General features: G+C 39.9%; 9 protein-coding genes and 1 long non-coding RNA gene across 24 annotated transcripts; 4 read left to right on the top strand and 6 right to left on the bottom strand.

The window, feature by feature from the left end:
• Positions 1-8,906: 8,906 nt before the first annotated feature.
• On the bottom strand, positions 8,907-13,203 carry ifng1 (interferon gamma 1). Of its 2 annotated transcripts, none has more exons than XM_044020733.1 (4): positions 12,264-13,203; positions 11,232-11,303; positions 10,108-10,350; positions 8,907-9,243 (listed from the first exon to the last, which is right to left on the bottom strand). In XM_044020733.1, exons 1-4 carry the CDS (start codon positions 12,432-12,434, stop codon positions 9,091-9,093), a joined length of 639 nt encoding a protein of 212 aa, XP_043876668.1. In that variant the 5' UTR covers positions 12,435-13,203; the 3' UTR covers positions 8,907-9,090. The 2 variants fall into 2 exon arrangements, with proteins under 2 accessions (XP_043876668.1, XP_043876669.1); XM_044020734.1 differs by having other exon boundaries at positions 12,312-13,203.
• A 19,671-nt stretch (positions 13,204-32,874) lies between these two features.
• On the bottom strand, positions 32,875-38,220 carry LOC122766816 (protein artemis-like). Of its 2 annotated transcripts, none has more exons than XM_044021998.1 (12): positions 38,011-38,220; positions 37,891-37,942; positions 37,105-37,189; positions 36,958-37,017; positions 36,818-36,873; positions 36,389-36,490; positions 36,199-36,271; positions 35,729-35,869; positions 34,810-34,925; positions 33,270-33,406; positions 33,134-33,188; positions 32,875-33,061 (listed from the first exon to the last, which is right to left on the bottom strand). In XM_044021998.1, exons 1-12 carry the CDS (start codon positions 38,117-38,119, stop codon positions 32,989-32,991), a joined length of 1,059 nt encoding a protein of 352 aa, XP_043877933.1. In that variant the 5' UTR covers positions 38,120-38,220; the 3' UTR covers positions 32,875-32,988. The 2 variants fall into 2 exon arrangements, with proteins under 2 accessions (XP_043877933.1, XP_043877932.1); XM_044021997.1 differs by having other exon boundaries at positions 32,878-33,061; positions 34,824-34,925.
• A 124-nt stretch (positions 38,221-38,344) lies between these two features.
• LOC122766818 lies at positions 38,345-40,410 on the top strand. The gene is made up of 3 exons (XR_006360110.1): positions 38,345-38,553; positions 39,306-39,444; positions 39,983-40,410. It is a non-coding gene; the product is annotated as an uncharacterized LOC122766818 (long non-coding RNA).
• Positions 40,411-40,725: 315 nt separating this feature from the next.
• Positions 40,726-48,915, top strand: tmem243b (transmembrane protein 243, mitochondrial b). 6 transcript variants are annotated; one of them, XM_044022004.1, is made up of 5 exons: positions 40,726-40,858; positions 45,568-45,858; positions 46,684-46,734; positions 47,295-47,399; positions 47,712-48,915. In XM_044022004.1, the coding sequence occupies exons 2-5, from the start codon at positions 45,781-45,783 to the stop codon at positions 47,829-47,831; spliced, it is 354 nt and encodes a 117-aa protein (XP_043877939.1). In that variant the 5' UTR covers positions 40,726-40,858; positions 45,568-45,780; the 3' UTR covers positions 47,832-48,915. The 6 variants fall into 6 exon arrangements, with proteins under 6 accessions (XP_043877939.1, XP_043877934.1, XP_043877940.1 ...); XM_044021999.1 differs by lacking the exon at positions 40,726-40,858 and adding an exon at positions 41,791-42,029; XM_044022005.1 differs by lacking the exon at positions 40,726-40,858 and adding an exon at positions 41,907-42,001.
• Positions 48,916-52,224: 3,309 nt separating this feature from the next.
• Positions 52,225-62,003, bottom strand: dmtf1 (cyclin D binding myb-like transcription factor 1). 3 transcript variants are annotated; one of them, XM_044021791.1, is made up of 17 exons: positions 61,912-62,003; positions 60,195-60,316; positions 59,968-60,063; positions 59,342-59,427; positions 59,095-59,206; positions 58,893-58,969; positions 58,656-58,813; positions 58,535-58,567; positions 58,339-58,448; positions 57,046-57,274; positions 56,508-56,659; positions 56,210-56,401; positions 55,393-55,478; positions 55,142-55,300; positions 53,162-53,371; positions 52,940-53,045; positions 52,225-52,637 (listed from the first exon to the last, which is right to left on the bottom strand). In XM_044021791.1, exons 2-17 carry the CDS (start codon positions 60,304-60,306, stop codon positions 52,603-52,605), a joined length of 1,953 nt encoding a protein of 650 aa, XP_043877726.1. In that variant the 5' UTR covers positions 60,307-60,316; positions 61,912-62,003; the 3' UTR covers positions 52,225-52,602. The 3 variants fall into 3 exon arrangements, with proteins under 3 accessions (XP_043877726.1, XP_043877725.1, XP_043877728.1); XM_044021790.1 differs by having other exon boundaries at positions 61,916-62,003; XM_044021793.1 differs by lacking the exon at positions 61,912-62,003 and adding an exon at positions 61,691-61,893.
• cwf19l1 (CWF19 like cell cycle control factor 1) lies at positions 61,909-68,353 on the top strand. 2 transcript variants are annotated; one of them, XM_044021795.1, is made up of 14 exons: positions 61,909-62,016; positions 63,845-63,929; positions 64,170-64,254; positions 64,622-64,723; positions 64,806-65,020; positions 65,096-65,211; positions 65,304-65,388; positions 65,898-66,050; positions 66,150-66,291; positions 66,671-66,750; positions 66,836-67,045; positions 67,125-67,244; positions 67,319-67,416; positions 67,719-68,353. In XM_044021795.1, exons 8-14 carry the CDS (start codon positions 65,925-65,927, stop codon positions 67,861-67,863), a joined length of 921 nt encoding a protein of 306 aa, XP_043877730.1. In that variant the 5' UTR covers positions 61,909-62,016; positions 63,845-63,929; positions 64,170-64,254; positions 64,622-64,723; positions 64,806-65,020; positions 65,096-65,211; positions 65,304-65,388; positions 65,898-65,924; the 3' UTR covers positions 67,864-68,353. The 2 variants fall into 2 exon arrangements, with proteins under 2 accessions (XP_043877730.1, XP_043877729.1); XM_044021794.1 differs by lacking the exon at positions 61,909-62,016 and adding an exon at positions 62,956-63,086.
• A 744-nt stretch (positions 68,354-69,097) lies between these two features.
• Positions 69,098-76,591, bottom strand: LOC122765711 (CD9 antigen-like). Of its 2 annotated transcripts, none has more exons than XM_044020070.1 (8): positions 76,465-76,591; positions 72,511-72,613; positions 71,191-71,288; positions 70,846-70,920; positions 70,655-70,756; positions 69,925-70,002; positions 69,764-69,847; positions 69,098-69,521 (listed from the first exon to the last, which is right to left on the bottom strand). In XM_044020070.1, the coding sequence occupies exons 1-8, from the start codon at positions 76,531-76,533 to the stop codon at positions 69,456-69,458; spliced, it is 675 nt and encodes a 224-aa protein (XP_043876005.1). In that variant the 5' UTR covers positions 76,534-76,591; the 3' UTR covers positions 69,098-69,455. The 2 variants fall into 2 exon arrangements, with proteins under 2 accessions (XP_043876005.1, XP_043876006.1); XM_044020071.1 differs by lacking the exon at positions 76,465-76,591 and adding an exon at positions 74,132-74,317.
• Positions 76,592-79,142: 2,551 nt separating this feature from the next.
• On the top strand, positions 79,143-87,934 carry lg3h12orf56 (linkage group 3 C12orf56 homolog). 3 transcript variants are annotated; one of them, XM_044022445.1, is made up of 14 exons: positions 79,143-79,509; positions 80,807-81,002; positions 81,609-81,624; positions 83,059-83,185; positions 83,613-83,762; positions 83,883-83,971; positions 84,580-84,724; positions 85,135-85,223; positions 85,333-85,422; positions 86,304-86,373; positions 86,487-86,561; positions 86,636-86,713; positions 86,802-86,983; positions 87,635-87,934. In XM_044022445.1, the coding sequence occupies exons 1-14, from the start codon at positions 79,252-79,254 to the stop codon at positions 87,744-87,746; spliced, it is 1,677 nt and encodes a 558-aa protein (XP_043878380.1). In that variant the 5' UTR covers positions 79,143-79,251; the 3' UTR covers positions 87,747-87,934. The 3 variants fall into 3 exon arrangements, with proteins under 3 accessions (XP_043878380.1, XP_043878379.1, XP_043878378.1); XM_044022444.1 differs by having other exon boundaries at positions 86,304-86,385; XM_044022443.1 differs by having other exon boundaries at positions 86,304-86,409.
• A 43-nt stretch (positions 87,935-87,977) lies between these two features.
• LOC122767099 (acyl-coenzyme A thioesterase 1-like) lies at positions 87,978-94,279 on the bottom strand. The gene is made up of 11 exons (XM_044022446.1): positions 94,036-94,279; positions 92,670-92,878; positions 92,496-92,595; positions 91,861-92,045; positions 91,284-91,447; positions 91,091-91,210; positions 90,318-90,394; positions 90,143-90,236; positions 89,980-90,060; positions 89,651-89,789; positions 87,978-88,879 (listed from the first exon to the last, which is right to left on the bottom strand). Exons 2-11 carry the CDS (start codon positions 92,863-92,865, stop codon positions 88,755-88,757), a joined length of 1,281 nt encoding a protein of 426 aa, XP_043878381.1. The 5' UTR covers positions 92,866-92,878; positions 94,036-94,279; the 3' UTR covers positions 87,978-88,754.
• A 14,069-nt stretch (positions 94,280-108,348) lies between these two features.
• On the bottom strand, positions 108,349-112,843 carry LOC122766016 (arg8-vasotocin receptor-like). Of its 2 annotated transcripts, none has more exons than XM_044020593.1 (2): positions 111,502-112,843; positions 108,349-109,143 (listed from the first exon to the last, which is right to left on the bottom strand). In XM_044020593.1, exons 1-2 carry the CDS (start codon positions 112,472-112,474, stop codon positions 108,860-108,862), a joined length of 1,257 nt encoding a protein of 418 aa, XP_043876528.1. In that variant the 5' UTR covers positions 112,475-112,843; the 3' UTR covers positions 108,349-108,859. The 2 variants fall into 2 exon arrangements, with proteins under 2 accessions (XP_043876528.1, XP_043876529.1); XM_044020594.1 differs by having other exon boundaries at positions 109,047-109,143; positions 111,506-112,843.
• Between the last annotated feature and the right edge of the window lie 7,992 nt (positions 112,844-120,835).

Raw genomic sequence — 120,835 nt, 5'->3', positions numbered from 1 at the left:
GTTTGACTTTGTCTCATTTCATATTTTTATTTCACAATTTTTACAATTTCGTAGCCAAATGTGGCAGAAATGGAATCTCATGTTTGCGTTTACAGAAGCAGGATAAAAACGCACCAATCACAGACTGTAGCTTCAAACTCTACTGACATTGTGTGTGTGTGTGTGGTGGTGGTGTGGTTGTTGGGTGGTAGAACATGGCTGCACAAACGTAGACACATATCAGCCAAACTGTCGCCTCCCTCGCTGCCTCTGGGGAAAAACACGGGTGGCGCCTGCTGACGACAGGGCTAAGCTAACACTAGCCGATTGACAGCTAAAACGCTAGCTGCTGCACTGACTTTTTTTTTTTTAATTTGTCCACGTGAAGCTAACACTAGCCTACTGATAACTGGCTGCTAGTAGCAAATTTTTACCTAAATGCTACATCCACTTCGAGCTCCTCACAGTTTGAGCTCACGCGGGCTGTTAGCATTAGCATTAATGTGGTTGGGTTTTTTCATGTCGGTACCTCAGATTATTACAGATTATTATACTGTTGTTGTTGTGACGAACACCCAGGGCATTTGGTTGAATCCGAACCAAAGTGCATTCCTTTTAACGAAAAACTAGCTAAAGCTAGCTGTGCGAGGTCATCAGCGAAGAAGCAGAACGAGATGAGCGCGTTACGTTTTTGTTTGTTTTTTAGAGATATTAACAGACAGGAACATGAATTGTGGTATAACTGACCACTCATGTAGCATGTGTGGAAGCAGCTGTACCCTAGCTAGTCCGCTACCTTGTTAGCCATTTAGCCTCCGTCGGGAGATCTCCTCAGCTGGAGGTCAGCCACTGTTAGCGTGAAAGCCACGCTACATTTGTTTTTGTTTTGTGACGTTTAAACAGCTGCGTTAAATCGTGGATTTTATCTGTAAATATGAAAAGTGTTTGAATAAAGTTTTTGTGGGGTTGAATGCGCTGCTGTGCCACGCTGAGGACAGTTTTACAAAGTACTGTACAGAACACAGACGTCAACACTTTTCTAGTGAGCCTTTGTTAAATTTTATTGTGGTGGAAAAATGATTAATTATTATTATGAATAAAACAGTTTTATTGTTCGTCGTGTGTTTCGTTCTTTCTGAGTGCAAACAAATAGATGTTCACTATCTGAAATCATATAATTCATTCAATAATATTTGTAGTCATTCCACAAATGTTTCTGCTGCTGTTTATATGACAATAAGAGCCAACTGCCGTTAAACAACACAGCTTGAGTCTCTTTGTGAGTCACTCACTCTCCCACACCAAAGTCCATAGAGAAAATGAGTGATTTTAACACCACACACACAGGAATTGTTGATCCACTGCTAACTCTATAACTAAGTTCAAAGGTCTCATTTTGTTAATTTGGAATTTAAAATCCTTCATTGAGATTTACCCCAGTGACACAAAGTGACCACACGAGGCAGCAGTAGACCAGCAGCTCCTGTGTGCTGTGATGTTAAAATCACTGATTTTGTCTATGGGCTTTGGTGTGGGAGAGTGAAAAGTCTGTCTAACAGTGAGATGAAGATGTGAACGTGTTCTTAAGATGTCATAGCCTTAAGTTAATAAAGATTTTGATCTGGTTTTCCTCCTGTCCCTTAACCTAAAATAACCTGAACTATACCTTTAACGTGAGTCTGAAGAAGATTGACAGCTCAGGGAGGAACTAGCGTCAAATCCCATCACACATGTCAACACACGGACTTGAACATGGCTGTGATGCAGCTGTTACCTGGACAACGTCACACTCATATGTTCACACATTGTCATAATTCATTTCGCCATGGTAACGACGAGGAGCCACGTGATTGGAGCAGCTGTGTTCTATTACAGGCCGCTAACGAGATTAGCATGTTTACTAATTATAGCAGCTTGCATGATGCTAACGGCCAAGCTAACCAGGTGGTTCGACTTTTTGCAACTGAAGTGAAAAAGTTTGTTGTCATAAAAAAAGACATCGTCTCTAACACTGACTCAGCACAAACGCTGGGCTGACTCAGCACAAACGCTGCGCTAACTCGGCACAAACAGTGGGATGACTCGGCACAAACAGTGGGATGACTCGGCACAAACCCTGGGATGACTCAGCACAAACCCTGGGCTGACTCGGCACAAACAGTGGGATGACTCGGCGCAAACGCTGGGATGACTCGGCACAAACGTCCTCAGAGCGGGTTAACCCTTGGCAGCGGCAACGCGGTGAACGAGGTTAATCCGTTTAACCGAGCGACGCCTTCTGCTGCAGCTCTAACGTCACACAGATTAACTTAATCTCTAACGCTAGTCAGGACTGGTAGTCCTCATGGAGACCAAAACCTGGTCCTAATGAGGCATAACCTTGAGGTTTTTTGAGTTTAGGACTATTTGAACTGTGGTTATTAGTTAGTTATTATTGTTAGTTTATCTTTGTGAGGACATTTTGTCCACTCGTCTTTTTGGGGGTTAAAGGGTTAAAGAAGGTTAAGGGTCAGGTGTTCACTTGTGATGGTTAAGGTTAACTTGAGTGTCCCCAGTAAGGACGCTGTGCAAGAATGTGTGTGTGTGTGTTCTTGTATTTGTTGCCTCTTGGGGACTTTAATAAACACTGACCTTGTCAGGACCAGTTGTCCTCCTGGAGACTAAAACCTGGTCCTAATGAGGCAGAACCTCACTTCTGAGGAACTGAGGTTAAGGTCAGGGTTAGTCATTAACTGATTAACTTAGTTCAAAACCAAGTCTTAACAACTTTAAACTTGTGAGGACCAGACACATTCTACACACACACACACACGCACGGGTAACCTGATCAAGTGCGACCTGCTGCAAGGGATTATGGGTCCAAATTGATATCCGCTCACTGTACAAATGTGAAACCACCGTCACCGTCTTCACACTGTAAACGTAACAGCGCCACAGACGACGTGACATTTACTGACACGGTGGACTGTGTTTAAAGGGACAGTGCAGGGTTTTTCAGGTGTGTGTGTGTGTGTGTGTGTGTGTGTGTGGCACGGACACACACACACACACACACACACACACTTACATAAGACAGCTTATCAGATTAAGTCTACGATGTCTTAAGAACACGTTCACGTCTTTATCTCATTGTGAGAGGAAACTGAAGTTTGTAAACACTCACTCTCCCACACCAAACCTCATAGAGAAAACCAGTGATTTTAGCTCGCAGGGACACAGGAGCCGCTGGTCCACTGCTGCCTCATGTGGTCACTTTGTGTTACTGAGGTAACTTCAGACAAAGGATTTCAAAGACTGAATTGACAGAATAAGACGTCAGAACGTCGTGATGGAGGCAGCAGTGGATCAACAGCTCCTGTGTGTGTGACGTTAAAATCACTGGTTTTCTCTGTGGGCTTTGGTGTGGGAGAGTGAGTGTGTGCGACACAGAGTGGAACCTTTCACCTTCTGCAGTTAGAAAATCTAAATTTAAAACCAGACATGGAAACTCTCTCTCTCGTCCTCTCAGTGTGTGTGTGAGTGAATTTAGACTGGAGCAGGACAAGGTCTCCGGGTTCAGCACCAGTGGAAAACTGTGTGAGTGTGTGTTCACGTATTTGTCACCTCTTTAGGACCCTGTTTTTTTTCTCTCATAAACACTGACCTGGTCAGGGCCTGCAGTCCTCATGGAGACCAAAACCTGGTCCTAATGAGGCAGAATGTCATTTATGAGGATCTGGTTTTAGTTTAGGTTTTGATTTGTGTGTGTGTGTGTGTGTGTGTGCAGAGGGTGTCAGATTTGTGAGGCCAGAGGTCAGTTTATTTCCAGCAACTCCTCTTCATACAGAGGCTTGTCACACACACACACACACACGCAGCACCACACACACACACACACACACACACACACACGCGACGCACACACACACACACACCTGCACGCACACACACACACACACACACACACACACACACACACACACACACACACACACACACACACACACACACACAGAAATCTGATCATTATTAATGAATAAGAGCTCCCGTTGCCAAAAATGACAATGTTTTGAGTAAAATGTTTATGTTCTGCTGCCACCTGCTGGCGAAAAGCAGCCACCAAACACACACATTAAGAAAGGGGGCTCACTGTGAGACAGACTTTTAAAACAGGACACTGAAGTTTGTAAAGCACTCACTCTCCCACACCAAAGCCCATAGAGAAAAGCAGTGATTTTAACGTCACACACACAGGAGCTGTTGATCCACTGCTGCCTCCATCACGACGTTCTGACGTCTTATTCTGTCAATTCAGTCTTTGAAATCCTTTGTTCAGATTCACCTCAGTGACACAAAGTGACCACACGAGGCAGCAGCAGAGCTGCAGCTCCCGTGTTGATGTGAGCTTAAATCACTGGTTTTCTCTATGGGCTTTGGTGTGGGGGCCGCTCTGTCAGTTGTAGTGTTAGTACCAGTAAAGGTCAGTAGAGGGCGCTCATGTGAGCACTAAATAATCTGCAGCATCAAACTCACACTGTGTTCTGGGTGCACTTGCAGTGTTTGTCCACTAAGTGTCAGCAGAGACTTCAGACAGACAGACAGTCAGACAGACAGACAGACATCATCATCAGAGTCACCGCAACAAAACACATCCACTGTGACCCTGTGACATTTGCTCTAGCGCCACCTGCAGGACAAAACCTTTAACACACTCAATTAATTGTGTTTGTGTGTGTGTCTGTGTGTGTCTGTGTGTGTCTGTGTGTTCTGTGTGTGTGTCTGTGTATAGTGTGTGTGTGTGTGTGTGGTGGTGGCGTGTGTGTGTGTGGTGGCGTGTGTGTGTGTGTCTGTGTGTAGTATTTTGTGTGTGTGTGTAGTGTGTGTGTGTTTCTGTGTGTGTGAGTGTGTAGTGTGTGTGTGTGTCTGTGTAGTGTGCAATGTGTAGTGTGTGTGTCTGTGTAGTGTGTAATGTGTAGTGTGTGTGTCTGTGTGTAGTGTGTCTGTGTGTGTGTGTGTCTGTGTGTGTGTGTGTGTGTGTGTGTGAGTGTGTGTTGTGTGTGTGTGTTTCTGTGTGTGTAGTGTGTGTGTGTGTGCAGGGTGTGTGTCTGTGTGTGTGTGTGTGTCTGTGTGTAGTGTGTGTCTGTTTGTAGTGTGTGTGTGTTTCTGTGTGTAGTGTGTGTCTGTGTGTAGTGTGTGTGTGTAGTGTGTCTGTGTGTGTGTGTCTGTGTGCGTGTGTGGGTGTGTGTGTGAGTGTGTGTGTGTGTGTGTGTTTCTGTGTGTGTAGTGTGTGTGTGTGTGTGTGTCTGTGTGTGTGTGTGTCTGTGTGTAGTGTGTGTCTGTGTGTAGTGTGTGTCTGTTTGTAGTGTGTGTGTGTTTCTGTGTGTGTAGTGTGTCTGTGTGTAGTGTGTGTCTGTGTGTAGTGTATGTCTGTTTGTAGTGTGTGTGTGTTTCTGTGTGTAGTGTGTGTTTCTGTGTGTAGTGTGTGTGTGTAGTGTGTGTGTGTTTCTGTGTCTGTGTGTGTGTTAGTGTGTCTGTGTGTGTGTTTCTGTGTCTGTGTGTGTGTTAGTGTGTCTGTGTGTGTGTTAGTGTGTCTGTGTGTGTGTTAGTGTGTCTGTGTGTGTGTTAGTGTGTATCAGCACTTTCACTTCACAAACTTTCTTTGTTTTTTGTGACAATCATCATGTTTTTTCACATTAAAACAGAAACAAACTCAGTGTGTTTAAAATTCATTCATTCATAACTTTTGTTCAGTGTGAGTTTTATTCAAATCCTTTATTCTCTGATATAATCTCAGTGTTGTTTCAGTGGTGAGATAACGATCTGTTTCCGTCTCATATTCAACACAAACTCACTCACTGTTTCTTCTGTTTTTTATATATATTTGTAAATAAAAACCTTTTTAGTTCAAATGCATCTGTTTGTCAAAGTTTGTCTCATTTTAGACTCGTATGATAAAATCTACGTCAGTGTCTTTAAGAACATGTTTCACGTCTTTATCTCACTGTGAGACGGAGTTTTACAACATGAAAGTGACGTTTGTGAATCACTCACTCTCTCACACCAAAGTTTAACATCACACACACACACACACACACACACAGTTGTTGATCCACTGTTGCCGCCATCACTAAGTTCAAACATGTTATTTTGTGTTTTTAAAATCCTAAATTTGGATTAACTTTATTGACACAAAGTGACCACACGAGGCAGCGGTGAAGCATCTGCCACCAGGGGGCGCTAACTACTCAGGCAATGCTGCCGTCTACACGTCAGTTCTTTTTGATTATTTTTGATGAAACAGTTTTCATTTCTCTGCAAAAGTGTCAAACTTTTCAACAAATAGTTTCAATAAAACTAAACTCGACTTTTAAACCTTCAAAACATGACCCAGGTTTTTAGCCTAGCTTAGCATACACTGGGGGTAATTGCTAAAGTAGCTCTTTTAGAATGAGAACTAAATATAAATGTTTGCCTCGGACTCACACACACACACACACACACACACACACACACACACACTGAGCATCATGCAATGCTAAAACTGATTTCCTCTTTCCTGCAAGTTCTGCAACATGCCGACTCACAGTGAAACACACACACACACACACACACAGTAAACCACAGACAGCTTCTCTGTGTCATGGTTTCCATTGCATTGTTGCAGAAATGCCCTTTAACGCAGCAGCAGTGGGTCCGCCCCCCTCAACACCCCCCACCCCCCTGTCCTTGATTCTTCTGGTCATTGTGGACTGCAGCTGGCTGTGCCGGCTGTGGAGATGTTCCGGGGCCATCATCCATGGACTTCTTCCAGAGAGAAGAACATCCTGCGTGCTCCCCTGATCTAAATCACACTGAGAACCTTTGGGGTTGGATGACAAGGGAAGTTTACAATAATGGACACCAGGTCCAGACGGTGGACGGACGCCCTCCGTGAAACCACTTGGGGCAACATTCCCACTCGCCTCCTGGAAACACTAGCATCAAGCACGTGATTAACAAGAATGACGCAGCTACTCATTACTGAGTCCTTTTTTGAACATTTAATTTCTACTTAAGGGTTTTTTGAGACATTCTATTTCAGTTTAATGGTTGTTATGCTAACTCAAATGTTTTTTTGTCTCACTCCCATTTCTTCTTTATGCATTTGGAAGCACAACAACAGTGCAAAATGTAAATTCTTGCAATTTTTCAACACACACACACATATATATATATATATATATATATATATACACACATATATATGTATATATATACACACATATATATGTATATATATATATATATATATATATATATATATATATATATATATACACACACACATATGCACACAAGACACTTAGCAGTAAAGTTAACATTAAAAACAACTTTTTTGTAAGTTTCCTTTAAGACTGTATTTACTGACCACACACACACACACATGCATCTTCAGCTGCTGTGGGGAAGCACAGCTCAGATTCTTAGAAGTCACTCACACACACACTGGTGCATTGTGGGTAAAGGCTACAAGTTACTGTAAAAGAAAGCAACGCATGGTTTACAAGAAGTGACATCACAGTCACAGGTTCAGGGTCTGAGCCGCTGCACACGCACAAAAACACACAACGACTCAAACAAGAGCTTCAAACTCACACAAATGTCACTTATTTCAACAAAAATCTTGTTTAGAGACAAAAAAACTGTCAAAAGTTTTCATTCTACAGCAGAAGGTTAGGGCTAAAGTTAGCTTACCCAAGACAATATTCACATTTAACAACAGTTAAGTTAGTTGTAGATAATGGATTCATTTTTTTTGTCTGAATGAACAAATGCACCTTTAACCAGGAAGTGAAATATGTCAGATATTAAATGTCCTTAAATGTAAATGTTGCTTGTTAAGGTAAGAATCAGGGCTGCAACGATGATACTGTTAAAGATTATATTCAAGATCTCTTCACGTGACGATCGATTTCCCGATTAATCGACAAGTCTTTCAGTCTATAAAACACCAGGAAACGTCCATCAGTGTTTGTCAAACGTCTCGTTTTTGTCCACAAACCTAAAAATGAATCCGTTTTAAAGAAGAAACCAGAAAATATTCACATTTAAGAAACTGAAAAAAAACAAAAAACATTTCAACTGAGTAATCGATTATTAAAATAACTGACGATTCATTTAGTAACAGAGTTATTTCACCAATAATCCATATAAATAATAACTATCGTCAGATTAAAGGACTCATCTGTAGTTGCAGCTCTTGAATGGAGAACCCCAAAGTGCAGCCGTGGGGCCGCTTTGATTTTTTAACATTTTTCAAAGACTTCAAACTGTGAATATACGGAACACTGTGATCATACGTTACGCAGACGACACCCACGTGTGCGTCACAGAGTTTAACAACAACAAAAAACAAAGTCGTCAGTGTGACTTTGTTTTCCATCAAAGAATTCGAGAAATATCTTTTTAACGAAACGTAAACAAAGAGCGGAGAGTCGTTCAACGAAAAACAACCAGACGCACATGAGGTTCAATCTGTTTAATTCTTGTTTCAATGAAATGACGTTAATAATAATAATAATAATAATAATAATAATAATAACAACAACAATACATAAACAATAATAAATATCAAAAAATAAATACTTAAAATCACAACAGTCAAATACAAATATATATATATATATATATATCTCTACTGTCAGTCTGGCACTGCCCACCTTCTCTCTCCTCCACCAATCAGAGCGCAGTGAAGGAGGTCGTTTCACTCACTGGGAAAGTTTACTTGGTCGACAACATTAATAAAATACTTATCTTTTAATTAAAAGACTATCTTTAAATATAAAAATATGTTTTTGTTTTTTATAAAAGTATCATCCTTGTCTTCATCTTTATATTTTTTATATATATATTTTTTATATATATATATATATATATATGTATATATATCTCAAGTGTTTCCAGGTGATTATACAACAAAATAAAAATAAATTAAATAAAATTAAATAAATTAAACAAATCAGAGTTACATTACATAAATGCCAGATTATCCCAGATAATGACAGGTTTGATTATGCAGTCAATTCATTGTTAAAAATGTGCTTTAAAAAAAACATTTTTGTGTTATTTTTTAGTGGGCGTTGTCTTCACGTCTCATACTCTGGGTGGAGCTTTGACCCTCTGCGCTTGCCGCCGGCGCCGACGCCTCCTCCTCTGCATCTTGACTTCATTAGACAGCGAGCTCGCCTGCTCGTAGAGCCACGGCAGCTCCCACAATGCTTTGCTCTGCACGACAAAGTTATCCATCTGGTGGAGAGAGAAAGAAAAAAGTTTGTGATGTCATGGGGGAGGCGGGGCCAAAAATATTGTTACAGAAAATATTTTGTCATCCTGATGACATAAACGTCGGAAACAAATATCTTAATTTTAACGCTAAAAATGTCGTGTTTCAAAACAGATTTGACGAGAAAGTGTCATTGCGTCGCGGCCACTCACGGTGGCGCTCATCACAGGAATGACTAAAGAAAAATGCTGGAACGTCGCAAAGAGAACGTTGCACTTTTAATTCTTTAGTTAGACGGTTATCGCGATTGTAGCTACTTTCATCCTAATGGAAGTAGCTGCTAATCATGGAATTATTGCGATAATTGTATGACTTGTCTTAAACTTACACATGATAAAATCTCTTTATCTTATATAAGAATCTGGTTTTAGATTCGTAAACAAGGTTTTTCGCAATAAAAAAAGAAATCTGAAAGAATGTAGCTGCAATGGTCGCAATGATTCTAAAGAAATTGCGTTAAACCATTTCAAATTCGTCTAAAAGAATCGGCTTTTATTTTCATAAACAAAACAGACTTTGGACAAATACCAATGTTTGTGACGATAAAATATTCTGCGAAATATTGGGAAGCTAAAAGCAAGGCGATACTTTGTTTTTTTTGTGATTTTTCCCCCCTCTAAAAAATAATCTAGTTCCACTCTTAAACTCTCACTGCTAAAATTTTTTTGTTAAATTCAGCCTGCTGCCATCTAGTGGTTGGAGGCTTAAATACAACCAAAATTTCCATGGATCTCATGCGATTAAATATCGCGATGTTTGGGATATTTTCTCACAGCTCTGGTGTTGAGCAGAGGCCGGACAGCAGGGGGCGCTGTGAGGGTCAGTACCTGGATGCGTCCGAGGCTCTGCAGACGCTGCACCAGTTCACTCTGCTCCTGGTAGCGGTGTTTCCTCAGGTCCTGGATCTTGTGTAAGAGGTAGTTCAGCTCCGCCCTCACCTCCACGCCCTTGCTCGGGGACCCGGGCGTGGCGGTGGCGGTCAGGGGAGTCGGCGTCGGCAGCTGCTTCAACATCTGACCAATCAGCTTCTCGTACGTCTCCAAAACGCTGCTCATAAACAAGTGCTTTATCTGGCAAAAGAAAAACAGACGCGGTTTATTTAAGCGATCGTGTTAAAGAGAAAAAACAAAAAGACTTCATAAAACCTGCGTGACTTCAATTTATCTTTTACCATTTGAAGTTTGTGTCTTTGTAAACTCACTCACTCTCCCACACCAAAGGCCATAGAGAAAGCCAGTGATTTTAACAGCACGCACACGCACACGCACACACACACACGGTGAAAACTTTTCACACAGTGAAAAACAAACTGTGTGGTTTGTTGTGGTCTGGAGCCCCTTTCCCCTGGCCCCGCCCCCGCCCGCCTCACAGGAGCTAAAAGCAGCTGCAGAGTGGGCCTGAGAGGAAACGACGCTCGCTGACGGAGAAACATGACGACAAAGTTCCTATAATGTGTCCGTATCATGGATTCAAGGCACAGGTCAAAGGTCAAAACAATCCAGCTATGTGACATCATCATCATCATCATCATCATCATCAGGGTTTTTAAAAATAAAGAAATAACAGGATTAAATGAAGATATTGAGTCATGTTTTGAGATGAGTCACTGAGAGAAGAATAAAGAGAACAGGGAAAAACCCTCTGATTCTTCAGTGCTGATTACATTATTACAAAAATTCACAATAATAACAAATAAAACGCTAAAAATAGAACAGTTTCGTCTGAATTAACTTCAAGAAACTTGATAACCATTTCCTCTCTCCGCTGTTAAAGTTCAATGAAAACTATTTTAGTTTGTCATTTTTCAGCGTCTGAAATGTGAATATTTTCTGGTTTCTTTGTTAAAAGTGAATTATTCAGACATTTTATGGACCAAACATCAAATAAAGACCATAAATGACAGAATATTTGATGTGGAGCATGTGCGTCGTGTTCCTTTAAAGTGATTTACCTCCATCCTGCTGTAGAGCGGCTCTCTGGCGAACACGGGTTTCCCGGAGAATCTGTCTTTAGGTGGAATTTTCTAAATGAAAAAAAAAAAGATGAGAAAACAGGTTTTTAAAAGTCAAAACTTTTGTTCCTGTTCAGGTTTTAAAATAAAACATTAGTCGTGAAACTTTACGGCCGCACAATTACACTTAAGTGTTTAAGGTCAAGCCGGACTGACTCAATGATGACTTGGATGTTGTGAAATATGTATTTGCATGTATGAAGTGGTTAAAAGGATCATTCAGGTTTAAGTTTAAGTGTTAAGTGTGTTAAGTGTTTTAAGTTTAAGTGTTTTAGGGCAGATTCTGACACTTAAAGTGGCCGCCTGCACAAACACAAGAAAAAAAGAGTTCAGATTTCCCCTTAACAAAACCCTTAGCCAATACAATCGACATCAAATTAAGTCTACGATGTCTTAAGAACAAGTTTGACGTCTTTATTTCACTATGAGACGGACTTTCCCAACAGGAAACTGAAGTTTTGTAAAGCACTCACTCTCCCGCACCAAAGTCCATAGAGAAAACTAGTGATTTTAACGTCACACACACACACAGGAGTTCACAGGAGCTGTTGATCCACTGCTGCCTCCATCACTGACTTCACATGTGTTCATTTGTCACTTCGGCTTTTGAAATCCTTCGTTCAGATTGACCTCAGTGACACAAAGTGACCACACGAGGCAGCAGCAGACCAGCAGCTCCTGTGTCCCCGCCAGCTTAAATCACTGGTTTTCTCTATGAGGTTTGGTGCGGGAGAGTGAGTGGTTCACAAAACTTCAGCTTCCTGTTGGAAAAGTCTGTCTGACAGTGAGATGAAGACATGAACATTGAAAGTGTGTGCATGTGTGTGTGTGTGTGTGTGCATGTGTGTGTGTGTGTGGTGAGAAACAGCAGCAGGAGGAAACAGAAACCGCGGGGCAACAAAAACACAAAAGCACAGGTTTAACTAACAGAGGTACAGGTCTCGCACTAACTGTTACACCCGCAGTACTCACAGAATCAGCGGCTGTGGTACTCGCCGTACTCGCGGTGTTCGTACTCACATAGTACTGCAGCAGGTTCTGGAGGGTCCGGTTCATCTTGGACGGGATGTGCGAGCCTCTGACCTGACACACACACAGACACAGGGACAGACACACCACTGTCCTCGCCGCCGACGGCAACATGTCGCGGTCTTTGACGGTACGCTTTCCTGAAGTGTCGGACGGGTCAAGACCTCCCTGACTGACAGACGCAGTGACAGACGCAGTGACAGCCGAGTGTCTCTTTCACAGGGGTTGTCTCATAAGTGTTTGAAGCTTTCATTTATATCTCAGAGGGCAAGTGAGGCAAAGCGGCAGAGAGACATAGACACACACAGAGAGAGGGGAGAGAGAGAGAAGGTGTGAAGCAGAGATGATCGAGGTGTGAACTGTGGTTTCCTTTAAAATCACCAAACTTCATAGAAGCGGGTGAGGGGTCTCCCACTCGTCACACATCAGCTCCAAGCCTGGTGCCAACGCCATAACCCCACCTCCCATCCCCCTCTCCCCCCAGATCCGGGACTCCAGAGTGTGTGGCGGGAATTCTGGACGTTCCCGGCGCCGGGAAAAGCAGCTTTCCTCGGCGGCGTTCATGGAGCGGCGCGGCCTGCGGCGGAAGTCAGAACCCGTGTCAACTCGACTTCTCCTTCACGGAAACGATTACGAACGATGAGCTCAGCGTCGCCTCCGTGGTTTCATCAGAAAGAAAAAAAAAGAGGAACATTCCCCAATTTCTCCATTTGAAGGCAGAAATGTCACATGACTGGTTTTATTTAAGCGTCGTGGTTTCACGCCCGATAAAATTCTAACTATAGCTACTATAGTTAGTTACTATACGACAAAAAGATTCTTTTTTGACAACCAGTGGACACAAGGAAAACACTCTCCCACACCAAAGCCCATAGAGAAAATCAGTGATTTAAGCTCACGGGGACACAGGAGCTGCTGGTCCTCTGCTGCCTCGTGTGGTCACTTTGTGTCACTGAGGTCAATCCAAATATAGGATTTCAAAAGCCAAAGTGACAAAATAAGACATTTGAACTGAGTGATGGAGGCAGCAGTGGATCAACAACTCCTGTGTGTGTGACGTTAAAATCACTGGTTTTCTCTATGGGCTTTGGTGTGGGAGAGTGAGTGATTCACAAAACGATTTTTTTGGGCACAGTTTTATACATTTCCCAGTTTAGGGGTTTACGCTACATTCCATTTGTAGTCGGAACTCAGAATTTCCAAGATTATTGTTTTTGTGTGTGCGCAAAATACTGCGCTGCGCTTCGTTATCGACCGGCATTGCTAACGATTGGCTAGCCTGAGATAAGTTTGCATTTCCGACTCAAATCTCAAATCAACGTCATTTCCACTTCCGATGTATATATAAAACAGATGTACAATTATCAGAGAAAGTAGCCGAGTGTTTTTTAATCAGAGGAAGCCGATATCAGCCCGAAAAAAATCTTTTTAGAAAAACTACATCGTTAACTAAAGAGAAAAAACATGATTCCGGCCTAAACTACGGCACGATTTTAATACGTTTCCCAGTTAAGGGATTTACGCTAGATTCTGTTTGTACTCAGAACTCGGAATTTCCGAGATAAGATAACAGGGTTTTTAAACCGGGTAAAACAGCGTCACAGCACTGTTTCTGTGTTTGTGCAAAATACCGCGCTCTTTATCGCTTTGTTATTGGCCAGTAATGCTAGCGATGGCTAGCATGAGATACATTTGCGACTTCTGGAGTGTGGTGAACTCGACGGGCGACGTCATGTCGGGTTTTCTAAGCTGAAAATCTGACTTTAGGAGGCGTCGTTGAATAAATGAAAGTTATTTTTGTTATTTACTCTAAGGTGTGACGGTGGGCGCTGCTAAAGAAAACGGCAGCGTGACGTCCGCCGTTGCTGGGTGCGATAAAAATCCTAAAATCCTAGTTCTGACTACAAATGGAACGCAGCAACCATGATGTACAAAATGGCCGCCGTGTTCTACAGAAGAAGAAATGTTTTTACCGACGTCTGCGGCACCATTTCAGGACAATTACGGAGCGGTTTGACTCATTTGTGCAAACGGAGGCATTTCATTCATTCATTCATTCGTCTGTCATGTTTCAGTAAAGCCAGAGACGACAACAGGAAGTGTGATGATGTCATGAAGAGACCCCGAGGTGTGAGGAGTTTGAAAAGAATCTGTTCTCATCAAACTTCACACGGAAAGTGAAAGTGTTTGAGCTGCAGAGACATGTTTTATTGTAAATGAAAGGGTGTGTGTGTGTGTGTGTGTGTGTGTGGGTGTGTGTGTGTGTGTGTTTGTGTGTGCGTGTGCGTCGTCAACCAGTAAGTTATTTAAAATAAAGTCACAAATACATCGTTGTCTTTCCTCGTGCATAATCGCTACACCAGGGTGAATATCGATATTTGAATTAACAAATGAAGTTACTCTCAAAGTCAAATGACCTGAGGGCCACTGACGCTGTCGTGTGGTCAGTCGAGGGCCAGTCAAGTAAAAAAAATAAAGCCCAACTTTTGTGGGAAAAGCAACAGTTGTGGTGGACGTTATATTGATTCCTTTTATTATATGTCCATTATTCTGTCCTCTGTGTTTTAAAGTGCTTCACTAATAAAGTTGGATTGGATCATTTCAAAATATAAGTGGTTGATTTAATATGCAACAATAAAAAAAAACATATTTATGATGCAAAATTAATCTACTCATTTAACAATAAAAACATATAAAAATGACTCGTTACAACTTGATATTGTTTGGAGCCACAGTTTGTTTGTTTAAAAGCAAACAAACAGCAGGAATGTGAAAGTATATGATGACACACACACACACACACACACACACACACACACACACACACACGTTTTCTAAATGAATAACAATTAAATGTCAAAGTAACCTTTTTTTACTCTGGATCCCAACAACAGGAAACAGGAAGGAGACAAGTGTTAAACACATGGGTATCCCCCACACACACGCACACACGCACGCATGCACACACACACACACACACACACACACGCGCACACACACGCAGGAAGAGGTTTCACAGGTTTTGAGGGAATTCACATCAGTTTCTTTTCAGACACCAGTGTAAAATTTTCACAAAATTTCAGCTGAAGAGACAAAATAAAATGTTACTGTAAACAATCATCATTGACTATAAATAAATCAATAAATTCATGTTTGTTTACAAAATCACTCAAAGTTAAAAAAACAACAACAACAACAACCGAACAAAAATGATCATTAAACACAAGCCGGTTAATTATTTTTTTTTTATTTTAATTTTAATTTTAGATACTTTATAAATCCCCTTAGGGAAATTATTCTCTGCATTTTGACCCATCCTACCCACACTGAGTAGCGCTCGGGGAGCAATGGGGGTTGGGTACCTTGCTCAGGGGCACCCCAGCCCTTTCGACCTGGTGGGGACTTGAACCGGCGACCTTCCGGTTACAAGATATAGACACTAGTTAAGGAAATTTTAAAGGTTTTATATCCAAAACGTCCCAACACCAACTTCCATGTTTCCGGTCACATGACATCACAAAGATTAGGACAAAAACACGTGCAGTAGGTCAAAGTACTGCCCTCTGCTGGACAACAGGGCAAACTACAAGCTACAGCACATAAATAATGATGAGTTCAAACACTTCACACCAAACCTCATAGAGAAAGTCAGTGATATTAGGAGCTGCTGGTCTACTGCTGCCTCGTGTGGTCACTTTGTGTCACTGTCGTTAATCTGAAGGAAGACTTTTAAACGCAGAATTGACAAAATAAGACATTTGAACTTGGTGATGGAGGCAGCAGTGGATCAACAACTCCTGTGTGTGTGATGTTAAAATCACTGATTTTCTCTGTGGGCTTTGGTGTGGGAGAGTGAGCGGTTCACAAACTTTAGACTGCTGTTGATAAAGATAAAGATAAAGATAAAGACAAGAAATGTGTTCTTAAGATATTGTAGACTTAAACGGACTCGTTTTTAAGTGGCATAAAACAGTTTTTCTCTGAGTCCACGCTGCTATTTTTAGTGTACTTGTACTTTTGAAGTATATTCAAGTCAACGAAACGTGTAAATTGACTTTAACTTCCGTTTTTAAATGTCTGGTTCTTGGTGCAGTACCTCAAACAACCACAGTTTATGGAATTATTCTGAAAAAAAACACAAAACTTTCCTTTATTCGCTTGTGTATCACCAGACTAGCTTAAAACCGCTGAGTCATGGTGGCTCGTGCCAGAGTTACTCACGTGACCTGCTGATTTCACGAACATGGTGGCGGAGCGACGCGCTCTGAACCCTGAACTCAGCAGAAGAAACGGTGCCGCCATCGTCACAGTCCTCAAACACGTCCGCCTGGTGAGCGCGCGCCGCGAAACACCTGCGGCGCTGTGATTGGCTGCTGAGGTACGAGAGGCGTTCACGACCCGTCAATAATTATTTGTTTTTGCCCGTGAGGCGTTCAGGGAACATCTGTGAATTTGACTTTTGTAGACGTCCTTCGTGTTTTATAGATGTCATCGTGTGAGACATTTAGGGTAAATCTGTAAAATTGGACTTTTCGCCGCTGTATAAATACCATATATATATAAATGTCTAATTTAAGATTTTTTTTAGTGACGTTGACACTCAAACGTCACATGTTTCCTGATGATTCAGTTTTTCTAAACGTTTGGATGAAAGTGAAGTTTCGTCTTCTTCAGATGACGTAATTTTTTTACAGCGAGGGAAAAACCCCGCAGTCACCACACACACACCTTTATAAACAGAGTGTCAGATTAGATTAGATTATTTAGAGGGAAATTTGAAAACTATAATTTACAAATTTGCATTTGAAATTTTATGACATTAGATTATTTTAGATTAGAGATTATTCATATGAGATTATCAAGACAGTATCAGATTATTTTATTGATTATTGGCATTTTATATACAGAAGGTTTTTGAGCAGATTAGACGATTTCAGATTACTGTTAATCTCTGTTGTCGGAAATGATGAAAAACTCAAAGCTTTGTTTGTTGCTGCTTTTATTCAAAAGAAAACAAACAAACAAACAAACAAACAAAGGCTGTTCCAGAATGAGAAAATAAATTACGTAAATAAACGAGTGATAAATAAAAAAAATGGTTAAATTAAGATTAAATTAAATTAAATTAAATTAAATTAAACTCTGACCTGAAGTTACTCCATAAATAACAATAAATACATGAAAGTGTGACGTCATGGAAAAAAAACAAGCACCTGACTGAGATTATATTATTGAGAGAGGATTAGTTGTCATGGAGAACACTTCCCAGCATTCCTATTGGTCAGAGTTAGTGGGCGTGTCCATGATCAGAGACGCAGCCTGATAAACCATCTGGAACTCAGCCAGCGCCCTCCGCTGGTTCACCTGGTCATCGACCTGCACATACAGAGAGAAGATATGAGACATCAGGGTTGGTTCATTCATTCAGTCATTCATTCATCCATTCACTACATCCTCTAGAATTGTATAAAACACCTTCTCATCTCGTTTCATGATTCACTTCAATATAATATTCATTATGTTCAAATAATAAAGTCAGGACAGACACGTCCTCTGTCAGGACAGACACGTCCTCTGACAGGACAGGCATGTCCTCTGTTAGGACAGGACAGACACGTCCTCTGATAGGACAACAGAAGACATGAGAACACACCGCAGTGAAGCAGGAGATGAGACAAAGCAAGACAAGGCAAGATGAGATAGGAGACAAGACGAGATAGGAGACAAGATGAGATAGGAGGAGACAAAATAAGATAGGAGGAGACAAGACGAGATAGGAGGAGACAAGATAAGATAGGAGGAGACAAGATGAGATAGGAGGAGACAAGATAAGATAAAGTAGATGAGACAGGATCAGAAGACCGTCCTCATTCATGTCATGTGGACACACACACACACATACAGAGTGAGAGACACCTGTCAGAGATCCATCACTGTCAGATGTCCATAACTATCAGAGGTCCATCACTGTCAGATGTCCATCAATGTCAGATGTCCGTCACTGTCAGAGGTCCGTCACTGTCAGATGTCCCTCACTATCAGATGTCCCTCACTGTCAGAGGTCCATCACTGTCAGAGGCCCATCACTGTCAGATGTCCACAATCAGAGGTCCATCACTGTCAGATGTCCATAACAATCAGAGGTCCATCACTGTCAGAGGCCCATCACTGTCAGATGTCCATAACAATCAGAGGTCCATCACTGTCAGATGTCCCTCTCTGTTAGAGGTCCATCACTGTCAGATGTCCATAACTATCAGAGGTCCATCACTGTCAGATGTCCCTCACTGTCAGATGTCCATCACTATAAGAGGTCCATCACTGTCAGAGGTCCAAGTACCTGGATGTTGCTGAGTTCTCGCAGCAGGTTCTCTGTGTTGTGGTTCTCCACACTCAGGTTCCTCCACAGCTTCTCCATCTTCTGCTGCAGAACCTTCACCTCCAGCTTCACCTGGTGCTGGTCTGAGGCGGACAGAGTGTCCAGCAGCGCCGCAGCGCCTCTGCTGTGGTGGTGGTGCAGGATACTGGAGAAGATACGCATGTAGACGCTCAGAGTGGCGTTCATCACCTGGATGTCCTCTTTTCTCTGTGGACAAGATGGAGGACAGACAATTTAACTGAAGTCTCATCAGGCTTTAGTCTCAATGTGAGACAGACTTTTCAAACACTCTCCCACACCAAAGCCCATAGAGAAAATCAGTGATTTAAGCTCACAGGGACACAGGAGCTGCTGCTCTACTGCTGCCTCGTGTGGTCACTTTGTGTCACTGATTTAAATCTGAACAAAGATTTTAAATTCCGAATACACAAAATAAGACATTTGAACTTAGTGACGGAGGCAGCGGTGGATCAACAACTCCTGTGTGCTGTGATGTTAAAATCACAGATTTTCTCTTGTGTGAGAGAGTTTATTTTTTCTGTCTTTAACAGATTAAGTTGTGTTTTTAGATTAATTAATTTATTATTTGTTTTTGTTTTTTTACTACATTGGTAGATACACTACTTTTAAATGACCTATGTCAACTTTCAAAATGATATTTATCTCTAATTTTATTCTAAGGAACTTGCTATTGCTATTGACAATAAAAAATGATGTCATCTAAATCCCCTAAAAACACATTTTGTTTGAGAAGTTCCTCATCACTGTCAACAAACAAACAAACAAACAAACAAACGTGTGTTTGTGTGATTTTGTACCTGACACGACGTGTTGATGCCTCTGACCACAGACTTGAACAGAGATTCTTTGCCGACCTCCGGCTCCTTCAGATGCTGGAAGAACACAAATCAATAACAATGTGAGAGTTGAATTAGATTCTATTCTTAAGTGCATTTGACCACTTTCCTGTTAAAGTATCAGTAAAAGACTTCAATTCAAAACAACTCGACAGGAATCTGAGTTAAACTGAGTCTTTGATCGCACGTTTGAAGACCTCGTTGTGCACGAAAACGCTGGGTGCTCATCGGAACCTGCGAAAATCGCGATCAGACCAAAGTTTTGCTATGATTTGACAAAATTTGTCACATATTTTCACCCCCTACTACACTCCAGTCCAGTAGTCCAAATGTTGGATATTAAAATATGAAGAAAAGACATAAAAATATATAAAGAAATTTCAATTTAAAAAGCATAACTTGATGAGATTTAAATTTTCCGGGAAATAATTTCCATATATTATAAAAAAAAAAAAAAATGTAATTCGTCAGTCATCATCTACTGCTTTATCCTCCACCAGCTACATCAGTCGCCAGGCGGGGTACACCCTGGACAGTTCGCCAGTCCATCACAGGGCCAAAATGTAATTAAATGAAGAAAAAAGAAACTTTTTTTGCTTGTAAACTAATTATTTGGTTCAGATTTTTTATTTTTTGTTTAGACTTAAAAAAAACTGAAATGCAAATGTATGTCACTGTCACTGAAACATGATAATACCAATAAAAGTAATTTAGTGACGTCACGAAATGTATGTGTACAGTACTTGTGCATTCATTAATTTCTACTTAGATTACTACTACTGGATTGTGAAAAGTAGATTAAGTGTGAAATCAGACTCTGGTTTCACTGCGTCTCTGCAGTGCAGATGAAAACCAGATGAAAGACAGAAATCAACCACAGTGATTTTTCTTCTCTCACTCATATCACCATGAGTAATAATGATAATCTGTCATTTCCTTGTGAATGCTTAAATGTTAATCCACGGTAAAATATGAAAAATCGGCAGTCACTGTATGAAGTTGCGGAGGAAATTCAATAATCTATTAATCTCTCAACGTATGCACACATTCCCTCAATGTGAGCTAAAGTCTCAGTTCATCTTTACTTAAAGACAGAATCCTTACAATGAAACCTGTATTTTAAGGATAAAACCATTTTAAAGGAAAACGACATCGGATCCAAAGCGCAGCCCTGGGGAACGCCGGAAGGCAAACTCACCAGCAGATTCGTGGTGGACTCCGAGGGTTGCTTCTCGCCGCTGGGCTTGATGCGGTGTGGACTCCCAAGTGCCAGTGCCAGTCCCAGTAAGACCAGAAGACCCAGTGTCCCACAGCGCAGAGACATGTCCAACAAGAGACGGGAAGTGTCGAGGGGCGAAGAAGAAACTGGCAAGGAGGAGGAGGAGGACGTTCGTCCGAGAGTGAGACTGAGAGTGTGAAGAGTGCGATGATGGAGTGTCTCTGTTGACCTGTGGGCCCATATATATATATATGTGGCAGTGTGTATCCCTGTGTGTGTGTGTCTGTGTGTGTGTGTGTGGTTGTGTACGTCTGTGGTCTGTGGGCTTTCAGCAGAAGCACCAGAAACAGCAGCATCGACAACAGTTTTCCTCTAAAACTTGCAGCGCTGATGCTAAACCTGCACACACAGGAGACTCCCTGGTCAGGTTTCCATTCACTCCCATTCACTGAGCACGTGCATGTGCACGCACACACACACACACACACAGAGGTGGAGACTCCCCGGTCAGAGTGGCCGTAGAACAGTTTCACTGTTGCTGCAGCAGCAGCAGCAGCAGCAGCAGCAGCAGCAGCAGCAGCGCACACTTTAGTGCCAGTAATTATGTGTGTGGTTTAAAGATTGTATCAAACCTCATCTAAGCCTTATGAAACCATAAAGACCTTTGTGTGTGTGTGTGTGTGTGTGTGTGTGTGTGTGTGTGTTTAGATGCAAGCCTCTGTGCATGGATGCTTTTACATGCACGGCTCCTTTAACTAAATGAAAAAAACCTCATTAAAAATTACGCAGAAATGTCTAAGGCGTAGAAATGTGTCTCTGTTTGTGCAAATATATATATATTCATACATCAAAAAAATTAAACAAAAATTTAAAATGAAACACAAAAAAGTGTCACTTTTGACTCATTACTTATACTATTTATTGTTTAATGTGCACTTATTTTCATTTAAAATGTATTTCTAAAGGTGATTAGTGGCATTGTTGTTGTCTGTGACAAAAAAATGACTCAATTATTTAGTTAATTGTTGTGTTTTCGTGCAAAGTTTAAGAAGCGATTTCCGTGCAGTAAAGACTGGTGGGTTTAACGTTGGCGTTCCACAGGGCTCCAGTTTGGATCCGATGTTGTTTGTCCTTTTTGTGAAGCCGCAGCTTTTTTTGTGTGTTTTATCCCTAAAATGAAGGTGTATTCACTGGATTTGTCTTATAACTTAACTGAAACTGAGACTTGTGCAGAAATTAAGATGTGAATGTAGTGTTTTTATCGATCATTTCACAAGGGTGATGTTTTCCCTCTGCAACCTCCGACAGAGTAGAACAACGTTTAAAACAAGGCGTGGACGTGTCTAACGTATCGACAAATGAAACGAAACGTTAGATAAAAACGTGTACTTTATTTTGTAAGTTTAACTAATAATTGAGTCAGTAGCTCTTAATGTAGAAATACTTGGACTGCTTGTTTGTTTGTATTAAAAACTCATCTTTACAAGTGTTTACAAATGTTTTATGTCCTTTTTTTGAGGAATTGTTTTTGAAGGTCAGAGGGTTAGCTGTATAATTGTTCATGGGGTTGTGGGGGGAGCTGAGCCAATCTCAGGCTGGGACAGTTCACCAGTCCATTGCAGGGACACAAATAGAGACAAACAACCATTCAACCATTCACTCTCACACCTACGGTGAATCTAGAGTGTCCAATTTACCTAATCCCCTATAGTGCATGTTGTTGGACTGTGGGAAGAAGAACCCGGAGAAAACTGCTGCACACACAGGGAGAATATGCAAACTCATGCAGAAAGGACCCGGGTCTTCTTGCTGCAAAGGCAAAGAGCGCTAACCGCTGCTCCAGCCGAGTATGAACCGGAATATACCTCTTTCATTCACAATGACCGTTCATCTCGTTTTGTTTTGCCACTAGCTGCAAACGAGCGAGCGAACGCAGCAGAGAGTGCAACAAAAACTAGACAAATAAACGTATCGCAACCAGGACGAACATTGGGACGCAGATTACTTCTCAAACTGAGCTAAAATGCTCGGTGGCTTAAACTGTAGGGACTAAGGGTATTTTTTTACGTGGATTTTTCACGGAAAGCGGCTTCGGTTGACTGCTGTCGGGATGTTTATCTTCGCACAACACAAACACTGAAACCGAAAAAATAGGCCTGGCATGAAATCGGTCACATCACAAGTCACAAGTAGTAGAGTGAGTAGGCGTGTTCGTGCAGCAGAAGTAGGTTGAACTACTTCAGCAGCCGTGGGGGTCCGTGCACCCTCAGAGTGAAAGTAAACAGTGGCCTCTTTGACCTTTTTTTCTACAGCATCCACAGGGTGGGCTGTCTTCCCCTCCACTCAACCTCCTGTGCAGATATGACTGTTTCTTTACTCCCCCCAATTTTCGTAAACTATGTTCTGGTTGTGGGGAGTTTGTATTGCAATCCGAAGACTTTGTCCATTTCTTACGTACAGTTTAAAGAGGGTTTCACGAGAAAATGAAATCATTATCGTTAAACTTGTTGATTGTACTTTCTGCAGCTGGAAATTTCTCCATCGAAACAATGACAACAAACCTAGCGTGATGTCTCGAAGCACTGTGGGATCATGGGAATCATTTGGTATTCTGCTTTTACTGGTATCACTTTATTTTGGTAGTCCATTTCTGACCCTCTACTAGTACGAGTCTCTACAAGTCTACTAGTGATGATCTACTGTTGTCAACTGTTAGTTCTCTACCGTTTATCTGGGTCTGGGTCGCAGGGACAACAAGAACCAGACACTCCTTTCCTCAGCCACCTCCAACCTGTTCTGCCCGTGGGACACCAAGGTGTTCCCCAGCCGTCCGAGAGATAATCTCACCAGTGTGTCCTGGGTCTGCCCACGGGGCCTCCCTCCGCTCAGCCATGCCAAAACACTTACCCAGGGAGACGTCCAGGAAGCATCCCGACTAGATGCCCAAGGAGCCCGTGGGATTCGACTCCGAGCCTCTCCCGGATGTCCAATCTCTTAGGATGAGCCCAGACACCCTGTGGAGGAAACTCATTTCAGCCGCCCACAGTTCTGGCCCAAAAGTGAGAGGTTGGAATGTAGAATGACCAGTAAACCAACTCCCTTTTCACCACAACGGATCGCTTTAACAGTCCATCCGGGCAATCTCTCACTCCACACTCCCCTTGCTCGTGAACAAGACCCCGACACTCTGGGAAGTAACTCCCCTGCCTGAATACCATGGCCTCGAATTTAGATCTTCATCCCAACCGCTTCACACTTCGTCGTTGTTCGATGAAGTCAGTAGGATCACATTGGCGGCAAAAAAGCAGGGTGGGAATCCTTTGGCACCTGAAACTGACACCCTCCACCACCCGATTCCGAGTCTGCTGACCTCGGTCTCCTCTCCATTCCCCGCACCTGCAGGCAAAGGGGCCTTCAGTGTCGTTGCTCTAGACCTTTGGCACTCACTCCCTCTGGCTATTCACCAACTCTGGAAACTTTTAAATCAATGTTGGAGCAACACTTGTTCCTGCAGGTTTTTACCATCTGATCTGTTTTTGGTTCGTGTTTTTGTTCTGCTCTTTTTTTCCATGTACAGTGACCTTGGGTTTAAGTAGTAGCTAGTGAGATAAGTAACTAACTGTCAATTAATCTACGATTAAATGTTTACTTGAAAATGACAGATAATGAAGTGAGAATTGATCGTACTTGTGATCACATGTTGACATACAAACATAACTGTTTTGTATGGAATCTGTAGATCACAGCTTATAGTGACGTGATACTGACTCAACAAAACAAAGTGTGACTGTAGCACTGAATGTTCTTTGTTTTCTTCAATATAAATACATTTTTCTGTTGATTTAAAGAGTGATGGAAACGTTTTTTGAAATGTTTGAGCAAAACGGTCATTTATGGACATTTCAATGCAGAAATTGTATCGTATCGTGTGTCTAAGTCGGGAAATTCAATGGAATAAGAGTCATGAGTCGACTTTCTTTAGAACATGCTATGCAGGCCTGCCACAGCGGCAGGAAGAAATGTGTGCATCATTGTGGGCAGAGACGCCTGCTGCACAGGTGGAAACCGTCACCAGTGGAGGTGAGTGAGTGAGTTTCACCTCTGAAAGTCGAGTGAATGCAGCAGATTCACCGTCACTGCTGCTGGAAACACCACCACAAGGCGTTCAACAAAACCCTGACTCATCGGCGCAGGTAGAACCGTTGTAACTCCAGGGATTCCCCGTTCAACCTCATGACATTCAGAGTCCAGATGCAAATGTTGCATGAGGAGTGTAATTACACACACACACACACACACAAAGATGTGTTAAAAATAAATATAAATACATATATATCTCCTCCGTCTTGAAATGACTCGTCACAATGACTGCGTAACCATGGCAACAGCCGGAGAAAACTAAGACTTAGACACGGATTCTGTTTTTTTGAGTTCCTTGAATGATTATACAAGAAAGAAAGAAAAGACTTTTTCTCATTTTGAGAATTTGTAAATCAGGCAAGCAAATAATGGTACGATCCAGTTGCAGTCGAAAGTCCAAATTTAGCCACTAATGTTGGATTTCTAACTTGGAATGTCAGGGCAATCTCACAAACATTCCAAGATGACTGCCACTCACGGCAATAGTAAAAACACAAAGTATTTTAATATTAAATTTTAAATAATGTGTGTTGTAATTGCTAACAATGGCTATCCTAAGATACGGTTGCATACTCAACTGGAACACGGTCAACTGAACTGGTAGGTGACGTCACTCCCAGTTCCGACTTCTGATGTAACTGGAACGCTCCAATAAACCCTAACTGAACGACCCAAGTTAAAACAGAAATGACATGCTAGCCCAGCCCATTTATCACTGAACTGCTGGTGAGTTTACTGCTGGCGTTCCACAGGGCTCCAATTTGGATCCAATGTCGTTTTTCCTTTTTATGAAGCTGCAGCTTTTTTTACGTGGTGTTTTATGCCTAAAATCAAGAATTACTTACATATATATACTTATATATACATATATATATACATGTACACACACATATACACACATTTTATTTTAATTTTAGCACAGTGGGAGAAAGTGTCAAATTTGTCATTAAAATAGAGTCAATTAATTAATGCGTCTATTCCAACACCTGATTTTCTTCAATTGTTGTTCTTTTAAATAAAATATATATGAAATTACCAATTTTATAATCGATTATTTACCATCAGAGAAACACGAGTGTTATTTTTATCCTACGTGCGAATCAAATGTGTGAAATAGAAACTTTTTTGGTGAAGAAAAAAGTACAAACGTTTGCTAAAATAATGACGATGACACATATGTGTTTAGAGTATTGTTCTCTGTTATGAATGAGTGGGTGAATTTGCATAAAAAAGGTGATATCATTACACCCTCGATACAACCAAGGAGTTGTGAATCATTGAATTGAAGTTCCTGTGGTGGAGATGCAGCGAATGATTGAATGTTTCTGACGATGAATCAAAAAATGTGTGCCAGTCTGACACACACACACACACACACACACACACACACACTGACTGTTGGCTTTCTAAGTAAATGTTGTAGTGGAATTAAATGCTTGTCTCCTGCGTTTGAAATCATTCTCCTCTGTATGTGTTTTTCCTAGAAGTCAAAACCAAAGGGGGGCCAACGTCAACACACAGACACACACACACAGAGACACACAAACAGAGACACACACACAGAGACACACACCACATCCTTTTGTGGGAGGTGGAGGTTCAGTCTGCCAGCATCACCTCTAACTTCTGACCCTGAAGACGCAGCAAACTGTCAAACATGAAGATTTCAAGCGACAATTCTAACGACTAAAAACAATAAGATGTATATATGTGTATATATACAGTATATGTACACACACACACAGTATAAATATTGCACTATTTTATTCCTTATACTTCATTCCTTTGTGTTTTCAACCCGTTTGCCATCGTCTCTCTTGACTCAGGGGTTCATCTGCACGAGGTATGACAACATGAAACGGGAGGAAACGACTAAATGTGTCAAAAAAAGTGCTTGAATTTGCTCTTGAGAAAATATCCATGAACCCTGATTACAAGGCAAAAACTACCAAGTTCATATAGTTTCACCACCACTACGGTAATCTGGGGAGGGCGGAGTCTGTATGGATGGAAGCCTGCTGCACGGCTAGCAGGAACACAATATGTATAATGCGTTGTTTTTTTGTTTTAAAAAACAAAACAAACTAGAATTCCTGTAAAATGAGTCGTATTTAGCAAAGGAATAGGAAAGCTGCTCTTAGCTGGCCTCCATTTTGTATGTATACAAAAGCTGCTGGAAGTAGCGTCTCCGTTGCAACGTTGCGTTAAGCCCCGCCTTTCGCACGCCAGGGTGTGGTTAGTCCCCTTTTTTTTGACGACGTCCTCACCGGTCTACAGCTTGGTCCGTTCCCAACTCCCAAGTTTTCACTCAAAAAGTGAAAAACAACCTAATTGATACAATAAGTCTGAGCTCGGAGCCGAACCACAAACGAAATGTTCGCGCTTTTCCTCCATTTTAGTCCTTTGTTTTCTTCCCTCTAATCTTTTCTTCTCTTCTCTCCCAGTGATGAAATAAAAACCCCTCCAACACTTGTTGTATTACCACTTCCCGACCAGCAGAGGGCGACAGATGCTCAAAATAAACACAGCTGAACAGCGACATGGACCAAAAAAAGTAGTTTATTTCACTTTTTCCCGAATAAATAAACAGCTACATTACTTCATACAAAACGCCATGTTTTATATAATTTTTTATCACTTCAATATATTATAAAAATACTCTTTGAACACAAATATTATAAATATTTGCTGGAAAAATAACTTATTATTGTTAAATAAAAGGTGCAGAGGTAAAAAAAAACACATTTAAAAAGCTTCACTGTTTCTAGTAGTTGTTTTTAAACATGCACTGAATGAAATAAAGCAAAAACTTAATAAATGAATAATAAATATGTGGACGTTTGAAATCCTCTTTTTTCAAATGACAAAATACTGAATAAACACTGATGTTTATGAAAAAAAAAAGAAAATGAAAATAATAGGTCAAATATTGGCCAGTTCATCGATCCACCGGAGGACGTACGTGAACTCTCCAACGGCCTTCAGAGCGGATTCATGTCGTCTCTGCAGGACGACAAACAGTCACCGTCAATCAAGAGTATTGATTACATAGTTAATTAATAGGTTAGTCAGGTAAAGTTAATACGATGTCTCAAGAACACGTTTCACGTCTTTATCTCACTGTGAGACGGATTTTCCAACAGGAAACTGAAGTTTGTAAATCACTCACTCACTCACTCACTCACTCACTCACAGGAGCTGCTGGTCTACTGCTGCCTCGTGTGGTCACTTTGTGTCACTGAGGTCAATACAAATGCAGGATTTTAAAAGCCGAAGTGACAAAATAAGACATTTGAACTTAGTGACGGAGGCAGAAGTGGATCAACAACTCCTGTGTGTGTGATGTGAGTTAAAAACACTGATTTTCTCTCTGGGCTTTGGTGTGGGAGAGTGAGTGTTTGCAGCAGAAGCTGTAGATTTCTTTACCTTTTTCATTTTCCTTTCCAGTTTCTTGATGAGTTTGAACCATTTTGAAGGCTTGACAGAAGAAACCTAAACAAAGTACAGTAATTCTTTTACAGTGTAGTAGTATTGTTGTTTTTTACAGTGTATACAGCACAAACACACAGTGTGTGTTCACAGTTGTGTACTCACACAGTGCTGCAGTGTGAACTGCAGTCGGAAAAGCAGGTCCTCGTAATGAAGGGGGAGGAGCTTCTGGATGAAGTCCCTGCTGAAGACACTCCTCTGGTACATGTCAATCACCTCCCTCACCTCCAGCCAGCCAATCGCATGCTGAGGAGGAGGGGACACGTGTGTTAGCCATTGTTAGCCTCAGCCACCAACAGTCCAGACTGAAATATCTCATGCTAACATGCTAATGTTGACCAGGTGTAATGATTAGCATGTTTGCCATCTCAGCTCATAGTGTTAGCAATGCTAACAACAGCTGCTAATAGCCCAGACTGAAATATGTCATGCTAACATGCTAATGTTGAGGGAGTGTAATGTTATGCCATCTTAGGTTACCTTGTTAGCAATGCTAACAGCAGCCACTACACACCACTTCTGCTGTAATGCTAATGTAACCAGGTGTAATTTTACCATGTTTGCCATCTTAGCACACAGCATTAGCATGACAACATCGGCTGTCCAGACTCCAGATATATCTCATGCTAACATGCTAACGTTGATCAGATGTAATAGTTATCAGGTTAGCTTACAGTGTTAGCATAGAAAAGCAACCACTTTGCTCCAGAATTAAAACAAACCATATCATGCTAACATGTACTGAAATATATACTGTTATATGTTATATATATATGTCCATGTTAGTCAGTGTCCGTCCACCACTCCTAGATTAATATATCTCATGCTAACATGCTAATGTTTAGAAAGGTGTAACGTTAGCACCTAAGCTTTGATTGTTAGCATGCTAACACTGGTCACTGTCCATCCACCACTTTGGTCCTAAACTGAAGTAGCTTATGCTAACATGCTAATGCTTATAAGAGGGTGGAATGTTTACCACCTTAGCTGCGATTGTTACCATGCGAACACATTAGCACGCAAATGAAGTACAGCAGATAAAATCTCTTGTTCATTAATTTTATTGGGGGTAAACGCCTGAATACTAATATGATTTGTCCTGCAGACATTGAACGCCTCGCAGGATCAAACATTAATCAGAGGGAATCTCCTCAGCTCTTAAAACACTTCCTCCTAAAAAAATCCAGACACTTGTGCTGGAAACAGCTGGTTTGACCAGTTCACTTCACGTTTGTGGTGCATTCTGGGAGCTCACATGGATGTGTGTGTGTTTACCTCCACAGCCATGGTGGAGGTAAAGTATTAGATCTTAAGACTGGAGACTGAGGTTCACCGGGAACGACCAAAAATATTCACTTCCACAAACCAGAACTCGGAATACGTCAAAATTCTCACGACTTAAGAAGTTTGATGCGTTCACTGACCGTGGGACATCTGGTGCAGAACTTGGGCAGCAGCCTCTTTCGTCTGGAGGAGTTTTCTTCTTTCTGCAAATGTGAAAACATGACGACGCGTTGAGAGAAAATCTAAACATTTTTTAAATGAATGCATTTTTCATAGAATGTGCTTTTTTTTTATTCATTTCACACGTTTTGAGGGAATATTTCATATTGTATGGTTTTCATTCGTCAGTAAAAAGTCCTTTGATGTGATTTTTTTTTACGGTTTCTCAGTAAAAGTGTTTGATGTGTTTTCACTCAGAAACTCTTTGATCTTTTTCAAACATTCACTTCCTGTGAAAAGTGGAATTTCACCTTTTTTTCTTCATTGTACTCGTCAATATGGACTTTTATTTTGAAGGAAGCGATTCTCCTCTGTGACACGATCCATAAACGGATCAATACCATGAAAAATAATCACAAAATCTTATAATAGATGAATAATATTAGTAATATTCAGAATGAATTGATCATTTACACGCGATTATTGACATATTGATCGGAATCAAACTGTACGATGTTTGTTTTTATGCGACAAATACATCATCAATAACGTGTATCATCGCGACATATCAATATACAACAGATGAATTGATCCGTTACGATGACAGAAACTGATCAATGAGTTTATCAATAAAAGTGATCAATATTAATCTTTATGGAAACGGAAAAATAATCATCAATCAGATGAAACTGATGTATTGATTGATCAGAGTCAATAATGTTATTGATCTTACCGGCAGTTTATTGATCAGCGCAGACGTCTGGTTCCACAGATCTCGGATCAGCGCTGCAGGGATCACCTGCGGGCAAGCGGGACTCTGCCGAGCCGTCGCCACGGCAACGAGGCCACTGATGGAAGAGAGGAGGAGGAGGAGGAGAGAGAGGGAGGACGAGCGGACGACAAACATGTTGAAAAAAGTGCAGCAGCTTGACTGCACTGTGCTGCATTTATACCTCCTCTCCTCCTCCTTCACCACTCCCCCTCTTCACCCCCTCTTCTTCTTCTCTTCCCTGTTTTCTTCTCCTCTTTCAAAACTTCCCTCTCATCACTGACTCATTCATGCGAGTTTCCAGATTATCTCGTCTGATGTCACCTCCTCTTTCTCTCCTCCTCCTCCTCCCTTTGTTCCCTTTCTTCATGTATCACATTCCCCTCTTTTCTCCTGTCTTTTCTGTCACATTTCCTCATTTCTTCACCTTCACTCTCCTTCCTTCCTTCCGTCTTCCTCTTTTTCACACTTAACTCCTTTTTTACTTTCCTTATTTTTCCCTCTTCCTTCCTTCTCTCCTTCCTCACGTCGCCTCTTCTGTTTTCTTCCTCTTTTCTTTCTTTCCTCTCTCCTTCTCCTTTCCTCGTGGCCTCCTTTCTTTACCTCCTTTTCCTCCCGTCATAATTTCTCTCATCCTTCCATCCTTTTTTCCTTCCCGTCCACTCCTCTTCGTCTTTTCCCAGTTCTCCATCGTCCTCTTCCTCCTTTCCTCCACTATTCATCTCCATCACATTTCCTCGTTTTTCCTTTTCCTCTCCTCTCCTCCTCTCGTCCCCTCGTCTCCTCTGTCCTCGTCTCTCTGCTGAGTCGTCACACACCACAGCGGCGGTGTCGACGATGTGTGTTTGTGTAAAACCTGGTTTTTGGTGTTTCGATCCTGTGGTGAGATAAAACTAGGTTGGGACTCTGAAAAGGAAACGGTGACTCAGCAGGTTTGTTTCCAGGTTTGCAGAAAGTGCCGAGTCGTCGTCCGACCCAGATTACAGACGAGCAGATGTCAGCAGGTCGGCACCACAGAGAAGACGATGAAGATGAAGAACGCACATACAAAAAAGAGAAATAAACATAAAACGACGCCGTAGAAATAAAAGCACCTTTCGTGTTTTTGAGTATTAACTGCTAACGCATTAACATTCCACAGCGACTCAGTCGTGCACAGTGACAGTTGCGAGATGTTATAAGATCGCAAAAAAAGCTAGCTCTTTGCTATAGCTACCGAGAGATACATGTATATTTTTCATGCTTTAGGACAGAAAAGTTAGCAAGAAACTAGATCGATAGATTAGCTTAAAAATAGCTAGATAGATGGCCAATATGCTATATAGATAGAAGCTAATTGGCTTAATAACAGATAGCTAGAAGTATGCTAACGTAGCAACGCAAACCATCAGTTTTGGCATTAGCATTAGCTGGCCATTTTGAGTGGTTGAGTGGTCAGTAAGTTTGTTTGATTGTTCGTTGAGTAAAAACATCAGTGTCAGTAAACGTGTCGACGGGTTTTCACACGGAGCGCTGAGCCTTTTTTCTCGGGTCTGTGGTGAAGACATTAGCGTCTTGAATGTAGGTTAACTGGCGACTGTCGTCGACTCTTCAGGGAAACACTGAGTGAGCAGCTGCTGCTTGAGCCACAAACAGCAGCTGCTCTGGTTTACACCTGTACATGTGTACATTAATGATGCCTGTGTGTCTGTGTCAGTGGATTTTCCTCCATTGTCTCAGTTAATCAGTGGCGTTTCAGGAATGCGGGGTGAAAAGTTGAAATCAAACAGAGAACAAGTGAAAGTACAGGCTGGAAATTTACACATTTCATAGCTCGTCGGTCTCACGGGGACGCGGAAAAACCTGCCCAAGTTTCACAGGATTGTTTTACTTCAGCGGCTTCACTTCTGACTGCCAATATTAGGATTTAGACGGAGGTTAAACAAGAATTTTGGACAAATGCGCAGCACAGCACGTACTGGTTGTTAATAAATGACAGTAGCCTGGAACTGTATTTACTGTTATGCAGCATTTTTAGGATGATCCCTAATTTACTGTGTTTTAATTTCAGTATATATATATATACACATACATATACACACATATATATATACACATACATATACACACATATACATATATATATATATATATATACATACATATATATATATATATATATATGTGTGTATATGTATATATATATATACATATATATATACATACATATATGTATAGGTCAATTTGGATGAAAAACAATTACATTTGATCAACTTTATGAAACAAAAAAAGTTGTAAAATCACACAATCATTGATTTGCTGGTGATAAATAGTAGGTGACTATTTAAAATTGATCAGTTTATTCAAAATGACTCACATCTGTGTGACCTCGGTCAGCGTGCGACCGATGGGGATGACACTGGGGTAAATGTTGACCGGCCGAAGATACGACAGGAAGTCTTTAATCTGAACATGAACATCATCATCATCAGAGTCTTTGTTTATTTCTAACATCAAACACTGTGAAGAACAAAGTACCTCAGAGTACGAGGAGTGGAAACTGAAACAGGCTCTGAAGGAACTTCCTCCTGTCCTGAACAACAACAAACAAAGAAATAAATAAATATTTAACATTTAAGAATGATTTTCTTTTGAAATGAAAGTCTTTTCTTACTTGATGATGACGTTGGTTTTCTTGGTTCTCTCTCCGAACCACATGGTGGACGGTTTGATGCTAATGATACGAAGAGGAGACCCATCAACGGCTGAACAACCACACGGCAACCGGTTACCATGGAAAAACTCCTCATCCTACATTCACACACACACACACACAGAAAGCACGTATATGTACACATGTTGTTTCTTTGAAGAAAAGAAACCAAAAAATATTCACATTTCTTTCACTAGAAAGATTAAAAAAAAGTCATAGTATAGTATGTTGTCCAAAAAGTCACAAAAAGTCATACTTTAGTATGTTGTCCAAACTTTGTCAAAAAGTCTTAGTTTAGTATAATAGTCCAAAAATTCACAAAAAAGTCTTAGTTTAGTATGTTGTCCAAAAAGTCACAAAAAAGTCATAGTTTAGTATGTCTTCCAAAATTTCTCCAAAAAATCAGAGGTTAGTATGTCGCCAAAAAGTCACAAAAAAGTCACAGTTTAGTATGTCTTCCAAAATTTGTCCAAAACGTCATAGGTTATTATATCATCCAAAATTTGTCCAAAAAGTCATACTTTAGTATGTTATCCAAAAATTCACAAAAAGTCATAGTTTAGTAAGTCATCCAAAATGTATCCAAAAAGTCATAGGTTAGTATGTCATCCAAAATGTGGCCAACAAGTCATACTTTAGTATTTCGTCCAAAAATTAAAAAAAAGTCACAGTTTAGGTCATCCAAAATTTGTGCAAAAAGTCGTAGGTTAGTATGTCGTCCAGAATTTGTCCAAAAAGTCATACTTAAGTATGTTGTCCAAAAATTCACAAAAGTCATAGTTTAGTCAGTCATCCAAAATGTGTCCAAATAGTCATACTTTAGTATTTCGTCCAAAAATTCTAAAAAAGTCACAGTTTAGTATGTCATCCAAAATTTGTGCAAAAAGTCATAGGTTAGTATGTCTTCCAAAATCTGTCCAAAACGTCATAGGTTCTTATGTCATCAAATTGTCAAGAATCATGGGGTTAGTATGTTGTCCAAGGAGAATTTGTCAAAAAATCATAGAGTTAGTATAATAAGTCAAAATTTGTCCAAAGTCATAGATTAGTATGTCTTCAAAATTTGTCCAAAAGTCATAGGTTAGTATGTCTTCAAAATTTGTGCAAAAGTCACATAGGTTAGTATGTTGTCAAAATCTGTCAAGTCATAGGTTGTTAGTATGTCGTCCAAAATTTGTCCAAAAAGTCATAGATTAGTATGTCTTCCAAAATTTGTCCAAAAAGTCATAGGTTAGTATGTCTTCCAAAATTTGTGCAAAAAGTCATAGGTTAGTATGTCATCCAAAGCATCATAGTACAATTGTATATACATTTAAACATATCTATATATATATATAGATATATATCTATATCTATATATATACAGTGCCTTGTGAAAGTATCCGGCCCCCTTGAACTTTTCAACCTTTTGCCACATTTGAGGCTTCAAACATAAAGATATAAAATTGAAATTTTTTGTCAAGAATCAACAAGTGGGACACAATCGTGAATATACACACACAGGTATATCAGAACCTTGGGATGTCGACAGGCGTGGATCTGCGTCCTACGATCAGTCGTCACATAGCTCAGAATCTCCGGCATCTTCTTGAACATGTCCAGATTGTTGACATGAATCTGTCCCACAAAGACAAACAACCATGCTTTCAACCATGTTTTATGACTTTTATATGTTTGTGTTTTACTGCCTCGTGTTACCTTTACATGTCTTTTATTTATTACTGTGTGCAGCACTTTGTCCACTGTTTGTTTTACCAATAAAGTTGGATATTAATAAAGAAATGTGTCGATCAATGAGAATACACAGACACAGTCACAGACAGAGTCACAGTCAGAGACAGAGACAGAGTCACAGACAGGGACACAGACATAGTCACACAGTCACTGACAGAGTCACACAGACAGAGTCACAGACAGAGTCACAGACAGAGTCACAGACACATTCACAGTCACTGACAGAGACAGAGTCACAGAGACAGAGTCACACAGACAGTCACAGACAGAGAGTCACAGACAGAGTCACAGTCAGGGACACAGACAGAGTCACAGTCACACAGTCACAGACAGAGTCACACAGACAGAGTCACAGACACATACACAGACAGAGTGACAGAGTCACAGAGAGAGAGTCAGAGTCACAGGCGGTCACAGTCACAGACAGAGTCACAGTCAGGGACACAGACATAGTCACAGACAGAGTCACACAGACAGAGTCACAGACACATTCACAGTCACAGACAGAGTCACAGACAGAGACAGAGTCACAGAGACAGAGTCACAGACACAGATAGAGTCACAGACAGAGTCACAGTAACAGACACAGACAGTCACAGTAACAGACACAGACAGAGTCACAGACAGAGTCACAGACAGAGTCACAGTCACAGAGACAGAGTCACAGTCAGTTAACTCCGTGTCACCTGAGTGTTGAACTCTTCTCCCAGGTTCGTGAATAAATATTCATATCCGTACGCAGCTTTACAGTTGAGCCAAACCACGTGATACGAACTCTGACAGATCCAGTTTCTGATCAGCTCTGAGATCCCGTTCAGACAAACTTCCTGCACAAACACGTGAAAAATAAATAAAACTTTCATATGTACATTTACTATAGACACATATATATGTATACATACACACACAAACACATGATATACCAGGAGTGTTTGGCCCAAAAACAGAAACTGATATATGCATTTACGTAATTCACATTCTCATGTTGCAGTAGATGCAGAAATCATTGAAACTGATTCATTCATCAACATTTGTTTTCACATCATATGAACCACTAATGGAGGGATATTATGGACAGATTATTTAATTATGAGAATAATCATTAGTTGCAGCAGTGGTTAAATAATGAAGTGAGAGATTGTGAGGAAAAACTCACCCTAGTGGGTATTTGATAGAAGCGTGGGTCGTAGAACGTAGAGTCAAGATAAACACTGTGAATGTCTTTGACCCTGAGAAACAATGACATGGTGAAGTGAACGTGTGAGGTGGATTTGACTGCATTACGAACTCTAATGTTTCTGTGTTTGGAGAGAAAAGGACGACGAGGACGTCCATCAGAGACCGACCTGCTGCCAGAGTGAAGGTGTTCTATTCTGGACGCGTCTCCGACAGAAAACCTGAAGTCTCCTGTGTACAATACATTTCCATGGCAACCCTCAAACAGGAACCTGCACACACACGTGTTAAATTAAAATCATGTTAAATATTAATATTTTCTGGTTTCTTTGCTCCATAAAACAAAGAAATACTTCAAACTGAATCATTTTTAGTGGCTCGGGTCCCACACATGGGTCACAGGAGACTTTTTTTGGGTCCCCCACAGTCTTGATTGACAGAACGTTTCTACATTTTAACGTTCAGCTTTATGCGGAAATAAATGACATACAGATATGGACGTGAATGAGTCAGTACTTCGTAATGATAGTTTGGTAAATTCTGAAGTAGATTATTAAATTAAAATATGAATATACAGGATATAAACTGTTTTGACTCACATGACGGAGCCGGGACAGTGACCAGCAGGAAGTAACGTCACCACCACATCCTCTTTCTGTCGCGCAAAAAAAACACAACCTGGTTAAAGACGACAACTAATTCAAGTTGAAATAAAGCCAGAGCAAATGTAAACATCTACCTCTCCTGAAGCCTCGTCCACTAAGGAGATCTGAGTCGGGCTCTCCAGCTCCAGCGGAACCTGAACGCAGCGATGACCAAGGTCAGTGACAGAAGATCGACGATCGAGGAAAAAACACAAAGCAAAGAAATAATGGAAGCAACTTACGATGAATTCTTCCCAGAATCTGTAGCGTGGATTACTCAGCAGGAGTTCTTTGGTCACGAAGGAGCAGTAGAGTCTGACTGTGCGACTGCGAACGACGACAAAAACACATTTAACATTAAAATTAAAATAATAAAATATATTTTTTAAAAACAGTGTCATTTACAAATCACAGAAATTCTGTAAATAAAAATATTTTTTAGTTTTTTACATTTTTTTTCATGTATTAATTTAGTTTACAGGTTATTTTTATTCAAATAAAATTGCCGATAAGATTTGTACATTTTACTTGTTTTAAAAGGAGGTGCGAAGTGTGTCTAATTTTAACTTTAAAATCACAAATTTCCAAGTTTATACATATATTTATGTATTGATTTTCAAATTTTTGTTTTCTTTAAACGTACATAAATGAGCTTCCACCGCCATTAATGCTGTGAGAATTACCTCATTGTTGTTTATTTTACATTTAAATGGCGACAGCTGCTAAATAACTATTTGGAGAAATCATGAGGAGAAAGATGTTTAAGTATTTATTTTTATTTATTTTGTTTAAACTGATGACATTCGTAAATGTACCGGTTTTTAGATGCAAATTTTGCTACTTCTAACAAAATGTGGAGTATATGTGCATCAAAATATCTTAGGAAACTTTACGTATTTTTGTGGTTGTGCTGACATGAATAAGCTTCCAGCATCATTGATGTGACAATTAGCTCATTTTACATTAAACGACAGCAGTTTATTTTACACTTTAATGACGACAGCGGCTAAATAACCTATTGTTTTTACCTGAACTGCAGCTTCCTCTTCAGTAAAGGTCCCTTCAGTCCTTTCATGTGATCTGCGGACACAGGAAAACACTGGTTTTAATATGATTTTTTTACAGCTAACGGTGCTAACCTAGCTTACCTTTGTGACAGTGGGAGAGGAAATATGCGCGTGCATGTACGTTCTCTCTGTCGAACCGGTCCAGAGAAATAGTCGGATATTCCTTCATTCGACCCGCGAACGAACTCATCTTTGATGAATGATCCTACGTTGTTTTTGGGGCGAGAAAACTTACGGTTTGCTAACATCGCTACTGTTTTCGTTTGTCCCGCCCACTGAATTGAGTTTCTTCTTCTACGCTTCTCTTTACCGCAGTCGCCACGCCTTTTGGCGGGCTTTATCGCCACCTACCGTCGAAACTCTGCCACTCTCTATGCGTATATCTGACCTCTTTTTTCAAGTATTTCACATAGTTTGAATAAAAACGCCGTTCGTAGACATTCAACACATTACGTCCTTGTTTCGCAGTGGCAGATCCTCTGGCGCCATCTGTTGGCTTTGTAAGACCTCCAACACAGAAGAAGAAGAAAGTTCACGGTAACCAGGCAACCGAGGAAGCTACACAGCAAACAACAACAGCTGCTGCCGTGTAAGAAACGTCAAGTAAAATAAATAAACGCGCATGTAAGTAAAAAACGTAATGTCGACAATTTCAGGAAATTAACAGGATATTGCATCCAAGGTGACGTTTAAAAGAAACAGACGAAACTCGGTTCTAGAGTGTCACATATTAACGTTTAAATGCACAGTAATCGTATACAAACGAATAGTGTGCTGTTTTTTCCAGTTTTACATTTTCTATTGACTTTACGTGAGATCGGCTGACATTAAAAACGCAAACAATGTTTTATTTTCTTAAAAAAAGTTCTCACTTTTTCTAATAACCCTTAACCCTTCTTTATTTTTGAAGCAGTAGCGAAACCCAATTCATTATTGGTGCATTTTAACGTACACATGACTAATGTAAAGCGTAGAAAATTTCAATAATTAGTTTTTCAGTGTTTTACACATCATCATTGCTCCTGTTGAAGTTCAGCTTACAATAAACATGTCATACATACATATATTTTTTAAATAAGTGAAAATGTTCTTGTATTTTAAAGCGTCACTGAACATTGGTAAGTACAGTCAATAATCACATTTCCATTTTTCACGTTTTGCATCTCTGTAGTATCCATATGTAAAGTTGGCAGAGATTAAACACATAAAAAACAAACATCAGCACATTTATGTAATATTTTAAGAATCAATGCATAATGGATAAATATACTGTAGGCCATAAAGTTACCTTCTCTGAAATGAATTTTTTTTTTTAATATATCAATATCAATGATACTGAAGCGTTTATGCAGTGTTTGTGTGAATGTTTCTGTCAGATGATCACACACCATGTCCAGTCCAAAATCGATGAGCAGAGCCACAGGATGGAGTGAAGAGGTGGAAAACCTGTTCAGGTTCCAACAGGCAGGATACAGAGATGAAGTGGAGTATGTTCAAGTCAAACATGGAGCCTCGGTAAATACTATTCTCCCTCTTATTTGTGTTGTGTTGTGTATGAACTCAAACATGAAACAACCAACAAGAAACAAGAAACTTTAAACTTCCTTTGTTCTAACATTTAAAAAATGCAGCAACTTTCTATTGATACATATGATATTTGTAGGTAGTTTTAGAGCTTTGTTTTAGAATCTGTGCAGATCCTATCTTACTTTATCTTAATATATCTCTGTCTCAGGTCTAATTTAATCTTAATTTATCTCTGTCTCAGGTCTAACCTAATCTTAATTTATATCTGTCTCAGGTCTAATCTAATCTTAATTTATCTCTGTCTCAGGTCTAACCTAATCTTAATTTATATGTGTCTCAGGTCTAATCTAATCTTAATTTATAACTGTCTCAGGTCTAACCTAATTTTAATTTATATCTGTCTCAGGTCAAATCTAAACTTATTTTATTTTATTTTAATGTATCTATGTCTCAGGTCTAATCTAATCTAATATGTATCTCTGCCTCAGGTCTAATCTAATCTAATCTTAATTTATCTCTGCCTCAGGTGGACAAATGGCCGGAGAGCGGCTTTGTGAAGAAGCTCCAACTCCGCGACAACACGTTTTATTACTACAACAGGAGACGGGAGTGTCCGGACCAAGACGTCCACAAAGTCAAAGTGTACGTGTATTAGGGTGTCCTGCACCATCGTCATCATCGTCACCATCGTCATCATCGTCACCATCGTCATCATGATTCCTCTGTGAAGTCCTCTGGCTGATTACAGCACTTAGACTCTCAAGTGCTCAAACAACACCACAAGGCAAAATAATCATATATAAACAATATCATTATACATCAATGCTCCTAAATACAACAAAAGGTCTATGTTGTTCATTAAGAATCTTGAAATACTAAATATCATGTTCACTGAGAGGAAATTGAGAACTTTAAAGCACACTTACAATAATATAAATTGTGTTTTTTCTTCTACAGTGTCTGTTGTCTTTTTTTTTTCCTCTTGCCTTGAGGCCTCGATACTGACTCCCTTTTTCATACAAACAAAAATTTGCATGCAGAGAAGCTTGTACTCTGCATTTTATCTGTTTAATTGACATTTATATGCATTTTCCACAAACCTTAAAGGTTTCCCTGGTAACAAAAAGGCAAAATGACTGTATCTTGGTCAGTTTCAGGACTTTACTTTTACACGTTTGAAGTAAAACAAACAGCTGAGGCGACGTCGGCCTGCAGGGAAGCTGATGTAAGACGTTAGTTCTGCTTTACCTGAGTAAACCGTCATTTCAGAGTCAGTGAGTTGACATCAGACAGAGACGCAGATCATAATGTGGAACGTGGCCTACATTTTCTGTTGTTGGGACTTTTATTCTGATTAAACGCAAAGCTGAGAAACTGCGTTGGACCTGCGACTAAAAGTCAGGTAAGTAAACATCAGTATAAGTTTGGATGTTTGTCAAGTGTTGATATTAATGAGCTCTTTGTGTTTAATCTTCAGTCTAGTTTTCTTGCACCAACCTTTAGACAAACTGCTTGAACTTGGATTAAATTCAACTTTTCAGCTAAAAACAACAACTATCTTTAATATATTTCATATTTATGGGAAATTGCTGTCACTGACTGAAGCTATACTAATATATCAGAATATACTGCAGGTTTCAGAGTCTGTATTAGCTACTCCATTAATTTTTTTGGACAATTTAATAAACTTTGTGAAGCTTATTGGGTTAACAATAAGCCATCTAATCGAGTATGCGTTACTATTGACTAACAAACAAAACAAATACATAAACAATATCATTTACATGAGTAATAAACTTAATAAATGAGTTTGCACAGTAAATTAAATTCTAAATAGGGTTTGGCAAAGTGTGTGACCGTGAGTAAACCTCACTAAACCGGTTTAAAGTTGTGCTTTATTAAAAACAATGGATTTTTTTATTTATTTTTTTTGTTAAAGCGTCCTAAGTGGTTTAAGAAGTACTTGATGGATACTTAATTTTAACGGTTTGATAGGCTTAATGTTGCTATATATTTAATCATTAACCTACCCGATGTGATAAGTTATATTTGTATGACTGTATGTTGTAGCTTCCTAAAAATCTTTACTAGTATAAACTGATACGCGCACTTAAATTGCTTGGATTCTTCATGTGGTTTGGCGAGCAGCGTCAGTGAACGCAGCTTGTCCCGGTTACTCCTGAAGTTTCCTTTAACGGCTTGCTGGGCTTAACATTGAGCTATAATAAAACATTGCCCTACCCGATGTGCTATTTTATATTTGTATGATTGTAAATTGCAGCTTCCTACTTGAACTAACGGACTTTACTAGTGTAAAACTGCTACGCGCACTTAAATTGCTTGGATTCGTCATGGGGTTTGGCGAGCCGCGTCAGTGCAATAGTATCGCTAGCCACGGTTAGCCGCGCGGTGCCGCGTTCGGCTCACAGCTAATTACTAAACAACCTGAAGTGAAGCTATCGGGCTTATTCCCCTCAACTTGGGACGCGGCTGCTCGGCTTTTCTCAAGTTATGTTTCCACTGGAGTCGCCGCGGGAACCTTGAGGCAAGTGTGAGGCCCAATACGGAGCGAGGTAACCTGGTTAGCCGCTAGTTAACTAACTATGTTTAGGTAATTGTTGTGTAGCTGGGCTGACGGTTAGCTTAGCCCCGTTAGCCCCGTCAACCTGCTCTACATTTGGGTTAGCTAACGTGAAATATAACAACATCAAAACGCTTTTCACACGGGCCGTTTTGAATATTAATAATGACGGGTTAAAATTTTAAGTTGTGTTACATTATCGTACCGTGACACAGTGGTTGGTCGGGCTGAGTTTTAGCTCCAGGTAACGAGCTGTTTGTGGTAAAAGTTAAAGGTGTTTATCGTTAGCCTGATGCTAATCTGCGGCTAACACGCCAAACTGTCACTGTCATGTTGTGGTTTGGTCAGATTTTTATCTCAAACTGAGATTAAAGTGAGTTTTGTCGACGCTGACTCTTCACGTTAATTTACCGTCATATATGTGTATATATGTATATATCACCAACAGTAAATTATGACTGTATTTGTCTTTATTTATGTTTGTTGACACTGATTTGTAAAAATGAAACTAAGCTTAACTTTCATGTCAATAACAATTGATTAAATATTGTGAGCTAAAACAAAAGTCGCATGTGTCTTAAATTACTTGATATATTAAAAAAATAATAATAAATTTTAAGACCAATTTAAAGATGGATTGATTTTGGATTGATTACTTTGGATCCATGGTTTCAGATTGAATTCAGATTTTTAGATACTGTAAATGATATCGGTTTAAAAAATAATTATCGTTTAGGATAAATGGATTAGTATAATAGATTAATGTGGAATAACTTAGGGCTGCAATTAGAAGAAACCAGAAAATATTCACATTTTAGAAGCTGAAAAATCATAGAAACGGGTTTTTACAGAGCGTTCAAGGCTGGATTGGGAATCTTTTCCTGTTTTTAAATGATTGTTATATCATCTTCTGTGTTTTATTGTTAAACAAATATTAACATTTTATTTATCATTGTGTCAGTCCATCTTCATGTGTCGATCGGCTGATTCATTCGCTCATATGACTCATATGAATTATTAATGTTAAAAAGCTGCAGAGTTCAGTGGGGTTTTTCCTACTGGTGCTCAGTACTGACTGTCACTGCACCTCCAGGAATGAATGAATGAATGAATGGAGGGAGGAGCAGAGGAAGCGTGATACAGTTTCACCTTTTAAATAAACCACATGATCCTGTGTGTGTGTTTAACTGTTTTAACACTTGTTCTTCTGGGAAAATGAGAGTGAAATATGTCAGATTTTATCATTTTTAAATACTAGTTTTTTTTGTAGTTGTTATTATCATTTGATCAGCTCAGCTGATCATCCCCCTGCATAATCGATTTGTTGTTGGTCCAAAAAATAGTTCTGAAATGTCACCAAATAAAAATCTGTTTGAATGATTTCGAACCAGAAAATATTCACATTTAAGAAACTGGTTCTAATTATTAAAAGAAAATCACTCAAACACGATTTAATGATCAAAGTAGGTAACAGTCATTAGTTTATGCCAATACATTGATTCATCTCTGTAGCCCTAGTATCAATTTTACTATTTTGATAATTCAGTTACTTTTTTAAAGTAAACTACCGATGAATTGATGATCAATAAAAAAATAGTTAACATGAATAAATCAATAAACACAGTAATGTGCTGATAAAAATAATTACCCGCTGCAGACAGAGGGTCATTTAGACTCTGATCCGAGCTTCTCTGTTTTAAGAGGCCTTAGTGAATCACAAGGCTGTGGAGGAATGTTAGCTTTAGGTCAGGTTTATGAGAGTTCATAATCAAGCGCTTGTTTTTCCATTTTTTTCTTTTCTTTTTTTTAAACTCAGTGTGTGTGTGTGTGTGTGAGAGAGAGAGTGTTTTCCGCTGAGAGCGAGGCTCTTGTTTCCTCTGCTGCAACAGAAGGAAGAAACGCTTTCACTCTGCACGAAGACGTCGTCGCGTCAGAGAAGTAAACTCTTTTTAATCTTATGCAGAAACTTTTTTTGGTTGTTGTCCCGGGAAAGTTATCGTCTGTGCTTGGAGAAGATTTGGATAAAGAGACGTTATTGTTTTTTGTTATGGTGACGTTGTTAAAAGGTGTGAAAGACATGTGAAACTTGGATTGTATGTCAGAAATATTGCGTCTGCACGAGTGTGACTGCATGATTCGCTTTGTTGCTTGTTAAACGGCAAAAATAACGCAGCACCACCTGTTTGTCACAGGAAAATCTTCAGCGTCATTATGTAAGTTTAATACTAGGACTGTTACAGTTCTCCAAATCCTCTATTTTATTGTATTTTCTAGTTTAAGTTTTTCTCTTTTTGCACAGACTTGTAGACTTGTTTAGTCTCAGACCATATGGAATTAGATTTGTGTCAATATTTTCATACAACACTTGAACCAAAATTAACCAAAAATTCACAATACACAAATTGAAAATAAAAAATATGGATTTAATCGTTCAAAAATATTGTATTTATTTATTTAAAATTCACTTTTTGTTTACAATGATCGAAATTTTGTTTGCTCCGACCCGTTTGCGTCTGCGCTCCTTCCCTCGCTTGTTCTTTGCGATTCTGACCATGGGGCGGGGCTTAGGAAGCTGCCTGCTGATTGGCTACTGAGGTTTGGCGCGACAGCTCAACAGAACGGAAGTACTGTAGACACGGAGTCATAGTCGCTGTCTGTCTGGAACTGTGACAAAATTGCGTTACTTACAATTATTTTGTCGGATGTCTGTGGGGGAAACGCCCATGGTCAGAATCACAAACAAAAAACCACAGAGCAAAAACGCAAAAACAGTCGGAGAAAAAGAAACTGATCGTTGCAAACAAAAAGTGTACTTTACAACAAATAAAATACAACATTTTTGAACGATTAAATCCAAATTTTATTTGAAATTTGTATGTTTTAGATTTAGTGGTTAATTTTTGTTTGGAAATATTGACACAAATCTTTCAGAATTCCATTTGCTCCACGCTCATAACAATGTTTACACAATGTGATTTTCTCATGTGGCGACAGAAACTTTTGGAAACGCACGATATTTATATATTTAGTCGGCAGCAGCTTCAGGTTAGTGGGAGGAGCTAACGTGAAGTCGTGCTACAGTGGCTACAACCACACAGTGTCTGCAGGACGTCACACGGGGGTGGTTGAGTTCCTGATTACAATTTCGCTCTGTTTTTCTTGTTACACTGCAGTAAATGTGTTTAGAAAGAAGCTGCAATGCTTGTATTTTTAAAAACCTGGAGCCTGAAACTCGTCGTGAGCTTCAGACAACGTGAAACCACGCTCGTCCTCTCTGACTGTGAATCACAGATTCGTCGGTGTAGAAAACCACATTTCACTCTGATTTGTAACTTCCTCTTTTCATTTTTTCTAATCTCTCGTCATCAGCAGCGTTTCTCTCTGAGATGGAAGCGACTGCTTTTGTTATCACAGCTTAAAAAATGAGGAAGTGAAGCAAGAAAAGGCAAAGCTGAATTTCAAATTACCGGGATTATAATCTTCTCTTTTTTTTGAAGCTCACCGTAGTTTCCCATTTTTTTGACTCGCAGGTGAACGTCGTCGTCATCATCAGCGTACCTGAGCAGCAGTCCGTCCTCCACGATGTCCCCGTCGCGCCGTGGACACTGACGCCGTCGAGCGGAGCGAGGCAGCTGGAGGGAGGGGGCCAGCTAGCATGCGGCACCGGCTCGGCGTGTCCAGGAGACGGCGCTGCTGAGGGGCCATTGTCGGTCGGTGCGGAGTGTGCGTCTGCGGAAGCGACGATGGACGACTTCAACAGCAGGACGTACGGGACCAGCGGCCTGGACAACAGGCCGCTGTTTGGGGAGACGTCTGCTCGGGTACGGGTGTCTTTGTGTAGGAGAGGACATAAGAGACTCGCGGGCCTCATCATTCACTTTTACAGCTGAAATATGAAGTCTGAGGAAATGTCTCTTTGTATGTCCTTTTAAAAGTGTAGCTGTTTGAGATGCAGACAATGTGGAGCTTAGTTTTTACCTTTTCCTCGGAGAAACCAGCCGATCACTTACTGAAAATATGGCCACTAGTGGGGGACGCGAGGAAATACAGCCACTCTGCAAAAAGCTCAGCAAGTCTACGATATCTTAACAATATGGTCAGTGCTTTTTCTTGACACTAAACCACCATTTTCTAACAGTGAAACTGAAGTTTGTGTCTCTTTGTAAACCACTCACTCTCCCACACCAAACCCCATAGAGAAAATGTGATTTTAACATCACAGCACACAGGAGTTGTTGATCCACTGCTGCCTCCATCACTAAGTTCAAATGTCTTATTTTGTCACTTCGGTTTTTAAAATCCTACATTTGGATACACTTTATTGACACAAAAAGACCACACGAGGCAGCAGTAGACCAGCAGCTCTTGTGTCCCCGCAAGCTAAAATCACTGGTGTGGGAGAGTGAGTGGTTTACAAACTTCAGTTTCCTGTTGGAAAAGTCTGTCTCACAGTGAGATAAAGACGTGAACATGTTCTTAAGATATCATAGACTTAAACACACATAGGTTTTATGGCTAAGAAAATTAAGAAAACCTGAATTCTTCCTTTTAATCTGCGACGTTAGCGGTCTGAAGGAAATTTAAATGTGTGTTTGATGTTGATTTATAGAAAGTGTAAAACTAACAAATGTGTGTTTTTGTCGCAGGATCGGTTCATTAACCTGGCAGTGGGAGGATTCACCTCTTTGGTTGTTCTTGTAAGTTCCCAGTTTGTTTTTATTAAATCACAAATTCTTCCACTTTATCTGTTTATTCTTTTGCTTATTTTTTTTACATTAAAAAAAAATGTCCTCCTGTCATAACTTGGTTAAATATGATGCATTTATTTTGAAATGAAGTTTGACTCATCTCCGTCACAGATGTTCAGTAAACTCATAAACCTCCTTAATCGGATTAGAAACCTCCCTAAATCTGATTAGGAATCATTGACGAGCTCATTAGCTTCACTGAAAACACGCCTTTGTTTTCTCAAATTAAACCAGAAACTGCCACTGATGCCACATTTTTATATTTTAATCTATTTCAAAAAAACAAAAAAACTATGGAGACCTTGGAGAACAGAACAGTGACCCAGCACTTCTTCCTGTTTACTTTCATTTCCTGACTTCCACTTCCTGGAATGAGAACAGAGCAGTTTTTACGAGCGTCAGGAGATTTTTTTGTTTTTTTTTCCCTCAGAAACCAGAGCAGGAAATTTCCGAAGATCGCATTTTAATTTTAATAAATGATCGTTTCTCCATCTCTGTTTGTTTCCTAGGTAACCGTGATCGGGTCGTTTGTGTTTCCCTCACTGCCTCCACGACCCCTCAACGTCTTCTTTGCCGTGTGTATCCTGTTAACGTGTGGATCCACCATAGTGCTGGTAACACACACACGCACACACTCTGAGCTTCTGTCAGGATTCATTCAATGCGTGTTTATCACGCTTTACTGCGTGAAAGTCAGTCCGGATACGACATTGACGCTATATTTAAGTCAAGATATGATATCATCGCAATATTTAAGTCATGACACGATATCATTGCGTTATCATCAGGATATTCAAGTCAGGGTGCGATATCGTCGCTATATTTAAATCAGGATACAATATCATCGTGATTGACAGAAATGTTCTTGTTGACGTTATTGTCACTAACGCGTGGTCGCGGCGGCCTTTTCTCTCTCTCTCCCTCAGATATTCTGGTACCGTCAGGGCGATCTGGAGCCCAAATTCAGGAACCTGATCTACTACATGCTGGCGTCCATCGTGCTGCTGTGTCTCTGTGCCAACCTCTACTTCCACGACGTCAGGTGAACGCCAGAGCAAGGAAGAAGGGAAGACACAGCCGTCAAGTGGAAGGACTAATGAAGTTTGACCAAAAATACAAACAATAAAAAGACTTGAAGGAACGTCCCACTGCACCAGAGAAGAAGAAAAAACAGAGACTTTAACGGTCACAGTGAGATGAAAACGCATGACTTCACTGGAGTGTGGAGGTCATGTGACGTACTGTACGACGCCATAAATCTGCCTGAGACATGAGATCTGCCGGAGATGAACAGGTGTGTTTACGAGCTAATTCACATAAACGTCGTCCTCAGACAGTGAAATATGATGGAGAAATGATCAGCCCCGGGGTTTTTCCAAGTGTGGTTGCATTCGGAAATGACACACAATCTACGTCAGCCTAAGTCTACAATATTTTAAGAATATGTTCACTGCTTTTTCTATAGTAAGATCCACTGTTGAACCACTCGCTCTCCCACACCAAACCCCATAGAGAAAATCATCAATTTTAACATCACAGCACACAGTTGTTGATACACTGCTGCCTCCGTCACTAAGTTCACATGTGTTATTTGTGTGAATTCAGTGTTAGAAAACCTTTGTTCAGATTTACCTCAGTGACACAAACTGACCACAAGAGGCAGCAGTAGACCAGCCACTCCTGTGTCCTTGCGAGCTAAAATCACTTATCTGGTGTGGGAGAGCGAGTGTTTTACAAACATCTAACAGTGAGATAGACGTGAACATGTTCTTCAGATGTCGCAGACTTAAGCCGATGTGGATTTAATTCAGTTAGTCCTTTGTTAAATGGCTAAAATCAGATTTTCCTTGTGTTAATTCTTTCATACATCCACACTTTATAAAAAACCCTGATCTATCACTTTGAAGGAAAAACCTGCTCTTTTCCTCTTGTTATTGTTCTTTTACATGATTGTCTTTGTTCTATAAAAACTGGTTAAGTGTATTTACATTCTTAAACAACACTGCAGGCCTCAAATGTAGTAAAACTCATGTTCTTGTTTAAGTATTTGTTTTTTTTCCAACAACAAAATCTTTATGAAACAGCTTCCAAACTCCTGTTCAGACGATTAAAGCTGGCGTAGGCGATTTATATCTGTGGTTGATCAATAATTCCATATTAACTTTTCATCTGCTGCTCCTCCTCCAGACCCTGTTGTTTGTGACTAATCATAGGACAGTCCAAAGAGGGACTGAGCGCCTCCTATTGGCTGTTACACACATTCCCTTTAGTGGAAAAATAACTACTCTAGCACTGGTTAAAAAAATAGGGCTGCATCGATTTAAGAATTTTTAATAAATTATCAAAAAAAGCTGGCAATTAACATAATAATCTGTTGTTTTTTCAGACATTTTATGGACCAAAAAAAGAGAAAATAAGCAACATCGACATATTATGAAACATGAAAATAATTGATAGTTGTCGCTCTACTGCAAAAAAAAAGGCGTGGGACCAAAAATTGATCCTTGAGAGTCACCACGATTTCACTTGAGGGCTGCAAACACTCATCGCTTTTTGATCGATTACTAAATTGTCACCTATTTTGATAATTCAGTGTAACAAATTTGTCTGGTTTAGGTGGAAATTCTCAGATTTTTCACCTTAAATTTACACAAATTTAAAGGTATTTTTTTTTACCATTTCATGGACCAATGTATCTTATAAATAATTAATAGTTACTGCCTACACTGCAAAGAAGCCTTTAAAAGAGTAAAAGGAGAAAGAGTTAAAAAGTGCAGGAGCACAAATCAAACTTTTAGCTGTTAGATGAATATTCATGAGGGCTGCAAAGACCAATCAATAACTAAATTAATCGTCACCTTTTTGATTTGATAATCAATTTGTTCAGTTTAAGTGTGTGTGATTTTTTTTTTTCAGCTTCTTAAATCTTTCTCTAGTTTCTTTGTTCCATAAAACAAAGAAATCATTCAAACTGAAGGTTTGGAAAACACTGATCAACATTTTATGGCCTAAATATTTAGTTTATTATTATTAGTAATAATAATAATAATAATAATAAGTTGCAGCCTGAAAATACTTGGTAATTGACATTAAAAACAAAGCTTTAAGCATTATGAATGTTACTGAGCCTGTAAACACGCAGAGCAGAGGGGGCGGGGCATCACGTCACAGCAAACACACTTTCATGTTTTTCTTTCCACTTTGTCCGAATTTCACGCTTTGATTTAATTCATTCTCCAAATCACGTCTAAGATAAGAGGATCATTTTATCTTTTAAATTAGATTGAAATGACTCTGACTGCCAATTCTTGCACTAAGTGTGGCTGAATTCCTCCGCTGTCTACAACCAAATACACACACACACGCACACAGGTCAGGTGTAGCACCAGTAAAAAAGAAGAATGTTTTCCATGTAGTTTTACAAAAACAACCGTGTTTGTGGTCTAATATTTGCACTGTTAATCTGTCAATCCAGAATCATCCAAATCTCATCGGAGCTTCCGATGTCGCATTTTTTTTAATGAAAAGAATTGTTAGTGTAATTTAACGTTCACTATGTTAAATTGTTTACGTCTGTATTCCATACGTTACTCCATGATCTGGTCACTGAGTCATTTCCGCTATGCAATTAGCTATGACAAGTGTAAACCTTTGCTGACTAAATCTGAGTCGGAATATTTCGGAATTACCGTACAAAAGTATCGCTAACTCAAAGGATTTATTGAGTCACATTGAAAGCTAATTGAGCTAATTGCTAGTATGCTAACATAATGCTAAACAAGTGCCATGTTGAAATACTATCATGTTAGCATAACTTTACAAGCACAAAAACGACGTACAGCCACGGTTAGTTTTTATGTATCGGAAGACAACTCAAATTAAATTTGGTGGCGCTAGTGTTTTGACCTCCACTCTGCTAGCTAACAATCAAAGTATAATTCTGCAACGTGTTTAATGTTGACTGTCGCTACAGGTTAAGTCCGATTTCTGAGTTCGGAAGGAGCAAAAGTATTGCAGAATCCAGAGAATAAACGTTATTTTTACTTTTTTACGCTAACATACAAAAAACAGATCACGGAAAAACGTGTTTATTTGTAGCAGCGTTTTCAAAAACACGTCGTACTGTAAGCACTTCAATTTGTCTTTGTCAAAATGACCAAAAACCAACAGCGCAACACTGATTTCTTACTTTTAAAAACGCAGCACTCATCGTCGCCATTGTTGTTTTTGACGACCATTAAAAAGAAAAATAATTCATTTATTCGTAGCTCTCAACGTCTTTGTTTACACCTAATCGTCAGTAAATGTTTGTAAAAAAAATCTCAGAGACAAAGACTCTTCCACGACTTCACGATCATCAAAGCCACAACGTTTTATTTAAATATTTTATGGAATAAATTAAAGTGTAACCTGAACGCCTCTTTGACTCTGCTTCGACTTCATTCTTTGTAAAAAAAAAATAAAGTTCTTTTTGAAATTTGAGTTCAGACTTTTCCGGCAGATTTCTTTGTTGTTGCTCGCAGCAGGAAATCAGCTTGGTTGTGTTTACCTTGATGTTCGTCTCTGGCAAACAATGAATCCTGGGATTTTGCTATGGAAGCCTGCAAAGTATCTCAGGCTAGCTCTTGTTCGCAGTCAATAAAAACATTTTTACGTGGTATTTTTATGTGCACACAAACATCGTAGCATCAAGAACTAAGGAGAAGAAGAAGAACTGCGACAGAAGTGTGATTTAAAGGTAAAAGTAGCAGCGTTAGTATGAGTGGCAGCCATCTTAGAATTCATCCCACGTCAGAAGCCCAAATTCGGGGGGGGAGGGGAGTGTCTCACCTCACAAATTCTGACTTACGACTAGAAATGGAACACACCATATGTTGGACCATGATTGCTTAGAGAAGGGAGAATGCATTTGTTGCTTTAGAAATTGCGCACTACAGCGTGCAAGTTGTAACTTTGCAACGATAACAAGCGCAGCCTGTGAAGGAGGCGGAGTCTGGATCGAGCCACTCCCGTCCCCCTTTAATTTAACCCCTTCTGTGTTGTCACAGTCAGGATTTGGCACACGTACTTCTCATTACCTAAACTCTTGGACCGTTTGCAATATCTGGAAAATTGGAAAACCATGGACTGGCGATCTGTCTAGGGTGTGACTCTGCCTTTCACCCTATGTCAGCTGAGATTGACACAGTGCCCCCCGCGTGACCTTCATGTGGAGGTAGAAGATGGATGGATGGATACTGGAAGGCAGAGAAATCGAGTATTGCGCTCATACACTTGTCATTACGGTAGCCCGGCCACATTCACACATGGATTCACGCAGAGATTACTCATAAATTTGACAGGCAGAGGTTTGCGTTCACACGCACAGCTTTTTTTTAACAGTTTCAGACTTCAGAGCATGTGTAAAAGTTGCTTAAATGTAGAAAAAAAAACAACAGATTAAAAATGTGTCGCAGCGGACATGATTTATTTAATCGTGATTCAACGAGCTGCACAATCTTCCCTCTGTGTTTTGTTTTTTTTTTTTAAAAAAAGGTTCCGTCAGCTCAGACACGACGGACACGCCCACATTTACGTCCATCACAGTCGTTAAAGTCTCTGACGCCATGAGAGCGAACGTCTGCAGCAGCGAGTGGCTGCGTTCACATTTCATCCAGGGCTTTTATTTTGAAACCTCAAACACCTGAAGCCTCACTGATTCAGTCAAAAAAAGAGGTTTGAGTCTGGACTCAACTCACAGACTGATGACAGTCACCAGGCTCCACCTCTTCCTTAAGTCCATTAAATTGTTACCTGCCATGATGATGAAGGTCCAGCTCAGTCGGAGACTTCCTGGTTCTCCAGGATTGGATCTGAGGACAGAGAAGGAACAAGTGAGCGCCCCCTGCTGCTGAGAACCAGCATGAGACAAGGAGGTAAACATGGCGTCCAAATCGGACACAAGGAAAAACAGATTTCAGCCTCTGAACAAAAGACTCACTTAATTGTAAACCACTCGCTCTCCCACACCAAAGCCCATAGAGGAAATCAGTGATTTTATCTCACGCGGACACAGGAGCTGCTGGTCTACTGCTGCCTCGTGTGGTCACTTTGTGTCACTCAGGTAAATCTGAACAAAGCCAAAATCACAAAGTAACGTGTGTGTGTGTGTTACCTGTCAGTGTGCTGCTGATGTTGGGAGGAGACACAATCAACACAGTGCCACCAGATGTTATTCCAGAATGCACCACTGGACTCTCGTCAGAGGGGGCGCTCATCTCCTGTAACACACACACACACGCAGTCATGTTAACATGTGTTTGTGTTAGTATTTAGATTACAGATCGCAGGTGTTCCTAATAAACTGGACAGGAAGTGTCATGGTCCATGTTTGTACCTTGTCAGTGAATCCATCCGTTATTGGCTCCTGCGTTTCCGTGACAATGGTCTCTGAACTCTCCAGGAGACTTGTGGCATCCAGGTGGTCTTCCTGGCCCCGCCCCTCCGCCTCTACGACCAGCTGCGACTGGCCGAGGGGGTCAGAGGAGGCGGAGTCGGAGCTGACTGTCTGGATGATGACGCCGTCGCTGGAGCAGAAGCCGTCCGTCTAAGGAGAGTCACGTGACCAGGGCTCCGTTAAAGGGACAGGTCGTAATTTTTTTGAAGTGTGGTTGACAAAGATTTAAGAGCTTAAGTCTACAATATCTTTAAGAACATGTTTCACGTCTTTATCTCATTGTCAGACAGACTTTTCCAACAGGAAACTGAAGTTTGTGAAAAGTGTGGGAGAGTAAGTATAACCTCACATAATACCACAACTACGATTTTAAAAGACAGATTTTTTTTTATTTAAAGTGGACATATTATACCCTATTTCCCCCATTAAAATAGTTCCCTGGTGTCCTAATGAACATGTTAGTGACATGCTTTGGTCAAAATACCATAAGGATGAAGCATAATAGTAGTTCAATAACCCTGCTAAACCCGCCCCTTTCAGAACGCTCGGTTTTCGTGCATGGTCCCTTTATATGCAAATGAGACACAGGCAAACACACACCCACTTCTTCCAGGGGGTTTCTGATTTGTCCTCTTTACAGCGATTTACAGCTCTATTCGTCTGTCCCTCCCTCCACTAGTTCTCTGACAATATCAACATGGCAGCATGCGCAGAAAACATCGAGAGTGCCGTCACAGGAAGAGACGTCCTACATAAGGATCGAGCCGAACACTGTCCAACTGTAAATCAGTTAAAAACACTTGGGAACAGCACCACCGATCGGTACCGCTGATCGCCAGCGGCACGCGGCGAGCTGAATAAACTGCTGCTGTATGTTACTGTATCAGACCGGTGACTGTGCTCCGGAGACCTCGCCACCGCTGATCGCCACCGCTGACCAGCTCCGGTGCTCCGGTGCTGTACCTAAGTATCCATGTGTCGGAGGTCTGTTCCTGTGACGGCACTCACACATACAGCGACAGTTTAGGCAGCTCGCTGATCGCCAGCGGCGAGGTCTCCGGAGCACAGTCACCGGTCTGATACAGCTGTCCCTATGCCCCTAACTGATTTTCACAGAGAGTGCAGGACCGCTGATCGCCACCGCTGATCGTCAGCGGCGAGCTGCATAAACTTTATGTGATTGTATCAGACTGAGTCTGTGCTCCGGTCATGGAGGACGTACTGAACAAATATGTTTAATTAGGACGTGTCAGAATGGTCAGTTATGAGCTCTATGTGACCTTTTCTTAACAATGTGTGTGTTTGTACGTCGGTGAAATACGTCCCCTGACTAAATACGGCAACCGCTGGCCGCAGTCTGATGCGAAGTGGTGCGAACACACAAACACACGTTTGCTGACTTTATCCGGCACATTAGCTTCATATATAAAATCCTCTGTAAAACACTGTGCTCCACTGTGCAGCCTCCAACAGCACACTTGTCCCTCCGCGTTGACATAATACCGCTCTTCCTCCCTCGCGTGCACTCTCGCAGGGACAAGGTGGAGCCAAGGTGGAGCTCGCGAGGTAAACTTACTGGTGGGGCGGTAACATTCGTGGTGAAATGCGCATGCTGCCGTCATAAGCGCAGGGAATTCAACATGGAGTGTTTTATCGCCTATACTTACACTAAGGGGGACCACGAAAAACATGACTGAGCATTCTTTTTCCACACTTTGGCGACTGATAGGGCCTCCAGAGTCCCAAATATAAGTATTGAAATGGTTAAAAAGTTGATTTTGCATAATATGTCCCCTTTAATATTTTGATTTTAACTTCAGTCTAGATTATGGATCATTAAATCCAGCAGAGGGCAGTAACGCGACATCACACACACGTGAACCTGCAGATTTACAAACTTTAGCCGTGAGTGAAACTGACCGACAGGCTGTGAAGGATGATGTGTTCGTGTGGCGACGGCGAGGAGCCCGTCGTCAAGGTTACCGTGCTGTTCCCGGACAAACTGAGCGGAAGGCCCTGATTGGACGTCGTCTGGAGGTAGTAGGTTCCCGGGGTGCCGGTGGGCTGGAGGTGGAAGGACTGAGAGGAGGAGGAAGAGACGGTTAAGGTTTAGGGTTAGTCAGTAACCGGTTATGGTTATGGTAAGTGTGTGTGTGTGTAGTGAAACTCACAGGGAGGATCTCAAATGTCTGTAGAGCTCCTGTGTTCAGAGTGATAGTCTCACTGTCACTGACTGATGCTGCTGAAGAGTCTGAGGCTGTGGCGTGCACACACGCACACACACACACACACATGCCAGATCAAACCAAAATGATTCCGTTTTCATGATTTCTTTGTTTCATGGAGCAAAGAAACCAGAAAATATTCAAATTAAAGAAGCTGAAAAATCACAGAAACTTGTTTTTAAGGTCCAGTTTGTAAACTTACTGGCAGAAATCAAATATATCACTGACACAGTATGTTTGTGAAAGTGTAACAACACTGTAAAACAAAGTTAGTTGGTTTTCGTCGCCTTAGAATAAGAATGTACTTCCAGCAAGGGTCTTGTACAATGGGGCAGCCATTTTGTGATGTGGAACAAGATAATTAGAGATGTCACTAACTATTACACACTTTAATTATTAAAAACACACACACACCAATTAGTCAATTAAAATAGTTGACAATACATTTACATCACAAACATGACACAGCACAAAAACACACAACACAAACATGACACAGCACAAAAAAACATATAACCCAAAAACACAACACAAACATGACACAGCACAAAAACACAACACAAACATGACACAGAACAAACACACAACCCAAAACACAGCACAAAAACACAACACAACCATGACACAGCACAAACACATACAACCCAAAAAAACAGCACAAACACATACAACCCAAAAACACAACACAAACATAACACAGCACAAATGTGACAGCACAAAAACAAACCATGACAACACAAAAGAAAACGACACCGAGTCTCACCCAGGTGTGTGATCTGCAGAGGGATCTGGACGGGGATCTGCAGCGCCGCCACAGAGCTGGGGGCGGGGCTACTGCCGCTGCTATCCTCCAATCGGGTGAGGCGGATCTGGAGCGAGGAGGAAGAGGAGGGGCTTCCCGGTCCAGATCCTGTCTGCTGGGACACCATCACCTCCTGGAGGCCTTTCAGCAGAACTGACACAAACACACGTGTCATGTTTTTGTTTCATGTGACATTTGAATAATCAGCCTCCTGTGCGTGTGCATGTGTGCATGTATGTGTCTGTGTGTGTGTGTGTACCAATAAAGGGGATGTCCTTGTGATTGGCCACTTGTCTCTTGATGCTCCACCACTTGGATCGCAGCCACTGCGGCGAGCGGACGCTGCTCCACCCTCCGGCCAGATCTTCCCACCTGATCTCGTTCTCGTCCTCCACCTCCAGCTCGGAAATCCTTCAACGCACCGTTTACACTTCTCTATCACTTCTATCTATAATATGTTCACGTCTTTATCTCACTGTTAAACAAACATTTAGTCACTCTCTCACACCAGAGTCCATAGAGAAAATCAGTGATTTTAGCTCATGGGGACACAGGAGCTGCTGGTGTACTGCTGCCTCGTGTGGTCACTTTGTGACACTGAGGTATATGTCAACGAAGGATTTTAAAAGCCAAATTAACAAAATATGACATATGAAGTTAGTGATGGAGGCAGCAGTGGGTCAACAACTCCTGTGTGCTGTGATGTTAAAATCACTGATTTTCTCTATAGGGTTTGGTGTGGGAGAGTGAGCGGTTTACAAACATCAGTTTGAGTCACAACAACAACAACATCACACCTGCGTACGAGGTTCAGGTCGTCCTCCTTCGTCCACTCCGTTCCGCCGCTCTGTTTCCAGTTCAGGTAGTTCAGCCATTTTGAGCGGCACTGCTTCTCTGAGCGTGTGCGCACCTGGTCGGCGACCGACGCCCAGGACACGCCTCCCGTGACGGCCGACCCCGGAGTCACGCCCGCCATCTCGTACACAACCTCGGCCAGACGTCGCTCCTCCTCCTCACTCCATTTACCTGCAGTCCAGTTTTAATTCAGATTATAAATAAAAACAGGAGGGTTTTAGATTTCAAAATAATTTACCAAGTGTTTAAGTGTTATTTATTAAATCTTAAACATTATTTACTTAATATCAAGTTGTTGACTATTCTCAGGATTTTGATAACTGATGATGAATCAGTTTTAGTGATTTAAAAAAAAAAAATTAAAACCAGTTTCTGTGATTGTTCAGTTTCTTAAATGTGAATATTTTCTGGTTTCTTTGCAACATATAACAAAGAAATCGTCATTTCCAGGGTTTGACAAACATTTTTCAACATTTTATGACAGTTTACGAACCAAACAACGATAAATAATCCACTCAGTCGAATCACTTATGAGAATAAAGATTAGTTGCAGCCCTAAGTTTAACTAACATCAAATAATTATCGACATTCTACACTTTATTAGAAGCTTAAGGACAAAACTAAGGATGAAACACCTGCAGCCGACCTGCAGTATCATCACAGGCCACTAGGAGGAGGCAGAGACCAGACTCTGAGAATCACAGTTTTAAATGACCACTATCCTTAACCATAATCAGTTAATGACCAACACTAACCTTAACCCTGACCACAATTCAAATCTTTGTCCTAAACTTAACCAGTTCCTCAGAAATGAGGTTCTGCCTCATTAGGACCAGGTTTTGGTCTCCACAAAGTCAGTATTTATGACAGAAGGTGTCCTAAAGAGGCAACAAATACAAAAACACACACACACCAAACCTAACCTAAACTAAACCTAACACTAGAACCAGGTCTTAACCCTTAAAAAAGCCCTTAAGTTAAGTTAAGTTAAGAGGACCAGAACACACACACGTTTGTGCAGCTACTCTTGTCAGGACTCCATTCGTGACTTCCATTCATTTAACCAGAATAAACAAAGTCTTATCACTAAACTTGACCATAACCAGTTAATAACTAACCCAAACCTAAACTTAACCACAATTCAAATTTCAGTTAATTTAATTTGTTTCTCAGAAATGACGTTCTGCCTCATTAGGACCAGGTTTTGGTCTCCGTGAGGACTGCTGGACACACACCTGTGTTGCAGGTGTCCTTCATGAGTCGACATCGGTCTTTAACAGAAGACGCGCTGCGACCCAGAGCCGCTCCGATCGTCGCCCAGTCGTTCCCGTGTTTCTGTCGCAACCTGACAAACAAACAAAAAAAACGATGTAAACAACAAACTAAAAAACACTTTATATAACGTTATTGTTGTTGTTTGTTTTCACTCACGATTTCAGCTTCTCTATTTCCTCAGGCGTGTACCTGAAGAGACAGAAATAAACAGATGAAAATCCACTCACAGGAAACTGTGTTTGTTTTCACGTCGTTCACGTCTTGTTCGCAGACTCACTTGCCGACATGGTTGCGGTTGTCGTACATTCTCAGGACGCGTCTGTACACGGCGAACAGCGGCCGGTTTAAACCCAACGCCACCGAGCGATAAAAGTCCTTTCTCTCCTCTTTGGACATTTCAAAGATTATTTCAGCCGGATCCTCGATGCCTCGCTCCTGAAACACACACACAGTGAAACACACACACAGTGAAACACACACACACACAGTGAAACACACACACTCACAGACGTACCTTGACGTATCGGTCGATGTTGCTCATCAGAACATCGATCTCCTCTTTAGACCACATTCCCTGCTTCCACTTATGACCTGAAACATTCAAATGAATAATCACACACACAAAGTCAGACAAAAACACACCTGCTGCCCCCTGGTGGTGAGGTAACAAGTCGTATCAGTGATAATCTCATCCTCTCATAATCCACGTACTGTACCTTTATTAGCCAGCGTGTCTTTGTCTTCTTTGGTGGTGAACCAGGCCTGACTGACAGGGGACACCTCTGTCTTCTGACTGGGCGACAGTGAGTCCTCGTCCTCCTGCAGAATCTGCACACACACACACACACACACAGGGAGTCGCCCCCTCATGGTGACTCATGAGAATGCAGCTTTCAGACACTTCTTTGTCACGTTCACTTACACACAGGGATGTGAGTTGGAGGCGGGGACAACAAGACTCACCTGTATCTGGGCCACGCCCTCTTCGGAGAGATCGCCCCCTGCTGTCGCCGTCATCGTCACCTCGAAGCCTTCGTCGTTCTCTGACACTGAAGACAAAGAAAGTTTGACTAAATTTAACTTTAAGTTTATTTATTCTTGTCCATAAGATAAACGTTATGTGTTTAAAACCTTATTTAAAACACAAATTGTCAATATCGTGTGTGTGTGCGTGGAAACAGTGATTCCCAAAGTCTGAGCTGGGCCCCCCTGTTGGCCTGTGGTGGTACTGCATGTTGGCCAAAACAGGTCATAAAATAAACAAATATAACTATATTCATAGTTGATTAATCTTTGGATTATATTTTTCGTAAAATGATTAAAAATGTCGATCAAACTCTGGAAATGATGTTTCTCAAAATGTCCAAAATTTCTTTGTCACACGGAGCAAAGAAAAATCACTGAAACTGGTTTTAATAATTTAAAAAAAAACAAGAAAACACATAATTTGATTATTTAGTAGCGTATGTGTGTGTGTTGTATTTGTTACCTCTTGAGGACCATTTTTTTCTATCATAAACACCTCATTTCTGGTTAAGTTTAGGACTAAGATTTGAATTGTGGTTAGGATTAGTGTGTGTGTGTCTTACTGGGTAAAGTGACCACAGAGAACTGAGGTGTGTCCGAGTCGTCCTGTTCGTCCGTAGAGAGGCGGAGCTTCTTCTCAAGAGGCTCCGAGTCTTCATCTACACACACACACACACACACACACACAGAGAAAGACTTCAATCAAAATATTCATTTCTACTAATTCCAGACAGATTTTGCTTCATTTTTAAGGAAATAAAAGTGTGTGTGTGTGTGTGTGTCGTCCCACCATTGTGAGGACAGTGCAGGATGATGCTTCCATCACTGTCCTGCGTGAGCGTGACAGACTTGACCGTTTCTAACGCTGCGGTCTCCTCGTCCTCGTCTGCACCTGAACTCATCCTGCACCTGCTGAAAAACACCATCAATTCATTCATTCATTAATTCATTCATCCACTCAACACAGAATCTGTCGGCCATCAATCTTCTCTCAATCAATTAATAATCCCTGCACTTTTAATCTCCCTCGTTCTTCATACATTTGCTGTGTTGTTGACAAGCTCCAAAACAATGTCACATTACCCTAAAAATCAAAATATGATAGTGGCACCGAGTCTGAATCACAATACAATCACAATACAAGTCAAAAATAATCACAAAATGATTTTTTAAAAACCATATAATGGAGCTGTAATTAGTTTAAAAACAATAATTATAGAAACATTCAACAGTAATTTCATTTTCAAATCCAATGCAGATCAATATACTGTAAGTGTATTAAAAGAAAACTAAAACTGTATTAAATCACATTTTAAGTCACAGATCATTTATTTTATGTATTAAATAAAATAAATCATATTCAACTGTCAGTGAAGAAGCTAAATACAGAAAGAAATTAGCAATTGATTATAAAAATAGTTGCAGATTATTATTTTTTACAAGTAATCATCTGATAAACTAAATACTCTCTGCATCTTTTAATTTTACTGACAGTTAAGTTAACATAAACATTAAACCTGAAATTATAGGTCTATTAATGTGTAAAAGCTCAAAAATAATGAGAAACTATTTTGTTTATGTCAATTTTCTCCTACCAAGGGAAGAGAATAAATGTGTGATTTATGTGAGGTGGTTGACCTTTAAATTAATGATAATTTTTTTTCACATTTTAATACATGTTTTTATTTAAATTGGAAGAGAATACCGTCATAGTTTCTTGGATAAATGTTCCATAAGTTACAGAGCTTAACCTTAACCGTTGTTATATGCTAAGAATATTAACTTATAAGATACTAAATGTATTTTCGTAAGAAGAAAACTTAATTTAAAGCCTTATTCCAGCAGAATCCCTTTCAAAACAACGTCAACATAACTCTTTGCCCCCAACATGTGCTTACGACTGTGACTCAAACTTTTATTAAGTAAAGAGATTATAAAAGTGTGTCGTGTTTAGTGGACAAATGTATGCATGCCGAACGTTAGTCTGAAGCCTATACAAATGGTGTTGGTTCAATTAGAAAATATTTGTGTAAAAGTGGCTGAGCAACAGACCAAAATGTGCAAAGTTGGCCTTTTTTCAAAGGGAGTTTCGTATCAAGGTCTCATTCAGCACAACCATCACCTACGCTAAAGCAAACAGCGGGGATTCAGCGCGTAAACTGGTTAAAAGCTACAAAAACGTCACTTTGTTTAAGTTAACTGTGTATTTATCACTGTCGTATGATTTCGTGTGGTTTTAACAAACAGGGGAGTCGCTGTAAGTGAAGCTCTGAGCACCCTGCTAACCGTTAGCATCCAGCGAGCTACTGCTGCTAAATGAGAGAAAAGTGTCCGCGGGCGCCATGTTCGTCAGTGGACAAGCTGAAGCTTGTGGCGTCTGTGTGGGAGCTTTTTTACGCTCTTCTGTAGCTTTATTTTCTCATTTTTGCGCTAATTTCTCCCCGCTCTGAGCTTCCTCCACTGCCACCACCGAACAGAAACTGAAATTTTACTTTTGATTCACGTACTTACTTCCTGTTTTTGGTCCGGGGACTTGCCAGTTACCAGGATGAAGCTAAAGTGCCAGGATGGAGGGTCGGCGGCCATTCGAGGGCCCGGCTTTGGGTTGCCAGGTAAGGCGGACTATCTGGGAAAACATAGTAGTACGTGTTCTGTGTACAAACAAACATAATATTTTATTTTACTAATGCTTTTATTTAATTTATTTACCGTGTTCTCATTTTACAGTTTGTTTGTTTGTTTTAACCGAGTATTAGGGCCACATGTAAAAATAAATTAAACATCATGAATTCTGAGATTAAAGGCAGAATTCCAAGATTAAAGAAAAAGTCAGGATTCTGAGGTTAAAATAGAATCCATGCTGTTTTATTTAAAAATAATAATAATAATTTACCTTTCTTTCAAAAAATCTTTTTACATGTGGCCCTAATACTCAGGTAAAACAAACAAACAAACAAACATATAACCTGTCCTTAACACAAATGAGTCTTAAATTAAACAACTTAAAATGTATTTTGTTATTAATCCGTTTTTATTATTTCAGTACCCTCATTTGAAAGGTTTCACACAAAGTGTACACATTGTAATGTTTTGTGAATTATCACTTCAACCCATGGAGTGGGAGTGACATACTGTTTTTGGTGACTCTGTGTGTCTGTCTGTTTGTTTGTTTGTTCTTGCACTTGTCAATATGACCAGCAGAGGCCACCAGAGGCTTGTTGCGTGAATGGGGTGAAGTGTGCCATCTCTGATTGCCTTGTTTGTAATGTTTTTTATCGCTAAACTCCAGTGTTGTGATATACATCAAATACTCAGTTTACGTGTAAGCCTCAGACCTGGCAACCACTGTTTCAGCCCTCAAAATCGGTCCGGGCAACAACATCGCCGTGTTATTTTATTTGCCTTTACTTCATTTAGACAAAATAGACACATATATAAACCATGTAAAACATGGAAAAATATTTTTAAAAAATTATTTTGATTTGAAAAAAAAAGGTTTTTTTTATATCAGTACACGATGCGTTATCTGTTAAGCCAGCATTGGTTCCGCTTGTCTTTTCTGCCGGACAAGAATCGGTGACGCACGGAATTTTCGAACTGCACACAAATCTAAACGACACATTTTTAACAAAACATTCGACTTGAGTTTCGACCGAATCATGGGCGAACAACCAGTGAGAGTGTGAGTTATATTCAATAATCACCAACCTCTGCTTTAATTACCTCACACCATATTCAGCTTCGGTGTTTTTGAACGTGTGACGGTTTTTATTTTGGTTTTTCTTCATCAGTGAGCGTTAAAACACACGCCGGAAAGCTTTTCATCAACATTAGATAGACAGAAACAGCGCTTTTCTTAACTCATGCAAGCGAATGTACGTGTGTCTGTCTGTCTGCGTGTGTGTGTCTGTCTGTCTGCGTGTGTGTGTGTGTCTGCGTCTGCGTCTGCGTGTGTGTGTGTTGGCAAAACTGATCCAACTTTATCATCAACACAAAAAGCAACGACGATCACCAAACCCCGTTCAATGTTTTTCTAATTTAAGGACGAGTTACCATCTACACGTGTTTAAATCATAAATATACGTGTTGCTGAAGCGTTGAAAGTATGAATAATGTTGGCTGAAAAATTCGGCATACATCTAGAACCGCAGTGATTGATTAATTGATGAACTGATCATTCGAGAAAATGACCAGATTAATAAATGTGGAAAATAATATTTCGGAGAAAACACTGAGCTGATCAATCACATTTCACACCACATAATATATGAAATAATCCGATTTTACATCTGTTTTCACATCATTACTGTAAATCGTCTTTAAAGGATTATTATTATAATAGATTTTTAGATGATTAGACGACATTTGCGTTGCTCGTGTCACGTGGTACAGTATTGACAGTTTAAAGCACTAACGTGTGTTTTTTTCCTCTCCCCTCAGTCTGGCGTGTGGAGACGTGGAAGGGAAGTTAAATGCTCTTTTCAATCGAGTTCAGACCATCCAGAAGAAGACGGGACAGTTTGACGTGAGACTGTTATTCTGAAATGTCTGTGTGATTAAATTAGTGAGAGAAAATTAATTTTTTTTTTGTTACCCAAAAAAATCTGTTCCCATGTGTTTTTAATTACTTGTTTTTGTTTAAAAACAAAACGGATAATAAAGGAGAATCCAAAAGGAAGATATTTATCGTTATATTTAAATAAAGTGATTTTAAATGAATGAATGAGTCAAAGTCCAGTGATAACATTGTGTTGTTTTGTCACAGCTGCTGTTGTGCGTTGGAGAGTTTTTCGGGACGTCGCCGGAGGCCGAGGCCGAGTGGCAGCAGTACAGGAGCGGAGCCAAGAAAGGTACGACTTAATGAACGTGTAGACGAGGCCACAGGAGGGCGCTGTCGTACACAGATCAGACTGTAAAAAATTACCCACAATCCTAGAAAACCTGGCTGATGTTAAAATGTGTTTATGAAAAAACACGACAGAAAGAAAGCTTCAAATAATGTTTGTTTTGCACAAAATGAAACCGTTCTTTACTGTGAAATAAATCAGGGAAATTCCCGCGTTCCGACGACAAATGGAACGCAATATAGTCCCGCCCCCTCGCCTGGATGCTCCAGACATTTCCCTGTGCTCCGTTCTTTATACACAAACGACTTGTTTACAGTTTACTCTGTGTGTGTGTGTGTGTGTGTGTCTGTGTGCGCGTGCGTGTGCCCAGTTCCCATCCACACCTACATCCTGGGAGCAGCGAGTCAGGAGACAGTGAAGAACTTCCCCGGCGCCGACGGCTGCGAGCTGGCTGAAAACATCACGTATCTGGGTGAAACTCTGCCGTTAACGTCGCATATACACACGTCAGTATGTTAAAGTTTGCGTTGTTGACGACTGTCTGTGTGTTTCAGGGCGCCGCGGCGTGTTCACCGGCGTGTCGGGGCTGCAGATCGCGTACGTCAGCGGCCGCGAGGCCTCGCAGGAGCCGGCGCCATCTCACTGCTTCACGGCCAAAGATCTGTCGGCTCTGGTGGAGTCGCTGACCAACAACGCCAAGTTCCGAGGGGTGGATGTCCTGCTGACGTCGCAGTGGCCCAGGGGGGTGTGGCTCTACGGCAACAACACGGTAACGCACAAGTACACAGGCGACGCAATTCCCGCTTTTCACACGGCGTGAAATTTGACCGTGTTTCTGTTGCAGGACGTGAACACGAAGTCGTGCGGGAGCGGCTCCATCGCCAACCTCGCTGACAAGCTGAAGCCGCGATACCACTTTGCTGCACTGGAGGGCGCTCACTACGAGAGGCTGCCGTACAGGCGAGAACACGCACGCTGAAACATGCAACTGAATCTTCTTTTGTTTGGAGGGATGATTCACGATGTTCCGCTCCGTTTGTTCCCGTCCTCAGGAACCATGTCGTTCTCCAGGAAAACGCTCAGCACGTCAGCCGCTTCATCGCCCTGGCAACCGTCAACAACCCCGCCAAGAAGAAGGTGTGTGTGTGTGTGTGTGTGTGTGTGTGAGTGATTAACACAAAAACAAATCACTATATTTTGTTTAACAGTGTTGTGCACCACCTGCTGGTTGACATGTGTAACTACTCGAGACAAAGACGTCTTTAAATGTGACAAATTCAGTGTTTCATCTGTGAGATGAACACATTATGTCTCACCCATTCATTTCCAACTCCTTCAATGAATAAACCGCTCGTAATTCATGTTTTTGATGGGATTAAAGTCAGATTAGCTCAGATTTAACTTTTGTTAAAACCACATTTTTATTAAAACAGGAAGTCACTTACTGTTTATTTCCTGTTCTTTTTTTCCTGACGCCACCAAACCTGCTTTGCATTTCTCACATTTTAAGCTTGTCTTCAGCGTCACGGTGACAGAGTGAGAGTTATGTGTTCATACTCCGGCTCAGTGGACACGTGACCTGCTGAAGGATAATTCGGCATAGATTTACTGATACATATATATATACTGTATGTGTACATGTGTAGTACTTGTACGCCTTCAACATCGTCCCCATGAAGTCCATGGATCCCTCAGAGCTGGTGAAGCAGCCGCAGGACGTTACAGAAAACCCTTACAGACGCTCCACCAAAGACAAGACGGACGCCACGAAGACAAGCTTCACCTCCACCGAGGACGAGGTTCACGCCATTTCTCTCCTTTTTTTAAAAAATGTTTTCAAATATTTGAAGTTTAAGTCTGTTTTTTCTGACCCTCTGAACGTCCTGTCGCCTGTCCAGGAGCCGGTCCGCCAGTTCTTCTTTGACCTGGGTAATAATCAAGGCGGCGGCGGCGGCGCCCCCAGAGGCCGCGGCAGGAGACGACATCCAGACGGAGACGGACCGGGACGAGAGCAGCACAGCAAACAGCCGCGTCGCCACCGTGAGTCCAAAGATCTGGCGAAAGAGAGACGCCACAGAACCCCATTTAAAAAGTTTGCGTTTTAACGCGTTCTTCATTGTCGCGGTGATCCAGTTGTAGTTTCCTGTGTAACCATGGAAACGCCGCAAACAGGAAGTGCAAACGGAGAATTCGGCTTCATTTTGAGGGGAAAAACAACAACAGAGGAAACGTGTTGTTCATGACGTGACTTTAAGTCAGACTGTGATTTCATAATAAACCCTTTAAATAAACCCTTAAGGTTCATTTCTGGTAGCAACGTTGCAAATGAACATTGTTACAGTGATTTAAAAAATGCTCTTAAAGGAGCTGTAGATGGTTTGTTTTTAACAGTTCTTCTTCTGTGTTTAATTGCGTGTAGCGCAGCCCTCTGGACCGTGCTGGTTCTGTTTGGCGAGTCCTCAGGTGGAGAAACATCTGGTCATCAGCATCGGGTCACACGTGAGTTCACCATCATTGATGCACACCGGACAGGTGGCGCTGTAGAGCTGCGTTATCCATGTGTTATCGTCGTGTCCTGTGACAGTGGTACCTGGCTCTGGCCAAAGGTGGACTGACGTCGCATCACCTGCTCGTGCTGCCCATCGGTCACCACCAGTCTGTGGTGGAGCTGAGTTCAGAGGTCGTCGAGGAGATGGAGAAGTTCAAGTGTGCGGTGAGGAGCTTCTACAAGAGCAGAGGAGAGCGCTGTGTGGTGTTTGAGAGGAACTACCGCAGCCAGCACCTGCAGCTACAGGTACACACACACACACAAGTGTAAACCTAGAAACTCTGAAAACCACCTTTGACCTTGTGACATTGTTCCCGGGTCAAAGGTCGTCCCGGTGCCACTGAGCCGCTGCACCACAGACGACATCAAGGAGGCGTTCATGGTCCAGGCTGAGGAGCAGCAGATGGAGCTGATGGAGATCCCAGAACACACTGACCTCAAACAGGTGTGCACACACACACACACACACACACACACACACACACGCATATATACTGATCCGTGTGTGTGTGTGTTCAGATTGCTCCTCCAGGGACACCGTACTTCTACGTGGAGTTGGACTCCGGGGAAAAACTCTTCTATCGCATCAGGAAACAGTTTCCTCTGCAGTTTGGAAGGTAAACACCAACAGTCACTGTTGGATTATGGGTAAATTTAAGAAAAAACAAACCAACAATCTATCTATAATCGCGAACTAACTCACCTGTCATTAAACCTCATTAAAAACTGAACCTGCCTGAGAATTGTGACGGTTTTATTTTTTCCTCTGCGTCACGCTGATGGCTAACGGTTCACGAGCAGGTCCACTGCGAATAATAGGTGCTAACGGCTAACAATAGCGACCTCTAGAGTTTATAGTGGTTTCTTGCAATCCCTGTTCAAAAGATATTGTACATTTTTATTATGTTTCACGTCACAGGGAGGTTCTGGCGAGTGAGGCCGTGCTGAACATCCCGACCCGGGCCGACTGGAAGGAGTGCAAACAGAGCCGCGAGGAGGAGGAGGAGAACTGCAAACTGATCCGGGACCAGTTTCAGCCGTTCGACTTCGCCTTAGACGAATAAACACGTGAACGATCGACGACGCCCAGAACTTTAACCTGGAAAGTCACGCGTGTTGTTGAGGGTCTGAACACACACACACACACACACACACACGTTCCCGTTTTACTCGCAGGCCGGAATTTCCGTTTTTACGAGGAAAGCGCTTCAGTTAGCGCTGCCCCCGGTGGTGGTTTTTATGTCGTCGATTTGTCTAAACACGTCAGTTATTTTACGTACAATTAGAAATCGTTTAGTTTAGAAGCGAGTTTGTTTTTAAGTCTCGTTTATCGCTAAAGTTGAACTGAAATTCAAAGTAAATAGAAAAGTTTGTTTTCTGCGAGCAGGAAGATGAACCTTTTTTTTTTCCCCCCTTTTTTGTAAATTCCTTCACAATAAAAGCTCTGCTCTGGATTTTTGACCCAAACAAACTTTTCTATGAACTTGTGCTCTTGTTTTTTAAAAATGTGTTTGTTTTGTCAATGAACTACGATTATTAAACTCTTATTTTGTTTCCAGTGTTGGATTATTTTCACTCTTTCATTGCTCAGTGTTTTTACGCGGATGGAGCGAACTTTTTTCCAAAGTTCAGGACGAACAAAAGCCATTTTGAATTTGGTTCAAAATGAACTTTTGTATGACTCGGGAGTAATGAGTCATCTCAGTGATTTGTTTGTTTTCATGCAGTACCTTCCTTCGCCACACGATGGCAGGCAGCTGCATAAACTCAGCCCGACAGGAAACAAGTTAGTTCAGGATTTACTCAACTGAGCGTCCGTCTTCAGGTCACGTGACGGCTACGTAGTCACCGTCGTGCTGTTAAACAACAATGGCAGAGAGGATACAGGACACAAGTCACTTTATTGTGATGTGTATTTGCTTTCCTAGGGTTTCATGTGGGTTGAATAGCTTTATTATACTTTGTCAGCTGAAGCAAACCATGTTGCCTTCAGTGTTAAGTGTTTGAGAACGCCCACAAGAGGGCTACAGCGCCACCCACTGTAAAAATGAACGAAATGACTCAAAAAGATTAGTTCAATTTACTGTCCGAGAGTAAAAGATCCGAGTCAGTAAGAAGAGTCGAACTTCCCATCACTATAACGCTGACTCATCATACGTGACGCCTGAGAACCTAAACGCGTCTACGTTATTATTCCGTGGCTTTGTGGTCATTTTTAAAGGCGGTAAACGAATAGAACTCAGTTTCCTGTTGTGACGACAACTCGATTTAGGAAAAACAAAATGTCTTCAGACTCCGTTTAAACACATTAGTCATTTATTTGGCATCTTACAGAATTTTTAATAAAAACACAACTCTGCTTTTAATTAAATAAGAAGTATAAAGCTTCTAAACGTGTAACCTTTCAAAATAAAACGTTAAAATTCAGTTAGCTGCAAGAAAGGAACAGAAACAACACATGATGATTAGGATTATTCAAGAGGGAAACATCAGTGCACGTCAGTCTCCTGCAGGGGGCAGCAGAGTCTAATTAAACACCAGTTTGTTCAGTTACTTTGGTACAAAGTCTCCACGCTGTCACAGGAGGACGAGGTCATTCAGTGTGGATCCAAACATGAAATATTAACATTAACCATGAAACTGTGGACACTAGTGTTTACACAAAGTCACGTGAGCGTTTGATGGCGCAGCAGAGCATCATGCTGAAAATCATCCCGAAGATCTGCACAAACACAACACAGATGTGTCATTTAACACAATTATGTTTTCATTTAAAAGAAAGATTTTAGCCCTTTAATAAGACTGACATCATAAAATCTACGTCAGTTTGAGTCTTTAAACACACACACACACACACACCTTAAAGACGTCGCAGACTTAAACTGACGTAGATTTTATGAGCCGAGTCTTTTGTGAAGTGACTAAAAATCACATTTTAAACCGTTTTCGTTCACACAGACTCACCATGATGACGCCGATGCCGATGCCGACTCCACCGACGATGTGCAGCCTGTTGTTGAAAACCTCGTCGATGGCTGCCGGACAACTCTGACCGAGGAAGAGGAGATGATTTTTAGTTTCTAAAAAAAACCTAAAACACAAAGTCTGCTTTCATGTGAGGTTACCGTGGTGACGATGGCAGTGTCGGGGCAGGTGTCTTTGGCGGCGTCGATCACAGTTCCCGTCGGGCCGCAGCAGTTCAGCTGATAAACAAACAGGAAGTCATGTTTATTTACGTGATTTCATGAGTTTTCTGCTCCTTTTGTCCAAAGATAACTTTCACGTTCCATCTCTGACAGTTATTCACGCGGCGCTCTCGTCTGTGACTGGACGCTCGTTCCTCTGAAGTCACGAGCTTCTTCGTCACGCGGGGGCGCAGCGTTAACCGCGGCTGAAGGGGCGGAGGGCGGAGCCACACGCTGGACAGATCGCACGTTTAGTTAGTTTCTGAATTTTCCAGATATCACAGTAAAGAGACGATCACAGAAGAGTGAGAGAACTGAGTCAGATTAAATCTGAACGTAAACACAGTTCAACTCACGTAATCTGAGTTTGGACTAAATCAGAAAAACATATAAACTTGTTTTTCAAAAGTCGACATTGAGTATTTTTTTAAATAATGTCGCGTTAAATAATGTTTGTTCAGAAAGAATTTAGGAAACACACAATCATAGCAGCAGAATACGACAATAACATTAAAAAGTACACAAAAAAAATCTGGTTTTTCACATGAAAAAACTCCCAGGTCAAACATGTGGTTCTGGTCAAACACAGTTCTGGTCTGGTCTGGTCTTAACCTCAGAGACAAAAGAGAAGTGTGTGTGTGTGTGTGTGTGTGTGTGTGTGTGTTTTCACCCCAAAGTGGATGAGACGCAGCGTCTCCTTCAGAGCTTCCTGTTTGGTTTGTCTGTAGTTAGAATAAGTTTGTTTGTAGAACTCTGTCACGTCCTCCACCACCTGCAACAACAACAACAACAACAACAACATGTTTACTCCAAACACACAAGTCTGTGCGTGTTACAGCGTGTGTGTGTGTGTGTGTGTACCCTCTCTTTGTTGGAAAGACCCCACGTCCCAGCAGCCACCTCTGCAGCGAAGATGAGGAGCAGGAAGAGGAAGAACTGAGAAAAGAGGACAAAAAAAACAGATGTTTGTGCTGGGATTGAAAACAAAAGATACAAACGACAAAGAGTCAACGTCAAAGTGACTTCCTGCGAGAAAATAAAAGCCCTTCACTGCGTTTGTCATGTTTTATGAGTGAAAGAGCTGAAAAGAACTAAGAATTAAACAAACGCATAAAAAAAATCTTTGATTCATTTTAGAAAAACACACTTCAGGTTAAAACTGGAGATTCTGACGATGGATTTATTTTCATTTCCTCTGACACTCACCAGTCCCAGCATGCACGGCGACTCTTTGATGGCGCCGCAGCATCCGAGGAATCCCACGACCATCATCAGAGCGCCGGCTACGATCAGTATGTACACACCTACGCGCGCACACACACACACACACACGTGTTTTAACGGTTTATTAAAAATATGGTGAAATAAATAACTGATACATTTTATTTGTTTTGTTTTGCATCTTAACTTTAAATTTTCATTAAAATGGAAAAAACTGAATAATTCATCAACTAACGACATATTTCCAGATTTCATCACAACGCCGTTATAATTTAAATATCACACTTTTAGCTTTATGATTCAAGGAAACTGGAAGCAAAACCTTCATAAAGAAGTTAGAAAACGATGACTCGGCTGTTTCTGTCACTCCTTCATGACAATGAGTCACACATTTAAATATCAACGACAATGACCGCAGCGCTGATGTCACGAGTCCACTGACCGCACACACACGCACACACGCGCACACACACACTCCTCCAGAGCGGTCATTTGCGTGTTTGTCATTTCACAGTTTCTGTGTCGCCCACTGCAGCGAGCGCGGGACAAAGACGCCGCTGTCCACCGCAGAAGAAAGACATCTGTGTGTGTGTGTGTGTGTGTGTGTGGCCTCAGCTGATCCCTGTAAGCCCCGCCCACTGCCCGCTCCTCTCCACAGCAGCTCTGCTTCCAAAAAAGGTCACATTTAAAAGCGCTGTAATAATCACGGCCACTAGGTGGCGCACGAGCAACAGCTGTGTTAATGGAACCGCTGTTGACCTTTGACCTCCCACAAAAGCTTCTTAAAGAATTCATGTTCATGACGAGCACTTAACACTTTAAAAAAAAAAAAATGCTCTTAAAGCTCCTGAACCTCAACGCTAATGATGAAGACGGAGGGAAACAATCACTTCCTGTGTGCAGCTGCAGTGACGGTGGACAAACAGGAAGTGAGAGACGTTGACCAGGAATTACAATAAACATGAAAGAGATGGATCGCAGAGATCCAGCGACTCTGAGATCATCAACGCAGCGCGCAGCGTTCCATTTAAACTGGAACCCGGAAGTCGGAACTGGGAGTGACGTCACCTCCGAGTTAAGAAGTTGACACAAACATATCCCAGGCTTCATATCCCAACGTTAGCGGTATGACGATATTTAAGTCACAATACATCGGCATGAAAAATATTACGATATTTCACTTCATCAATTACCCCGCCTCTAATGATCACGAATAAAAATGTCCCGGCTGGACAATGATTTACGAAATGGACGCCATGCTGCATGGAAGAAGCCCTGAGGACCATGGACATGTGAGGTGTTTACCTGTGAAGAAGACAGTGGGCGCGTCCTCTCCTTCAAACAGTCCTGCTGTCCTGGTGTCAAACCTCAGCCAGAGTCCAACAGCCAGAACTCCGGTCCCTGCCAACTACAACACACACACACACACACACACACTTTCTGTCATTTTTCAGCTTCTTAAATGTGAATATTTATATTTATTCCGAAGTGAAACTTAAGTTACTGCACTTAAAGCCGTCTCGTGGTTTGTTGTGAACAGTGATGAGGGTTAATGTTCTCTCAAACGCTCTCTGGAGAGTGGAGGCAGCAAACATCACTTTCCCCTCGAGTTCACATTAGCTTTCATTAACCACAGCAGCCTCTCACTCATTCACCACCATTATCTGCTCCGTTGTAAATGCAATCCACAGTTTGGTTTGGGGGTTAAACTGAAAACGTCCTCATTAGAAAGAGGTTTGTGCTTTTTTTAGAGGCGGGGCTTGTTGTCATGGTCGCGTTGTTGTTGTTATGCAGGAAAAGCCGCAGAACCACACGATGGAAGACAGTAATTAGAGAGAACAGCTGAGCTGCAAACAGGTGACGGCGGTAATGACAGGGTGAGTTCAGGTGACTGGATGAGGTACGGCTGCACTGAGAGCCACAGCTTTCATCTACGTCACATGATCACGTCTTTATCTCACTGTTTGTAAACCACTCACTCTCCCACACCAAACCCCATAGAGAAAATCTGCAATTTAAGCTCACAGGCACACAGGAGCTGCTGCTCCTCTGCTGCCTCGTGTGGTCACTTTGTGTCACTAAAGTTAATCCAAATGTAGGGTTTTAAAAGCCGAAGTGACAAAATAAGACATTTGAAGTTAGTGATGGAGGCAGCAGTGGATCAACAACTCCTGTGTGCTGTGATGTTAAAATGACTGGTTTTCTCTATGGGCTTTGGTGTGGGAGAGTGAGTGCTTTACCAACGTCAGTTTCCTGTTGGAAACCAGTGAGATAACGACGTGAACATGTTGATTTTAGGGCTAAGCCTGTTTTAGGAACCTGAACTGTCCCGTTAAGTAAAAAGTAGCTTCTAATTCTCCTGTGCCAAATAAATGTGGGATTAATTATCATTGACAGAAAAGGTTAGAGAACAGTCACGGATCCACTGTTTGCACTGTGATCATATGAAATAAACAGGAAGCAGATACTGTCAGATTTGTTTTTCTATGTTGATAAAAACGGAAGAATTCTCATTTTTCCTGAGTTTTTGCGCCATTTTTATGCCCAAAATATCTCTTTTTAAAACTTTTCCGGTTGGTAAAAGTGACTCAAATGTACTATTTACTACTTACATGTGCTTTTTTTAAACACCATCATCAGGTCACCGATCTAACGACGCCGCTGACACAAGAAACAACAGCAGGTGACTTCACTCTGCTCTGATCGTCTAAATAGTTCATTCATTTTGTATTTTAGCAGCTTCTGTTTGGAAGGAAACGCCTGCTTTAATTCACACTTTGTCATTTTGATTCCATTTTCCTTCAGTTACAGTCAATTAAAGCCACAGTTTGTCGAGTTAAAGGTTTAAATGTTCGCTCAGACAGAAGCAGCAGCTGCATGTGTGTCTGTGTGTGTCTGTGTGTGTGTGTGTGTGTGCGTTACATACCCAAAAGAGAAAGTTGAACACAAACACCAGGTATTTGACACACTGCATTCCTCCCATCGTGACTTCTGTGTTTTATTCTTTAAAGAAATAAAACGTTGTCGTCGTTTGACTCCTGACACAAACGCTGCTCTTTTGTTCCTCTGTGTTTAAAATGAGAGAGAGTGAACCACACCTACGCGCATGTGTGTGTGTGTGTGCAGCTCACCTGGGTATACTGGGGGGGCGTGGGGACAGGTGAGAGTGATTAACACGCAGCAGCTGTGTGACTAATTATCCAACTGTTAAGTTAAGTATTTACCAAACTCAGCGTCAGAGAGCTTTGAACTTTTGAAGAACAAAGAAGGAAATCCACAGGGATCTAAATGTTACACTTTATTAATCCCCTTTTCTGCATTCTCAGAGACCCAGCTACAATGAGCAGCCGGTCGACTGGAGGAGGATCCTGAAAGCAGGGGGCTTCTACCTCAAGCCCTGGGTCCGGTGTGGTCAAAGGACGAGGAAGGACGAGGAAGGACGAGGAAGGACGAGGCAAAGCCTGACCAAAGGACTCTGGTGTTGCCCACCAACCAGCTAAGGGAGTAAGACAACTGGTGCATAAGACAAGCTCTTTGTGATGGCTTCGATTAACTTCCCCAAAGAGAAGCGCCTGTGAAGAGCCTCTTGCATAGATAGCACTGTTGGTGGCTGTTAGTCACAGTTTAAGAGCTCTGTATTCCTTGTGCGATCTTCACAGGCTTCTTCACGGCTGCGGCACTTCCTTTAATCCTTCATCCTTCCTTGATCCGGCTCCTCCGTTCATTTGTATCAAAGCACTGTTGCCTTTAAAGTGCATTATCAAAGTCCTTTTTATTATCATTCTAATTATATATTTATTGTTTACGATTGTGCTTTTAAAATTTGATAAATAAATTGTAAAAACAAACTTCTAACACATTTTACAAATACACATTATTACAACATCTCATGTTCAATCCTGTTTATACTGTAAATCTCAAGCCCGTACTGTATATAACTTAACTTAATGTCCATTTATAGTCTAATTGTTCATGTTTTTCTATATTGTTGCTGCTGTGGCGACTGATAAAGGACTGTGCTGACGATGCAGCGTTAAAGAAACTTCAGGTGTTTTTGATCATTTCACATCACTTTCTGAACACTTTTGCTCTGCTTTCTGTTTATTCTGCATCACTTTGAGGACATGGTGCATACTTTCATCTGTCTCAATAGATCTGAGATCGTTTTGTGTCACTTTTGGGTGATTTTACATCAATTATTCATTATTTTAACACCGTTTAGAGGTAATTCTGCATCACTTAGTTCTACTTTCTAGTCATTTTGTGTCACTTTTGTCATTTTGCATCCATTTCCATATTATTTTGAAGTCGTTTTGCATACATTTATCTGTCTGAGTAGATTTCAGATAGTTTTGCATCAGTTTTACTCAATTTTGCATAATTTTGAGTCACTTTTTCTGTCATTGCAGCCTTTTATGATCACTTTACATCACTCTGTGAACATTTTCTGCTACTTTCAGTTTATTTTGCATCACTTTCCAGCCATTTTACATCATACTTTGATCATTTTTAAAGTCATTTTGCATAAGTTATACTTTTGCACAGTTTTGAGGTAGTTTTTGGTACATCTAAATTCTAAAGATCTAAACTGGTTTGCTATTTAATCCAAACACAGAACTAGAATTGACTTGTTAACAGTCACTTAATGACTAGATTTTGCTGCAGATGTTGTGCTTTTATAACTTGTATCAGTTTGTTATAAAACTGTTTCAGAAACGCAATACAAATACAAATCTAAGTTTTACAAAACAGATTTAAAACATCAAATTGAACATCTTCCTCCACAGAATCATCATCATCATCTCACACACACAAGCACACGTCTTGATTAACGCCCAACTCCAAACCCCACCCAGAAATCCTTAAATTTAACGTTTCTTCAACTATCGCAAGAAAGAGCGTCAACACAACATTAAACAAGACTATTTAACATTATGAGAAAAATGCTCTTCAATTCGGCGTATGACATTGTTTTTTAAACTGCAAAAATTCTTTTATTGACTGTCGAAATTAAATCACAAAACATAGTCAAAGTCTCAAAGATTAGATTTATCAAATACAAAGAGTTAAATGTTTTATTTGTGCCTTGCTGTTACATTAAGCTACACTTTAATACTGCAATTAATAAAGTAAAATCAACATATTTAACGTATTTGTGTTAGCCAGCTAGCTTAAAAAAGTGTCGTTAGTGCCAAAAAAATACTACAATATGAACATTAATATTATTAATAATGATAATAATGTTTAATTGACACTCACCCAGAATATGAAGTTAAAGATGAAAAGGGCGTATTTAACGCACATTTCCCAGCTGCTCAGCACCGCCATGTTGCGTCTGTAAACGTCTAAAAACGTATGTATTTATTAACGTGTTCGTGTGTGTGTGTGTGCGGTTTCTTCTCGTCGTCAGTTCACTTCGCTGCGGGACCTGCCGCCGACGCTTCGGGTGTGTTCGGCACTTCGTGTGTGTTCGGCTCTGCTCGGTCTCTTCCGTCACTGCTGGAGACAGGAAAATAAACACCCACAGAAAACAAAACAAAAAACAGCAAAATACAGAGATTTGTTTGTCTCTGTGTCGTTTTCTTTTCACTTTTATTTTTTATAAATATATATGGTTATAATAATCAAAACAATGACTTTGAGGAGGTTTCTTACTGATTTATGAAGAGATCTTTTGTTATTTTTCAAATTCTTTTTATGGAAGCACATTTCCACCACTTTGGAATAAAATAATGCGTACTCGAGACATTTCCATAAGATACAGAGACATTATTATGGTATATTAAGTCATAATTATGAGTCATACTTTGCTCTGGTTTTTGACTTTGTCTTTATGCAGAACTTTATGCTCCAACATAAATGACGTCTGTGAGTTCCGTGTCACCTAAAAAGTGATTTACAACTAAAGCTACAGTCTGTAATTTAGTCACACCAGTTAATATTTCCATTTTATGGCACTTTACATCAATAACTGCAGCTTTAACATGACAGAAGTTTACAAATGTTCATTTTGCTCAAATCTTTTTTTGTCAAAAATCATAAAACTGCAGCTGGTTCATTATTTCTTTATTTATTTTTTATAGACGTGTTTCAACATTAAAACATGAAATGATTTTATCTGAAAGTTGTGAAAAACTGGAGCCAAAACAACGTGTTTTATTCAAAAGAAATCCAGTTGAGACTGTTTTAACTGAACTGTGAAGCTCATCAGCAGACTGTGTGTGTGTGTGCGATGTCTTTTCTTCTTCTTCTGCTGCTGCTGCAGAACAAAGACGACAGTGTGAGACGACGACCCACAACTGCTGCTGCAGCTGCAACACAAACACACTCACAAAAGCAAATTCATCTTAATCGCACTCTAAGTTACACCAAGTGCAACAGGACCACAAAGACAGAAAAAACAGACACACAGAGACAGGACAGACAAAAAACAACAAGATACAACCACTGGAAAATAAAGACAAAAAGACATACACTGACTCAGAAAATCACAAAATGACATCATGGTCGCAAGTTCGAATCCACCCCTGGCTGATGTACTCAATTCCATTGTAAGTCGCTTTGGATAAAAGCGTCTGCTAAATGACATGTAATGTAATGTAATGTAACAACAAAGACGCACATAAATACGACAAAGAGACAAAAACAGACCCAAAAACACAGAATTATCATCGAAAGATGCAAAAATAAAATGTCAAAGACGCTTGAAAAAAGAAACGGACTGTATGAAAATGACAACGTATAAAACGAGAACAAAAAGACAAAATAACCACGCAAGGTCAAAGGTCAACTGATGGAAAAAATGACCATGACACAAAAAAAGGACACAAAGTTACGATTGAAATAAAATAGAAATGACTGCAGAGAGGATACGAAAACAACTCAAAGATGCACAAAACTACGATAAAGAAACTGAAAATAAACAAAATGATACACAAAATAGCTGATGGAAAATACAATATGATAACAAATTCACACAAAACTAGTACAAAGAGACAGAAAACACCTCAAATGTCAATATAACTACAATAAAGAGACAGAAAATGTCACAAAGTCACAAAATGACAGTGGCACAAAACTTTATGACAACATTAAAACTACAACGATGACACAAAACTCAAAGACACAAAAAGAGACAGAAACGTTGATATTTCACGTCAGAGGACTTGATTGAGTCTGTCTCAGAGACATGTTTGTCTCCTGGTGGAGATAAAGTGATTAAATATAGTCAGTGAAACGTTCAACAACAAAGAACAACAACAACAAAAGTGCCTTCATCTGTGTGACAAAGCTGCTCTGTGTGTGTGTGTCTGTGTGTGTGACAGAGAGAGAGATGAAGGAGGAGAAAATGTCACACACTTCACATCTGAGAATTAAAACAGGAGGCAAAGAGACGTTCTATACTTTAGTGCCCTCTAGTGGTGAAACGTGAGAAGCGCATCAACACAGGTGATGTTAAAAAAAAAACACAAAACACACAAAATAACCAAAAGAGGGACAAACGACCACTAAAAGACACAAAATAACACAAAACAACCAAAAAGAGACACAAAAAGACACAGAACCCCAGAGAAATACAAAATAATCAAAAAGAGACACAAACAACCAATAAAAGACTCAAAAGAGACACAAAATAACACAAAACAACCAAAATGTGACACAGACTAACCAAAAAACACACAAAATAATAAAAAAGTGACACAAACAACCACAAGAAGATCCATGACAGACACACACAAAAAGTAACACAAAAAGACCGTTGAATGTTGAACGTTTTCATGAACTCATGTGTCCTCAGTAAAGTGTAGATGAAAGTGTTTGGTGTTTGTCCCGGTGCATGCTGGGAGGTTAATCAGACGGATGGAGGTGACCAATCAGAGAGCTTCTGCTCTCCTTCACTGACCAATCACAGAGCAGAGAGAGGTGAAGCCCTCAGGGGACACCTGCTCACACACACACAAACACACGATGGACGGAGACACTAGAGGACCACGCGCCGGAGGGTGACGTCATCCCCATCGAACCGCCTCGCGCCCCGGTACCGTCATGGCTCGGACTGGGTCCGGGTCCGGGACTCTCCTTTCCCGCCGAAACATCAAACTGGACTCGTTCCTGAAGCGGAACCTGGAGCGGCGCGAGTACGAGCGCATCCGCGCGCACGAGCCGTGCGTGGTGACGTCAGAGACCGTGAACAAGGTCTACATGCACGCGGTGCTGAGCGATGAGCGCGTGTATGTCACCGAGCACGCGCCGCGCACGCTCACCGTGGCCGTCAGCTTTAGGCGCGTGCGCGACATCGAGTTGGTGAGTCAAAAAAACTTCAATTAACCGTGAAAATTCAAACGGTTAAAGTCGAAAATGTAGAATTTCACTTGTTTTTCTAAAGCATTTTTAACATTTTTTATTTTTATCAACTAAAATCTTTTATTTTGTTAAAATATTGAGCGATTTCTTTAGATTTAAATCATTATAAACATGGACAGACAAACTAATGAAGAGGCCCGGGGCAAAGTATTGTTGTAGAGGCCCCACTGTAAATGTAGTAAACGTCTCTTTTGGTATTAATATTATATTTTCTTCACTTTCTCCTCAATAAAGTTGTTTTCTTACTTGTTAGAAACCGATTTTAATGTAATTCAGAATTTTGAATATTTTTTTCAGCAGTAAATGTAGTTTTATGTTAATTTACCATCTTTAAAAGTCAAAAGTGAATACATTTAAACTGACGACACGTTTAAAAATAGCTTTAAGCTACGCTACTATGGTGTGTGTGTGTGTGTTTATTAGCCTCTAAGATCTCATTATGTCAGAGGTCAAAGGTGAAGTGTTAATCCTGTAATCCCAGTCTGTGGTGAACTGTGATACCTTCACTGTCACTTTTCTTTTTCTCTTCGTTTCTGTCAAAGTCGATCACAGTGAATAACTTTATTAACAGGATATCTGTTAACATCAATGTACAATTATAGAAATGATGTAAATGATTGGATTATTTGTCAAATTGTAAAATGTCGATCAGACTTTTTTTAATACAAAAGTGAGCGGTGTTTTATCGATGATTGAATGTCATAGTAATCAAATTTACCACGGTCATTGAACGCACCTCAAAGTTTAACACGTTGTCAACCAGGCAACAGTGATGAAATTTACCATGGTCCTTGAATGCATCTCATAGGTCAACATGGTGTGGACCGCTGTGAAGTGATCAAATTTACCAGGGTCATTGAATGCATCTCATAGATCTAGATGCTGTGGACCAGGAAGAAGGGATGACATTTTCCAGGGGCCTTGAACGCATCTTGTAGCTAAAAACATTACTACCTCCAAGAAGTAGTGGAATTTACAAGGGTTACTGAACGCACCTCAAAGTTTACAATGTTGTGGAAAAGGCAAAAGTGATCATATTTACTATGGTCATTGAATGCATCTCAAAGCTCAACTCACTGAGGGCTCTTAAGAAGGACTCACATTTCCAAAGGTCATTGAATGCGTCTCAAAGTTTAACATATTGTGGAATAGGTAAAAGTGATGTATTTACCAGGGTCTTTGAACGCATCATTGTGTATGTGATTACATATTTGACACCACACACACACACACACAGGTCAACGACCTTCCAGGTTTCCTGAGTGGAAAAGACCGTGAACACAGTCAACACGTGAGAATCATCTACGTCACCAACAAGCCTGCTGACAAGGGACGTGATTGGTTGAGGAGAGACAAAGGGGTAGGGTTTCCTCGTGTAGCCCCGCCCTTTCGCAGAAACAGTCACAGTCCATCAACAACGCTCACGTTTGAAGGTAAAAAAAACAAACACTTTATTGTTATTATTTTTCCAACACTCCCCCACACCAAACCCCATAGAGAAAATCAGTGATTTTAGCTCGCGATGGGACAAGAGCTGCTGGTCTACTGCTGCCTCGTGTGGTCACTTTGTGTCATTTAATTAAATCTAAATGCTGGATTTCAAAAGCCGAATTCACAAAAAGAAGACATTTGAACTCAGTGATGGAGGCAGCAGTGGATCAACAACTCCTGTGTGTGTGATGTTAAAATCACTGGTTTTCTCTATGGGGTTTGGTGTGGGAGAGTGAGTGGTTTTTGTTTAGTGGCTAAAATCAGTCTTTCCCATGTGTCCTTGCTTAATTCACAGTGTAAAGTCACAGATTAAGGCCGATATAATATAATATATATATATATATATATATATATATATATATATATATATATATATATATATATATATATATATATATATATATATATATATACATATATATATTTGACATTTTAAATTGTTAGTTTAGTTTTCCTTGACAGATTGAAATCAGTGATCTGATCCTTTTGTTTGTCGTTTTTTTCTTTCTCCTGAAATCTTAAACCATCCGGTGTCTTGTGTTTGACAGGATATCCTGCAGAGAGGTGAGCACACACACACACACACACACACACACACACACAAACAGGTGTTTGTATCCTGTCACCGGCTGTGGTTGTTCTCACTTTTTAAAGGAAAACAAGGTCAAAATATCTGATAATAATAAACGACAATAATCAATGTTCTTCAGTTAAGTTGACTTTGTCACATGTGAGCAAATGTAAAATAATGTAAGAAATCATCAAATTAAGTCTATATTCTAATTATTTGTGATGTACATTATCTGTTTGAATGATTTGGGGAAATCATTAATGTGTTTGAGATTATGTGAAAATTCTTCTCCAGTGAATTCAGTTATAACAAATTCTGAGTTTTCTTGTCATAATTGAGGAAAACTTCAGAATTATGACTTTAAATGGCAGAAAAATGGCTTTTTTAAATCAGAATTCTGCATTTTTTGTTTGAATCTTTAAATCTTAAAACTTCAAATCTCAGAAAATTGCTTTAAGTTCAAAGGTCGTCGTTTTGACCTTCATCCTGTTTTCATGACTCTTTCCTCGTTTCCAAAACTCTTGGTCGCGGTCGTCATGGAAACAGACTGACTCTGCAAGCAGTGAAAAGTTTACAGCTGTGGTTTTTGTCTGCGACAGGAAGAAGTCAAACTATTTAAACGTCTTCAGTGTGAGGAGGCGTCTGAATACTGAGGATTAAGATTAGGATTCAGTCAGAGTATTTAGAAAGCAGGTGAACTTTCATTCAACATTATCCTTTTTAAAGGTGTGGGATAAAAGAAAGCTGTTGAGTTAATGAAAGTGAGCTGACGCCGCGGCGGTTCTGCTCCGTCTCACCTGAGCCGAGTCTCCGGAGAATCCATGTTTCAGGTGACTCATGACTTATTCACTGAAGAGAGAAGAGTTTCACCTGCTGCTCATTAACACGGAGATGCTGCAGGAGGCAGAACCAGAACAGAACCAGAGCAGAGCCAGAGCAGAGACAGAGCAGAGCCAGAGAAGAGCCAGAGAAGAGCCAGAGAAGAGCCAGAGCCAGAACCAGAGCAGAACCAGAGCTGAACCAGAGCAGAGCAGAGCCAGAGCTGAACCAGAGCAGAACCAGAGCAGAGCCAGAGCTGAACCAGAGCAGAACCAGAGCAGAGACAGAGCAGAACCAGAGAAGAGCCAGAGCAGAACCAGAGCAGAACCAGAGCAGAGCCAGAGCTGAACCAGAGCAGAACCAGAGCAGAGACAGAGCAGAACCAGAGAAGAGCCAGAGCAGAACCAGAGCAGAACCAGAGCTGAACCAGAGCAGAACCAGAGAAGAACCAGAGGAGAGCCAGAAAAAGAGGAGAACAAAGACAGAAAACATCAAAAAACGGCCAAAGAAAAACCTGAAACGTGATTCATCATCAGTCACATGTGTGACATAAACACACACACACACACACACTAATGTCACTGCTGTTGTGTGTGTGTCGTTCACAGTGAACGTTTGAAATCCTCTCGTTCGGCTTCTTGTCCAAACTCGGACTCTCTGAGTCTGGTGAAGATTCCTCGCCCTCCCACCAGCTCAGCCACGCCTCTGCCGCCCCCTGCAGGAGTGCGCGCGCAGGTACAGACGAGCGAGGAGAGTTCTGTGTTTACAACGGATTCATGTCAAAATTAAAGTATGTTTTATAATTGATGCCAGTGGCAGCCATTTTGGAATCTCCGTGATGTTGTTCCGACTTTCTCAGTTGGAAATCCGACTTCCGACAAGAACTGGAATGCTTCACATCAGGATGGAGCATGAAAAAAAAGAAAAGAACATAAATGTAACAAATGTTTAAGTACTGTTTCCATGTGAGCTTACTCCGATTTTCCAAGTTGGAAATCCGACTTCCGACTACAACTGGAACGCAGCCTAAAATTAGGACAAAATGTGAAAAAAAGCACAGAATTCCACAAATCTTTTTACGTAGTTTTTGTGGGAAAAAATTTCGCAGAATAAATTTTTCTTACTAAATATCTGCGCGACTGTCGCTGTTGTCGCGTCGCAGGTGCCACGGTGGAGCGCTTCAGTTCTGTCGCGTGAGGAGGGGGAGTGGGCGGAGCGGGAGGAGAGGGAGGCGGAGCTTCATCTGTATGCCGTGTCACAGTCGTCCAGACTTTACCTGCAGCTGCAGAGCGCGTGGAACAGATTCATCATCGTGAGTGTGACGCTTTCACGATAACATATGTCCTGATCTGTGAGAGCAGCCACCTGGTGGCAGTAGAGCGCCTTACACCTGTGTGTGTGTCTGTCTGTGTGTGTGTGTGTGTGTGCACAGAGGTCCACTCTGTTGTTGGACCCTCTCTACAGAAGAAAGTGCGGCTCTTACTCCGACTCTACCCCTGGAAAATGGCGTCCTGCTCTCAGGTAACGGCAACTTAAGCCACGCCCACTCCCCGTGACACACTTCCAACAAACTAATTGTATGAATTACGACATTTACAGAGTCTGTCGTGCTGCGTTTGTCAGAAATTAACGCAAATCTCCGCCCCCTGGTGGAAGACTTCAGTAACATGTTCTGTACAAGCACACGTTAAATGTTACGTTTATCGCAGGTTTTCAAGACGCGTTAACAGCGACCGTGAACCAGCAACTTCAGTCCTGGGGCTAACGCTACTGCTAACTACGTCCATTGTAACCTTGGTTTTGTAACATTGCGTCATGCTAAAAAAAACTTTGCTTGAATTGATTGTACTCTAGATATAAAACATAAACAACGTGAAATTAGCATGCTTAAAAGAAAAGTTAGCGTGGTGCTCTGTGGCAGCCATTTTGTGTGTAAACGTGCTTTTTCAATGAAACTATTGAAACATCGTGAACCAATTTGCGTTATAAATTGCGACGCGAGCAAATGTGTGCGTCACGTAGCGACTCGTTTAGCGCCATTTTGCTAATAGCTAATGTTATTTTGAGAGGTGATGAATTATGACTTAGTTTTAAACATGTTATTAAAACATATGCTTGTGCATGTGCAGCTGGGCGTGGACGTGTCACCTGTTTGATCAGCTGACCTCAGAGCTGCTGCAGGACAGTAACAGTGTGGACCGAGTGTTTCTGCTGCTGCAGGAGCTGAAGACGGCGGCTCATGGGAACGTCTCTCTGGTGTCTCTGTTCTGGAGGGTGAGACGTTTGTTTGTTTGTTTGTTTGTTTGTTTACAGGCATCTGTTTGCTTCACATGGATAAAGCAAAAGACAGCGACTTTAAATGTTTTAGCTCCATCGATTTGAAACTCTGTGGAATTAGATTCGTCCGTCTGGAACTCGTTCCCCAAGTTCCACAATTAGCCCATCAGGCGGCAGATTCCTAAGGCCCGCCCACAAACCAAAAACCATGGCGCAAAGAACAGAAGTGTATTTTCAAACAATAAAATAGAATATTTTTGAATGATGAAATAATAATAATAAAAAGTGTTGTTTGAATATATTGACACAAATCTAATTCCATAACTTTCTCTTTACAACAAATGACACTTTTCCATTATTAGACATGTGTTAACGTGTGTGTGTGTGTGTGTGTGGGTGTGTCTCAGTCTGAGTTGTGTGTTTTCCTGGTTCAGACTCTGGAAGAATCTCTTCACACTCAGAGTCTGAGTGGAGTCAACACTGAAGACCAGATCCTGTAAGATCCACATTAATAATGTCAGCGTTAATGATTATTATTAACATGTCAGGTGTTACAGTGTTACTGTGTTACTGTGCAGTGTGTTTTCATGTTGTGTGTTTTTCAGACTGAGGACGGTGATCGTGGAGACGCTCGTCGTCATGTTCTCAGAGACCCAGAGAGAAGCTGTGAGACTCAACACACTCTGTGCTAACAAGTAAACTTTGTTCCTGAATATTTTCTACTTTCTGTCATTTTTCAGCTTCTTAAATGTGAATATTTTCTACTTTCTGTCATTTTTCAGCTTCTTAAATGTGAATATTTTCTACTTTCTGTCATTTTTCATCTTCTTAAATTGAATATTTTCTACTTTCTGTCATTTTCAGCTTTTAAATGTGAATATTTTCTACTTTCTGTCATTTTCAGCTTCTTAAATGTGAATATTTTCTACTTTCTGTCATTTTTCAGCTTCTTAAATGTGAATATTTTCTACTTTCTGTCATTTTTCAGCTTCTTAAATGTGAATATTTTCTACTTTCTGTCATTTTTCAGCTTCTTAAATGTGAATATTTTCTACTTTCTGTCATTTTTCAGCTTCTTAAATGTGAATATTTTCTACTTTCTGTCATTTTTCAGCTTCTTAAATTTTCTACTTTCTGTCATTTTTCAGCTTTAAATGTGAATATTTTCTACTTTCTGTTTTCAGCTTCTTAAATGTGAATATTTTCTACTTTCATGCTTCATTTTTTCAGCTTCTTAAATGTGAATATTTTTTCTACATTTCTCAGTTCTTAAATGTGAATATTTTCTATTTTTCTTTCTTAAATGTGAATATTTTCTACTTTCTGTCATTTTTCAGCTTCTTAAATGTGAATATTTTCTACTTTCTGTCATTTTTCAGCATCTTAAATGTGAATATTTTCTACTTTCTGTCATTTTTCAGCATCTTAAATGTGAATATTTTCTACTTTCTTTTGCTCCCTTAAAACAAAGAAATCATTCAAACTGAATTTGAGGAACATCATTTTCTGAATGAAATGATTAAATCTGAATTTGCTGAACTTTATCAACAGTTATAGTATGTTTTGTTGTTGTCAGCGGTGCTCTGGCCTCCAGGATGCTCCTCGCTGTGATCTGTGATCCTCATCAACAATCACAGAGTTCAGAGGTCAGCTCAGAGGTCAGCTCAGAGGTCAGCTCAGAGGTCAGCTGATCTCCATCATCTAAACATTTTACTATTATTTATTCTTTTAATAAATCTCTGGTACTCGTCTGTGTCAGATTCAGGTTTTACTGTCCGAGTACCTAGACGCCGCCTGCTGGCTGCTCTTTGAACTGCTGCTCCTGGGTCTGGAGGTGAGTTCGGGGTCAGAGGTCAGTGTGGGGGGGGAAACATTTTTAGTTACTAATTGCGTGTGTTTGTGTCTCAGACGAGCAGGCGTTTCTCCGCTGATGACTTCCTGTCCGTGGCTTGGATCCTGCGCGTCCTCAAAACTCATCCCCACCTGGTAAACATCACGCCAACACCACGGAGGTCGAAGGTCGCGCCGCGCTCTGGATCTAACCTTTATTTGACCTCCGTTTGCTCTCCCGCAGCTCTCCTTCATCACGCACCAGGCTCAGCAGGTGGTGCTGGTTCTGTCTGGCCCACAGGGGGCGGTGCTGAGCCCCGTGCAGTCTGTCCTGCTGTTCCAGCGCTGTCGCCTCCTGCTGGCCTGTCTGCAGCACGACGGCGCGCTGACTCAGCACGTTCGATCACAGCTGAGGGAGGAGTTCAGGTCAGCGGGGACTTTTTTACCTTCTTTGAAATAGAATTTGAACAAAAACTTGTGTAGGAGTTTTAGGAGTTTGACTTGAAGTATCCATATCTGAAGTGAAGAAAAGTCTGTAAAAGTTGAGCTTATTAATGTGGAAAAATCAAAGAAAAACAACTTTAAAATAATCACATTTCAAACAGTTTATTGTTGATACATTTTTTTAAAGCAGGAAGAAAAAAAGAATTGAACCCACTAAAGTCAGTAAAAATGACTTAATTTCCTATTGATAATAGTAATAATCAAGTGTTTTTATTGATTTAATTTCCTATTAAAAAGAATAAAATAATGTATTTGACGAAAAGCCAAAGCAGATTCACTGATTTCTTCATTTTTAATCACTTTACACAGATCAAATATTATATATTTCCTATTAAGTTCACTAAACGTGGTCTTAACTGGTTTTATTGTAAATAAATGAACGTATTTGGGTTTAACAGATCAATGAATAAATGTTCATATTATTTGATCAAATATATTTTTAATCAATTCTTCTGAAGAAATAACGATAAAGAAACGTAAATGTTGAGAGTCTTAATATTGATTTAAATGCAGAACTTGGTCTTTGTTTTTTCTCTCAAAAACAAAATCTTGTTCTGGTTTTTTATTTCTCAGATACTTGGTGAAGCCGTCGTGCGTCAAGGAGAAGTTGTCGCCTCGTTTCCCGATCACGTCGCCGACTCTGCGTCTGGTCGACAACTTCCTGTCGCTAATGCGACAAATATGATACGAACACACAATCACAGAAGGACTGTGTGCCTTTAAACAAACACATCAGGGTTAATGTGTGTTTATGTGTGTGTTTGTTTCACAGCACTTAGGAATATTAACTCTAAGCTCTGTTAGCTTAGCTCGCTGCCGTGTAGCTGCCCCTCATTCACTGTAACACTGAAATAAAAGTCTGTCGTCATCGTTCCCGTGTTGCATTCAAGTGCTGAAGATAGAGGTCAGTGTTGAGTCAATGTTTACGATTTATCATCAACTTTGTCAGCAACAAAACAAGTCATGTTGTGCTAATAATCCAGCATGAATGCTAGCTGGAAAAAATAAATAAATTACTGTATGCTAATATTTCATGAGTGCTAGCCAAAGAAATAACGTGTTTCTAATATTCCAGAACCGGTTCTAGCTTAACAAATCATTTTATGCTAATATTCCAGAACTGCTTGTAAAACAAATCATGAGACACTAATATTCCAGCATGGATGCTAGCTTAAAAAAATGTATGCTAATATTTCAATATGGGTGCTAGCCAGACAAATCATGTTATGCTGAAAATCCAGCATGGATGCTAGCCAAATTTTTTTTAACTTTATTTCATGGGTGCTAGCCAAAGAAATAATATTCCAGAACAGGTGCTAGCCGGACAAATCATGATGTGCTAATATTCCCTCTGGGTGCTAACTGAAATGTATTTTATTGTATGCTAATATTCCTATGTGAGTGCTAGCCAATATTCCAGAACGGGTACTAGCTTAAGAAATCATTTTAGTTTTCCAGCATGTTAGCTTGTCATTTGTGTTAAAGCTCAAACCGTACAAACCAAACAAGACCGTACCACGATACCTCTAGCAAACTTTGCTAGTGTTAGTGTTGAAGTTTTTTTTGTGCGATCCTTGTGAAGATGATGAGTAGAAACACAGTGGGAGGAGTCAAGTTCATATTCTGTACGCCAGACTTGGTCGTTATCAGCAGCAGTTTTCCTAGCAGGCCTCGCTGATGCTAACGTCTCAGCTCACAGCTTAGCTTTGGGACACTGGTTGCCATAGAGATGCTGCTGCAGGAAGCTCAGGATCTTCCTCCAGGAATCTTCTTGAGCGTCCGAGTGCGGTTTGGTTTGACCGCCCCACAACAGAATGACTGCAACGACATGGAGAACACGCCCACCATTACCATCACGACATTTGAAACGGAAAAGTACGTACAGACATCTTGTGAACTGTTAAATATTGACATGTTGGACATTTGCTTTGCTAAATGTTGGAGATGAACGCATGTTTTCAGGATTTAAAATCTACAGTTGGACATTGTTGCCTTTGATTCTTGTGTCGGGCGAGAAGAAAAAACAAAGACAAGTTGAGCTTAGTCGTGCTAGAACTGTATAATGGAAAAAACGCTACTAGTCTTTGTCTTAATTTGTTAACTTGTGAAGCTCAAGCTTCTTTTTGTGATGCTATGTGTGCCCATGTATCACATCTAGCTGTCTATCTAGCCAGGCTAGCTGTCTATCTAGTTAGTTGGCTATCTAGCTAAGCTGTCTGTCTATCTAGCTATTAGTTAGTTGCTATCTAGCTAAGCTAGCTGTCTATCTAGCTATTAGTTAGTTGCTATCTAGCTAAGCTAGCTGGATATTAATTTAAATAGTCCCATGGCAAAATGTTTTATTTTTTTATACCATATTGGGACATAAAAGAAACAAAAAGGGCAGTAAAACATATTTAACCTCCAGAAAGTTCTGATAGTTTCCGTTTAATTAGTCTGTTTTTACAGTTCACACAGACGACCGCGGACCAGGGTTTTTATTTAGGGGAAATGTAACGTGGCATGAAGGGATGGTACCAGATTTTTCGAGGCACCGTGGGAACGCTTCTGCACTAAAGAACAGTTGGTCCGTCCGTCCGTGACTCATACCTTTTTGTCTGCCTGGTACCATGAAGTTTGTCGCTCTGAAGTGAGGCGAGAACGGCGGCTCGATCAGGTGTCCGGCGTCAGGATATTCCAGTCTGGTCAACAGGTGCTCTTTCCCCGCTGCTCGCATCCTTCGAGTGATCTGAGCGTCCAACAACAACAAAAAACAAAACATTGTTACAGCTGAAAAAACATGGATTGTTTATTCATTCGCTCAGTCTTTAGACAAACTACTTCCTTTATAAAGTGTCAAAATAAAAGCCCAAATGATTTCCTGAACCATTGACATTTAAAAGATTATTTTAATGGTCTTTTTTTGTGTTTATACTCACGTCGTCAGCCATTTCTGTTGAGGGCCAGTTCTGATCATCAGCACCGTTGACCACCATCAGAGGACAACTCATTTTCCCAACCTGTCACGAGAAACAGCTTTAAAAAAAAAAGACGTAAAAAACGTTGTCCGATAAAAGAACGACAGAGTTTATTTGTCCTTACGTCCACCAGTTTGGACTCGTCCTCCAGGATGGACAAAGCCATGTCTCTCCAGATGTGGTGGTTGTTCTCGTCCACGCGCATCCCCTCCGGATTCCTGTCGTCGCACACCGACGCAGTTAGCAAACAAACGGTTTTTACGCTTTTATCGTTTTTACCGACAAACACGTTTACCTACGTGATCAACACCATGGGGCTCCCGCTGAGGCTCCTCCCACTGCAGTGGTTGCTGCCGATGCAAATACAGGCACGAGGCTGAAACACAAACAACCCGATTATAACTTACAGCTGGTTGGTTGGTTAGTTTGTAGAGATAGTGGTGGTTGGTTGATGGATTACAGTTTGGTATTAGTTAGCTAAAGGTTTGGGGGGGTTGGTTATTTAACGGTTAGAGACTGTTTATTGTTAACTGCTTGTTGTTTGGTTGGTGGTTTTGTTAACTGCTGGTTGGTTAATTGTTCTTTGATTTGTTGGTAGTTGTTGTTAGTTGGTTGATTACTTGTTTGTTTATTGGTTGGTTAATGTTCGTTGATGTTGCTTACCTAGTTGGTTAGTTGTTGGTTTGGTTAACTGTTGGTTCACTGTTGCTCATTGGATGTTGGTTCATTGTTAATTGATTGATTGGTTGGTTCATTGTTAATTGATTGGTTGATTGGTTGGTTCATTGTTAATTGATTGGTTGATTGGTTGGTTGGTTCATCGTTCATTTCCTGGTTGATCTTTGATTTTATTTGTCATGAATAAACAAAATAATCAGGTTTTTTGTGGATGAGCCGTGAAGAGTGAAGGAACACCACAGATTCTGATCTACAGTAGTTCTCGTTTAGTCTAGGGTCTAGGATCTAGTTCTTGTGACGTTCAGTTCTCTCGACCAGTCGCTGCTAACGACTCAGTCACACGAATATTTTTTTGGCAAATTTCTTGATTCAGTAACATTTCATGAATGTTCACCTGGACTGTTTTGCTCTCAGCTGCCAAAGACAAAGCCAAACTGGAGCCGAGGGAAAGACCTAATATTCCGACTCTGTCCGCCATCACTCGAGGATGTTCCTGGATGAGGTTGAACGCCGTCTGCACATGAAAGAACCGTGAGAGTGTGAAACCTAACGGTGACCAGTCTGAGGCAGAAGTGAGTGACACAAACCTCAAAGTAGCTGTACTCCAGATCCGTCGACTTCAGCTCTCCGGGTTTGAAATACTCCAACGCCAGAGCGACGTAACCGTGACACGCCAGCAGGGCGGCGCGGTACTCGTGAAGCCCGCCACCGCCGCCCCACATGTCCAAAACCCCGGGGAACGGACCTGGACCTGAGGAGGAGTATGAAGAAGAAACAGATACTTAAATATCCAATGTTAACGGTTCCCAATCTGAGGGTCAGGCCCCACTGAGGAGTCACAGGATGAATCTGAGATTGGACACAAACTTCAACTTTTTGTTTTAACACTGGTGCAGTTTTTAGTGATTTAATCGTCGCATTTCTATAAAAAATCTCTGTCATTTCTGAACCAAACGACGTCGAAGTCAGCACTTCACACACCGGCGCCCTCAGCAGGTCACCCGCTGAGTTTGAACTCTGTCACACGACCCAAAGGACAGTTATAGTTACGCAATTAAGAGACATTATTCAAACTACTACGTCCCCTAAGAGAATAGCAAATGTGAGGCTGTAAATATTCACAAAAAACTCATCAACAGTGAAAAATGACACATTTAACCACACCTGGAGGCAGAAACAGAGTTCCTCTCACTCCTCTCTCACTGACGTCGATCCTCTGGACGCCCGGCGCCACGTACCAGCGCTCGATGAGCGCCGACGCCAGAGGAGGCCGCTCCCTGAAGCCCTCATGTCCGCTGTGCACCGAGATGTGGAAGAGCAGCGGCGTGCAGACGTTCTTCTTTCTCAACCTGACAAGGACACAGCGTTTTCAGTTTAAACAGCAACCTGAAGATAAAAGTCTGTTTAGGATCCGACAACGAGACAAAAAACAGGAATTAGACGTTATCACTTCCTGTTTGTATCACTGGATTGATTTTTATACTGAAGAAAACTTCAAATGTAAGTGACAATGAGTTTTCTTTATTCCAGGGTTATATCAGTACATCATTTTTTGGTCTTTTCTTTCATCTTCAAATCACACGAGGTTAAAATAATATAAAATGATTTATTTTCCTTTTTTATTTCATTCCTCAGACACAAACACACAGAAAAGAAAACCTCAAAAAAGTAATGAAAAGAGACGGGAAGAATAATAATCTTATGTAATCTGCGACTTATTACACAAAACATTCATAAATTCATATTCTACACAAATTAATTGACTCAACAGAGTTACAGTCTTTGAGTGACTTCATTACCTGAGGCCCGTGCGACTTCCTGGGACGGGACGCAAACTCCACAACAAACCCATGGGTTCAACCCCCGAGTACGTTCCCCCAAAACTCATGTCGTCTGAAACTACGGTGACAAAAGAATAAATGAGAACCATAAGAATAAGAATGAAGAAGTTGTTCAGGAGCAGCAGAACCCACCAGAGACGACTCCTCTGTGGTCGCTGACGTAGTGAGCGTAAGCCTCCCAGTCGTCCTGGTCGTCAGAGTGATGGTGCGAGCGCACGGTGACCGGAGAACCTGGAGGAAGGTTCTCCACCAGCACCGTGATCTTCTCGTCCACCAGAGCCCGAGAGGGGGCCACACAGAGAACCGGGGGGGCGGCGGCCTGAGACATCGTCCACTATCAACTGTGGAGACACGAGACAGGTTTAGAAATATAAGATACCAAACTTTGTTTTGATTCTCTCTCCCCCCGCCCCTCCATCCAAACATCAGTTCAATATTCAGTAATAATACAAAAAAATGCTGAACATAATTCAATAACCCTTATTTTTATAATCGATTAGTTGTTTGCTTCATAAAATGTTGAAAAATGTTGATCAGTGTTTGTCAAACCTGGAAATGATGATGGTCTCAAGCTAAAATGATTCAGTTTTAATGATTTCTTTGTTTTATGGAGCAAAAAATCCAGAAAATATTCACAATTAAGAAGCTGAAAATTCAAAAAAACTAACGAATCAATAATCAAAACACTTGACAATTAATTCAGTCATCTATTAATAATCTGCTAATCAATGAATTGTTGTAGCCCTGACATTTATTGAACAACAAGTTCCAATCTGTGTAAAACTGAAGTGTAATTATTTTAAATTTGAAGATAAAATGATTAAACTCAATATCTTTAAGCGTAAAACCTAAGTGAAAATGTATACGATTAAAAATGAAACAGTACTTTGGGATTTTCATGTAACTGCACCAATATATTTGACACATTGGACCTTCAATTTCTGTCTCTCCACTCTCCACTAGCATAGATTGACAGGTAATCTACATAAAAACATTCATGTATTCACAACAATGTGAATACATTAATTATAACATATTTATGCGCCTATTCAAACAAAAATGCTAATAAATGCTGTTTTCGCTTTGTAAAAGAGTTGTGCCTTATAGGATTCCGTACAGTGATGACGTCAGCGATTCCCAGCGATCTGATTGGTTAATAGTTAAAGTGTTGACGGAAGCTGGAGTCCCGTCTCATAGCAGAGCACAGGCCCCGGCTAACGTTGACGCAAAGTTAGCAGGTTAAACCGGTGTAAACCAGCACGGAACCGACACGGCGACATGCACGAAACATGCCAAAGAACCGGAAGTTACACCGGTTTTGTAGTTGGAGCTTAATTTTAAATTTGAGAGATTAAGTTTGAGAGATTAGCTAAAAACGGACATTTAACATTTAAAAGTGTTCGTAAACGCAGAAAAAACACGAAAAAAGATCTTGTGTTTTAAACCACAGAGAGAAAAAACAGTGAACGTCTCACGGCTGTTTTTAACCGAAACTCACCGACGTCTGCTGAGGTCGTGCTGCGTTCAAGGTCCAACTTTAAAACAAGTAAACAAATAAATAAATGAAACCAAATGAACGTAGTTAAACGCGAACTAAACTAAACTTTCAGAAACTACAGTGAGACTTTTCCACGTCACTGACACAAACTGACGCGAACTCTCGGTCAAGAAATCAGAGAAAACAAATAAATCAATCCTCCCATGTGTTTTTTACTTCCTTCACCCGCGAGACACGGGGGAGAATGTCGGGGGCGCGCACAAGTCGAACGAGACGAGCGCGCGCGCCCACGAGGCTGTTTAAAACCTCCCAATTTTATTAATCGATTACGAATCGATGAAATATGTTTGATATCATGTGAACCAATGGTTCTAATGAATTACAATAAAAAAACATTTATTAATTTTTTTTAGGGGAAAAAACAAACAATAGAATTAACCCTAGTTTTAGGAGTAACATTTAATAGTAGTAAAAACAAAAAAGTATTGATCACTTAAACTATTTTTATTTGCTGTACAAAAAAAGGTGTCACGATACCAAAATACACTTAAAATACACTACCAAAAAAAATAACATTAATACCATAAAGTTATGATACGATAATATCACGACATTGAGTCCATGATATGATATTTATTGCAATATTTTTTTTCATAACATACTAATTCAATTTAAATGACCTGTATCACGTGAACAGCATTGTTAAAATTATATTAATTACAAAATCAAGTGACTTACGGAGTTTAACGTGACGAGCTGAAGGTGACTCACAGCTGAGACGATGAAGCGCACGTGAACTTTAAACAAACACTGATAGAAGAGTGAACCTTCACACACTCACTCTGAGTGAGTGAGTGAAGTCATAAACCAGGTAACATTCACTACAACCTCTGGTTATTCTGCTTACATCACATTTAAAAGACATGAAACATTTTAAAATGAAGACGTTAAATGTTTACAAAAGCATTTGAAATGTAATCATTGTCAGGACGTTGTCATGGTTACGGAGGTGTCACATGACAACAAAGAAACAACAAAATGTTTTTTTTATGATGCTATTGATGCAAAGTTTGTATGTTTTTATGTTTTATATGAACCGATCATAAAAGTCTTAAATATAAGCAGAAAAAGCTCAGAATGGACGGTGGATGTGGGTCAGAGGTCAAAGGTCCAGTAAGTCCAGTAATAATAAAAGAACAATTGTTTGATCGTTTATTTGTATTTCATCTTAAAATACACAATACAGCATTTGTTGTCACCAATTTATTAAAACATCTATTACATGCGTGAAATATTTAAAACCAATTTAGGTTTTTTTCTTAAAACAAAGAGAATTATTCTTCAGAAACAACAGGTGACTCAGCAGTTTTTTACTCAGCATTTATCATTATTATCATGTGTCTTCAAACATGCAATAGACAAAAATACAGTCAAATATATTCATCAATAGAAAAAATACAGTCAAATATATTTATAAATACACAAAATACAGGTCAAATATATTCATCCATACAAAAATACAGTCAAATATATTTATGAATACACAAAAAACAGTCAAATATATTTATAAATGCACAACAGAGTAAAATATATTCATCAATACAAAAATACAGTGAAATATATTTAGAAATACACAAAATACAGTAAAATATATTCATAAATACACAAAATACAGTAAAATATATTCATTAATACACAAACAACAGTAAAATATATTCATTAATACACAAAATACAGTGAAATATATTCATTAATACACGAAATACAGTCAAATATTAAATACACAAAAAATGTTAATAAATAGAAAAAAATACAGCACAAATGTACTTACGTATTACAAAATACAGTAAAATATATGAATAAATAGATCAAAAAATAATAAAATGTATATATTATAGATATAGAATATATACGCTGTATATATGAAAAGCAACAGTTCATGTGTGTTTTTCATAAATATAATTTATTCTGTACATAATAAATAAACTGTGATCATTAAATGCTGCAGTAGCTGTGTGTGGCCACTAGAGTGCGGTGTTCGCCACATAATCTGTAGCTCAGGAGCGTCAATAAAAAAAACTTCAGTGTCAAAGTCAAATAGTTTCATCTTTTCGATATAATTAAACAAATCACATTCATTCGTTTAATGTGTCGAGGTTTATGCCTTTTGTTTATTAAAATGTATTTTTGTTTGTTTTATTTCTTCTTCTATCTTCTAATCCCATAATCTCTGATTATCTCTGATACAGTGAATTTTATTGATTGATCGTTTTCTGCTGTCGTGTGTTGGTCTCAGTTCACCGTCACGTCTATGTCTGTAAAGATCATCATCATCATCATCATCATTGATTATGTAAATTAAAGGCACAGAATGGCTCATTAGCGCCCACACAGGAATCACATGATGTGATTATGTCCTCTCTGTGTCCTCTCTGTGTCCTCTCTGTGTCCTCACTGTCACAGGCCGATTGATTGATAGTGATATTGATTAATCAGGGCCGAAACTATTGTTAATCCTTCAGATTATTATTCTATCCCTGTCTTTGCGGTCACACATTAAGGTGCATTAAAACTCTTGAAACTTTGCAAAAACACGATGTTGGCACAGTTCCCTCTGTAGCGCCCCCTAAAACAGAGGCAAAACTGAGTTCCACCAAATTTCCCGAAACTTGGTGGGAGGAAGTTACCGAGCAAGACGAACAAAAAAGTCGACCGTAACCATGGCCTCAACTCAACAGGAAGTCGGCCATTTTGAAATTTGGCTTTTCCGTTTTTGGCTTTTTCCAGATTTTTATTTAAGCAGAAGCATTTTAGCTGAGTCACGTTTTGGGCCGTTTGTTACAACAATATTTGTGACACAGCTGGAGAACTGTGTCTTTAACGATGACTCGGCATAAATGCGTTCATTAAAAGGGTGTCGCACGTTCTTATAGACGACGTTTCAACACAGTTAATGGATCAGAACAGCGTTAAACGCAACACTATTCACATGTTATAACACATGATTTGGATGGCTGTTTCCCGTCAGTGTTAGTTTGTGTTTGTTTCTCTGAGCAGAGATTACAGTGTTTTTGTTGTTTTCCAGGTGTTTGTTATTCCAGAGGCAGGAAAAACACTTTAAATAATCTGGAATGTTTTCATTATGAGGCGGCGTCTTATCAGCTTTTTCACTCAGAGACTAAACCTCCTGCAAACACATGTGTGTGTGTGTGTGTGTGTGTGTGTGTGTGTGAGCGGCATTTAAGTTAAGCATCAGGCGACTCAGCGAGTTCAGGCCTCGTGGTTCTGGTTCTGATTATCCTCCTCCTGTCAGTCATGTTTCACATCACTTAACTCAGAGTCACTCACAAGAACACAGGGAACTGTTGGCTTGAATCATTTTCTGCCTTAATTCAAAGACTGAATGTGTATTTAAATCTGAATATATTTATAAATAACACCGTTCTGTGGTGTCATTGTATGAGGCACTGACCGTGCTCTGAGAACCACCTGAAAAAACGGATTTTTACCACTTCATAAAAAGTCACACCTTATGAAATCTACGTCAGTTTAAGTCCACGACGTGTTTAAGAACGCGTTCATGTCTTTGTCTCACTGTGAGACAGACTTTTCCAACAGGAAACTGAAGTTTGTAAATCACTCACTCTCCCACACCAAAGCCCAGAGAGAGAATCAGTGATTTTAACTCACAAGGACACAGGAGCTGCTGCTCTACTGCTGCCTCGCCATCCATCATCCATTCATCTATTCATTCATCCATCCATCCATCCATATATCATTCATTCATTCATCCATCCTTCATCATCCATCCATCCATCTGTGTCTGTACAGTTAAACTAAACCTGAGCAGAGGTTCAAATAAAGTTTATTGAGGGTGAAATAAAAACTAAATATGTCGTTTGTTTGTAACTGAAGTCAAATCCAAACAAATCAACTTTTACTGCTTTAAAGTTTGTTTAAAGTTTGTTTAAAATTTGTTTAAATGTCGTCAACAATCAATCACGCCGCGTTTCATTCGAAGAGCTGAGGAAGAGGAAGAGCATTGTTACAGACAGGAAGTGACAGACGAACGTGGCGGAGTCACATCCTGTGTCCACAGTATAAGTGGCCGTTATCGTCCTGCACATCATCGTCTGTCCATCTCCACTTCTTCCTTTGTGTGCGCTCAGTCCGTCTGTCTGTCCCTCTGTGACCTAGATCATAGGAAACGTTATAGGAAACATTGTGTTGGATTGAACTCCTTTGGTGTCATTTGAACATTATTTCAACTACTTCAGAGAGTGTGTAGCACTGTTAGTGTACTGAAGAGGATGAGGGACACTAATTCTAAGACTAATTCAGAGATGAAGGTCATAGTTCTGTATTATTATCTAGTTATTTTGCCATTGCAAAGTATTTTGTGACTGTTTTGTCTTTTAAAAGCACAAGATAAATAAATACATTTGACTTACTGAGAATTCAGAGATTAAATCCAGAATTCGGACTCTAACCTCTCTGTCGGCTCCATGTTAGTCAGGTTTCAAAAATATATTTCCACGTGTGGCTCTAATCCTGCTACATTAACACTAAAACACTTCAATGTAACATTATTATTCCATAGTGGATTAGTTCCTAATCTGAATTACTGTTGAAATGACTCATCATCATCATCATGTTTCATCTGAAGCTGTTTTCCTTGTGAGAGTTACTTCCACTACTCCTGAGCACCATCAACATCCTGGAGATACTATTAATAGTTGTGTACGATTTATTAATAATAATAACTTTTACTCAAGACAAAAAGCTCCCACAGTAACAGCGATCTCACAGTAATAAACTATCCACTGTTTCATTATCTCTGTGACAGAAATACAGAGTGGAAATAACAATGTGGAAATATTGATTTTTCCACTCTCGTCCTCTGAGGAACTTATGTCATCTGTGCAGAACGTCTGTTAATGACTGAATTTATTTCTCTATTTTAATTGTTGTTGTTGTTGTTGTTGTTTACAGAGCAACTCAAACGCGGATCTCCAGAAAAAACACCAGGGCCCAGGAAACATGACGAGCTAAATGGAATGCAGCCGTCCTCCATTTTGTTAGCTACACCTGTGATATGACGTGACAAAATGGCCTCCGCGAATCCCGGGAAGCCAAACAAAACCAGACCAAAACAGTCAAAGGTGTCTCAGCTAATGTTATAAAAACAACGTTTAATCATCATACACTATATTATCACCGGCACGAAGGATTATTGAGCCACCAATTACCGGAGAAAACCACCAACAGGAGCCAAGAATACAGAAGAACTCATCACATCACACTGCTGTTGAATTAGGTTTGTACGTTTTCCTTTTATTTGTTGATATTGTTTGGCAACTTGACCATGAAACATATGCCGAGTTAGTCTTTAGCATGCATGAGTCACGTTTAACTTACATGTGTTTGAATAACTCTCTCTTAATTTCTGCAATACTTAAGCGAACCTTAAATTGACAGTATTCTCAGGCAGGTTCTGAAGCGTCTTTCCCCCTCTGCCTTTTAGGGCGTTTCCCGCAATTCGTGCAGGATTTAGTCTAATTTTTTCACCAAATAAATTCACATTTTAATTCAGAAAATGTCCGCTTTGTTTCATATTTACATTTATTTTATTGAAAAGAGTATTAAGACAACCGGTGACTCAGTGTTCTGGAATATTCTGGTCCCCAAACGAGCTAACTGTGATATGTTGTTTACAGAAGATAAATGCTAAAATAGTGGCTTTATAAAGGCTAACAGGTGAATTTTGGTTTATTCGCACAGGACTTCATTAGCTCTCCCTCTGTTTCAAGCCTTCATGCTAAGCTAAGTTAGTCATAGTTTTGTGTTTACATTCTCATGTTTCCCTGGTAAGACGTCCACTTAGTATTAGACAATTTTATTATTGTTAATTTATCTAAATGAACAGAAATGTTCATGTAAATTATGTAGAATATTGTTTTGCAGAAAATATCATATGTATATTTCATTGCCATCCATTCATGTTTATTAATAATGTATATATATAAATATCCTATAGAATTTTGAAATGTGACCTTTTTGTTGCATTATTATTATTGTATGTGTATGTATGTTATTGTATTGTATTGTATTATTATTATTATTATTATAATTGCTTAATGTAAGCAACCATGCATCCTATGTTTAACGCACCGTATACTTTAATTTGTGAAGTAACTAGACAGAAAAGCCCACTATATATTCCTCAGAGATGTTCCAGATTGGAGGTATGAAGTGGTTTTAAATGAAAATACGGAAGTATAACTTGCGTATTTTCATTTAAAACCACCGAACCACTGAAAATAGTTCTTGTGTGTAGTATTTAAGGAATGTACTCCAGTTACTTTCCACCACTGAGAATGTGGTCAGTCGAGGAGGCCCCTTCTTATTTGGAGGTCAACATCAGTGGGGGTCTCTGGGTTGAATTATGCTGGTGAAGATAGGTTTTTGTGTGTTCCTCTGCTCCCTCAGCTGTTTCACATTATCTCCCCTGTTACCTCGGTCTGTCTTGTTATCCCCCCCGAGGTCGCCGCCCTGCACCGTCTGCTGAACCTCAATATGAGCCACGTGTTTGTTTAATTTCACACCGAAGACCGTCAGACAAAATACATGTTCACGGGTTCCTCGCTGTTTCTCTGATGCACACGTCAGGATGTATTTGGTTAAACTCGGGATTAAATAGCTCTCAGCACTAGCAACTATTTGACCAAACTAGAGCTAAATCACTGCTGTGTATTTGGCTAAATCCAGGACTAAAATACCAGAATATAGTCAGATAAACCAGGATTAAATTACGGGACTAAAACCTGGATTAAAAATAACACTGTGTACCAGGCTAAATCCAGAATTAATATACAAGTATACTGATCTGAAACCAAGACAAAAAAATCAGGAAATAAATATTGATTATGCAAAGAGCTAAAGGTAGGACTACAATAACTGTATGCCGGGCTAAAACCAGGAATAAAATACCATTATACTGGGCAGAAACCTGGACGTAAAACAGTATATGCTTGATTAAAAATAACTGTACTAAAATAAATGTACTAGGCTAAATCTAGGATTAAGATACAAGTATACTGATCCAAAACCTGGACAAAAACACTAGTTTATACTGGACTAAAACCAGGAAAAAAACATGAATGTAAAAACTAAAATACTAGTATGTACTAGGAAAAAAACAAAGACAAATAACAATATATACTCAGCTAAAACCTGGATTAAAATAAATCCAGGATTAAGATACAAGTATACTGATCTAAAACCTGGACTAAAATAGTTGTATACTGGGTTGAAATTACCCAGATTAAACAAACCATACTGAGGTAACGACAGAACTATAATACCAGTATATCTTGGGCTAAAACCACGACTAAAATAACAATGCGTACGGGACCAAGTTGAGACAAACAGACTAGTATTTATTGGGCTAAAACCAGGATGAAAAGAACAGTATGCTTCGCTAAAACACCAGTATATACTGAAGTAAAGACAGGACTATTATGCTGCCATAATTTGGTCTAAACACCAGTATATACTGGACCACAACATGTACACATCAGTGCATAAATAACCAAACAAGGACTAAAATACTGGTATATTTTGAGTTAAACCAGTACTAAAATACTGGCAATAAATCAGACGCAGATAAAGAAAACACTCATTAAAAACTCAAGGACATCGTGGCCTAAGGTAAAAAGTGTTGCTAAGATACTTGTAATAATAACCAAGGACCACCAAACACTAACACAGTAAGCACTCCAGTAAACGTTGGATCAAGGACACTTGTAACCGTGACGGTCTAACCAGAGTGACAACTCAGCTCATCAGTGAAGCCCGTCAGAGGTCAGAGAAGACCAAGGGGAAACCTGTTGAACTTCACATTAATGGCTGGAAGGCAGCTTGAAACTAACCGATTTATCTCACTGATCAATCATCAGCTCTCAGGTTCAGTCTCCAGGGACGCACGCACGAAGAACTTCATCAAAACTCACAAGATGAAAAGTGTGTGTTCCATAACGACGCTCGCCCACAGCCACTGACTCATTTGCGGCATCGATAACGTTAGAGTTGCAGCCTCGGCTCAGTCCTGCTCATTAGTTTTTAAAGCTTTTATTTTCCCCTTTTTCATTTCAGACCAATCAATGTCAGCCGGTCGAAGTGGGCGGCTCTTGAGTCAGAGATGAGAAAGGAATCGTCCACCCACCAGCTCTGCTGCTCTGCTGCTCTGCTGCTCGTCCACATGAAACAAAAGCAGGTTTTCTCAACAAATCCTCTTTCCCAATGCAAGTACAAAAAAAAGAAAAAGTGTTTATTTACAGACGTGTCGTTACAGACATACAGAAAAGGGTGTTTAGCATCAACTTGATTTGACTTTTTTTTCTAACTTTGAGAAACACAACAGCCATCTCAAGCGTTGTAGTGCCCTCTTGTGGCCAAATTCTTCAGCAGCCACCGGATATAAATAAGTCAAATATGACTTTACTAAAAATGTCTCGTTTAGTTTTTGGTCACGGAAACATCAACATTAATTACATTACATTAAAAACATTAATTAATTACTGAATTACAATCAGTTTAATCTTTTTAAATTCTCCACTTTGTTCGGCACGATCTTCTAGGAATTTACGTAGCCCCGCCCAAATAATCCCTTGCATTCTTGGTGTATTAAGTTTACATCAGAAGTTGTAACTGGGCGTGACGTTTGTGTTGAGAAGTCAGGAAATCCAAGTTCCTCAAACAAAAACTCAGTTCTGACTAAGGCTGGGAACCAGAGACGCCCCGTTACGATATTATAATGATATTTACGTCACAATATACTATCACAATATTTACGTCACAATATACTATCACGATATTAAAGTCACAATATACTATCACGATATTAAAGTCACAATATACTGTCACGATATTAAAGTCACAATATACTATCACGATATTTACGTCACAATATACTATCAATGATATTAAAGTCACAATATATTATCGATATTTACACAATATACTATCACGATATTAAAGTCACAATATATTATCACGATATTTACGCCACAATATATTATCACGATATTAACAATATATTATCACGATTAACGTCACAATATACTATCACGATATTTACGCCACAATATACTATCACGATATTTATGTCACAATATATTATCACGAAATTTACGTCACAATATATTATCACGATATTAAAGTCACAATATACTATCACAATATTTACGTCACAATATATTATCACGATATTTACGCCACAATATATTATCACGATATTAAAGTCACAATATACTATCACAATATTTACATCACAATATATTATCACGATATTTACGTCACAATATATTATCACAATATTTAAGTCACAATATACTATCACAATATTTACGTCACAATATATTATCACGATATTTACGTCACAATATATTATCGCAATATTAAAGTCACAATATACTATCACAATATTTACGTCACAATATATTATCACGATATTTAAGTCACAATATACTATCACAATATTTACGTCACAATATATTATCACGATATTTACGTCACAATATATTATCACAATATTTGTGATAGTATATTTGTGTGACCCTAAATGGAAACACAATTCACAAAATGGATGCCACGCTATATCAAAGAAGAGCTGAAGCTAACGATGAGATCATAAATGTTTATTGACGTTAAAAATCGATGGAGTCGCCCCCTTGTGGCAGTTCAAAACAGTACAGGCCCAAGACACTGTATGGACCCAGAGACTGACCAGTTTGTGAAGTAATGACGTTTATTTTTATTTACAGTATGTGCAGTATAAATATATTACAACAATATACAGACAGAATATATGTATATATATATATGGGCCAATGACATGACGGCTAATTATACTGTCCAACTGCATTTTTTCTTGTTAAAAATATATTCTAGAAAACTTAAATACACCATATATATTTAGTCACTATCCTTTATGTGTAACCACTTTCATTTTTCAAAAATCATTAGGCATTTCATTTGTATTGCTACTGAAAGTGTAAAAATATCATGTGGTGTGACCGTCCACTCATGAATCCAGTTTTGGACATTTATTTAAAATGAATCTTAATCTATTCAAATTTATTTTCTGCCCTATCTGGCATAAATTCTAAAGTGTTTTGTAACCTCATGTGAAATTACAGTGATCTTGTAATGATATTTCCCTCTTATTTACGCAAGTAAACTTTGTCCGAGTATGTCCATTTTATGAAATATCATGTGGTGCGACCATGAAGAAACCACCATTTTGGAACTTTCATTTTCAAAGCCACCCCAAGACAGGAAGTTACATCACAAACAACTTTGCAGAGGACCCACAGAATGAGTTAGCAGGTTTGTAACTCTCTCTCATCTTTTAAAATAACTGCTTTTAAAATGGCTGGTAGATAGTTTCCAAATATGGATGTCATGTGGTATGACCTCAAAAACACAAAAAATATTGATTTATTTTCACAAATTCATAATTTGATAGCAACTTTTGTTTAGGTGTATGCCTGTAAATTTTGATTGAATATGAATATATCACGTGGTGCGACCAAATATCTTGTGGTGCGACCAAATATCATGTGGTGCGACCAAATATCATGTGGTGCGACCAAATATCATGTGGTGCGACCATTGCAGCTAGCTTTCAATGAGTTGTAGACTTATTTTAAAGGAAGTTTTTGTGTTTCAATATCATTTTGATGGTTTATATATTTAAAAGGTAGTAAATTGTTATTTTATTTAAAAGATAAAATTGTGCTTTTTCTTAATTTTTCATACAATTCAGAAGCAATGCTTTATGTTAAATCCTTATTGATAATATTGGGAAAAAAAATAAAGAACAAATATTTGTAACATGTCATGTTGCCATTATGTCTTTCTAAAGTTTTTTTAAAAATCCATTTCATCAGATGCCGCTCTCAAGCACTGAAGACCGTGGGCCACAGGCCGTGTGAACTCTGACCCTGAGTACCTTGCAAAGAGAACAGAAAGGTTTATGTAAAAGCTAAAAAAAACTTTGTATTGAAAAGCAACGTGAATTACATGAAGTTATATTGTGTGGAGGGGATTTAAAATATAATACACATTTTAATTGAAATGTCAGTCTGCTGTATCTGAAAAAAAGCCAAACTGTATACACTCTAGCTTGACACAATACTAAATTTGTTTCAGCTACCAGAGAAGAAAGCAGCAGGGAAAGATTCCTTATTTGTTTCCTTTTGCAAACAAGCCAAAATGAAAATATGCTCATGTTACCAGCCTGTAAAAGTTGACATGCAGAACACCACATCCAACATGGAGGAGGCCTCAACCTCACAGTCACAGAAGGGGGAAAGTGATCAGGGTTTATGTTTTGTGATTGTAACATACGATGAACTTCCATCTGTAGGCCAAGTTCTTGAGGTTGTGGGAGAAGATATCAGGGTCAATGCTATGTGTACAGATCCTGTTGATCAGTAGTTTTACAAAGACACATACGAAGGTTAACATAACAAAAGAGCTTTGATGATGCACTTTGATGACAACAGTGCTTTGATACCAACTATAACAATAAATAGATAAATAGAGTTACAGTTTTGCCTGCTGGAAGGTTTTACAGTCAGGGAGTAAGAACTTATTCACGCGGCCACAAACTCCAGATTCCATATTCTACTATAAGAAAGATGTCATAGCAGTCATCTCTGAATTGAATTGAATTGAATTGAACCTGAGCCAACAACTTCTCGCTGTTCTAAATTGAGAAGCCAAGACTGGAACAAGTTTAAAAGTTCCTGGGGTTAAGGAAATACCTAAACCATATCTCCAACATTCATATAAGAATGAGGATGATGGTATGAGTAGTTAGATGTCTTCAAGTTTGATGTGTCTGAGTTCATCTTGTTCCTTACTGATTTGTGAAATGTTTACAAAAATTCACTTCAACACAGTGTTTGTAAAAGAATGGCAATGAAAGTTAATGTGTTAACCAAAATGAAATTAAATGAAAAGTGTTGAAAAGAGATGTTTGTCTTCAATATTTAAATTAATAAAATCTGTTTTAAACAAACGATTGTCTCTCATTCTATTGATTTGTAAGAGATTTAAGCTGGTTTCATCATTTGGTGCGACCACCCATCATGTGGCGCGACCATTAATAGCAATAACTGTAGCAAAATAAAAAAAGTGATACCTTCTTTCTGTGGCAGAAACTTATTCACTGATGGGGTAAGATGAAGTTAGTGGGATTTTGTTTACATTTTCATTATTTTTATGCATTTTACAGGAAAAATTAGCACGCAAACTACATGCAAAACGGTGACCGTGACTTTAGAGGAATGAGGATTATATCAGTATGTATGACAATTCAACAGAAATCCAAATAATTAGTTTCTAGACACATCATTTTACTAAGAACTTGTGAAAAAAGGGTAAATATGTTGATTAAATGAATACATTTTAAAGATGATTGATGGTCGCACCACATGACATTTTGGAGGGAAACGACCAATTCATTTATGTGAAAAACCACCAAAATATCGTAATTCAAGATTTTAACATGTATGCATGTACACATGACATTGTAAAGCTTTGACCAATTGCAATAGAAATTCATATTTATCATATTTTTAAATTCACCTGTTAAAAAACCTTATATGTCATTGACCCATATATATATATATGTATATATATATATATATATATATAAAAAACACACGAAACATCTTTACAACAACGTCCCAGTACAAAGCAGTGCATGAGTGTTTGAGTGTAACTGTACATTATAAACACAACCATTCAAAAATGTACTTACACTTTTAATATTGTTGAGATATATATATGTATATATTTTTTTATTTAAAAATTTGTGAATGTAACAGCAAAAAGAAAAAAAAAACAGGCTTTAGTGTGACTGTAATAATAATTAATTCCAAGACAGTTTAATTAGTCATTAATATAAAACATGGTGGAGAAGGAGATAAATTAAGAAGTTGAAAGACTTTGATTTATCCAACGGTGACGAGACAGGAAATTAATCTGCAGCAACTTTGATCAGTTTCATCTTTAAAGTTTTTTACTACTGTACGTACATTTAAGTAACAATTATTTCCATAATCGATTAATCTGTCGACTATTTTCTCAATTAATCAATTAGTCGTTGGTCCATAAAATTGAAGAAACTGCTTCAAAAACCTGGAAATTATCAAATGTTTCAGTTTTAATGATTTCTTTGTTATATGGAAGAAGAAACCAGAACATTATTCACATTTTAGAAGCTGAAAAATCACAGAAACTTCAGTAAAATCAGGAATATTACATTTTTAAAACATTTATAAGCAAAATACAAACAGTGTTATATACAAATTCATCTTTTATTAGGTTTGTTTTGATGATATGGTGCTTAAACTTTATTAAACCTTTTTAATATGAAATTATCTCATTAGTTTTGTTTGTAGTCGTTTTTATCTGAATAGGAATTTACAAAATGAAGAGTCATAGAAAGTTTAAGGTTTGCTGAATATATTATTATATTTACTTATTTGTGAACGCAAACGTCTAAGTTTTGCGTAAATAAATCTCCACGGGTTGATTTTTCTTTTTTTATCTTCCCATAACATCTTCATCCGACTTTTAAGAATTTGGATTTCGTACGACTTCAGCAAGGCTAACGTGTTGATGTGGATATTTTCTCAATTAACCTACAACTCCGTAAAATGTAAGAAAATGACGATTTCAAACTGAATCATTGAGTTACATGAGTTACATGGAGCAAAGAAACCAGAAAATATTCACATTTAAGGAGCTGAAAAATAACAAATGTGGATTTAATTGTAAAAAAACAAAACACTGTAACATATATTATCGATTGTCAGAATAGCTATTGATTCATTTAGACCACTCCTTCTCTCAGTAAGCGGTGGAGGCCAAACATGGAGGTAAAAGATAGCCGACACTAGGTGGCGACACACAGACACAACATTTTTCATGGCTATTGTTGCAGCTGGATGTGAAAATAAGCTCATTTCTATCACAACATTAACATTAAAAGGTGATGATGTTTTCATGACACAACCTTGCACCACATTAGAGTCATTTCACCTGTTAAATTACACACTATAATTATACTTTGTAGCCAAAAGTAACGACACAAAGTATTTGAAGGCTTTAAATCAGGTGATATTCTACATTTACATCATTTTACTGTGAATAAATCCCATGAAAGCACAAATAAACAGTTAAATCCTGATGTTTTTGATTTTTCTAAAATCACAGAAATTAAAATTTTTCCTCCAATTTGTAAAACAAAAAAAAACCCTGGGGAAAACAAATATTTTAAATATAATGTTGACGTCATTTGTCAACATTGTCAACACAATTGACAGAAAGAAATTGAGAATCTTAACATTTAAATATGAAAAAAAGCTTGTAAACCTACTTTGGACGTTAAAGGGATAGTGCCGTTTTTTTTTAAGTGTGACGTGCATGAGGTCTCACGGCAGATACAAACAGTGACATGTGCATTTAAATAAGAACGTAAGTTTCTGTTCCTCCTCGCTCTGCCGGGTTTGTCTGGTTCCTCTGGTAACCTGGCAGGAAACATCACCACGGAGACGCATGTGGAAGCCCAGCAGTTTCCACATTTCATGTTTGACACGTCCACAAAGAGAACAGTGCGATAAAAGCTCAGGTTCAAGTGGCAGGATCCGTTTTTTTACGTTTAACAAAAAAAGCCAAAACAAAGCAGGAGTAAAAGTTTCCACTCAGGATCGGACCTGCGACGAGGTCACACGAGGTCGTGCGGAGGTCAGGACATGGCTGGAACCTGAGGGCAGGTCCTGGGGACGGGATTTAAGTCCTTGAAGGGCTCCGAGAGGCGAGAGCCCTGCTGGCGGGTCAGCAGCGTGGTGCGGCGGATGCTGCTGTCCGAGTCCTGGTGTCTGAACCCGGTCCTGAGGCGGCGGCAGCACGGGAGGGTGCGGGCGAAGTCTGAGAGGAGGTGACCGCTGAAGATCATGTAGATCCAGGGATTACAGCAGCTGTTGAGGCTGGCGAGCAGCGCCGACAGAGTCACGATGGTGTTCTCAGAGTCTGCGGGGGGGGGGATTTACAAGATTGCTATAAGTCACTCATTGTCATTGTGAGTCATGGATCTAATAAACACGTCAAGTGTGATGCACGCAGTCTGGCTGCAACAATTCACTGATTATTTATTAAAAAACAAGGAAACAACAATAAGAAAACACATTTTGGCCACTTTATCTCACTGTGAGACAGACTTTTCCAACCGGAAACTGAAGTTTGTAAACTGCTCACTCTCCCACACCAAAGTCCATAGAGAAAATCAGTGATTTTAACATCACAACACACAGGAGCTGTTGATCCACTGCTGCCTCCATCACTCAGATGATTAGTGACAAAGTGACCACGCGGGGCAGCAGAGGACCAGCAGAGGACCAGCAGCTCCTGTGTCCCCGCAAGCGCAAATCACTGATTTTCTCTATGGGGTTTGGTGTGGGAGAGTCATTTTCTTGTTGGATTTAAGATGCTGCTGCTGTTGCTGCTGCTGATTCTGCTGCTGCTTCTCAGTGAGTAATTCCAGAATGTGTCTTTGAACGCTTTAATGAAACTCTTCAGGTGTGTGAGCCGCTCATTCATACAGAAGCGTGTTTACTTCACAGACCTTTGGAGCCTCAGATTAAAACTCATATCCTCGCTGCCATCAAATGAAAATCACTGACTGCACTTAACCTTTTCAAAATAAAGTACCATTTATTTATTTCGTTCCCACGTTTCCACTGACAATCAGACACCAGCAGTGTTGACTCATCTTCAGGGAAAATTTAGTCATCTTGATATTTGGCCTCAGTGGGACACATTTGCATAATCTGTTCTCCACTCTTCACCATCGTTATCCTCATTAAACTCTGTCAAAGTGGAAATATTTTAACTGGAAACTTTTTTTAATGACAAATTGAACGTGTCCAGTCATTTGAATTTCACTCGCTTACCTGACGTGCCTGTCAGCCTGAACTGTGCTAATGAATGACAGCTGCAGGGCTATAAATGAGTCATTTTCACAGGGTTTTATGAAACTTTCATACTAATTTAATTATTTTTTTTATGCAAATGCTGATCCTGCCATCTGTGTATCATGATAATAATATGAAATATTTATTAATATTTTTCATTAAAAAACACGAGGGTGAGAACATAAACGTCACATTTCAGTGTGGGCTTAAAGGGATAGTTCAGGTTTTAGAAGTATGCTTTTATGGAGGTGCTGATGGCTGCCAACAGTGACACAAGAAAAACACATTTTAGCTCTCACATGATAAAATCTACGTCAGAATAAGTCCACAACATCTTTAAGAACACGTTCACGTCTTTATCTCACTGTGAGACAGACTTTTCCAACAGGAAGCTGAAGTTTGTAAACCGCTCACTCTCCCACACCAAAGTCCATAGAGAAAATCAGTGATTTTAACGTCACAGCTCACAGGAGCTGTTGATCCACTGCTGCCTCCATCACTGAGTTCAAATGTCTTATTTTGTCACTTCAGCTTTTGAAATATTTCATTTAGACTTAGATTAATGACACAAAGTGACCACAGGAGGCAGCAGTAGACCAGCAGCTCCTGTATCCTTGTGATTTTTAGTTCACAGGGACACAGGAGCTGCTGGTCTACTGCTGCCTCCTGTGGTCACTTTGTGTCACTGAGGTCAATCTGAACAAAAGACCTTTAATAGCACTTCACTTGTATTTAGTTTTTAAATGTACACACGTTGCAAGCGAGTGTAAGGGCCACATGTGAAAAAATAAAACGGCATAAATAACAGAATAAAGTCAGAATTGTGCGAAAGTTGAGAATTCTGACTTTTTGTCCTCAGAATTCGGACTCTCTGACTTTAATCTCAAACTGAATTCCGGATATTCTGATTGAATTATGGAATTCTGGGATTTAAGTCAGATTTCTGACTTTTTTCCCCCTCGGAATTCGGACTTTAAACTCAGAATTCAGACTTTCTGACTTTGATCTTAGAATTCTGACTGAATTCCATAATTCTGAGATTAAAATCAGAATTCTGACTGAATTCTGGGATTTAAATCAGAATTCCACATTTCTGACTGTAAACTCAGAATTCCACATTTCTGACTGTAAACTCAGAATTCCACATTTCTGACTTTAAACTCAGAATTCCACATTTCTGACTTTAAACTTAGAATTCCAACTTTCTAACTACAATCTCAGAACTCAGACTTTAATCTCAGAATTCCGGAAGTCTGACGTTTTTCCTCAGAATTCCCACTTTTTAACTACAATCTCAGAATTGGGGTTACCCCAGAATATCTGGAAATCTGGCAGAATTATGGAATTATGAGATTAAAATCAGACTTCCAGAATTCTGACCTTTTTACTCAGGGGGGAAAATAGGCGGGAAACTCACCGACCCACGAGGAAGTCTCGTCCCACACGGACCACATCTGCACGGCAAAGAAAGGCGCCCAGCAAACCACGTACGCCACCACGATCACGAAGGTCATCTTCACCGTGCGCAGTTTGGCGCGTGAGATGGTGCTGACGCTGCTGACCGACTCCCGGCCCAGGATCCGGGTCTTCGTGGCCTCCACCACCGCGCCCACGCTCTTCCTGCGCGTCTTGTACTTGAGGTTCGTCCAGATCGCGCGGCAGATGAAGCCGTAGCAGAGCACGAGCACGAGAACGGGCACGAGGAAGATCCCCGCCGTGATCCAGGTGATGTAGGCACGCGTGCCCCACGGTTCTATGAAGCGGCCCCAGCAGTCGTAGACCGCGGAGCCAGGGTGGACCTCGGTCAGGGAGAAGATGAAGTACTGCGGACTGCTCAGAACCAGACTCACCAGCCACGTGCTGCCGATCATGAAGTACGCGCGCTGCGTGGGCTTCTGCAGCGTCTGCAGCGGGTGACAGATGGCGATGTAGCGGTCCACGGTCATCATCACCATCATGTACGTGGACGCGAACATGCCCAGAACCTGCAGGTGCTTCACGATGCGGCACAGGAAGTCCGGGCCGTAGAAGCGGAAAGTGACTTCCCAGCAGAGCTGCGGCAGCACCTGGAAGAACGCGACCACCAGGTCCGCGAGACTCAGGTGCTTCATGAACAGGTGCATGCGCGAGGGTTTGCGCCGCGTGCGCAACATGGCCACGAGGACGCTGAGGTTCCCCACCACCGCGGCCACGAACGCGAGGCTCAGCACCGTGATCTCGATCTTTGCCACCTCCTCGTTGCGTCCAAACGGGTCCGAACTGGAGTTCCTCTTCCCGCTCAGGTTTGCGGCAACAGCGGCGTCGCTGTCCGGCGGTTGCGTCAGGTTGAAGCCGCGTACGCTGCAGTCTCCAGCCGTGATGTTGGAGGAGTTCACCGCAGGGAAGAGCATCGTGGCGGTGGAGGCGCGCGGAGCCCGTGCGTAAAACCGTCACCAGGCACCGCAGAGAGTGTCCGTTACAGCGCTACTCCCGCAACATTCCCGGGAAAATCAGCGGCGGGATGAAAGAAGAAGAAAAGAAGCCACCGAGAAAAAACAACAACAAAAAAAACAGGTGATGAAGAATAAAAACAGGAGCGAGATTTCCAGCTGTGACGCACAGAGTCCACGTCTGAGTGTGAGCTGATGCTGCTGCTCCAAGCTTTTATAACACACACACACACACACTCCCCTCCCACCCGTCAATCAACCAAAAATGTTAAACTCTCAATAATCTGATAATATAAATATAATTTAATTTAAATTCACGGCTGTAAAACATTTAAGGAGTTAACATTGCAGTTTTTCTAACTGATTTATTAATAGTTTTTCTTGTTTTATCATTTTTACTGACTCACTGTAAATGATCTTATTTGCCTTTTCCTCACATAAACCTGCGCCTCTGTCTCTTTACACTCTCTCGTTTCATTAGGTTTCATTTTGACTGAACTCAGTCGTTTAACAGACAAACAGGAGTTTGCGGTGGTTTTAAGTCGTGGAGTCATGTTTTTTTTGTCCTACAGTTTTTTAGGAAAACTTTGTTAGCTGTGAAACTTCCTGTATCTCCATGAGGAGGAGGTTTGTTTCCTCGCTCAGTGCTGAGAAAACAAAACCTCTGTGTCAGTGAGGTCAAAGGTTATCGCCACGTAAACACACTGATGCTGCACAGACTCACTTACTTCACCTCCACACACACAGAACACAAGGTTAAGTTAATATACAGCAGAGGGAACAAGTTAATTCCACATACTCAAGGTTATTTATATTTAATAAATGAGTCGCATGATGACAGGGGAGAGGGATGCAAAGATTGAATTGATGGCAAAATACAGTTTCCTCAGTCCATCTCTGCTGAGTCATGATGAGATAATATACGACATTATTGCTCATAAAGTGATAAAAAACCTCCACACACAATAAGTTAATCCTGGTGAATGAAGACTTAAAACTCTTTTTCACTAAATTACACAGCTCTAGATTGAACATTTGCTTTGTCGATGTTGTAATTTGTAGATGGCCCCTAACTTCTGCTCGTTTAGATGAAAACAAGGTCGTAACGGATAAACACAAACAGCGATAGTTGACTGAGGCTCCCTGATGACATTCAGCTGCTTCATTAGTCCGTCGTCTGATTGGCCGACCAGGCTGTGACAGTTGAGGTTATGTCGCCCCCTGTTGACCTGGCATGTTTTTGACAGCATTTAACAGTGGGGGTTTTTGTGATTTTAGAAAAATGTCAGTTTCTTTAAAAAAAATAAAAGTACCTCCCTTATGTGAACAAATCACACATTTTAGTTTAATTTTACTGGTTTTACCTCAGTTGTTGGTCTCCACCTCTTGCTTAGTTAGAAAACGCTGATTGAATTTGTCTAAATTTGTCTCGTTTATCAATTTCAAGGGAAATAATAGTTTGCATTTTGTGTGGGAAAATGTGTTGTTGTTTTTTTAAGTCGGTCAGACAAAGAATTGTAAAATGTAATTACGTATTTTCTCTCTTTTAGCTCCATTTTTTGTCTCCACCATATTTTACCTTTAAACTGCTTTTATTTTGAATACAATGAAAAATATGCTAGAATTTGTGAAATGTTGTTTTCATGTCCATTTTAAGGTAAATAATTGGTTGTGTTTTGTGTGGAAAAATACACATTTACACACACATGATGAGTTTATGCAATAGTTACACTATTTTAGCTCAGTTTTTGGTGTCCACCTCCTTCTGACGGACATATTTGGTTAACTTTGGCTTTTATTTGGATAACAATGGCAGAAAATGATGCTAGACTTTGTCTCATTTTAATTAGTTTCCTGTGAATTAGTTTCTTGTCAATTTTGAGGTAAATAATCGACTGCTTGTTACGTATTGTATGTGAAAACTGTGCATTCTCTGACATGAAATATAGCCAATTGTTTGGTTTCCGCCCATTTTGACAGACACATTTGACAAAGATAAATATTTAATTGCGTGTTTTGTGTGGAACAAAATGTGAATTTTTAGGAAATGGCCAAGCTCGTGTCTCATGACCCAAAATTAGCAAGTAAAAGCTCCATGTTTTCAGACTGATCAGAGGCTCTGAAAGAAACAAACAGCTGCGTCCAGACGCTGTAAAAACAACAGGAAGTTAGTTATTGTACTTTCCCGACTTATCACCACGATCTACAGATGCAGCGGACGCTCGGCTCGCGGGAGCGTTTGAGGAGCAGACTTCATTACAAACCTCTCGGCGCTCTTCACTGTAAATAAACAAACCAAAAAAACAACTACTAAGGAAAAGTTTACCTTGAGTTTTTAAAGCTCTTGTGTGTAAAATGTAGGGAGGTTTATTGGCAGAAAATAAACTACCACTAAGTTTGACATTTGACAAGAGTATAATCGCTTTAAAATAAGGATAATGTAACCTTAGAATTTGTCTTTAAAAAGTATTTTAAAAAAGGGTCTTGCTGTCTTGGCGGCCGTCCTGTGCTGCCATGTGAACATTCAAACCTGATGTAGACTTCATTTTTCGCTTTGTTATTTTTCACGTGGAAGGTTCATACACGAAGGAAAAAAGCTCCGCCCATATGAAAATGATTAATCGAATGGTAAATAAATAAATAAATTAATAATTGTAAAACATCGTTAGTCGAGTGACAGCGCGACGAATACATGTTGATAACTTTATTTCTTTTCCACTTTTATTGAACGTTAACTTGTTTTTTGCTGCAAATCTTACAATTTTTTTTACGTGGTTTGCTAACACTAATGCATTTCTTTTGCAATCTGCAGTTTTGCAGATTTAAAATAAAAACACTTTTACTACCAGGTGCACATGTGATGAAATACACAAATACAATATGAATAATTATTGTTATTATAATTGTAATAATTAAATAAAAATTGATGTCCAGAAAGGAACATGACAACAATTTAATATTCAATCTGAATCATTTGACTTATTTATTCATTTTTTTGTAGTCTTATCTTTAAAACAACCTGGTTATATTTTTGTTAATGCTCTTATATCACTATTAGATATTACAGAGATGAGTTTTTCTTAATCTGATGGTAAAATCAGTCATTTGTTCATTCTTTTTGTTTCTGCTCACGTGTGTGTTATGCATTTCGAGGGGTTAAAAATACTTCCTTCCACTTATTTAAAGGTCACCTGCTCCTCAAGGCAGTCATGAAAAATAATAGAATACAATGATTATAATTCAAATGAGAAATGTAGAATTTAATTAAATTCAGGAAATTGTGTCTGTTTAGTTTGTTTTAAAGAAATGACCCGGACACACGTTGTCACGTCATGTTTGTTCAGTTTGTCAGGGATTTACTGCAAAATGAGTTCCACACAGTTTCCTTTTATTTACTTAAATCTGTCAGGAGTCCCATACTTTATTTATAATGTACTCAAAGACAGTACAGTGTGACAGTCATGGATTTATGAACTGATTTTGAAAAGCATATACAGTATTTCCCAGTACGTTTTTTATTTGTCACAGCTTCATAAGACCTTGTGTCCTCCTTGTCCTCTTCCTCCTCTTCTTCCTCCGTGTCTCCTGTGGCAGAACTTTATCTTCTAACACTGGAGTTAAAACACACCATCGCTCCTCGCTGCCTTACAAGGCAACAGCTCAGAATCTTAATGTTCAATCTATATGCAAAACAGCGCGAGCGTCCCAGAGGCGGACGCTTGTGTTTTTTTCATGTGGATGCTTGTGCACAGGCAGAGTCAGAGTCATTACATAATGTCGTGGTTAAACAATGTTGGCTCGTAGTCTGCGCTGTCGGCGAGTTCCAGATTTATTACGCCCGTGATTATGAGACCTGTCGCACTCGTGAGGGATTGATACATAATCCAGGCTGGTGCTCAAAGTCGCAGTGATAAGAACTCTCACACGTTGGTCCGACACATGGGAGATTAAGCTGTTTTATCGCGCACACATTTGTGCTGGTTCACCTTTTTAAAGTCAAACAATTCATCGTTTTCCAAATAATATCAGCTAAAGACTGAATATGTCGGTCAAAAGGAGGTGGAACCAAAAAATTGGCTACATTTCATGTCAAAGAATGCACATTTGTCCACACAAAATACATGACAAGCAATCGATTATTTACCTCAAAATTCACAAGAAAATAATTCAAATGAGACAAAGTCTAGCATCATTTCCTGCCATTATAATCCAAAGAAAAGCAGTTAACAAGTCTAAATGAGGTGGAGACCAAAAACAGAGCTAAAAGCGTGTAAATATTGGATTTAAAATCACCATAAACACTTGTGCGTAAATGTGTTTTCTACACATAACGCAACTAATTATTTCCCTTAAAGTGGACATGAAACAAGATTTGACAAATTCATTGTTTTCAAAATAAAAGTAGTTTAAGAGTAAAATATGGTGGAGACCAAAAATGTAGCTAAAAGAAAATACTTAATCCTATCACAGACATTAAAAAAAGCATGTTTTCCCACACAACATACACGAAATGCAATTGATTATTTACCCTGAAATTGACAAATCAGACAAATCAGACAAACTCAAGCGTGGTGGAGAGGTGAAGACCCAATACTGAGCTATAAGAGAGTTTCATTTTAACATCATCTAGCATTGTTTTTTTGTCCTTAAATAAAATCAGTAAAAGACTTAAATATGTCCATCAGATGGAGGTGAACACCAATTTGGGACAGACTTTCTCCTTGAAACCCATTACATTCACTTATTCATTTTAAAATGGACACGTTTTTAGTGTCATTTTTACTGAGGACTTATTGTCCTCTCGCGGTTGTGACCAAACAATTACTTGGCTTAATGACAATGATTTATATCGTAAACGTCTCTGTGTTTTCAGAATAAAAGCAGCTCTGAGTGGACAGAGACGGCAGGAGCGTCTCTACGTCACCACAGTTTGATGAATAATCTTGACATTTCGTTGAATCCTGACCTTTGTGAATATTCTACATTTTTCTCTCTCTAAACATTTTATCGCAGTTAACGTCCACTTTTATCCGGCGTGTTGTCTGTCGTACGTTAGCGTGCTAACAATGTTTATGCCGACATTATCGCCACAGTTCTGACCCTTTGTCACCACATTTTTGGCCGAAAGCTGAGAAACGTTTGACTCGGTAACGACCGTCTTTGATCAACATTAGGTGGAAGGTTTTTTGTTTTGAAGTTTTCCCTGAGCCAGAATCATCAGTGTCTGGTCCAGGTCCAGGTGGGTCGTTGGTATCGACCCACTGAGCCATCACGGCTCGCAGATGTGGTCATTTCCTGCAAATGAGACAGAATGAATCCTCCTTTATGGCCCTTCTGAGTTTAGCTCTCACAATAAACCAAACAGTCTGCAGTCTCCCTCCTCCATTATCTCCTCAGGCCCAGTTTGGATTTTTAAATACGGCAGAAATTCAACACTAAATCAACACCGGTGCTCGGGCCAAAAAGTGTGGACATGGATAAGATATAACCACGAGTGAGACAGCAGATGAAAAGTGACATCATTGACTCAAACAGAAGCTAAACTAGTTCAACTTTTTCCAACGCGATGCCGGGGTTTGTCAGGTTTATCTGAGTCAGACTTGTTAGCCTGTAGAATTCGTTAAGACTCTCTGAGGCAGTTTGGTCGCTAATGAGATATATTTATATTTAATATAGTTACGTAAATGTTCTAAAAGATTTGTTCCGATGCTTTTTTCAGAATAAAATCAGCATTTATCATCTACAGAGCTGAGTTTTGCGGGTGTGGAGACCAAAAATAGAGCTACGAGACAGGACAAAATGGCAGTGGTGTTAGTTTGTGAAGTTCATAAAGACTCTGAGGCAGTTTGGTCGATAATTACGCCAAAATATTACTATAGTTTTCATCCACTAATTTCAGCGTAAATGTAGTATTTAGTAACTAGCGATTATTTGTCTGTCACCAGGAGGTGGAGACCAAAAACAGAGTTAAAAGAGATTTGTTTGCTTCACTCACTTGAGTTTAAATATTTGGAATTGTGTCTGACGTGATGTGAAAGCCAAAAATCAGTGTTCCTACTGCCCCCATGTGGATAAAAACAATATAATAATGACTGTTTTACTCATTTGCAGCTTCTTTGCAGCGAGTATATAAATATCTGACATGGAGATGGAACCTTTTTTGTTTATTTATAATAAAAATATACACACGTATGTTACGTCAACAGTGAGAAATTTAACTGCACTCTCGTTTGTTTTTGTCCTTTTTGTTACAGTGTAAATATTTGAGGAGGATTATATATATATGTTCTATATTATTAGTTTCCTTTAATGAACACAGAGTCCAAGTACATTTAAAGAGAAACTAAAAACATGTTCCCCACACATCCTATATCAAAACGTGTGGTTTGATCGGGAATCATGTGCTATGAGTTTTCAAAGCGTTTCAAGGAACCATGGCGACAAGAAGTGCAAAAAAATGCGAAACATTTACACATACACATGAATTGGAAACGGTCGAAAAAATTATCAGAACCCAGCCCGCTTTGGCGCCTCACAGTGTCATCATACTTTAACGTAGAGACGTGGTTGAAACTTTAACCGGCTCGCAAGACTTGGGACTTGTCTCACCTAAGTCAACGTTATGATACATATTACGGTTTTTAAACAATCGCAGTTTAAGTTTTCAGATGTTATAATGATTGTGTGTGGCGTGGCCAGAGTAGCGGTTTTGGACAGTTAGAAACAGGTGTTTGGAAGGAGGAGGGGGAGGGGCTTGTGAGCCAGTCTCTCTCTTAGAGTTTTAAAGGTTGATTCCATCGGCAGCAGCAAGAAGCAGGTACAATCAAAATTATTAAAGTTATTATATATATATAATGTGTATATATATATATATATATATATATACACATATACATATATATAAATTATTATTTAATTTATCATTATTATTTTGTCGTTTGTTTCATTTTCTACACACTCCCATCGCATACCCTGGTATATACAGTAGTATGGTATTTAAGCTCACCTTCCACTGGTGGGACACGCACCACAGTTTGAGAACCATGGCTTTGCATACAGTATTTGACCAAATTCCTGGGGTGTATTTTTTTTCCATCTTAGACGAGTTAAAATGCGCAGATAACGGACGTGAACTTCAAACATGGCAGTGGAAATGGTTTTGTGTGTCGTCGTAGTCGTCGTCTGTGCAGGATTTGTCGCCACTCTATTTATTTATTTTGTTAATGACGGAGGAACTCGTTTCCTCTGAGAGAAAAAAAAAAGCCTCTGTCAAATCAATTAGCGGCTCGGGCTTTGACTGAGTTCAGCTCCAGGAAACTTCCCAGCGTTTATTTGGTGTCAGTCTGCTGCACTAGCTATTGTTACTGTGTGTGTGTGTGTTTTTTACAGATCTGACCTCGGCCTAAAAGCCTTGGAACTTCCACAAGATTAAGTACGGCATTTAAAGCTCCTGACGTATATATAAACATACAGTATATGTCCATGTATATATATATATATATATATATATATTTATTTTTACTTTATTTTCACTGTTCAAAATGCCTCATTGTACTGTACAAAATAGTTAATATAATTGATAATAAGTTTAACATGTATTTTTCATTTAAAACATTGACTTGTGGTCCCTCTGTACGAAACTAATCCTGTTTATGTGTCTCAACAAACCATAGTCTCATAACTGTCCAACTGCTGAGAGCACCAGTGTGTTCAGTGCCGAATTTGGAGGCGTTTGCGTGAGAAATGCAGGAAATATCGGTGGAAATGTATCACTAAACGAGACACTTCCAACAGGAAACTGAAGTTTCTCCCACACCAAACCCCATAGAGAAAATAAGTGATTTTAACATCACACACACAAATTCGGCATTTAAAATTTACCTCGTTCAGATTCACCTCAGTCACACAAAGTGAGCTAAAATCACTGATTTTCTCTATGGGGTTTGGTGTGGGAGAAACTTCAGTTTCCTGTTGGAAAAGTCTGTCTCACAGTGAGATAAAGACGTTAGGAAAGGTTAGACAACGTGTGTGTGTGTGTGTGTGTGTGTGTGTGTGTGTGTGAGAGTGGGCAGAGACAAACATGTGATCTGAAGACATGACAACAGGTGAGCAGGTGTGTGTCTGTTAGGAGAAGTGTGAGGGTTGATGATGGGAAGACCCTGCGGCACTAAAACCAGTGTGTGCGTTGGAAAAGTCTGTCTCACAGTGAGATAAAGACGTTAGGAAAGGTTAGACAACGTGTGTGTGTGTGTGTGTGTGTGTGTGTGTGTCCAGGGTCAGAGGTCATAAATGAGGTGCTGGAGACGCTGAGTAAACAAAAAC

This window comes from Solea senegalensis, linkage group LG3, assembly GCF_019176455.1.
Source record: "Solea senegalensis isolate Sse05_10M linkage group LG3, IFAPA_SoseM_1, whole genome shotgun sequence".
In the NCBI taxonomy this organism is placed as follows: domain Eukaryota; kingdom Metazoa; phylum Chordata; class Actinopteri; order Pleuronectiformes; family Soleidae; genus Solea; species Solea senegalensis.
The sequence above is the reverse complement of the archived record's forward strand: the minus strand, read 5'-3'. Positions and strand labels throughout refer to the sequence as shown.

Coding starts and splice junctions, on each gene's coding strand:
- dmtf1 (XM_044021791.1), bottom strand. CDS start 60,306: ATGAGTTCAGGTGCAGACGAGGACGAGGAGACCGCAGCGTTAGAAACG. Junction 58,814..58,892: donor ACATCGACCGATACGTCAAG/GTACGTCTGTGA, acceptor TGTGTGTTTCAG/GAGCGAGGCATCGAGGATCC. Junction 56,402..56,507: donor CAAGGACATCCCCTTTATTG/GTACACACACAC, acceptor TGTTTGTGTCAG/TTCTGCTGAAAGGCCTCCAG.
- ifng1 (XM_044020733.1), bottom strand. CDS start 12,434: ATGTTGCCGTCGGCGGCGAGGACAGTGGTGTGTCTGTCCCTGTGTCTG. Junction 11,304..12,263: donor GTACCACAGCCGCTGATTCT/GTGAGTACTGCG, acceptor TTTTTCATTTAG/AAAATTCCACCTAAAGACAG. Junction 10,351..11,231: donor CGCTCTACAGCAGGATGGAG/GTAAATCACTTT, acceptor TTCTTTTGCCAG/ATAAAGCACTTGTTTATGAG.
- lg3h12orf56 (XM_044022443.1), top strand. CDS start 79,252: ATGGCTCGGACTGGGTCCGGGTCCGGGACTCTCCTTTCCCGCCGAAAC. Junction 85,423..86,303: donor AACACACTCTGTGCTAACAA/GTAAACTTTGTT, acceptor TGTTGTTGTCAG/CGGTGCTCTGGCCTCCAGGA. Junction 86,984..87,634: donor CAGCTGAGGGAGGAGTTCAG/GTCAGCGGGGAC, acceptor TTTATTTCTCAG/ATACTTGGTGAAGCCGTCGT.
- LOC122767099 (XM_044022446.1), bottom strand. CDS start 92,865: ATGTCTCAGGCCGCCGCCCCCCCGGTTCTCTGTGTGGCCCCCTCTCGG. Junction 91,448..91,860: donor AACTCTGTTTCTGCCTCCAG/GTGTGGTTAAAT, acceptor ACTCCTCCTCAG/GTCCAGGTCCGTTCCCCGGG. Junction 90,237..90,317: donor AGCCCCATGGTGTTGATCAC/GTAGGTAAACGT, acceptor GTGCGACGACAG/GAATCCGGAGGGGATGCGCG.
- LOC122766016 (XM_044020593.1), bottom strand. CDS start 112,474: ATGCTCTTCCCTGCGGTGAACTCCTCCAACATCACGGCTGGAGACTGC. Junction 109,144..111,501: donor CGAGACTTCCTCGTGGGTCG/GTGAGTTTCCCG, acceptor CCCCCCCCGCAG/ACTCTGAGAACACCATCGTG.
- cwf19l1 (XM_044021794.1), top strand. CDS start 63,064: ATGGGCGAACAACCAGTGAGAGT. Junction 66,292..66,670: donor CAAACAGCCGCGTCGCCACC/GTGAGTCCAAAG, acceptor AATTGCGTGTAG/CGCAGCCCTCTGGACCGTGC. Junction 67,417..67,718: donor TTTCCTCTGCAGTTTGGAAG/GTAAACACCAAC, acceptor TTCACGTCACAG/GGAGGTTCTGGCGAGTGAGG.
- tmem243b (XM_044022004.1), top strand. CDS start 45,781: ATGGACGACTTCAACAGCAGGACGTACGGGACCAGCGGCCTGGACAAC. Junction 45,859..46,683: donor TTGGGGAGACGTCTGCTCGG/GTACGGGTGTCT, acceptor TTTTTGTCGCAG/GATCGGTTCATTAACCTGGC. Junction 46,735..47,294: donor TCACCTCTTTGGTTGTTCTT/GTAAGTTCCCAG, acceptor TTTGTTTCCTAG/GTAACCGTGATCGGGTCGTT.
- LOC122766816 (XM_044021997.1), bottom strand. CDS start 38,119: ATGAGTTCGTTCGCGGGTCGAATGAAGGAATATCCGACTATTTCTCTG. Junction 36,272..36,388: donor CACCTTCACTCTGGCAGCAG/GTCGGTCTCTGA, acceptor ATTGTTTCTCAG/GGTCAAAGACATTCACAGTG. Junction 33,407..34,823: donor ACGCCTGTCGACATCCCAAG/GTTCTGATATAC, acceptor GTGTGAATGTAG/GATGAGGAGTTTTTCCATGG.
- LOC122765711 (XM_044020070.1), bottom strand. CDS start 76,533: ATGGCGGTGCTGAGCAGCTGGGAAATGTGCGTTAAATACGCCCTTTTC. Junction 70,757..70,845: donor GTCTTTCCAACAAAGAGAGG/GTACACACACAC, acceptor TTGTTGTTGCAG/GTGGTGGAGGACGTGACAGA. Junction 69,522..69,763: donor TCGGCATCGGCGTCATCATG/GTGAGTCTGTGT, acceptor GTGTTTGTGCAG/ATCTTCGGGATGATTTTCAG.